This window comes from Copadichromis virginalis, linkage group LG7 (genome assembly GCF_057382275.1).
Source record: "Copadichromis virginalis isolate Kocher_CV1m ecotype Utaka linkage group LG7, C_Virginalis_male_GT1.1, whole genome shotgun sequence".
NCBI lineage: Eukaryota > Metazoa > Chordata > Actinopteri > Cichliformes > Cichlidae > Copadichromis > Copadichromis virginalis.
In genome coordinates this window covers 31728358-31869698 of record NC_140624.1, presented here as the reverse complement: position 1 = coordinate 31869698, position 141341 = coordinate 31728358, and the positions used below count along the sequence as shown (strand labels likewise).

The 141341-nt window shown below is 40.7% G+C and overlaps 10 protein-coding genes across 24 annotated transcripts; 7 read left to right on the top strand and 3 right to left on the bottom strand.

Moving 5' to 3' along the window:
* Positions 1-17003: 17003 nt before the first annotated feature.
* LOC146705404 (lysozyme C-like) lies at positions 17004-20128 on the bottom strand. Its single transcript, XM_085465187.1, has 4 exons — positions 19955-20128; positions 19482-19640; positions 17255-17333; positions 17004-17171 (listed from the first exon to the last, which is right to left on the bottom strand). The coding sequence occupies exons 1-4, from the start codon at positions 20079-20081 to the stop codon at positions 17105-17107; spliced, it is 432 nt and encodes a 143-aa protein (XP_085321313.1). The 5' UTR covers positions 20082-20128; the 3' UTR covers positions 17004-17104.
* Positions 20129-26299: 6171 nt separating this feature from the next.
* Positions 26300-29425, top strand: LOC146705403 (lysozyme C-like). Its single transcript, XM_085463062.1, has 4 exons — positions 26300-26474; positions 26789-26947; positions 29096-29174; positions 29258-29425. Exons 1-4 carry the CDS (start codon positions 26348-26350, stop codon positions 29322-29324), a joined length of 432 nt encoding a protein of 143 aa, XP_085319188.1. The 5' UTR covers positions 26300-26347; the 3' UTR covers positions 29325-29425.
* A 6602-nt stretch (positions 29426-36027) lies between these two features.
* LOC146705402 (lysozyme C-like) lies at positions 36028-38245 on the top strand. The gene is made up of 4 exons (XM_085463061.1): positions 36028-36270; positions 37348-37506; positions 37860-37938; positions 38034-38245. The coding sequence occupies exons 1-4, from the start codon at positions 36141-36143 to the stop codon at positions 38098-38100; spliced, it is 435 nt and encodes a 144-aa protein (XP_085319187.1). The 5' UTR covers positions 36028-36140; the 3' UTR covers positions 38101-38245.
* Positions 38246-45817: 7572 nt separating this feature from the next.
* Positions 45818-77285, bottom strand: mbd2 (methyl-CpG binding domain protein 2). 2 transcript variants are annotated; one of them, XM_085463058.1, is made up of 7 exons: positions 76701-77284; positions 69282-69441; positions 66426-66566; positions 64496-64586; positions 64231-64408; positions 55783-55911; positions 46455-46519 (listed from the first exon to the last, which is right to left on the bottom strand). In XM_085463058.1, exons 1-6 carry the CDS (start codon positions 76811-76813, stop codon positions 55794-55796), a joined length of 801 nt encoding a protein of 266 aa, XP_085319184.1. In that variant the 5' UTR covers positions 76814-77284; the 3' UTR covers positions 46455-46519; positions 55783-55793. The 2 variants fall into 2 exon arrangements, with proteins under 2 accessions (XP_085319185.1, XP_085319184.1); XM_085463059.1 differs by lacking the exon at positions 55783-55911 and having other exon boundaries at positions 45818-46519; positions 76701-77285.
* A 178-nt stretch (positions 77286-77463) lies between these two features.
* Positions 77464-89023, top strand: lg7h18orf54 (linkage group 7 C18orf54 homolog). Of its 6 annotated transcripts, XR_014921357.1 has the most exons (16): positions 77464-80002; positions 80178-80313; positions 80726-80885; positions 81009-81176; positions 81593-81692; positions 81783-81843; positions 81919-82096; positions 82402-82493; positions 82738-82846; positions 83871-83963; positions 84164-84218; positions 84309-84360; positions 85161-85322; positions 85450-85523; positions 85944-86033; positions 87944-87993. XR_014921357.1 is itself a non-coding variant. In XM_085463055.1 (15 exons), the coding sequence occupies exons 2-15, from the start codon at positions 80179-80181 to the stop codon at positions 88098-88100; spliced, it is 1596 nt and encodes a 531-aa protein (XP_085319181.1). In that variant the 5' UTR covers positions 77469-79545; position 80178; the 3' UTR covers positions 88101-89023. The 6 variants fall into 6 exon arrangements, 5 of the variants coding, with proteins under 5 accessions (XP_085319181.1, XP_085319183.1, XP_085319182.1 ...); XM_085463055.1 differs by lacking the exon at positions 85944-86033 and having other exon boundaries at positions 77469-79545; positions 87944-89023; XM_085463057.1 differs by lacking the exon at positions 85944-86033 and having other exon boundaries at positions 77469-79683; positions 87944-89023.
* Positions 89024-89516: 493 nt separating this feature from the next.
* On the bottom strand, positions 89517-91829 carry spag16 (sperm associated antigen 16). The gene is made up of 3 exons (XM_085463052.1): positions 90840-91829; positions 90631-90735; positions 89517-90559 (listed from the first exon to the last, which is right to left on the bottom strand). The coding sequence occupies exons 1-3, from the start codon at positions 91755-91757 to the stop codon at positions 89912-89914; spliced, it is 1671 nt and encodes a 556-aa protein (XP_085319178.1). The 5' UTR covers positions 91758-91829; the 3' UTR covers positions 89517-89911.
* Positions 91830-92363: 534 nt separating this feature from the next.
* On the top strand, positions 92364-105654 carry wdr91 (WD repeat domain 91). 2 transcript variants are annotated; one of them, XM_085463050.1, is made up of 18 exons: positions 92364-92748; positions 94901-95037; positions 95247-95426; positions 95506-95713; positions 95830-95912; positions 96937-97046; positions 99816-99987; positions 100925-101116; positions 101296-101468; positions 101566-101620; positions 101724-101819; positions 102175-102269; positions 102658-102811; positions 103739-103847; positions 103971-104083; positions 104259-104366; positions 104568-104657; positions 104762-105654. In XM_085463050.1, exons 2-18 carry the CDS (start codon positions 94915-94917, stop codon positions 104924-104926), a joined length of 2226 nt encoding a protein of 741 aa, XP_085319176.1. In that variant the 5' UTR covers positions 92364-92748; positions 94901-94914; the 3' UTR covers positions 104927-105654. The 2 variants fall into 2 exon arrangements, with proteins under 2 accessions (XP_085319176.1, XP_085319177.1); XM_085463051.1 differs by lacking the exon at positions 92364-92748 and adding an exon at positions 93947-94648.
* An 807-nt stretch (positions 105655-106461) lies between these two features.
* LOC146705397 (uncharacterized) lies at positions 106462-113701 on the top strand. Of its 3 annotated transcripts, none has more exons than XR_014921360.1 (3): positions 106462-107345; positions 108831-109162; positions 109265-113701. XR_014921360.1 is itself a non-coding variant. In XM_085463060.1 (2 exons), exons 1-2 carry the CDS (start codon positions 106782-106784, stop codon positions 109008-109010), a joined length of 744 nt encoding a protein of 247 aa, XP_085319186.1. In that variant the 5' UTR covers positions 106462-106781; the 3' UTR covers positions 109011-113701. The 3 variants fall into 3 exon arrangements, 1 of the variants encoding a protein (XP_085319186.1); XR_014921359.1 differs by having other exon boundaries at positions 109239-113701; XM_085463060.1 differs by having other exon boundaries at positions 108831-113701.
* A 1958-nt stretch (positions 113702-115659) lies between these two features.
* On the top strand, positions 115660-121400 carry thap1 (THAP domain containing, apoptosis associated protein 1). Of its 4 annotated transcripts, XR_014921355.1 has the most exons (5): positions 115660-115936; positions 116673-116865; positions 117064-117475; positions 117571-117932; positions 120819-121400. XR_014921355.1 is itself a non-coding variant. In XM_085463047.1 (4 exons), exons 1-4 carry the CDS (start codon positions 115866-115868, stop codon positions 117606-117608), a joined length of 714 nt encoding a protein of 237 aa, XP_085319173.1. In that variant the 5' UTR covers positions 115660-115865; the 3' UTR covers positions 117609-118562. The 4 variants fall into 4 exon arrangements, 3 of the variants coding, with proteins under 3 accessions (XP_085319173.1, XP_085319174.1, XP_085319175.1); XM_085463047.1 differs by lacking the exon at positions 120819-121400 and having other exon boundaries at positions 117571-118562; XM_085463048.1 differs by lacking the exon at positions 120819-121400 and having other exon boundaries at positions 115661-115936; positions 117067-117475; positions 117571-118562.
* Positions 121401-125990: 4590 nt separating this feature from the next.
* LOC146705395 (uncharacterized) lies at positions 125991-129554 on the top strand. 3 transcript variants are annotated; one of them, XM_085463045.1, is made up of 4 exons: positions 125991-126127; positions 127123-127271; positions 127964-128128; positions 128206-128820. In XM_085463045.1, exons 2-4 carry the CDS (start codon positions 127215-127217, stop codon positions 128293-128295), a joined length of 312 nt encoding a protein of 103 aa, XP_085319171.1. In that variant the 5' UTR covers positions 125991-126127; positions 127123-127214; the 3' UTR covers positions 128296-128820. The 3 variants fall into 3 exon arrangements, with proteins under 3 accessions (XP_085319171.1, XP_085319172.1, XP_085319170.1); XM_085463046.1 differs by lacking the exon at positions 125991-126127 and adding an exon at positions 129293-129554 and having other exon boundaries at positions 126168-127271; positions 128206-128338; XM_085463044.1 differs by lacking the exon at positions 125991-126127 and having other exon boundaries at positions 126169-127271.
* Positions 129555-141341: the final 11787 nt, after the last annotated feature.

Sequence of the window (141341 nt, the reverse complement as noted above, 5' to 3'; positions counted from 1 at the left end):
AGTGAGACACACAGAGAGCGCTCCTCATCAGCAGAAATTTGCACAGAAACCTCTGAGCTCAACTATTAGATCTTCTGAAGCACACTGCACCATAGACCAAAATACCCCTTTCTCTGCGCTTATGACCGCCACAACGGGGCAAAGTCGCATCATAAAAGTGATGCTTGCATCCCCGAAGTTATACCCGACATCATAAACCAGGTTTTGCTCTATGTACTTCTTGGCAAGTAAAATTTTACTTTGTTTTATGACCGCAGCCCTTAAAAAAAAAACTCGACTGACGCCACAAACCACCGTCAAGCCTCTGTTCAATGTACTAAAATTAGCACCAACCACTACTGCACTTCACGGCCGCACCACCGGAACACGGCCGTATCATAAACCAAACCTACGGACGTGTTTCGCTCTCGCGTTGCCAGCGTTCAACCGCACCGTGAAGCCAGCATCTGCTTTTCCTTAAATCAACTTCTATTTCATAGCCGGCAAGAGCCAGGACGTAACCGACACCATAAACAAACTTCAAACCTCGACTTCAATGTACTGAACTAATGGCCGTGTCTTCAGAAGAAATTCTAATGTATTATTGCTACAGAAGCCAGTATTAGACAAAATTAAATGTGGAAGGTAAAGTGGCTGCAACTAGTCCAACGTAGTATGTTATTAGTATCTCGGTAGAAGCAGTTTACTGCAACTAGTCCAACGTAGTATGTTATTAGTATCTCGGTAGAAGCAGTTTATTTAACACACTGGAATTCAGCCTCAACTTATGTTGTTAGTATCTTGCGCCAAAAACCAGACACCGACCAATTTACTGTGAAAATACATGTGACTCAGCGAACAGATTAATTTGGAAAGCCCAATATGCACATTTGGTATTTATAATACAACAGGCTGTGCTTACCCTTTTATTTTTGGACCGGTCCTCTGTTCACTTTGCCCCACGATCTCACCAAAGGCCAAATCTACACCTCCTCAGCACACCAAAGATCCGGGTCACGGCACCAAGTTGTTGAAATCTCCCAATTCTTTGAATCTTTGGGCTGAAGGAAGGGTCAGGCACATGTCTCAAAATGGTGACGGGTTGCTCAGCTTTTTATAGTCTCTAGTGGCCCCCAGCTAGTCGTAAAAGCCAAAACATCACATTTTTTCTCTGTTACAGCGCCTAAGTTATGACCTCGGCAGTTGTTTCTCTGCTTTCTGTAAGGTGGGGGTGTGGAATGTGGTCTATCTATCTCCCCTGTCTTTAGACACAGAGTCTCCTGCTTACAACCTTCTCTTCATGATTCAACAATTAAGCATGTCAAGAAAACAGTGTAACACATTCCCAGCAGATCAAGGATACAGAGTGATGCACATTTATCTAATGAACTAATATGTGAATATGTTCTGTTAACTCAAAAGTATAATGAGAACTAAACTACATACAGCTCACACACTCTATATTAAAGGGTATAATGTGATCTACAGCAGTATTCTAATTCAACTACTTTGATTACATATATAAGGTAACATATAATAACAGAATAATTTAATACTACACACAATTTTCCTACAAATGCTTTCCATCAGAGTGTTTTGAAAGATGCTGTAATCACAAGAAAAGTTACTATATAATTGCTAACATTTCCAGACGTCTGCAGACAGCCTTTTATCTACTGTCTGTGCACTGCCTTCTCCCAGAGAGCGGCTATCAGAAACCAAAAGTGAACTCGTCACTGTTTGATCGCAGTGACACTGATCATATGATAATTATTTGTGTACTCAGCTGGTCATGTCATTACGCAGCAGCACTACACTCTCCTGTGTGTCTTCTTTATGTATTCAGTTTGTTTCTTGGTTTTGATGTTTTCTCATTATTTTCAGGCTTGTTTTAAAGGTTGCGGTGTTTGTTAGAAAAATTCCTCCAACATTCATGCGCCGTCTGCTGTCTTTAGGAGCTGCATTTCTTCTCGGAAAGCTTTAATCATCTGTTTCACTGAACCAAACGCAGGTTAACCGAGTTCCTTTAAGTCAACTTACATGACATTAATGCACATCTCTTATGCCACATTTTTTAAAGTGCTAAGTGTGATTTAGAAAGAGGAAAGAGGACCCAGCTTTAGGTGTAAATCAACTGTAGGTGGTGCAGGGGTGACAGAGGACACAGGAAACACCAGCTCAAAGAACTATATTTCCCAATGACAGATTGGGAAATGAGGAAGACTGCAGAGAGGATTCATCGATGTGGTGAAGGAGGGCATGCAGAGGGTCAGTGTGACGGAAGAGGATGCTAAGGACGGAGTGACATGGAGCAGCTGAAGGAAGAGGAGGATGGTTCTGAATCATCGTCACTGGCATTTTGCCCACCATTGTGTTGTCTTTTGGAGTGAAACCATATTCTGATAAGACACGAGGGTAGTTAGCGAGCTGCATCCATAAATCTGATGGATGCAAACATACAGATGTGTATGCTAATAACTGCTTAGTAACTGACTAATAAAATCCTGGAATTTTGCTCACTGAGATGGGAGGACAGATTATATCTGATTATTTTTATTCATATATATATTTTTACATTATTAAGCTGTGATTTGGTATTAAGTTCCTGGTGTTTTCTGTCACAATGCATCATGCACATTTTGCCGCTATGGAATACTTCACATTTTATGAATGCAAATATGATATTAAATTCATGCCAAAGCAGTCAGTCTGACTGGCTGAAGACAACAGCTTAAGCCCCCACTAACCTCCACTTCCTCCTCCTTCTGTATGTGTCCCAGGGTCAGGCTGTCTATTTCAGTATGAAAGTCCTGTTGGTGGCCTGCTGACCCTGGAGGTTCTGCTGCCTCAGAGATACCAACCCTGAAATTAACAACCTGCCCTCCCCTCGTCTTCCTCCCTCCCCTCCTCCTCTCTCACCCCTCACACTTGTTTTTAATCACTCCTTCTTTCTGTTCTTGCTCATTGTTCTTCCTCCTCCACTTCCTTCTCCTTTTAATTCTCTTTATTATTATATTTCTTTTCCTCTGTCTTGTCCAAACCTTCTCACTCCCTCTTTTTTCGTCCTTCATCACTTTTTCTCATCGACCTCCTGGCTTTTGTTCTCCTTTGCCCCTGCAGATGATTCATCCTTAAGCACAAACACGATTGAGTGTCTTTAAACATGGAGCTGTTTGTTGTCTGCAACTGCAAATTTAGCTTGAGATAAAGTGAAGAGTTTCTGTTTTTAATGTGCAAGTCACCAGGATCACAGCCGTGCTTTTCTTGAACCTCTGTAGTGTTGATGGTAATATAAGGAGGGATTTTTTCACTCTTGGCTCTCAGCACCAAGGCAAACCTAAGTGTTGGCAAGCATGTCAAACACTGATCATGATGTTCATGGCAGGACACCACAGGGGAAGCAACTGCCAGCCCAGGCCGAAGTTTGCCAAAGAGCAGCCTGACACTTCACGGATTAATGAAGTTAAGGCTGAATTATCTGGAACAAACAAGCAGCACTTCTACATACATACACATTCAGAGAGCTGGAGCCCAGAAGCTTTCACAAATACAGACATAAAATAAGATATGCTAAGATGTACTTTAGTCCCAAACATTTGGAAATTAATGTGTCAAATCAACCAAAATACAAAAATAGCCTAAATAAAGTCAAATTGCTCAAAAAAATAAATTTAAATATTTCTGTAAGGTAAAACTAACAAAAAATGAACAAAAAATACAATTAAATGTATTTTTTTAATTATTGAAAGTAAAATAAAAATGATAAAATAATAATAATAAAACTTAAACATCACTGCAGATATTGTGGTGTGAGTTTCATTATGGGGATGTGCTGAAACAAATGTTAGAGAAATTCTGCAGCTGCATGTCCAGTAAGTGAAGCAGAGGGTGGTCAACAGCCATTAATAATCTGTAGCCAGTCACTACAGCCAGATGGAGAAAGCCAAACGGGGTGTTTATCAATCGAACTGGATACAAGCAGCAACAGCATGCGCAGAGTTCCCCTTACGAATCCACATGGATGCATTCCAGATCAACTCAATATTCAAGCCACAGAAACATTGCTTCATATTAACATGTCTGGGATTACACCACCTTTCAGTCACAGTGCAATCCACCCAAAAAGTCCGAAGCCTAGTACAGTCGTGCTGCAGTCCAGTCTCCGTTAGAGACATCAAATTGCACTCACTCTGGGATTTAATAAGCTCACAGAGCTCGTATCTTATTGTCCAAACACCTCACATTCCCCATGATGAGAGTTTAGATTTCCTCCACTTAGCTCCACCTCTAAAACTCCACTGTCTCTGTCTCCACTGTAGTTCCACCAGGATTTCAGGCCTCACTCATATCAGGTATCAGGTGCTGGGAAGAGGCTGTGAATTTGCCTGATAGCTTGGTTGAAGAAGTTTTTGCAGAATCTCAGAGTGCAGTTGGCATTGTAATGCATCATGCACATTTATGCCGCTATGGCATACTTCACAGTATGCCATAGCGGCATTGCAAACAATCTGTGTGCAGGAAGGGTGTGGTACTGCATGGTGGCAGCATGTCTGTGCACAGGCAAAGAGAGACATAGGTGCTCAGAAGGCTTCCACTTCCAGAGTTCCACTGGAGAAGGTGGTGAGGATTAGTGACAGAGGTCTAGCTTTCTTTAGTCTTTACAGGAAGTGGAGCCACAATTGTGACTCCTTCGCAACAGAGCTTGAGTTGGTGGACCAGGCGAGCTTGTTAGTGATGTGTACACCAAGGAATGCAGTGTTTCTGAATCTCTGCTGTTCACAGTATAACGAACACAAAAAAATGTTTACCTATAGATTTTGGTTTCAGGTTTCTCTCACGTGAACTTGAAGAAGTTTCAAAAGTCTGTCTCAGGCACAGCAGATCTCCTACACCTACATCACCCCATCCTTTCTGTCACACCAACCCTCTGCATATCCTCCTTCACTACATCCATGAATCTCCAGCCTGGCAGCTTCATCTACAACATCCTCTGTCTAAGATATCCACTCTCCCTCCTCTGCACATGTCCAAACCATCTCAGCCTCGCCAGTTTACATCACAAAAACAAAAAGCAGACCCATGCACATCACAAGGCATGGTGTTGTCTTGCCATTATGCATAAGCTGTCTTTTGCTTGAGTTCATTGATGTATTGGACACAGCAATATCAGCTGACAAATGTTATCAGTCCTGTTATAGAGACCCTACAAAGACCACCTTAAGAGGTCAGAAGAGTAGAGGTGCCCATTTATCAGCCTGGAGGCCCACGCTCATTCTCTTTTTGTCATGATGTCTTGGTTTTGTGTTGTTTTTTTGTTTAGTATACTATAATACCAAAAGTATTCACTCAACTATCCAAATCACTGAATTCAGCTCCATGGCCACAACTGTATAAAATCAATCAGACTGCTTCTACAAACGATGAATCAGACGGGAGACTGCGAGACAGACCTGCTCGTCCAACATCAGTGTCTGACCTCACAAACATGCTTCTGGAAAAATGGTCACATATTCCTATAAACACACTCCTTCCCAGAGGAATTGAAACTGTTACAGCGGCAAAGGGTGTGCTGACATCATAGTCAAGTCTGTGGGTTGAAAATGTTATGTCACTCGAATTCATTTGTGTGGAAATGCAGATGAACGTACTTTTGGAAATATTGTTTTATTGAGTCTTTTATTGTTACTGTAGTGATGACTTCCACGTTTAGTGAAAGTGGTTTTGCTTTATTGTGTTTTTATTTTGTTCTAGTCTCCACTGTGTTTCCCTGTCACTGCTTCCTTTTGTCTCGTTTCTGTGTTTCTGCCTCTGTTCCTCTGTCTCTGTGTCGTTACCAGTAAGAGTCGTCTTGTGTCTGATTGTTTCCATCTCTATCTCATCCCAAACCTGTTTCAAATCCACAGTTACTCCTCTAGTCCAACCACAGTTAGTCCTCTAGTCCAACCAACCCAACCAGATGGGGTAAGGAGAAGGAAGGCAGAAAAGAGGAGACCATTAGCAACAAGCAGAACAAAACAAACCACAGGAGCCAGTAACTAAAGCATTCTGGTATTTAGTAGTGACAAAATGTGGGGAGTGAAAAAGAAGGGAGTGAAGATTCAAAAGATCTTATCACTTCATCACTTCAGGGGACTTTACATGACTTACCTTAGCGACCAAACTGACACAAACCTGACTCTAACCTCTAAATTAATCCTAAACCCAGTCTAAATCCCCTAAAATCAAATGATTTGCACTGACAGGTTTTGCATTTTCTCTGCATTATGACAGTTTCAGGTGACAGCCACTGCCCCCAACACCTCTAATACCCACAGAGAAGCTGTGGGAGTTGAATTGCACTTCACTTTTTTCAGCTCAGCCTAGTGGACCAAAACTCATCATCCCTGACATCATTCCTGTCTGGCCTCGCTCGCTCTCTGTCTTTCCACCTCCATCCGTTCTACTCCAACCAATCAGTGACACAGAGACAGAGGTCACTGTCTGTGTGTATGCGTGTGTGTGTGTGTGTGTGTGTGTGTGTGTGTGTGTGTGTGTGTGTGTGTGTGTGTGTGTGCCAAAAAGCCAGAGTCATTATTTAAACTGTTGGATCTGAACTGAAGTCTGAATTTCCTCACGCATCTGAAAATGAATCACATGTGTCCAGGTTAGAGTTCAGAGGTGTCCCCTCACACTTTCTGTGTCAGTCTTTAATAAATAATTGACTCATTTATCGATTCAGAAGATATTTCATTGTTATACATCCTGCTTGTTGCCGATGTCCTACCTCGCTGTGTTTCTACTTCTGCTTTCTCTTTAGTTAGACTCTCATTTTTTCACTTTCATTTTTTTAAACTATTTTTTCACCAAAACTCATTTAATCACAGAGGGTCTAATCTTTTGTGGATTCTCATAAATATATTTTATTAGTTTGTTATTTTTTATGCAAGGACCTTCATTGCTCTCTTGCTCAGGGTGACGCTTACCTTTCTGTAGAAAAGTCACAACGCATGACCTGAAGCTAAATGTGGACCTACAATCAAATCCAGCTTTAGCAGATTTACTGCTATATTGTGAGTTCATCATGCTTTTACTTTTCTTCAAGATCGAGTGTTAAAATAAGAATCCAAAGTTGTCTGATATTGATATTAAGCCACTGTACAGGCCCCATGTTAATACCAGCATCCATGTTTTAGACCTAATGTCTCCTCTACTGCCCAGTGGATTTATAGAAATCAGTTTAGACATTTACTGCATATCCTTGATTAAATTCATCTTTCATTTTTGGGGTGGTCTGAAAAGTGAACCTGTAACTCCTTGAAATGGTCAGCAGCGGGTGCTCGTCTGATTACAAAACAACAATAAATAAACAAGTAATGATATTTATTATCTTTTGGTTTCGGTTGCACTAATCAACCATCAAAGGTTAGGAGTTTAGTTTAACCAGTAGGTACGTTTAGTTTTAAGCCTGTTTGATGTTAGTCAGAATGTCATGGTCCAACGTTTGGAGTTTGTTGTGGACTCATGATTCTTTCTGCTGCATTTAAGAATTGAAAGAAAGTGTTAGCTCAGTATTGTTTAGATTTTCCCTGGTGCATCTGAGGTTATTTCTAGTTTCTGTTTTTTTGTTATTCCTAGTCTCATGTCTGTGTCTTGCCATCATTGTTTCCTTTGTAGGCAGCCTTGTATCTGTGTGTTTTGTCGTTCTTTCTGTCTCGCCTGTCTGTTTTCTCTTTCATGTCTCCCATCGCAAATTGGTCCGGACCAAATCATTATGCGTTCCCAGGCCTTGAAGTCCTGCGATTGCTCCTGACAGCAAACCTGACATGAAATGAAATACAGATGCTAATCAAACTAGTTTTGTAGCATTAACATTAGCTCACCTCAAATTTCTCATATAATTATGGCCATGTCCATGTGTTCACACAGTCTGCTTGATAATCATGCAAGAGCAGGAAGATAAAGGAGAAAGAGGTCAAAACTACAAAAACCAAGTAGGTTTTGCTTTTGAAATTTAAGTGCATTGGTTTTTTGTAATTTTCTAACAAATCTTATTATGATCTTGCCTGCCCTTGTTGTGAGTCATCATGAAACCAGGTAAAAATGTACAGAGTAAATCATGCCTAAAAGTGACTCCCCAGGGAATATTAAATAAAGCTGAGGATAATTATTTGAAAGTAATACAGAATGCCCAGAACCCCCACTGCATTATAATCCAGTATATCTGTGACTGCCACCTGGTGCCTCATTCTTCTATTTTCTTTACATTTTCACTATAATTCGATACTTAAAATTTAAGAGCTGTTACTGCTTTGCTTCTCTTACTATAAAAAAAAGAGCAGCATGACTTTGATGTTAACTTGAATCCATGGTAACTGTATTTCATAAACCACCAATATTTGGCACCCCAGAGGTGTGCCAAATATTGGCACACCTCTGGGGTTTCCATCTATCCAGAATAGATGGAAACACAGGTGTTTCCATCTATTCTGGATAATTAAGTCTGCCCTCAGTTTAAAGCAGAGTGAGCATGTGCAGAGACGTCAGGAACTAAAAGAAAAGACCCACCCTATTTATGGCCAAAGTTAGGAGAAAAAAAAACAAGGAGCCAGTCTATGGACCCCTACACGCTTCTAATTGGTTACATTAGGCAATGCAACTGGAGACTTCTGACTACATTTGTGTGTGGGTGCCTTTAGAAATGTCATAACACAGTACAGGCGATGCTTCAATCAGTTAGAAGCATTAAAGTGTGAGAATATTTTCAAATAGTTTGCGAGTCTGATTACTCTCAAGTCTTATGAAACCAAGACAAACGATCAGTTTAAAGAATAGCTCAGATGTTCAGCAGGGACTCCCACACACTAAATCTCTCTCTGGATGAGGATTAAATACAAACACATGGACAGGTTTTAGTCGTAGCCAGTATTTGTTTTAGAAACTTTCAGTGTTTGCTTCATCTGTGATTAACAGGACTGTTGGCTCAGTAACCAATCGCAGTCCAGCCTGAAGTGATTGCTGGAAATGTCCTAATTCAGGAAGATAATGGATGAAGGTAAATCAGCTCCATTATTCTCTGTAACGCAATATCTCAGCGTGATTTATCGCTGTCTTTAACCAAGCTCAGAAATTACCATAGGACATCTGTTTTTTTTTTACATTTCTTTTAGTTAATGTGCCCAAATCCACACAAAAAGTTAACTGGAGATCAAACTGTCTTTGAATGCCATCCACGTTTCCATTCAGGATGGGTTTCAAGAAGAATCGCACAACAAAAGGAGCCAGTTGAGGTGCTTTAGACATCTGACTAGTATACTTCCTGGGTGCCTCCAAGGTGAGGTGTTTTGACTTTGAATCTGGACCTTGATAAACAAAATGGATGGATTTTTACTTCCAAGCTAGAGTGCTAAGCAGTACATGGAAATAACCATTGTCTATGTTAATTAAATGGGACAGTCTTGTTAAAGTCATAAGAAAGGGGTAGGTAGTAACTGGACTGTTAAAACAAGCTGTTCTCAAGATTTTATCGGACACTTTTGGAAATTATAAAACAAGACCAGATGTTTTGCCACCACTGGTTGATCATTTTAATTAGATCAAAGTGGCAGACTGAACTGTCAACAGGCTTACACCCCCATTCATAGAGCAATCTGCTAGCAAGGCTAAAAATATACAGCTCATACACCTTTCAACAGCAACCTCATTACGTGTGACCTTAAGAGTTGATGAAGATTGTCTGGATGTGCTATTGAGTGAGTGAGTGCTCCAATTGATCCAGGGATATTGAGGACCTAATGACAGAGTGCTTTTCAATATATTTTACATTAAAAAAAGCTTCATCTCTTTGACCTTGTGAAACCGGATGGACGGCATCATATCATCATAATACTCTAATTGAACCACAAAAAGCAGAGTACAGAAAATTAGCAGCAAACTGATGACCCAGTTAAATAATAAGTACTTGAGTCTCTTTATTTTTATCCATCTATCCATCCATCCATTCCTTTTCCTTCCCTTATCAGTCCAAATTAAGTCTTATATATTAATTTTGGGATTACAGCCAAAAACTATAAAAAGAACTGGATTCATAACTTTAGTCAGGTCATCGGAGACTTGCTGGATCTTAAGAGAGATCATTATTGCAGTGAACAGCAATTCTAACTTTTTCCCCTTACCTTCTTCCACATTGGGGTATTTGGGATGATTACCTCTAAATTATGCATGCATACTGTGTTTTTAACTGACTATACTTGGTGTTGTGTGTACAGGCAAAAAATATGATGAGATTAATTAAATTAGAAAGAAATGTAATACATCAACAGCTTAACAGGAGAAGTGTTTTCTTCAGTGCAGTGCTGGGAAAAATTGTAGAACTTCACAGCTGTGTTAAGATCCCTCTAACATTGTTGTTTACACCTTTTTCAGCTGCTCCTGGGCTTCTCTCTAGCTCTCTCCCTCTCTTTCTCTCTTACTGATAGATCCATTCTCGTCTCTCTCCATGTGCAGATGAATTGATCCAACTGCTGTCACTTGGCCTGTTGATTAATTGCACTCTTTACCCGTGTTTCAGGTTTGAGATGAGACATTGAGAGAGGGGAGCAAGCGAGGGTGTTTTGATGAAGAACAGTCTGAAAACACTAAGTGCAGCGAGAGAATTGAGAAAGTTGGTGCGATAAATGGAGTTCAGGAACTCCATTATGACTGTGATTACAGCTCTGTATGATAAAATGCATCAGAATAGAGCTAGCAGAGAGACAGGCAGCTGCTGTTCTTTCAGTAACACAGGGTCATTAGACACTCGAGAGAAAGAGCAACGCCACTCATGAAAAATACACAATAAAGAGAAATTGATGCAAGTGCAATTGTGATGACGAATTAGACATATTAAAGGTTCTCGTGTTTAGGTGCAGTACTTGCTCATAGTAAGTGTTCCTGCTGGCCCAGATCCTAAAAGTGAGACTGTATGTATGAGCCTGTCATGACTCATATGTCACATGTGTTGTACTTCAACTTGGGCCTCAGTGGCATGGGCCTTCACAAGCCACTGGCAGGTTATCGACTGCCAGGAGAAAAATGTCTTTCCCAACCATTTGGCTAGTGCTGGAGGTTTGCTGTGTCACCAGGTTAAATCAATTGCAAAGGGGTGCCAAACCACAAAAATCTTTGCAATTGCTCTGATTGCTAGCCGATTGGCATGGTTGTCCATAGTTTATATGATGTCTGCAAATACTTGTTAACTATTAGCTGGGCAGCAGTAAACCTTGAAAAATTGTGACAATGGAAACTAAAACTAATCACCTTCAAAGTCAAAGTTTTCTTACTGCTGCACCCAACCCATTTTAAAAAACATAACTATTATTTTGAAGGCAAACATTCTCTATATCCAGTTATTGTTGAACTTCAGACTCTCTGGATTGTGTAACCATGAACCCAGCCTTTTGTTTTATGTAACCCATTATTTGTTGCACATTTGGATCTTCATATCTGAACCTGGAGAGTCACAGCATTTTCAGCTGAGCTTTTTCAACAATAAGAAGGAGATTCAGCAGCAACTGTGAAAATTTTAGACCAGCACAGACATCATCATGAGGAGTGTGTTTGTTTTCTTGCTTTTAATGACTGTGGCAAGCGTTAAATCTTCGAGCGCTGTGACTGGGCCCATAAGCTGAAGGCAAGCAGGATGGACGGCTATTGTGGTGTCAGCCTGGCTGACTGTGAGTACCAGCCTTTTAATTTAAGAACAAGCAAGATGACATGACGCTTAATGTCTAAGTCACCAGTGACCCATATGGTAGAGTCCTTTCTACCAGTGGAATGGTATGGCTAATGTATGGTTCATATCTACCCATTTATATGGGTATTTGGCACAAGTAATTGGAGATTATAAGGCCAACCATGTAAGAGAGCTGGTTTAAAAGCAAAAATCTTTTTTGTTTTTGAAACTATGCTTGTTTAGGCGGGTAAATGCAACCATAGGTCTATCCCGGAGTGGTTCTCTGGCACCAGTAAGATCACAGTTCATGTCATCTGTGGTGCTGGTTGTCATGAAGTCAGCTTGAAAGAAAATACAACAGCAACTATTTCTAAGTTTCTGATAAGACCCTAAAGAGAAATGTCTCACTTTTGCAATCCAAGTTTGCTTATTTAGATTAAATGCTTCATCAATCCTTACATGCTTCTCACAGCTTTCTCCTCTCTTAACCATTAACTTTGATGCCAGCTCTTTCCTTTTTTTTATTCTCAGTTGAATTTCTATTCTACTGCTTTTCACAGAGTTAACATCAGAGTTATAGATATATATCAGAGCTCAGGTAGAGGCAGGAGTCATACAGAGGAAGGTTGCTTCATTACACATTACTCCACTCTGTAAACTTGCAGTCTGTGTTACAGCTGACCTGTATGGCGTGCAGAATAATACACAGTAAAGGTCAAATCCAGAGCCATCCACATACTGAACTTTCATAGTAACTGTGTCACTGTCACGACCTGCGGGGTCGGCAAGGCACTGATCAGCAATCTCTCTCCCCCTCCCCTGTTTTGCCGGGGCGGAACTCATGGCGGGTTCACGCCCTCGGCCCACGCCCTCCCGGATCATGCACACCTGGGCCTCATCAGACCAGCTGGTATATCAGAAGGAGGAGATCAGCTGTTCAACGCTGGATTGTTGTGAAGACTCCTGTCAGTACACGTCGAGCCCTAGTTTCCCACACTTCCGCCTCAGAAAGTAACACTTGTCTCTCTGTTCTAGATTCCCCGGACTTGTCCCCGTGTTTCCCCGTGTGGAGCGTGTAAGAGGTGGCTGGTCACTAGCGGAGAGAGGTTGGCGTGAGCGTGTGTGTGATCCCTTTGTTTTCCCTGGAGCCCTGGAACCCGTCCTCGCACATCTTGTATATAGCACTGTCCTCGCACTGCCTGTAAATACACTTGGTGAAGATTTTTGTGAATAAACTGTCTCTGTTACAACACACTCCGGAGTCCTGCGAGTGGATCCTCAGAGCAACCCGTGACAGTCACGTACATAAATGCACAAATTGCTCTTTTTTTCCTGTATGCTATACATTGCTATGAGTGTGTGTGTGAGAGAGAGAGACCGAGTACGTGAGTTGGGGTGGCTGGTTCTTGCTTTTGGCATCTGTGTGATCTGAGATGGTGACCCTGACCCTTTATTTTGGAACAATGAATAGTTTTTGATAGGGCTGGGTATCGTCACTGATTTCTAGAATCGATTCGATTCCGATTCACAAGGTCCTGAATCGATTTGATCCACGATTCGATTCAATTCGATTTGAATCTGGGAAATTTTGCCTCAGACAGTCAGAAATATTATAATTCAGATCAGTACAATTACATATTTTTGTATCTATAAAAAGGAAGCTGACACTTTCCAGACTTTATCAAAGGTGTGAGCATCACAGCAGATGTCTTTGTGTCAAAGTAGCTGAAGATAAAACACAGAAAAGCATGAAGGTGATTTTCCTGGCCTGGGATTTTAGAAAAATATTCTGCAGCACATCAAAAAGGAAAGAAAACCATTAATCAACATATGAACGTTAACTCTGAAGTTACAGAGGTTTTATTAGAGACACAGCTGAGCGTTTTGCATTTTGTATAATTTTAAAAAGTTTAAATTTGTTCAGAAGCCTATTGAATGGCAGAAATTAGGTTTTCTTTTTGGAAGTGAGTAAAAGGAAAAAAAAACATCGGCCGACAGCGCTGTAAACACCATAGGCTTGTGCGTAACAAGCAAGCGAATAATGCAGAAAACAGATTTCGGGGATAGACAGGAAACTGTTCTTGAAGTACACTGAGAGAGAGAGAGAGAGAGAGCTGTGCATGAAGTGTGATTTTATTGTGGTGGAAGCAAAACAGCAAAAGTCAGAGGGAGTCCATGACGATGTTTATATGAAGCTTAGTTTGGATCTTCTTTTGCTGCTGGTTTGGTCAATATTGTTTGGAGAGAGATAAAACTAACAGCTTTAGAATCAGCGCAAAAAGGGCGTAAATACAAAGCGTGGACCCGCCGAAACATCAGAATCAGCGAGCTGTCGGCTTTCAGCCCTGACCGTGTCCGTGCCGTCGGGTGAGAAAGCCACATCTCACCGATTCTGATCCGCGGTCCGTGCTTTGTGTTTACGTCTTTGTGCAGAAGCCGTGTACCTGCTCTCATTTACTGTTTAAAATGTTTGGTGGTTCTCAAAATTTTGAGACGTTTCACCTGAGATTCTGGAATTTTGGGCAAAATACATTTATATAAAAAAATCGATTCAGGATTTTAATGAATCAATATCACGTTATCCAAGCCAGAATCGATTTTAATCGATGAATCGATTATTAAAACCCACCCCTAGTTTTTGATGTATGTCAGCTAAGAATGTGTTTAAAACAAATGTTACATACTCTGATTGTCTATGCTTAGGGTTATTCACAGATGAAAAAAAAAGAAATCAGAGGGTTAAAATATGACAAGAAGGGACCCTAACCAAGTGTCAGTATTTGAAAAGTGGTTAGTTGAGGACAGTGTTGGGAAAGTTACTTTTAAAATGTATTTCATTACAGAATACAGAATACATGCCCCAAAATGTATTTTGTAACGTATTCCGTTGTGTTACTCAATGAGAGTAACGTATTCTGAACTCTTTGGATTACTTAATATATTATCATGCTTTTTACAACTACATGATTGTACTATTGCTGTGTGATTTATTACTATTACTGAAGGTCTGCGGCTCCTAACCGTAGTAAAGGGACCTCTGACTAATACGTCAGTTTTACTTTGTTGTCTGGGTCAACTTTGCTAGCGAGACACAGAGAGAGGTGTTGAAAGGCTGCTCCAACGTAAATTATTGTTTTGGAGGAAAACACGAACACAGCGTACAGTCGAGTCTTAATAGCTTAATAGCTTACTTACAAGCTATTACTGGGCTCGTCAGGCACTCTTCTTGGCTGCAGTGGTTATTATTATATTTACATGCTTCCAGCTCCCATTTCTGCTCGATGACAGCTCGTACTTTTCCACTCTCCTTTTTCTCCCTCCTCACGCTCACAGACACATAACGGGTATGGCGGTCCGTTCTCCCTGCAGCACGGACTACACTGCCCATGAGGTTACATTCTTTAGGGCGATGCCTGTAACACTCTGCCTATTAGCTCAGCACAACAACAACAACAAAAAGGCGCTCTCTCACCCAGGAAGCACAGTCGCAGAGAGAGTGCGTCATCTTGTAACCATGGCAACTGTAACGCTGCCGCCTGGAACAACAGAACATAGCTATCAAACAGAACCCAAACAGGCCTGACCCGTGACAATATGAAACAGGAAAATACCGCCGTGTAATCCATTTATTCCAACAAAGTAACTGTATTCTAAATACCACCTTTTTAAACGGTAACTGTAACAGAATACAGTTACTCATATTTTGTATTTTAAATACGTAACGGCGGTACATGTATTCCGTTACTCCCCAACACTGGTTGAGGATGTGTGGGTTGACACTTAAAATTTAGCTTTCGGGGATCTGCACGTCCATCTCTTCTTTTCAGTCTGCAAGGATTAGCCTGACCAGTCAAACTATAACACAAAGGCAACAACTGTAACTCTGATGGATCCACTGACTTCAGCATCTTTCATATAATTAGCCGCTAGTGGTGAAATGACCACAGCATTCATTCAGCAAATGGATGCAACATCGACGGCAACGGTCAGTGATGAAACTCGATTTATTCAGTTAAACAAACTGAGGTTTTCATTGGACTGAATTTTTGGTCTGGACTTAGGGTTGCCTGGCACAATCGCTGACAGAGCCAGGATCTCAGATCCTATTTGTCTGAATATGATGTTTGAGCAACACATACAAACAGGACACTATCATCTACAGGCACGTGCTGGGGGGGCAGTAGGGGCTTGAGCACCAGCCCCAAGTTTCCTTTTCTGGGGTTTGATCAACATATTCCATAAAAAATGCTGGCACCATGATATGTATGGAATGCCAGGACTGCCATAATGAATTAATTAAATACACCATTAAATAATTAATTAAATGTGTCAATAATTTATTAAAATTGGAATTAATTAATTAAATAAATAGTTATGACACATGTAATTAATTAATTATTGACACATTTAATTAATTATTTATGTATTTCACATTTTAATTAATTATTGACACATTTAATTAATTAATTATTGACACATTTAATTAATTATTTATGTATTTCACATTTTAATTAATTATTGACACATTTAATTAATTAATTATTGACACATTTAATTAATTATTTATGTATTTCACATTTTAATTAATTATTGACACATTTAATTAATTATTTAATGATATATTTATTTATTTCATTTTGGCAGTCCTGGCGCCTGGCTCTCATCATGAAATAATTTTATCTGTCAGCCTCACCCATCAAACTCAGGGGGCGGGGTTTATTCCAGTAATAATAATAATAATACTAATTATGTTATTTTCTTTTTCTCTGATTTTCGGACTTGGAAGAACAATCTAATACAATATTATTGTCATGGTACTGGGTCTGCGGCCCAGTGTTGTGTGTATTTTAGTTTTATTTTATTGATGATTGTATTTTTCTCCATGTTTCCTGTTTTATTTTGAAGGAATCTTGTGTTCTTTGTTCATTGTATTTAGTTTCACTTCCCCTGTCCTGTCATTAGGTTCATGTCAGCCAGCTGTTTCCCCATGTGTTCCCACTTCCCCTGATCACCTCCTGTGTGGATTTATGTCCTCTGTTTTCTGTATGTCATTGTCAGGTCGTCTGTTATCCCCACCATAGTCTGTCATAGTGTTTTGATAGTGTGTCATAGTTTTCATGCTTAATCAACTGCCACCAGCCGAATAAAGGCTCGCTTTTTGTTTCACCTGCAACTTCTCTCTCAGTGTCTGCTCTTCGGTCCATTCAGCAAAACACACCGGCATATCCCGCCGTGATTATTATATATTTCAATTGAATGCTTTAGGGTTGGGGTCATGACTGATGTTAACTTTCAGGGTTAAATCCTAAAAAAGGTAGATGAAAAGAATGAAAGCTGTGATTTTAATTCAGTTTATTAATTTGAAAAATTACTGAAACAGAAGAAGACGGGGACATCTTATTATGTGAACGAGACCCTCCTGTTGCCGTGGGCTGACTAAACACCACATCCACTCACATAGGAGCTGAGGTCACGACCCTCACAGTTACGTTGCCAGCCATACCTGAAACCAGACAAAAGTATGATTAACCAAGTAAGAGGTCAGTCAGTCAGAAACTTTTTGCCAGTTATGTGATTCGTTCTTACCAGGCACTGATGCCTTGAGGATCCCGCACGACACGTTTGGCACAGGTGATTGCTGCATTGACATTATCGCTCAAAAACGCTGTGACCAAAAATGGGGAAAAAAGGACAGCAACGTAAAAATCAAAAGTGTAAAACATCAAAATTGTAGCTGGCATTGCTGAAACTGAGAAAAAAGTGAGTCAAATGACAATATTAAAATTTAGTCAACTTAGGACATAATGAGACAGGATTTTAGGTGGTTTGAAGCAGTTTCTTGCAGTATTGTGAATGCTGCACTGGTCTGCCATTAAGGAGAGTACCCCAAACTTAGAAATGTCCATGTACAGTTTCATTTACATTCTCAACCTAAATAACTAATAATCTGTGTCAAGAATTTAAGAATTAACCAATGTTGAACTAGCTTGAATGCAAAACTGTTCTGAAAAGTGTACACTCTTCTCATTTTAATTTAATTGCGATGTTATTGTTCTTGTAAAAGCAATGTTGAAGAAATCAGGGCAAAAGCCTGTAGCCCTCAGCTGTTCCAACAGCAGTAGTAAACTTCAAATCTAAAATAAAAATTAACACAAAGCAAAAGTGGTCTTAAGACCAGTATTCGCAGACCAATAGAGTATTAACGTAAACATTTTTTATCTCCTGTGCAGCAGTTTATAACCACCTGTATCTGCTGCTATAAGGATAGAGGCAGATACAAGTGACAGAAAGGACCAATCATGGACAGTACCAATGTTGCACTTAACATGCTGCTTTTTACTAAGAGTAATTTCCCATGCACAGAGGTAAGTATTTGAGAAGTAAGAGCGTTTTTTTGGAGGGATAGAGGGTATACAAAAGTGTCTACTTCTGTAGCCAGCATACACAGAGCATCCCATTGGAGTTTTGGTTCTGTTTGGGTCTTGACTGCCTCCTGATCTTTAAAGCATCACAAAACTACCAGATACGCAACTTATAAACTGAGGTCTATGTAGGGGTGGGTTTATTTTAGTTCGAATAATGCAATATTGATTCATTAAATCCTGAATCGATTTTTAAATATAAATGTATTTTTCCAGAAATGTCAGAATCTTAGGTTGAAGCTCAGCAAACTGTTTCAACAGCTGCCAAACTGCTAAAACAGGCAATGAGAACAGGTAAAATGATTGCGCACAAAGATGTAAGCACAAAGTGTGGATCGTTCACCCGATGGCACGTACGCAGACACCCCATTGGGTGCTGAAAGCTGACATCTCACAGATTCTGCAGCTTCAGGTTTCGTCACTCTCTGACCAAAATTCACTGAACCAACAGCAAAAGAAGATCAAAACTACGCTTCATGTTTGAAAAACATTGTCATTAATCCCCTCTTACTTTGGCTGTTTTGCTTCCACCATGATAAAAATCTCTCTCTCTCAGTGTACTCAGAAACCATTTACCATCAAAAAGCTCTACTTTCTGCATGAGTCGCTTATTACAAACCGGTATGATGTTCAATATAGAATAAATTTAAACTTTTACAAACTATGTCAAATTGCAAAATGCTTAGCTGTGTCTCTAATAAAACCTCTGTAACTTTGTTCTGCTTCATTTCGGCATCATCAGGTAATGTTCATATGTTTATTCATGGTTTTCTTTAGTTTTTGATCAGTTGCAGAATATTTTTAAGGTTTATCTGCTATAAGAAGCCAGGCCAGGAAAATCTTCTTCATGTTTTTCTGTGTTTTATGCTCAGATATCATCTGGTGTGATGCTTACACCTCTAATGAAGTCTAACAAGTGTCAGCTTTGTTTTTATACATAGATATACAATATGGATATGTACTGATAAATGATCATAATTATAATATTTCTGACTGAGTCAAAACTGAATCGAATTGGGGATTGAATCGAATCAGGACCTTGCGAATTGGAATTTAATCAGTTATAGAAATCAGTGATGACCAGCCCTAGGTCTAAGTCATCATTGATGGGGTCCCCAACCCTAAACCCTTTCAACTTTAACTCATGCAGACAAGCAGAAAATGTAATATTTGTTTTATTAAATTTCCCAAGTTCTCCTAATCCTTGGCAGTCAGGAAACACCCATCAGAAACTATTCTGATTCCCCCCAAAATAATTTATTTAGCTTTTCTTTAAAGTATAAGGTAAGTGTTAGGACCTATGATGACTAACACCTCACAAGGTTAAAGATTGCCATCACTCAGACAGCAAGAGGACCTGAGCTAAAAACCTATTGAGGCTCATGACTGACCACTGCAGTTCATGTTGCATCCGTTATGCGAGTTGATGATGTAGTCATTGCACCACCAGTAGCTGTTAATTTGAAAGATGCCAAAGTCGGTGGATCCGTCATTGTTGGTGTTTTTGGCCATGGTGTTATAGTTTGACTCCCATCGGGTGAGGCAAACCCCTGCAGACAGAAAAAAAGAGCTGGAGGTATAGACAACTTGAAAGCTAAGTGTCAGGTAAACTAAAATTGACCTGTTTTTCATATATTAATGCTTGGTCAGAATCACATTCTTGACAGATTTTAAAAACTAAGGTTACACAAATTGGAAGATAGATCGGTAAGTTGGACTCTCTGCGCACCAATATTATTAAAAAGCAAGTAGGTGAAAATTCCACATATGGGTAACCATGACCTTACCCTTAACATGGCATTGGTAACAATGTACAAGTTAAGAATGATCTTGCATTTTCCTAAGCTGACATGCTGGTACTCACAGTTGGCAAGGCTGATTCCATGGTAGCCGTCCATGCCATTAGCCTTGAGCGTGCGGGCCCATTCACAGCGCTCGAAGATTTTGGCGTTGGCCACAGCCAAGAAGAGCAAAACCAACAGACTCCTCATGATGGTATTTTTCCTTGTCCGAATGTGTCCACAACTGCTGCTGCTTCCCTTTTTATAGCCAAAAATGCTTAGTTGCAAATGGTGTTGATTTCCAGGCTCAGATAAGAGGTCCCCAAAGGACAGCATAAGGGAAGGGTTGCATCAAAGTAGAAAAGCAAGCAATGGTGGGTATATGGTTAAAAAATACAGCTTGACAAACAAAGCATATCGATCCAGCTGAGAAGGATCCCAAAGCTCTGAAAAGTGTATTTAAAAAAAGGTCTAACTAGATAAGAGCACCCAAATACCCACAAGGGAACGGTTAGGTGAAAGTGGAAAAGCAAGCAATGGTGGATTTATTCTTAAAAAATACAGCTGGACAAACAAAGCATATTGGTCAAGTTGAGATAGATTCCAGAGTTGTGGAACGATTTTCCGTTTGTTTTTGCAACACATGAGACCACAGTTTCCTCAAACAAACATCATGTTTGATTCAATAAGCCTAAAGTAGCCTTAAACATTCAACCAGTGATTTTAAATTCATCTATCAGCTCCTTAAAATGACCACAAAAACAGAAAATTATCAAAATCTCTCTTCAATCTTTGAAATAATAAACAGTGAAAGTAGAGATTTTAACTGAGTTTAACATTATTAATTTCAATGTGTTTCCTTAAAAGGAGAAACAGTTGTAATGATTCCATCTGCTGCAGAGAAAGATGGGGACATTTTGTCGATGATCAGGGCCGTGCAGAGATGTTTGAAGGGGCACATAGGCTGAACAATCTCACACATAGTACATAATTCGCACTTTACTTTCTTCTTTCCTGAACCTTATCTTATCTTATCATATTATATACATTTGTACTTATGTAAATATGTATATTTTTATAGTTTTTCAAATCATTACAGTGCAATACTTTGCACGATTATGGATATACTTATAAGCACAAACACATGGCTGTTACACCTGTTACACTTTTTTATATATATTATACAGAATATTATACACTTTTACATTTTTATATATGATTCTTACTCCTGTTTTTTTTTTTTTCTCTTAGTTTAGGTAAAAGTTTTTCTAGTATGTTTCTCACAGTCGGGGGGAGTATTTTTTAGCCAGAAAAAAACATTTCACTGTATGTTGTACTAGCTATAACTACATGTGACAAATAAATAGACAAATAGACAGAAATAGACCCATTTCTGTAATATACTTACATATCTATATTATTGCTAATATATATTGTAATATATCTATATCACTAAGCACTTCTGGATGGATGCAAACTGCATTTCGTTGCCCTGTACCTGTGCATGTGCAATGACAATAAAGTTGAATTCTATTCTATTCTAAATAAAGAAATTGAAATTGAATTAATTAAATGTGGCAATAATTTCTTAAAATTGGAATTAATTAATTAAATAAATAGTTATGACACATTTAATTAATTAATTATTGACACATTTAATTAATTATTTATGTATTTCACATTTTAATTAATTATTGACACATTTAATTAATTAATTATTGACACATTTAATTAATTAATTATTGACACATTTAATTAATTATTTATGTATTTCACATTTTAATTAATTATTGACACATTTAATTAATTATTTAATGATATATTTATTTATTTCATTTTGGCAGTCATGGCGCCTGGCTCTCATCTTGAAATAATTTTATCTGTCAGCCTCACCCATCAAACTCAGGGGGCGGGGTTAACGCTGATCAAGTCAAAACCATTGCTTTGGCCTGGTGGCCATTGTTTCTAGCACACAACAACCGGCATGTGGAAACTAACAGAACTGAACTTTGAAAAACCCTGTTTGTGTGTCACCAAATACCGTTTTAATATTTTTTTAGCCGAGAATGTAGTGGTTTAATCTTCATGTGTCTGGTCGGTTTGTCAAGATACAGCCTCTTTGCAAAAGTGCTTCGATGATTTCGGAGATGTCTGCCCAGTCTCACGGCAAAGCATGGGATAGACCCGCTCGCCTCGCAAGCAATCCCACCGACAAAGCGCAGGCCCCGGTACACAGCTGTAGTAACCCCCGCTGACTTCTTTTACTGAGGTTATATTTATCGGTGTTTTATTTCCTGATGTTCTTATGTGTCCTACGTGTTTCAGTCGCCAATTCTGAATTCTAACTAACATTAAAAACATGTTTAAGGAGGAGAGAGCAAATAAATCTGTTTAACATCTGATCTTTGGGTTTTTGTTCAGTAATCAGCGTGACCTGTGTATAAACGCATAAAAGAGATAACGTTGGTGTTTCCGTCATGTAGTAACTGCTGACTTTAACTGTACAAAGGTTGTTCGACACTATGAAACACATACAGACTTCATGATGTTCGGCTAATATTCTTATTGTGAATATTAATCATGAGGGTAAACGGCCCTGTACACCACGCAGCGAGGTCAGCATATCCACGATATCCTCAGCTCCATGAGTTAACACAGAGTTTCCCAGCTGACTATCTAACTGCCAACTATTCCAGAGACATGAAAATATACAGCATAAAGAAAAGTGTAAGAGACTCAGCAGCAGATTAGAATAACAGTTATACATTTAATAAATCACCAAATGAATCCAAGAAACGAGCAAACCTATTCCGACAATTTGAGTTTGTATTCCCTCAGCTGCAGACTCGCTGCTGTTTAAATGTTTGAAAAGGAAGATTAGATAAGAACAAACATCAAACATAGACTCAGTCTGCCTTCACATTTGATATGAGGCCAGCACGTATAGTGGCTGTGTCCTGTTTTAAGATCATACATGTAAAATTGTTGTCTGACCTCCGTCGATCCAGCCGCTCAGAGTCCGTGGTTACCATGGTTACTGCATAAGCAGCTATAATGTTAACAGCTGGCACTGAGAAAACCTACCGGCAGCATGGGTGTTTATGTTTTTCATTGCAAAAGAACTGTCTGAATGGTTAACTGAAGTTAACTTGGATAAATTATAGTTAAGGAGTATCACAGATAACGCCTACGTGAGCTGTGCGACTGTTCACCACTACACTGAAATCAGCAGGCTATTACTGAAATACATGTGCTATATCATAAACTATGATATAAATAGGGAGGTCCTACTAACATGTTTAGTTTTAAAGGACACCTTCCTGCCTTTAGTCTCATTCATGAGCAGTATTACTTTTCTTCTAACATCCAGAAGTCTGCACGATGTGTTTCATAGTTTGTAACAAGCCTTTGACAGGTAAACATAACATGACCGAAAAAGCAAAAAAATGGTTCATTTATGTTTGATGTGTGTTTATTCCTCCCTAAATATCGTCGGTGAAGTTCGCCATGCACGTCAGATTTTCCTGCGCATTTTTTATACCTCTGCCAACAGAGAGAAAAAAAAAATCACATTCTAACAGACAGCTGGTGCTTAGAATACAGTTGAATAACTATTAAAAAACAGATGATATAATATTTCTGTCCAGGTTGCAGACTTCATGATGAACATGCTTTTGCAAACTCTGCTCCTCTCGGTGGAAATGCGCCTTCTCTTTCCTCTTTGTATAAAAACATTTTAAAAGTCAGTTTAATCTCAAAATTCACAGTTAAATCCAAAACACACCAGATAAAGAAAAGCGAATAGTTCAGTCTCACACATGTGCCAGTGAACCATTAAACGTCTGTGAAACTATGCAGTTATGAAACGTAACTTTAACCTCAGCCAAACCGATTTGCTCAGTTGTGAATAAAACAGCGAAGTAAACGTGACCCGACAGACAGAACCTGAGTGAATGAAGTCCAGCGTTTAACCACTGAGAGCTAAAACTCAGCTGAGGTTTGAAAGCTGTGTGCCGGTGATTGGACATCAGCCGCTGATGAAGCTGGTTCGCCTATAAAGTGCTCTGTAAGGAAACAAGCTCCAGCAGCTCTGCGCTCGGGGAAAACACTATATTTACTTATCTTGTGCAGAAAATTGCGCTGACATTGCTTTATATTGAGCACCGGCTGCCCAGTTAAACTGTGACTATCATCAGGTAACGTAGGCGTGTTTCTTGAATTAGCAGCAGGTGTTAAACAGCTGACAGATGAGGAGGAGGATGCATGCAGGTAAACTGAGGGTCTGTTGAGCTGATCGCTGGTTTCGTGAGAAAAATGTCAGCTCGTTCTTTATGTTACAGAAGCACAGAGACACAAGACCAGGCGGAAAGAGACGATCGTTCGGTGAAAATGAGAATCTGCGAATGCAACATGTGGAACACGGAGAGTGGAATATGTAAACAAACCGGTTAACGTAACCCCCTCGGCGCACTCTGCATGCTAATTGTTAGCAGAGCTAGTGAAATCTCTGAAAACATCTGAGCACTTTTGCAAACATGTTCTATGTTGACAACCTGACCAGACATACGTCGCGACATTCGCAGCTAAAACACTGTTAAAAGTGTAGCTGGTGACAGAAAAACGGGGTATTTTAAAACTACACCACCACCATTGCTGCCTGTGATTTGATCTGCATTCTGGGATACCTGGCTGCCCCAAGTCTACACAAGCAATCGATTATCTAGGATCGACCTGTTTTGACTTACTTTGCACGGCAACCAATCAAATGTTAGAGAAGCTGCATGGGCAGCGTTAACCCCGCCCCCTGAGTTTGATGGGTGAGGCTGACAGATAAAATTATTTCATGATGAGAGCCAGGCGCCAGGACTGCCAAAATGAAATAAATAAATATATCATTAAATAATTAATTAAATGTGTCAATAATTAATTAAAATGTGAAATACATAAATAATTAATTAAATGTGTCAATAATTAATTAATTAAATGTGTCAATAATTAATTAAAATGTGAAATACATAAATAATTAATTAAATGTGTCAATAATTAATTAATTAAATGTGTCATAACTATTTATTTAATTAATTAATTCCAATTTTAAGAAATTATTGCCACATTTAATTAATTCAATTTCAATTTCTTTATTTAGAATAGAATAGAATTCAACTTTATTGTCATTGCACATGCACAGGTACAGGGCAACGAAATGCAGTTTGCATCCATCCAGAAGTGCTTAGTGATATAGATATATTACAATATATATTAGCAATAATATAGATATGTAAGTATATTACAGAAATGGGTCTATTTCTGTCTATTTGTCTATTTATTTGTCACATGTAGTTATAGCTAGTACAACATACAGTGAAATGTTTTTTTCTGGCTAAAAAATACTCCCCCCGACTGTGAGAAACATACTAGAAAAACTTTTACCTAAACTAAGAGAAAAAAAAAAAAACAGGAGTAAGAATCATATATAAAAATGTAAAAGTGTATAATATTCTGTATAATATATATAAAAAAGTGTAACAGGTGTAACAGCCATGTGTTTGTGCTTATAAGTATATCCATAATCGTGCAAAGTATTGCACTGTAATGATTTGAAAAACTATAAAAATATACATATTTACATAAGTACAAATGTATATAATATGATAAGATAAGATAAGGTTCAGGAAAGAAGAAAGTAAAGTGCGAATTATGTACTATGTGTGAGATTGTTCAGCCTATGTGCCCCTTCAAACATCTCTGCACGGCCCTGATCATCGACAAAATGTCCCCATCTTTCTCTGCAGCAGATGGAATCATTACAACTGTTTCTCCTTTTAAGGAAACACATTGAAATTAATAATGTTAAACTCAGTTAAAATCTCTACTTTCACTGTTTATTATTTCAAAGATTGAAGAGAGATTTTGATAATTTTCTGTTTTTGTGGTCATTTTAAGGAGCTGATAGATGAATTTAAAATCACTGGTTGAATGTTTAAGGCTACTTTAGGCTTATTGAATCAAACATGATGTTTGTTTGAGGAAACTGTGGTCTCATGTGTTGCAAAAACAAACGGAAAATCGTTCCACAACTCTGGAATCTATCTCAACTTGACCAATATGCTTTGTTTGTCCAGCTGTATTTTTTAAGAATAAATCCACCATTGCTTGCTTTTCCACTTTCACCTAACCGTTCCCTTGTGGGTATTTGGGTGCTCTTATCTAGTTAGACCTTTTTTTAAATACACTTTTCAGAGCTTTGGGATCCTTCTCAGCTGGATCGATATGCTTTGTTTGTCAAGCTCTATTTTTTAACCATATACCCACCATTGCTTGCTTTTCTACTTTGATGCAACCCTTCCCTTATGCTGTCCTTTGGGGACCTCTTATCTGAGCCTGGAAATCAACACCATTTGCAACTAAGCATTTTTGGCTATAAAAAGGGAAGCAGCAGCAGTTGTGGACACATTCGGACAAGGAAAAATACCATCATGAGGAGTCTGTTGGTTTTGCTCTTCTTGGCTGTGGCCAACGCCAAAATCTTCGAGCGCTGTGAATGGGCCCGCACGCTCAAGGCTAATGGCATGGACGGCTACCATGGAATCAGCCTTGCCAACTGTGAGTACCAGCATGTCAGCTTAGGAAAATGCAAGATCATTCTTAACTTGTACATTGTTACCAATGCCATGTTAAGGGTAAGGTCATGGTTACCCATATGTGGAATTTTCACCTACTTGCTTTTTAATAATATTGGTGCGCAGAGAGTCCAACTTACCGATCTATCTTCCAATTTGTGTAACCTTAGTTTTTAAAATCTGTCAAGAATGTGATTCTGACCAAGCATTAATATATGAAAAACAGGTCAATTTTAGTTTACCTGACACTTAGCTTTCAAGTTGTCTATACCTCCAGCTCTTTTTTTCTGTCTGCAGGGGTTTGCCTCACCCGATGGGAGTCAAACTATAACACCATGGCCAAAAACACCAACAATGACGGATCCACCGACTTTGGCATCTTTCAAATTAACAGCTACTGGTGGTGCAATGACTACATCATCAACTCGCATAACGGATGCAACATGAACTGCAGTGGTCAGTCATGAGCCTCAATAGGTTTTTAGCTCAGGTCCTCTTGCTGTCTGAGTGATGGCAATCTTTAACCTTGTGAGGTGTTAGTCATCATAGGTCCTAACACTTACCTTATACTTTAAAGAAAAGCTAAATAAATTATTTTGGGGGGAATCAGAATAGTTTCTGATGGGTGTTTCCTGACTGCCAAGGATTAGGAGAACTTGGGAAATTTAATAAAACAAATATTACATTTTCTGCTTGTCTGCATGAGTTAAAGTTGAAAGGGTTTAGGGTTGGGGACCCCATCAATGATGACTTAGACCTAGGGCTGGTCATCACTGATTTCTATAACTGATTAAATTCCAATTCGCAAGGTCCTGATTCGATTCAATCCCCAATTCGATTCAGTTTTGACTCAGTCAGAAATATTATAATTATGATCATTTATCAGTACATATCCATATTGTATATCTATGTATAAAAACAAAGCTGACACTTGTTAGACTTCATTAGAGGTGTAAGCATCACACCAGATGATATCTGAGCATAAAACACAGAAAAACATGAAGAAGATTTTCCTGGCCTGGCTTCTTATAGCAGATAAACCTTAAAAATATTCTGCAACTGATCAAAAACTAAAGAAAACCATGAATAAACATATGAACATTACCTGATGATGCCGAAATGAAGCAGAACAAAGTTACAGAGGTTTTATTAGAGACACAGCTAAGCATTTTGCAATTTGACATAGTTTGTAAAAGTTTAAATTTATTCTATATTGAACATCATACCGGTTTGTAATAAGCGACTCATGCAGAAAGTAGAGCTTTTTGATGGTAAATGGTTTCTGAGTACACTGAGAGAGAGAGATTTTTATCATGGTGGAAGCAAAACAGCCAAAGTAAGAGGGGATTAATGACAATGTTTTTCAAACATGAAGCGTAGTTTTGATCTTCTTTTGCTGTTGGTTCAGTGAATTTTGGTCAGAGAGTGACGAAACCTGAAGCTGCAGAATCTGTGAGATGTCAGCTTTCAGCACCCAATGGGGTGTCTGCGTACGTGCCATCGGGTGAACGATCCACACTTTGTGCTTACATCTTTGTGCGCAATCATTTTACCTGTTCTCATTGCCTGTTTTAGCAGTTTGGCAGCTGTTGAAACAGTTTGCTGAGCTTCAACCTAAGATTCTGACATTTCTGGAAAAATACATTTATATTTAAAAATCGATTCAGGATTTAATGAATCAATATTGCATTATTCGAACTAAAATAAACCCACCCCTACATAGACCTCAGTTTATAAGTTGCGTATCTGGTAGTTTTGTGATGCTTTAAAGATCAGGAGGCAGTCAAGACCCAAACAGAACCAAAACTCCAATGGGATGCTCTGTGTATGCTGGCTACAGAAGTAGACACTTTTGTATACCCTCTATCCCTCCAAAAAAACGCTCTTACTTCTCAAATACTTACCTCTGTGCATGGGAAATTACTCTTAGTAAAAAGCAGCATGTTAAGTGCAACATTGGTACTGTCCATGATTGGTCCTTTCTGTCACTTGTATCTGCCTCTATCCTTATAGCAGCAGATACAGGTGGTTATAAACTGCTGCACAGGAGATAAAAAATGTTTACGTTAATACTCTATTGGTCTGCGAATACTGGTCTTAAGACCACTTTTGCTTTGTGTTAATTTTTATTTTAGATTTGAAGTTTACTACTGCTGTTGGAACAGCTGAGGGCTACAGGCTTTTGCCCTGATTTCTTCAACATTGCTTTTACAAGAACAATAACATCGCAATTAAATTAAAATGAGAAGAGTGTACACTTTTCAGAACAGTTTTGCATTCAAGCTAGTTCAACATTGGTTAATTCTTAAATTCTTGACACAGATTATTAGTTATTTAGGTTGAGAATGTAAATGAAACTGTACATGGACATTTCTAAGTTTGGGGTACTCTCCTTAATGGCAGACCAGTGCAGCATTCACAATACTGCAAGAAACTGCTTCAAACCACCTAAAATCCTGTCTCATTATGTCCTAAGTTGACTAAATTTTAATATTGTCATTTGACTCACTTTTTTCTCAGTTTCAGCAATGCCAGCTACAATTTTGATGTTTTACACTTTTGATTTTTACGTTGCTGTCCTTTTTTCCCCATTTTTGGTCACAGCGTTTTTGAGCGATAATGTCAATGCAGCAATCACCTGTGCCAAACGTGTCGTGCGGGATCCTCAAGGCATCAGTGCCTGGTAAGAACGAATCACATAACTGGCAAAAAGTTTCTGACTGACTGACCTCTTACTTGGTTAATCATACTTTTGTCTGGTTTCAGGTATGGCTGGCAACGTAACTGTGAGGGTCGTGACCTCAGCTCCTATGTGAGTGGATGTGGTGTTTAGTCAGCCCACGGCAACAGGAGGGTCTCGTTCACATAATAAGATGCCCCCGTCTTCTTCTGTTTCAGTAATTTTTCAAATTAATAAACTGAATTAAAATCACAGCTTTCATTCTTTTCATCTACCTTTTTTAGGATTTAACCCTGAAAGTTAACATCAGTCATGACCCCAACCCTAAAGCATTCAATTGAAATATATAATAATCACGGCGGGATATGCCGGTGTGTTTTGCTGAATGGACCGAAGAGCAGACACTGAGAGAGAAGTTGCAGGTGAAACAAAAAGCGAGCCTTTATTCGGCTGGTGGCAGTTGATTAAGCATGAAAACTATGACACACTATCAAAACACTATGACAGACTATGGTGGGGATAACAGACGACCTGACAATGACATACAGAAAACAGAGGACATAAATCCACACAGGAGGTGATCAGGGGAAGTGGGAACACATGGGGAAACAGCTGGCTGACATGAACCTAATGACAGGACAGGGGAAGTGAAACTAAATACAATGAACAAAGAACACAAGATTCCTTCAAAATAAAACAGGAAACATGGAGAAAAATACAATCATCAATAAAATAAAACTAAAATACACACAACACTGGGCCGCAGACCCAGTACCATGACAATAATATTGTATTAGATTGTTCTTCCAAGTCCGAAAATCAGAGAAAAAGAAAATAACATAATTAGTATTATTATTATTATTACTGGAATAAATAAAAATGATTTAGATATTACAATTCTGCTTTCTCAAGTGGGTAGGATTATCACCAGTGATGACTCAATGATTTCTGTCCATGTTTTAGCTACAACTGGAGACCTGTTCATGACACTAACAAGTGAAGAGGTTTGATGGGTGTCTGTTACTTTCTTTGTTCTCTGACTTCCAGGCATGGGAGAGCTTGACAAATGTAATAATATTCTAATATTTAACCTCCTAGGACATGGCGTCCACATATGTGGACATCACATTTTGGGTTATTTAGACCAAAATACTCAATTTTGCTCTACAAGGGCCTGATATCCTTTTATGAGGACATTATACTACTACAGTTCTATTGAAATTTTAAACGAATATCCTCACATGTGGCTCTTATTTTTCTTAAAAACAAAAATAAGGTAAAAAAAAGATCTGGTAATTCTTTGTTTTTACATTCATATGCCCCAATATGCCCAAATATCAAAGAGAAATTAAAAATGTATGCCGTGGAAGAGTTCGGGTCTTAGGAAGTTAAAGCACACAGTAGTGTTGGTGTCGATACCAATGACGACTAAGATCTCAAAGGGCTAAAGCTGTTATACTCTATGATTCTCTATTCAGAGCAACTTCTTATATACTGGTAGTTTTGACCCTTTTCTCCCTAACTGTGATGCTCTCAGCAGGTTTTGGAGACCCAAACAGAATGTAACCTATGTACAAGAGAATTTACTTTTAATTTATAATTGTATGTTTTAGTACAACATCTGCCACTTTTACCTGCAGTATGCTGCTTATATATGGATAAATATGGTGACATACTTGTGAGTGACAGCAGGATGGATAATTGCATTAATGATGCTGGGCACTGATTGGTGGGTAATTCCTGTGAATAGGGGTGTCAAAACTATGGTCTGACAGCCACAGCCTGATAGATGGTCTAACCTGGCAATCTAAAGGAGCTGGCAAGCTCATTTACACATACAGCCAAGCTAGACTTGGCTGCATGTGTAAATTGCAAAGAAGGATTTCAGGCTTCTAGACCTTGTTGATAGAACAATTGGAGATTATGTATCGGAATTTCAGGAGCAGGACCACGTGTCACGGGTTGCCAGGGCAAGCCGTGTGTGAATTATTTAGGACCCAAGAAGCGGCAGCTCTGGTGCAAGTGAGTTTATTAAACAAATGTAGATACAAACAGAAATGACGAGGGTGAACATGAAACTAAGAAAACCTAAACTGGGAAAAACTAACCAGAAACAGAGATGCAGGGAGGCGCAGGGAACTACACAGGATGACGGACAAAGATGCAGACAAACCAGCAACGAGGACAAGGGAACACACACTATAAATACACACACGAGCAATCAGGGGATGGGAAACAGGAGGGAAACACACCTGGGAGACATCACAGCTGACGAGGCAGGGGAAACGTAAACAGAACGCACTGACATCAGACACAGACCTTCAAAGTAAAACAGGAAACGCATGCACATAATGACACAGACTCAGAGACGCAGACTAAACACAGAGACCTTACTACACTAAAGGGGATACACAAGCAGGGATGACACCAAACAGAGGGAACACAACTAAACCCTGGGAAACCCAAAACAACAGTCATAATACATAAAACTATTAAAAGTAAAAGTACACAACCAAAAACACTGGGTCACAGACCCAGGACCATGACACCACGCCTCCAAACATGCTCCTTCCGGTTGTCATCTATATAGGTTCCCCCACTTCTGCAAGCTGTTCATTCTCTTTACGTGCCCCGCCCTCCCTCCCTCCTTGTTCTCAATTCTTTAACTTCTTCACTCCTATTTAGTACACGGGGATCTGCCAGGGAGCTGTTGCCAGTCCCCTTCGAGGCCTTCCCCAAACCACAGCTCAATTCATTCACCTTTACCTACTAAAACGCTGTCAAACCTAAAATGAGGACGAGGTGAAATTTTTCATCCTGAAAGTTTTGCCGATGACCTGGTTAAGACAGGATTGTGTCATTAACAGAGGTTGTTAAAATTTCACCCAAAAATAAAGCCTGAAGTGTAATCAGTATTAAAAGCATTTTTACTGATAGGTCTTAACTTATACTGATCCAATCCACTGGGGAATACAATAGGATTTATCTGGCCGATGAAGTAAAATTAATTTCATTTTTCTGCCATACAGAGTGTCTTAGCCGTCTAATCTTGGCTAGTTGAGCAGTGTTAACCCTGTGAACTCTGTGAAGCCATCACTGGTAATAACACCAATTCTATCTATCCATTCATTCATTCACTTCTGCTTATCCTTTTCAGGTTCGCGGGGGGTGCTGGAGCCTATACCAGCTGTCATAGGGCGAGAGGCGGGGTACACCCTGGACAGGTCGCCAGTCTGTCGTAGGGCTAACACACAGAGACAGACAACCATTCGCGCTCACATTCACTCCCGCATTCACACCTATGGGCAATTTGGATTAATCGATTAACCTATCCCCACAAACTGCATGTCTTTGGACAGTGGGAGGAAGCCGGAGTACCCGGAGGGAACCCACACAGAAAGACCCCGGCCTGGAAATTGAACTCAGGACCTTCTTGCTGTGCGGCAACAGTGATGACACCATTTCTAACCCTATGTTTTTGGAGAAATATGTAACTGGAGTTAGAGTTGGGATTTTTTGATAATAAAAAATGCAGGTCATGTGATCATTATTAGTTTCCCTCTGATTGCCAAGACTTCTCATAACAGAGAGAACAGAGGGTTATCACCACAGTTAACTGAGCTCATGTTTCCTGTTGTACTAGCTTAAGCTATGTAACTTCATTCTAATTATTAATTACTGAATGACTACTGTTTACCAAAACTTCATGTCCTGTACTGGGGACATAAATATGTGTGTTAGTGTTCTTGATTCATTTTATCTTATCTCAAATATCTTGGTTTCTGCATAAAAATGCAGATGTTGACCTCTGTTATTTCCCCAGTGTCCAGGTAAGGGTAGGAATATAGCTCAACCTGTAAATGGACAGTTATCAAATTAAGTTCAGCTCACCATTAGCAGTTTATATGGATTCATTTACAGCAGGGCTGCCCAATCCCGGTCCTCGAGAGCTATTATCCTGCAGCTTTTAGATGCATCCCTACTCCAACACAGCTGAATCAAATGGTTTGATCTCTTCAGCATGCCATCATGTTTGGCAAAGGCCTGATAACAAGCCATTCATTTGATTCAGGTGTGTGGGAACAAGGATGCATCTAAAAGCTGCAGGACGGTAGCTCTCGAGGACCGGGATTGGGCACCCCTGATTTACAGCATCTTCCCTTATTTTTATACTTGTTGTTCTCTCATCTGTACTTTTGAAATTCCTGTCACACTTAACTCTTCCCCAAAGCATCGACCACACATGATGTTCGATTTGGGCAGCAGCCCTTTTATTTGCCCCACACAAACACACTGAGGTTTTGCTTGTTCAGCCTGGGACACAGACACTACCCTGGTGGCTCGTTGCTCCCTTCTGTGTCTCTGCTCCTCACTGTCAACATCAAACACAACTCAACGCACTGCGTCACCCTTCCTCTGCAGCAGGCCACAGACCATGCCCCCGCCATAATTCCCTTCATTTTTTTCTTTGTTTGGACAAAGTGCTTTTGAGAGATGTCAACATGGCAATAAACTGTGCCAAGCAAGTTGTTAGGGATCCTCTAGGCATCAGAGCCTGGTAAGAATGGATCATATGATCATCTGATGTGATGTGATGGTGCTGCTTCACCAGACTGATGATCCTTGTGTCTGGTTCCAGGTTGGATGACGTGATAACTTTGAGGGTCATGATCTCACAAAGTATTTGGCTGGATGTGGTCTTTAACCAGCACATAGAAACAGGAGGGTGTCATCAACATAATAAAATGCCCCTGTCTTCCTCTGAAGCATTTGGGCTGTTTCTGTGTTTTTGAGCTAACTGGAGTGAAACACACTGAGATACTCAAACTAATAAACTGAATTAAAATCTTGATTTTCAGTTTGTGTTATTTATCGTTTCTAAAATATAACCCTCGATGTCATCATTAATTCATCATCAATTAAAATATGTCATTTTTCATCCCTCCATCTTTGACATTTATCCAGTTCAGGGTGACAGTGGGGCTGGGGTCTATCCCACCTCCCAAAGGGCAGAGTACACCTTGGACAGTTCTCCAATCTGTTGCAGTGCCAATACAGAGAGACCATTCACCTCTGTGGGTAAGAGAGAAGCCACACAGACACAGAGAGAGTATGCAAACTGCACAAAGAATAGCCACAGAGTGGATCTGAACATAGAACTGTCTCGGTCATGGGTCGGTGACCTAGTGTTTTGAGTTTTGTACTTTTACATTTGATTTTATCATGGTTTATGACTGTTTGTGTTTTGGTTTCTGTCCTAGTATTTCTAGCTCCCTAGTTCTGTAGTACTTCCTGAGTTCTAGTTCTTAGGTTTTGTTATTTGGTTTCTCGGTGTTAACTCTGTGTCTTTCTGTCCCACATTTCAGGTCTCTATATTCTGTCTCCCGAGTCTCTATTAAGTTTACATGTCTAGAGTTCAGTCTGTGTTTCCTGTTTTACTTTGAAGGTCTGTGTCTCATGTCAGTGTTTCTAGTTTGCTTCCTTTGTCTCATCCTGCCTAATTACTCCCAGCTGTGCTCTCCTTTTGTGTCTCATTGCCCTTGTTATCCCTCAGTGTATTTAAGCCCTGTGTTTCTCTTTGTCAGTGTTGTGTTCTCCCTCATGCTGTGTGTTCCCTTGTGTGCTGCTCTGTGATGTTTAATTTATATTTTCCCAGTCTAGTTTAGTTTTGTATAATTTCCTTGAGTCAGTAAATAAAGCTGTATTTTGAGTTTATTCCCGTGTGTTGTGAGTCCTGCATTTTAGGTCCAATCTCCTGCCTGCCACACAGCAATCCTTGACAAGAACCTTCTTGTTATGAGGTGACAGTGCTAACCACCCTGTGTATGTAATTTTTGTTGTATTAAATTATCCAAGTCTTTAGAGTCAGAGTTCCAAGAAAATAATCCTTCAACTGAATTTTTTTTCAAAAAGTTAATTTTCCTTTTCTCCAAACACTTTGGGTTATCACCAGTATGAAAGCCTGTTTCCACCACTTAAAAAAAAAAAAAAAGAATTTTGAAATTTCGAGTTAGCGCTGCCAATCAGTAATCTACGTGAATGACGACGTCATTTCCTTGTTACCCCGGAGCTGAAGCCCTCAGCTACAAATGCTACAGCTAAGCTACCGGTATTACAGCCAGTCATGAACGCACAAATTGCTGAATAATTTCAACATGGCTTCACCAATGCTGAAATCCTTGTGTTATTAGCTGAATCACATGGTGTTACTATCAGCAAACGTACTCTCGAAATCTCCAATTTGTTGCGATGCAGTTTACAGTGAGTGTTCCTCTGCGCCATATCCTTCCTAACAAGAAAATGATGTCATTCACATAGATTACTGATTGGCAGAGCTAACTCGAAATTTCGAGTTACTTTTCTCAAAATTTCGAGTTAATAAGTTGAAATTTTGAGTTATGGATACTTTTTTTCTAGTGGCTTAAACGGGCCTCCATACACCAATGATGACTTAATGATTTCTTTTTTAATTCTTTACATTATTTTTCACTGTTTGAGCTATAACTGGGTAACTACATAAATGCTTGTTATTTTTTGAGAAATATCTGGAAATTAGAATAAAATTTGACTTACATTTGGACTGAAATGTGGCAACTTCAAGTTGTATCCATTATTGTGTTCAATTTTAAAAGCATTTTATATTTTAGTCTTTTTTTAGTGCAATATTATATTCATGGTATGATTCATATGGTCCTGTGGTGTAAAATCAATAATAAAGCTTTGTATGCTTTGTTTCTGCCATTAATTAGAACTGCTTTAAAAAAAAAAAAAACTTCCTCAAACATCAGTTTGTCTCACTCTGATTGATCTGCTTTGTTTGTCTGTCTGGAATTTGTAACCATGAACCCACCATTGCTTGCTATTTGCTTTTGCGTGACTCATGCTCAGGTCCTCTTATCTGAACCTAGACAGTTACAACTCAGAAAACTCAGCAACAGCTCTGGACAAATTCAGACCAGCAGAGACACCATGATGAAAAGTCTATTCTTTTTGCTCTTGGTGGCTGTAGCGAACGCTAAACGCTTCCAGCGCTGTGAATGGGCCCACAAGTTGAAGGATAGTGGAATGGACGGCTACCGCGATGTCAGTCTGGCTGACTGTGAGTATGACCTGTCAGACTGCCTGGTCTCACACACAAGAGCTAAATGACTTCACATGTGAATCCCATGCTAGGCACTTTACGATCAGCTTGTTATGATACACACACTATGTGTGTGTGAATGGGTGGATGACTGGATGTGTAAAGCGCTTTGGGGTCCTTAGGGACTAGTAAAGGGCTATACAAATACAGGCCATTTTTACCATACTTGTTACAGCTTGTTACTTTACGTTACGTTCAGTCTGTTGCAAAAACACATCATTTGTTCCCATTTCTTTGGTCGAATTTACAAAAATGCCAGAAATGACCCAATTAGACAGGCATAAAGAAGTGAAAACAAGTCTTATGGATCAGTGTTAATGTAGCTGACCATTAATTTCCATCACAGTTTTCCTCAACAAACTTTTTTCCTAAAAAAATAAATAAAACAATAACTAAATATAAACAAACGAAGGAGGACAAAAACTGTGATGAAATGTACTGACACTTTTGTCAATGAATGAAAATGAGATAAAAAAAAATCTTGGAGATGTTAAATCTTGGAGATATTAAGCAGAACTAATTAAGTTGCATAGAAGTGTGGGACAAGCTTGGAAGTGATCCAATCAGAAGCTATTTCCTTGTGCAGCAAGGTTAGACCAGTGACAGTTTAAAAGTATATTCGTTGGGTTAGACGTGAACGATTGAACTGCCCCTGGAAATGGAGCGGGTTTGGAACGGGCATCCGTAAAACATGGTAGAGGCTTTGTCATGTTTGATGGTACTTTTCTGCATTCATGATTCCATCCATGTTGACAAACTCTCCAACACCACTGAGTTTAATCTGCCATTAAATACCATCTGGAAGAACTCTGATTGGTAAGGCTTCAGTTTTCAGCATGATAATAATCCCAAAAAAACTGCCATTGCACTGAAAGTGTACCTAGTTAGAAAAAAACACAGTGGAACACTATTAGTTTGGTCTTCAAATATGATAAAAATGTGATTCTGATGAGAAAAGTGGATAAATGAGAAAGTGTTGGTTTTAATACCTGACGTTTAGATTTCAGGAGTCCATGTCTCCTGTTTTGTCTGCAGGGGTTTGCCTGACCAAATGGGAGTCAGACTACGACACCATGAAGACGCACCACAACAACGATGGATCCACTGATTTTGGCATCTTTCAGATTAATAATCGCTGGTGGTGCAATGACAAAATCATGTCTTTCAGAAATGGATGCCAAATCAATTGCAAGGGTCAGTGATGAGCCAGGTCTTGTTGTGATCTGAATGATACCAAGGTTTAGGATTGGTTCATGGCATGAGGGGTTGTTAGAACTTCATCCAAGCAAAGAACCTAAAGATCTGCATAAAAAGCATTATTACTGAGAAAATCACATCTTCTATCAGTTATTATGCAAAGGTTATACTGGTCCAGCCCACTAGAGATAAAATTTAAGTTTTTCTTTGTACGTCACTGTTTTCCAAGCTTATACAATAAAACGTGTGTCAAAGTGGATGGATTAATACCTTTTCTCCTGTGTTGTACTTGTTTTACCTCAATCACCACATCTTAATTGCCATCATGTATTTACTTTTTTTAATCACAGACCTTTTAAGTGATGATGTCACCGTGGCAATCAACTGCGCCAAACGTGTTGTTACAGACCCCCAAGGCATCGCAGCCTGGTAAGAATGAATGATGTGATTCTAAAAACTGATGGTCCTGCTTTTTCTGGATAGACAGTCATTTGTGAAAGGATTAACTGCGTGTCTGGTTTCAGGTATGGATGGCGTAATCACTGTCAAGGTCGTGATCTCACACCCTATTTGGATGGATGCGGTCTTTAATCAACACATAGAAACAGGAGGGTGTCATCGGCATAATAAAATGTCCCCATTATCTTCTAAAACATTCAAACTGTTTCCATATTTGATTTTAAAGAAGTAAAATCTACTTAGTTACTAAAACCAATAAATTCAGTTTAAATCTTGACTTTCAGTTTGTGTGGCTTACCATTAGAAGATTGGAACTATGTTTTGTTTTGTTTTTTACATTTCATTGTTCTCCTAACTCTTTACAATTAGGTTGTCTTATTCTAGGCTAGTAACACAGACTGGAAAATTAGCCTTATGAAAACTTAAGTACAGTAGCTTCAGTAGCTTGAATCATTAATCATTCTCTATCTGAGTCTCAGTCTCTCGCATTGTTGTGGAGAAATTTTGGCCCTCTCTTCTTCACAACAGTGCTTCAGTTTATTTAGTTTGTGGGTATTCGTTTATGCACTTAAGGTCCCGCCTTTGAATCAGGTTGGACTTTATCCTGGGCAGTGTAACATGTCAATTCTTTTCTTTTTCAGTCATTCTGTTATAGACTGGGTCAGAGGAGTTCCTGGTTAATTCCATGACTGTAAGTTGTCCTTGTACTGTGGCTGCAAAACAACCCCAAATCGTTACTCTTGTATCACCTTAATTCACGCTTTGTATTAAGTGTTTGCGCCGATGTGCTGTGTTTGGTTTTCATCAAATGTGGTATTATGCAATATGGCCAAACATCTCCACATCTAATCTGTCAAAAGAGCATTGTTCCAAAAGTCTCATAGATGGTTCACATGCAGCTTGGCAAGCCTAAGTAGTGCTGCCATGTTCTTTTTAGAGAGAATGGGCTTTTTGCACTGTCTGACCATGGGATGAATTTAGTGGGGTGTCTAGTACTGGGGATGCTACAGACCAGCAATGTGCAAAAACCTTTGCTTTGACAGAGGTGCTCACAAGAGTCTTGTTTAAGGCCACAAAGCATGTTGGGAAATTCTGTGAAATTTGTGTCCAGAAACACAAATCGTTAGATTAACTGTTGAGACTATTTCACACACTGTTGGGTGAGAAGCAGTTGCACCCTGGATGGGTTGGTGGACTGTAGCAGAGCATGTGCTTAAGCAGCACCTATCAGCTAAAATCTTTAATAAACAACAACAGTTTTTTAAAGATGTTTCCCATGGAAAAGATATATATAAATCTTGTAAAGTTTGTATCTGTCTTGTGTGAAACTTGTATGAAAAGCATACAAGAGTGAAAACAGATATAAGATCCCTAGAAAAATCATATAAATGAAACTTGTATGTTTTGGATACTTACTAAAACAATGTATGAAAGTGGGCACTTTCATGAGTAAATCATATAAGCCTTATATGATTCACTATATGAAGTAGGCCACATCTGATGCATCTGATAAGTTTTTTATATTTCTTTTCCATATGGGAAACAATTAGTGGATTTGATTATTTGGACCTTGCTCAATATGATGGTTCAAAATCAGATTTCACAAACCTATAGTGGAATACTTTCTTCTTTTCCGTCTACAGTCTGCAGATGCAGTCAGTAGCGATTTTTGATACGGGCGACACAGGCGGTTGCCCGGGGCGGCATCGTGGTGGGGGCGGCATCACGGGCATCGGCAGAAAAAAAAATTGCTCGTACTCATGCTGCCCCGACGTCATGCCAGCGCATACTAGGGATGGCATAGGCACCGATCAGTTTTCTATCGCTCATTTGCTGGGAGTAAGGGCGCCCTAGTTTGCGAGGTGCGCCTGCTGCTTGCGGCACAGAGAGGAGAGGGCGGGGCGGCGGGGGATTCTCTGGCTGGCTGGAGCAGCGTCTAATAACCAACTCGCAAAATAAAACAAAATAAAAACAAAACAACAAACACGAAAACACCAGACATTATGATACAGACTTATAATTTGTACCAATGTTTTTCCGAAATTTTATACGTGAAAAGTGAGCACGAGAGCCCTCGGTGCGCCTGCTTGCTGGTGAAGTCAAAGTAAACTTTATTCTCATCTATGCTACATACAGTCCAGTATAGGGCTTTGGAGCGTGATGTCACGGGAGGGAGGCCACGCCCCCTCTCGCCATGACAGTAGGCCAGACAAAACACACGGAAGCATCAGCTATGGTTCGTACGCACTGTGTTGTCGGTTGCAACGGTAGATCACACGATAGGGAAGGCAAGAAGCTGGAAAATGGGCTCTCTTTTCATTGTTTCCCCTCCTGGAGGCAACGGGAGGGATCTCATGTATCCGATAATACTAAACGAAGACGTCAGGCTTGGATTGCAGCGGTCAGACGAGCGGATATCGAGTTCTCTGCCATCCCCAAACGAGAGCAATTGCCCACCTGAGAATTCATGTTGAGCGAGTAATAGGTAGTTTGCGTAACAAATTCAAAATGCTACACACTACAATGCCAATCCGATTACTCACATCATGTGAGAGTGAAGACAGCACTGATTGATAAGATTGTTAAGGTGTGCTGTGTTTTGGTGAATATGTGCCCCAGTGTGGTTGTCAAACCAGGGCCAAATGAAACTTGCTCTTGTTGAATATTCATAAAACTGCTGTGTTGCATGTACAGTTCATTGTAAAGAATTGTACTTTCTATAAAGTGGTTTCAATGAAACAGAAAGAAAAGTATGTTTATTTTTTTTTAATTCAAGATCTATTCACATGTACTTAGCAAGTACATACACATGAAATGCAAACTATTTACATGGCAACACACAGCTGGCATCAATCATGAATCGTTCATCTAGAGCAAATTTTGGGGCAGCTGCTGAGGAGAAGTCAATGTTATGTGCAACCTCTGGCTGTATCTTGGTCATATGGTGAACGTACTCACAACGTGGAGGCTTAAAAACGGCCAAATCTTGTACCCAACAGTTTGTGAATCAGATGTGCGCCTCCAGGGATTTATAATTACGAAAATGATTTCCCCTATGCGCTGACTCCACAGACAAGGTACGCGAAGATATCGGGATAGGACAACGGTGGTAGGCTGTCTGGGTTTCTACTCCACTGCCTTATTTCATACGGGTCCACATTACCGATGCACGCTATTTTTTCCACGTACCGTCTCTTGGCGTCTGGGCGCAATCGGTCACGATACAGCCCTTTGTCTTTTGCGCTGACTTTAAGCATGGTTTTGGCAGTACAGCTTCCAACACTGTGTTTGTTTTGATTTGTTGCCTTCTGACATGGCACATCCCATCCCACAATGCACTACGGCATGACGTCAACTCCAAAGCCCTATATAGAGAGACGAGACGACGAGGCTCCAGTTACAGCAGTGCAAGTAAACAAACAATAAATATAAGAAGAGTAAGAAAATAAATATACACTTTAGGACCAGGGGTAAAGGGATCAGAGGGACTGTTCACCCAGGGCGCCAAACAGGCTAGGAAACCGCCACTGGATGCAGTCTTGCCATTTCAACCAATCTGCTTTTCAAAAGTTTTTTTAAAGTTGCAGTAAAAGTCATTGAAAAGATGAATCCCTAACAAGAAAATAGCAGTTTCACAGTGCTGAAGACTAAACCCAGAGTATTTTAAACATGTGACAGCCAGTTAGCATGTATTGAAAACACATTGGCTTCACTCATTTCAGAAATGCTTGGCTAACAAATACACATGACACTGAATTTATCATGTTGTTTATGTCAAAGCTCTGTAGCGGAAGGAGATTTAGGCACCTTGAGAAGACTAGTGTTGTGATTGGGCACTATGCAAACAAAACTGAATTGAACTGAATTGGAATGGATGGATAATTGAAAACCATAATAGGCCAAAAGACTTTTGAAATTGTTTTAATGCACTCTGCTGCTGCTCATTTGCTTTCCCATAAAGTACACTTAGGCTGTGTGTGTTGTGATGGAAACAATCAGATGTGACATCCAGAAATAACCAGAACAAACGCCGACTGCACAAACACGCACACACAAGCTTGTGTTTGTATTGATATAATGGATGTTCTAACCCCTAACCCTATATCCTTAAAGCCGCTCTCATGAATATTCATACATTAAAAACACAAACAATTAATTTGTGTATGTGAAAGGGGTCGCTCGTGGTGACAAATACCCTGATAATTATGCTCTGCAGCTCTCCTCGGCACTGGAGCCTTTTTCTTCTGCTTGTTATTAATTTTATCTTTTTGTTGCTTTAATTCCAGAGGAAACAGCTGGTTAAAGACTGAAAATGCTGATGAACCCACTGCACGCTCATAGATTCAGTTTTATGTTCAGATTCATGAAATATACAACATGAAAGCTGCAACTTCTCTCCTGTTTATCTTACACTTCTGACTGTTAACATGCAAGAGGAGGAGGGTGACATTTTAAAAACAGGACACAATCGAGTACTTTTATCCGCAAACTGTGCAGAATGTTTTTTTTTCCATACATCCATCCATGTATTTTCTTCCACTTATCCGGGGCTGGGTCGCGGGAGCAGCAGCCTAACCAGGGAAGCCCAGACCTCTCTCTCCCCAGCAACTTCCTCCAGCTTGTCTGGGAGAACAACAAGGCGTTCCCAGGCCGGCCGAGAGATATAATCTCTCCAGCATGTCCTGGATCTGCTCCGGGGTCTCCTCCCACCGGGACATGCCTGGAACACCTCACCCAGAGGCATCGTTATCAGATGCCTGAACCACCTCAACTGGCTCCTTTCGGTGTGGAGGAGCAGCAGCTCTTTTCTGGCCAAACTCCTCGTCCTTTGAAGGAAGCCCATTTCCGCCACTTGTATCCACAATCTCGTTCTTTCAGTCACTACCCACAGCTCATGACCACAGGTGAGGGTAGGGATGCAGAATGACCAATAAATTGAGAGCTTTGCTTATACACTCAGCTCTCTCTTCAACGCGATGGACCGGTATAGCGTCCGCATCACTGCAGCCGCAGCATCAATCTGTCGATTTCCCGCTCCCTTCTCCCATCACTCATAAACAAGACCCCGAGATAGTTGAACTTCTCCACTTGGGGCAGGAATTCGTTCCTGACCTGGAGTGTGCACTCCACCCTTTTTCCGGCTGAGGACCATGGCCTCAGATTTGGAAGTGCTAATTCTCATTCCTATCGCTTCACACTCGGCTGTAAACTGCTCCAGTGCAAGCTGGAGGCCATTACCTGATGAAGCCAACAGAACCACAACTTCCACAAAAAAATGAGATGAGATTCTGAGACAAGAAAGTGACAGCCTTCTGCCACCTGGCTACGCCTAGAAATTCTGTCCATAAAAATTACCAACAGAATCGATGACAAAGGTAACTCCAAACTCCTCCCACACCAGGGTTTTTCCGTCAGCCACTGCCTGAGCCGCGTTCCGCTTGGTCTGTCAGTACCTATCAGCTGCCTCCGAAGTCCCACAGGCTAACCAAGCCCGATAGGGCTCCTTCTTCAACCTGGTAGCTCCCTTCAACTTTGGTGTCCACCATTTGGTTCAGGGGTTATCACCACAACAGGCACCAACCACCTTGCGGCTGCAGCTCAGTGCAACGGCTTTGGCAATGGAGGTGCTGAACATGGTTCATTCAGACTCAATGGCCCCAGTCTCCCTCGGAATGGTGTTAAAGCTCTGCCGAGGGTCTGCATTGAAGATCTCGTGAACCAGGGCCTCTGCCAGGCGTTCCCAGTGCACAGTCACTTTCCAAGTCTGTCCTGCATCTTCCCCCGCTACCTGATCCTGACAGCTCAGTCGCTCTCTTTACACAAGTGTCCAGAAGATATGGCCGCAGGTCTGGCGATATGATTAGAAAATTGATCACTGACCTGCGGCCAGGAATGTCCTAGTGCCACGTGCACTTATGGACTCTCTTATGTTCAAACATGGTATTTGTTATGGACAAACTGTGGTTTGCACAGAAGTCCAACAACAAAACACTGTGGACTTCAGATCCTGGAGGACGTTCCTCCCAATCACGCCCCTCCAGGTCTCACTGTCGTTGCCCACATAAGCATAGAAGTCTCCCAGTAGGATAACAGAGTGTCCAGGTGGAGCACTCTCAAGCACTCCACCCAGGGACTCCAAGAAGACTGGGTACTCTGACCCACCACTTGATGCATAAGCGCAGACGACAGTCAGGACCCGTTCCCCAACCCAAAGGCGCAGGGAACAAAACTCTCGTCCACCAGGAAAAACCCCAACAGGCAGCAAGCCGAGGGAATACTAGGATACCCACTCCCGCCACCTCTCACCAAGGGCAAAGAGTTCATCATTAAGTATTTGCTCTACATTGATTCCATGTATTCAAAGTGAAGATTTTCCACTTTTAAAGAGTAAAAATTTCACATTTGTTATCTGGAAAGGTCAGTGATGGTTTGAATCATTTTGAGGCTCTCACCAGAGACCAGAGTACCTTTATGGAACAGATATTTATACTACTAGGATGTGCTGTCGGTATGAACATGAGACCGGACATTTACAGCACACAGCATTTCCCTCTCAAACATAAAAAAGCTTAACACATCCTCTTTGGATGTGTTAAGCTTTTTCTATTTATGATATGAAGTTTTCATGCTCTCATATTCTTCAAGAGCCCCCTCAAAGACAGAGACTTTTCACAACCTCTCACTGTGCTGTAAGCATCTCTGACTGAAGTGTTCTTGTGCCTGAATAGAAGCAAAGGTCTGCAGCTAGCTTCCTACACATGTAGGAAGCTTTCACAGCAGCAGCACAGTAATGCTCATGGTTTTAAAGTGGCATGCTCACGGTTGTAAAGTTTGAGCATAAATCCAGATTTATCACCTGAAATCATCATTACTGGTGCTGCTTCCTGCCTCCAGTCAAACCTCAGCTGCTGTTTTCTCATGCGGAGCACGGACGGAGCTGCTGTTACAGGATGGAAGCAGGAATCCCTGAACGAGGCAGAGGGAGAGAGGAGCATCTGGCACAGAAGCAGGATTTTAAATGTGTGGTTGCAGTGATCAGAAACCGGCATCATGGAGCCATTAGCAGATGCAAATGAGGCCAGAACTGGCAGGCTGGTTTGTCTCACTCTGTCTTTAACACACAAACACCACGAACACCAATACAATCACACACAGACTCCAACATCTGGACTGGGAGCAGTTTGTGCCAAATGTCTGACAGAACAAACTACCCGCTGATTACTTAACTTTTCTTTGAGCTCCAACAATGACTTCTCATCCCAGGTTTTTCCTCATAATTTATTTGCAGGAGCCTCCTGGCGGCTGTACCTTGATTTATCTGCCACAGCAATAAGCACCAAGAGATAAAGGCCCCAGATCTGCTAACTCCTTACTGTGAAATTAGAGGGATGGCACTAAAATCTACTTGTATAGGTTTACGCCGTCGGTATACACTGAAAACCGCATACAGCTAAAGTGAAATAAAAAATTTTTAAAAATCAGATTCCACATTGTTAATTCAGTAGTTGATATAAATCCCTTTGGCAGCAATTACAGCTTTCAGTCTTCTTGGGAACGTCTCTGCTGGCTTTGCACAGCGGGATTTACAGAGGTTTATCCCATCCTTCTTTGCAGATCCTTTCAGAGAAGGAGATTTTCATGTGAGACCAGGTGTGTGACCATTCAGGCAAAACAAATGTTTAGATGCTAGGCGAAAATACCACTACATATCAAGAAGGGGGAGGTCTGCACAGTGTTATTAACTGTAAACCTTCTTCAGCTCCCTTCAATTCCCGATAGCTGACCTATTTAGCCTCATTTTGGGGAAACAGCCTCCATGCTCAGAGAAAAACAAAAAGACAAACATAACTCTGAATATAATTATTTATTCCAGTCCAGTCCAGAAAATGTACACATATGTTCTCAGAAGGTATAAAATTTATCTTTAAATAAGTAATTGTTCTATTTCATATAATTGTAAATTCTCATTATTTCATTAAAACCCCTGAAGCTGACATATGACACCACAAAGGAACCAAAATCATAAAAGAGCAAAAAATGAAAGTTAGTAGAGTTAGCAAAAGCCATCCAGCAGTTTGCAACCTGACTTTGGGTCTTTATGAAGGACTTGCTCTTAAGTACATTCTGTTTTTTTTTTTTGTTTTTTTTATCTACTTTATATTAAAAAGAAAAACTGCAATAAAAGAAATGCTTGTTGTAAAGTTTGCACAGAGAGAGGATTAAAGGCTTTGGTTGCTTCAAGCTGGTTCAGGCTCCACTTATTGCTACTGTAGCCTCCGATGTCAGAGGCATTGTTGCTGGTATTGTGTCATTATTGCTGTGGTTGTTGCTCCCACTGTTGCTACTGTGACTCTGGAAAAAAAAATGTTTCCAGATGTTTAGAAATGTCAAGTGCAAAAAAGGCTCCACAACAGGAAGGTTGAAGCGATCATCCACGGAAACAATGGATCAGAACGGGTGACGTTTGGGCTGTGGGAGGTCTGGTTTTTGGTTTGTTGTCTGGATTAAGATGAAGGCGGTGATAACCCTGAGGCTGGTAAACAGAGGAACTCTAGAGAGACACAAAGAAAGAAGAGGAGTTACTATGACAGTTCACGTCTGAGTTTGAAAGATCTTTAAAAGATGGGCTGTTCTGTAAAACAACCTTCAAGTTCAGTTCCTATTTGCTTAAATTAAACTGTAAAAACAAAAAAAAATTAGCACTTCATAAATTCAAGAAGCATTTGGGTTCAAATTAACTCTACCCCAGCCCTACAGCATGCTTGACCTTAAGTGGGCCAGGCCCTTTCTGTTAGGTGCTTTTCTGCCTGAAATAGAGATGATTAGATCATTAGTCTATATGTCATGTTATATGTCTAATATCTTTCTTTTAAATCACACATTTTATAACCTGTAGTGAGCAATGCTCAATCAGTGAACTGACCGATGTGCCTCATTAAATGTTTATGTGAGAGTGACCAGAGACCAGAAGCCTGGATTACATGAAAAAAAGTTACCACTATTGTACTAGCCTGTTTCTGTGACTGGGGCTTTAATGTTTGTTCAGCTAACACAAAGAAAACCCAGCTTTGTTGAACGTGTTGATCAGCACACTCACTGATCCTGAGATTAAAACCTTTGGATCGTGTGTTTCTTAACCTACATTTTTACTTGTGGTTACATGAGATAAGCCTATTTTAGTTTCTATGATAATCAGGCCTCCTTTGTCCATCTTTTTGCATGACAAGACAATGCTCTTGGGAAAAGTGAAGATATTTTAAATCTTGGAATTAATGTTTGAGTTTGGTAGGGATTATTTAGAAAAACTGTCCTAAAAAATATTTACCGGTAAAAAGCTGCCACTTGTGTGTAGGCATTAATGAAGTGCAAGCAAGCACTGATATCTTCCCAACAAATAGATTGTGAGGCTCTGTGGAGACCTCTGAATAAAACTCTGCCTCCCACTTCCTTCTCTATAAACCCCAAATTGACTCATTAAGTTCATCTTAATAAAATCCCCCAAACTAACTGCCGTGTGTCTCCCTCCTCCTGCAGAATAATAAACATTCGCCTCTGTACACATTGAAATATCCAATTAATGCACTGAGCTTCCATGTTAATCATTAACTCCTCCATTAACCCCACCCCACCTTCTCCTCCTCCTCCTTGGTACAATAACGAGGAGGGTGGAGCTACAATTAGGACAACTAGGACCCTTTTGCTTGTACAGAAAACATTTTAATTATCAAACATCAGAGTGAAGCGTTCGCTCAGCAGGAGAGAAGAGGTGATATCACACACATCATATGTTCTACTCCTGCTCCTCCTCCTCAGCCTCCCCGTCTTCCTCAGCCTAACAAAGACGTTTGACCACACTGCTGACCACTAAGTTTCCAATTTTCCCAATGTGCCATTGTGAATCCCCATTTTTTTAATACAGAACAAAATCCATTTTTATTCTCATCCTTGAGCTTTCAAATGTCTAATTAAGCCATTGTTAATCCATCATTGTGGCATTTTCAAATCCTTCCTCCTTCATTTCATTTCCATTTTCCATCATAAATCTCTTTTGAATCAATCATCCTGCTGCTTTGAACCCCTATTGATGCTTTCACTTTGCCACTTTGAGCTCTAACTTTAGTCATCCCTGTTAATTACCATCCTGAATTATTTATTTGCCATTGTAGTCGCCCTCTGTACCTTCTGTTTTAAATATTTAATTGTGCCATTTGATTCCCTCCTTCACGCAATTTGTCATTCATTGAGGCTTGTTTGAGTCCTCCCTTGTTTATATATGGAATCACCCCGTTCTTTCAGTTCTCAGCCCTATACTGGTCTCACTATTCCATTTACCGTATTTTCACGACCATAAGGCGCACTTAAAAGTCTTAGATTTTCTTCAAAAAGTACGGCGCGCCCTATAGCGCAGTGCGCCCTGTGTGTTGTAAGGAGGACGTAGTAGAGAACACCATGAGAACGCTAAAGGGTGAAGTGTGGGTGCAACCCTGAAAATGGCAACGAGACACGCTTATGAAGCACAGTTTAAACTGAAGGCCATCAGCTACGCGGAGGAACATGGAAATCGAGCAGCGGCGAGAGAATTTAAGATTAACAAATCGATGGTTCGCAAATGGAGGAAGCTGGAAAACAAGCTCCGGCAGGTCAAGAAAACGCAGCTGAGTTTCCGCGGACATAAGGCGAGGTGGCCCGAGTTGGAGGAAAGACTCGAGCGGTGGATCATCGAGCAAAGAACGAGCGGGAGAAGCGTTTCGACGGTCACCATTCGGCTAAAAGCAGTTTCACTTTCACTTTTTATGAAACGGTGCCATTTTTCCATCCGGACCAGGACTACGGTAGCGCAGCAACTTCCAGCGGATTATAAGGAAAAGCTGGCCATCTTCCGCTCCTACTGCAGCAAACACATCGGCGACAAAAACATCCAGCCCAGCCACATCACAAACATGGACGAGGTCCCGCTCACTTTTGACATCCCGGTGAGTCACACTGTGGAGAAGAAGGGGACCAGCACGCTAGCGATACGCACAACGGGGTATGAAAAGTCTTCTTTTACTGTTGTGCTTGACTGCCATGCTAATGGACAGAAGCTGCCGCCTATGGTGATTTTTAAGAGAAAGACTTTGCCTAAAGAGAAGTTTCCAGCAGGAATCATCATTAAGGCAAATGAAAAGGGCTGGATGGATGAGGAAATGATGAAAGAGTGGCTGAGGGAGGTGTATGTAAGGAGACCAGGTGGTTTTTTCCACGCATCACCATCGCTCTTAATCTGTGACTCTATGCGTGCCCATCTCACAGCCGATGTGAAAAAACTAATGAAACAAATGAACTGTGAGCTTGCTGTCATTCCGGGAGGCCTGACAAAGGAACTCCAACCGCTGGACATCGGTGTGAACCGCCCGTTCAAAGTAAGGCTGCGAGCGGCCTGGGAGCGATGGATGACCGATGGAGACCACAGTTTCACTAAGAGTGGAAGGCAGCGCCGGGCGAGTTACGCCACAATTTGCGAATGGATTGTAGATGCTTGGGCTAACATGTCTGCTGGCACTGTTGTTCGAGCTTTCGCAAAAGCCGGCATCATTTCCGAGGAGCCGCGCGGCACGGAAAGTGACTCTGACAGTGAAGAAAGTGAACCTGGCATGTTTGATGGAGATTTAGCACAGCTGTTCAATTCAGACACAGAGGATGAGGACTTCGATGGGTTTGATTGATGATAAAAATGTGAGTACCAAACTTTGTTTTGCTCCTGCTTTATTGTTAAATACGCACACTTGTATGCTTGTGTGTTGTTGATGATGACGATTACTGGTAATAAAAATGTGAGTAAGGTACCGAACTCAGGTTTGCTCCCGCTTTATTTTTAAATACGCATACGGTACTTGTATGCGTCCTATGGTCCAGTGCGCCTTATGTGTGTGTTAAATACAGTAAGGGCACACATAACTGAGACTGCGCCTTTTAGCACAGTGCGCCTTATGGTCGTGAAAATACGGTAAGCTTACTTTTCCATTTAATTTAATTATTAATTTGATTACAGATGATTACATTTTTCTCTATTTGAACTCGTAATATGCCATTTGGAATCCCACCTTCTTCCCATTTTAGATGTTTCTATTGTATTGAATCCAATTTCTTTCTCCAGTTGGTATTTTCTTTTCACTGTGCAATTTACAATCTTTGGTTTTTAACGATTTTGAATCAGCTGTTTTATGACGAGCCTACTTAAAAAGGTTAATTGTGCCATTCAGAATCATTCCTTCATCTCACTTTGAGTCAATCTGAAGTACTCAACCTCTGTATTTGTATTTTTATTGTGCTGTTTTGAATCCCTACTTTGTATTTCTTTTCAACACTAGTTTATATGTTGACGAATCCTTCATTAGCTTACTTTGAATGTCTCGTCATGACATTTATAATCCCCTCACCTCTTTTTTGATAGGTGTAGTACTGAATTTGCAAACTGTACTCTCTTGCTGCACTCGTTTTAACTCCTCAGTTTGACTCCTGTAACTGTAACTGAGTCTGTAGCCTGTAGTCTCTTACTGCATCTAATCTCCTCCTTTAAATGGTTTTAAATTTTAAACAATCCCATCTCTAATTTTATGTTTTTAATTTTTTGATTACACCATTTTTTTTATTCTTAACTATCCTTTTTTATCCTTCGTTAGCCTAATTTAAATTCAAACTGTACTATTAACCTATGCAGTCCAGTAGGCATTTTTATTTCTATTCATTTACTGAACCATACTGAATCCCAACATCTTTAAATTTTTAATAATTTTGTTATTTCACCTTCCCCTTTCTTCCATTTTTAAATCTTTCTTTCTGAATCACTAGCATCTAAATAGTTTTTGAATCGATGGGTATTCCAAGATGAAATTGGCTTGCTTTAAATCTGTCTTTATACCATTTAGAATCCCTCCTTGAAACTGTTATCCATGTTGCTGTAGTACTGAATATACAAAATCTCATCTGCATTAAAGCTGCATTATTTTGTTGTTGTTTTTTATTGTCATTTATCTTTTTAGTCTTTTTTTCATCCCCAGTTTCTACTTTTGAATCATTGATTACATGATGACAAATCCATTGAATCACCTAGCAACTCATTCAGACTGCCTCCTTAATTCTGATTTTGGTTCACTTTACCTGTAACTGAACCTACAACCCCACAGTTAAACATTTATTTTTAGACCCTTCCTGTGCCATTGTGCATCCTTCAGATTTGCTAGTGTTTGCCAAATCCAGACTTAATGATGAACTCTTTGTTGTGCTGTGTTAGTGTTTCTTTGTTTTACTGTTTCAGTATTAATGCATGTGAATGTTTTCTTCCTTCACTGTTTCCATGTTTCGGTCTGATAATCCTCAGCTCACTCTTAATTACTCCCTAATAATTAGAAAATCCTGATAATCTGCTGCTTAATCGAGGCAATTCAGCTAAGTGACAGCACACGGGCACACACACTCAGCAGTTATCAGCCTCATGAATGACTTTGAAGCAGATAATTCTCTGTGTCTCAACATGCACTAATTACCAGCAGCTGAAAAATGCTGCAGGAGTCTGAATCAGCTCCTCTGGAAATTACAAGATACACAGCTAATATTCACACACACACACACACACACACACACACACACACACACACACAGAGAGAGAGAGAGATGCTGGTGTGTGTTTGTATCAGTCACAGTCTTTCCTCAGTCAGCAGTGTGAATCTTTAGTCTCGATCAGATAAAAACGGCAGTCTGCTCATTTTAAAGGAACAGTTCAATGTTTAGAGAAATCCTCTTCCTTCGTGTCTTCCCCACAGTCACACGAGGAGATGGATATCAGCTTTATGTCTGTGGAAGACCTCTGAGTGGAGAAAGGTGGTGCTGAAAAGGAAGCTCTTTTTGGCTCATATTTGCTCAGAAATGGGATTGAAAGGTCGAAATGAGGATGATAATCGCACATTAATAACACAATTTGACAAATTACACTTCAGCTTAAAAGACATTTTTAAAAAATTTAATATAAATATACCAGCTGATGAACATGCATGGTTCTGCAGTTATGTAAAACTTTGATTACAGTCCTACATCAAAACTCAAAATCAAGGCAGTTGACAGACTGCATCATTGGTAGGTGTTTCAGCCACTGTTTACTTTTTTTAAACACCCAAATGAAAAAGTTTTTAACAGAAAAAAACTAAAGCCAAAACAAATCTATGACATTTTAAAGGTAACATTTTCTAATGCCTAAAAATGTGCCAGCATGAAGCTAAAATGGACACAGGCCTAATTCAAACCCCAACAAGTGCAGAAATGCCAATGAGAAATGTTTCACCTCACACAGAAACTCTTACACTCTTAAAAGCAGTACACAAAAAGCCCACAAGGCATGAAAAACCAGCGCCGCTTTTCAGTCTTTTCAGGCTATGGACAATAGCTCCTAATGCAATGAGACTGACCTGTTAATATTTGGCCAAATTTGGCTAACAGCTGATCATTGAGCTTAAACATAGAAGCAAGAAGCTATGACCACTGACCAAAGGTTTATTAGCTTTAAAAGGATTGTAGAATAAAGAGTGAGTTAAACCTAAACCCATCTGTTTGCACAAAAACTGCTTCTTTATTTTGTCACCATCTTTAAATTTCCTGCAGACTAACAGCAGACACCCTCTTTCTCTCTTCGTAGCAGAGATGCCAGAATGCAGGAGAGGGTCTAAAGTGGGCCTCTTCCCACCTGTATTTACTATAATTACTTTTTAAGGCTTTTTAAGGTTTTTTGTCAATTTCAATTATTCATATAAAATATACATCTCCACCTAAATCATTCACATTACAATAGATTAAACCACACAGTAATGTTTTTCCTGCACATAAATGATTTTGTGTGGTACCAGTACTAACATAACTCACATCAACACTTCTGGTAATGAAAACTGATGCATTCAAAGAAAAGAATACAGCACCGTTAGATGTGTTTGCCCCCATCGTTCATGGCAGCAGTATTGTAATGTGTTATTGCCACCTAGTGTAGCATGTTTCTGAGTAAGCGCAGAATATAAAGGGTCGCATAAAAGATAGAGAATGGCAGAAGCCAACTCAGCCAGAAAACCAACATAAATAAATTAGCAGGACGCTACAAATAAGAGTCAGAGCAGCAGGAAGCAAAGCAAACAATGTGAGAATTCGACAAAGATTTAAAAGGGTTGTTTCAACAGCTCCGAAGCAGAAACACACACATACACACAAAGAGAGAGAGAGAAGCTGCCCACTGCCCCCTCTCTCTGGTCCAGCTATAAAAACCCATTAGTAATCACTCCTCGACTCTCAGTGGCTCTTTTCGCCCAAACGACTTCCATCCAGCCAATCTGCATAAATCTGCATTAATGGACAATTTTCCCTCCACAGAAAACAAATGTGCTTTAAAAAAAGCCTCCTTATCTGTCAGCTTTTAGAGGAAGCATCAGCACACACACTCACACAAAGACACACACACATATACGTAACTGCAGCCTCTATTAACAACAGATAAAACCCAACAGACATATCATGACACGCTTACAAAAGCAATATAACACGAGTGCCGGACAGAAGAGCGCCATGATGCTGATGCTTCAGCTGCTGAATCCTCCCACAGACCGTACGGGAAACATGCATACGGCCACGGGAACTCCACTCCAGCTTTACGCCCTTCGCCATGTTGGTTTGTTTTCTGGAGCCAGAGGAGCCGTTAGAAGGTCAAGTGCTACATTAATGGAAGATGCTAGGAACCTTTGGTTAGTAAGGTGACATTTACAGTTTAGACACATGGACTGCAGTACTGGACTTTTCTAGAGGTGCAGGTGAAAACATGGTGTCAGGTTGGACTTTAGCCGGTCTTTAACCTGCAGCTCCCTCGCAGAAACGTGTGATGTTGGACTGCACCAGTGCAATAATAATCCAGTTAAGAACAGTCTGCAGGGATCGTGAATGTAGATGCCCTGTCATCACCCACTGGCCTCTGAAGTATGGCTCTGAAGCCACGAGTTGAGCGTTTTCACTGTCACCACATTTGTGCTTTAAAACTAATATAAACGAATATAACGGATGAGTTGTAAAAAAAAAAAAAGGTAAATGGCCTGTATTTATATAGCGCTTTACTAGTCCCTAAGGACCCCAAAGCGCTTTACATATCCAGTCATCCACACATTCACACACTGGTTGTGGTCATATCCTCCTCATGTGTTTATGACCCAGAACGACTGAGTCCATAAACTCACCAGGAAAGTGTTTAGAGGTCAAATGCGAGATCAGATATACTCAAAGCATAATCTTGAGATAAACAGCATAAAGCAAGACTGTCTGTATTTTGAATATGTTTTACAAGGCCAGCAGGCACCAACAGTTCAAACATGTTCATTAGTCCAAACTAACTGAGGTGACACCTGCCTCCAACACCAGCAACCAACAGTCAATCAAAGCGGAAACATCCCAAACTTTAAGTAGTGGTTCAGGTGGGAGAGAGGGCCATCGACCAATCGGAAGGTTGATGGAATGATTCCCGCTCATGCAGTCCTTGTGTTGAAGCATCCTTGGTATCAGTAAGATACTGATGCCGAGGGCTCAAACTGAGTAGAAAGGCACTGTATAAGTACCGGTCCATTTGATGTACAGAGCAGAAATATGACACAGAGACTCAAACAGGCTGTAACCATTGACACCTCACATCTGTAGCCAGCCTCAAGTGGACATGAAGGAACTGCAGGTTAATTTTTATGCTCCAGAGGTTGCACCCCACATGATCAACTCGTTTAACTCATTTGCTCTTTAGCACCACCCTCAGGACAAACTGCACTTGAGTTTTACCGACTGACTCAAGAAATCACACCAACGTTTAACCAGCCAGGTCTGTTCTCCTCGAGTTTTCTTTGTGGGTAAAACCCCTTCGAGGTCTGAAACTCTGCAGCAAAAACCTTTTCATTCTGAAAACAGCCTCTGGTCTGCTGCGCCGTCCCGTTGCCACGGCGACCTTGACCTGGATAAGCAGCCTGAAAATGGGCGAGATGATGGATGGCTGTGTGAACTTCTGAAAGTAAATGTTTTTTAATCTGGATTTGTTTACGGGCTCCGCAGAGTGAAACATAGGCAATAACCAAACAAACTGTAATACAACACACACATTAGCCACCGAAACACACACACACGCACACAACCCCACGGCCCATCAATCACACACACAGACACACTGCTGCGCTGCTACATAGCTGAGTTTCAATCAGACGCTGAGAATCTCATCAGCATTCACAACAAGTCTCACCAAACACACACACACACACACACACACACACACACACACACACACACACACACACACACACACACACACACACATAAGGTTCTGCATCATTCAAGACATTTAAAGGTTATATATTATTCTATTTATTCCTTGTTCCTGTTTGATTCATGTTGTTTGCTTTGTTTGCTTTTTGATCCTAGGGGTTTGTTTGCCAGGCAGATCATGTGACTTTTATTTGCCTATCTTGCATCACAGAGTGAGATAACTTTAAAAAGTCTCTAACACTTCTTCACATGGCCACCAGAGGTTATTAAAACTTAACTACACACTGTAACAAGCTGCTCACAGCAGTGACCTGTGACACTGCTTAAAAATCACTCCACAGAAACTTTATTTCCTGTCTTTCACAGATATTTCACCTCCGGCTCTCCTATTCTGGAAAGCACGTTGAGTTACCATGACTACCGGTTAACGTCATCTGTCCAGTCCTATCGGCAGCTCATGTGCACATTGGAGACGACGTCTTTAACCCGTTCATACTCATTTCCCCCACATCTCACCTGTCTTGTCTTCAGGCCTTCTTCCCCTCGAGCAGCTCTCGGGTGTTTTCGGCGGCCCGCGCCAAACTGTCAGCCATCAGTGCCTTCTCCAGACTCCTCCTGGCCTGGTACACTTTCATTTCCTGCTCCCTGCACGCACGCGCGCACACACACACACACACACACACACACACACACACACACACACACGTCTTTTTCTATTAAGATGTCTTTACTATTACTCGTAGTCCACAGTCTGCTGGTTTCTCCTGACAGTTTTAATTTCATATAAAGACCATTTTTATAAAATACAAACCTTAAGCAACTTTATTAATCAGAGCAAATGTATCAAAGCCTGCAGACTAATCCTGCACCTCAAGCACTAAATCTTAATACAACGATGATGAACAGAAAACATAAATCATAGAAAGTGACACCTACATTAAAAATGAATAAAATTAGAGTACACAGTTCTGATTTTGTGTGTCCAGTCCTACTGGCTGATTGGATGCATGTATCAGCCTACAAGAATTGGTCGCGTCCATCACAGTGTTTTTGTTTTTGTTTTGTTTTTTCTTTTTTTTTGCTATTTCAATAGTTTCATCTTAACCTTGTATTTTGTGTCATGACTGGATATTACAGATGCACATAGCTTTTGGGTATGGAAACTCGAATTATTTTGCCTCAAATATGCATCCTTTTTATCAGCCAGCAGGGGGCGACTCACAGAGCTGCAGCTGTGTAGAAAATGGCTACAGGTTCACTTGATTTATGAGTACTGCAAGCACTTTCCTGCTGAGTTTATGGCCTCAGTCGCTAGGTCAAGTCTTACTGGACATGACACCAAGTTCATTTTGTAAATTGTGGTCCCTGGTGTGGTGTGCTCACATTAAACACGAAGCAGTTACACTCAAAGTCTATGCAGAAAACTGTAGGACTTCTAGTGAAAAACTGAAAGTAAGTCTGTTCCAGTTGTCGGATATTTAAAAGATGCAACGTGCTTCTAAGTTTATGTGCTTGGTTATGCATTATTCATACTGAATAAAATGCTTTATCCACTTTCTACATTTTGATCACTCTGGTTCAAAAACAAGAATTATCCAGGACACTTATCCAGAATACTCACTGGTTGTTGTGTTATTATCCAATGATCTTCACTGAAGAAGACAAACTGAGGACATATTTATCACTTTTATATAAAAATACTGTTGTAATTAAATGTATTTGTGCATGTAAACACCAGACTGTAAAACCCATTCTGATGTAATCAAAATGAAGACATTATGTCGCACATGGTCACGGTGATGAATTTCTGGCTGTCCACATACTTTTGCAGATGAATTCTACTCTTGATTGAGCCATTAATCAGACTGAGTTTAAAATTCAAAGTTACTTTAAAGCAAACGTGTAAGCTTTTCTCTCTGTGCTGAACCATCCTTTACAGAACACAGACTCAGCCTCATGTGTACATCTGAGACTGAATCTGGATCAAGAAAGAAAACACAGTCAAGTCAATCGAAAGATGCTTTTCATGGGATAAATAAGACTCTTAATTAAAAACGGAGATAAAAAAAAAATAGAAATTGTGTCAAACAGCGGGAGAAAGATATGAATAAGCTACCCAAAATGAAAACGTGAGATTTCAAAAACAGAGCTGTGTTGGCCTGATGTGCCACAGGAGGAAGAGGTGGTGGAAAGATGAGGAAGAGGAGGGAGAGGAAAGGAATGAGAGCAATTTAAGATGACAAGCACATTCAACTGGAGAGAGAGAGAGAGAGAGAGAGAGAGAGAGAGAGAGAGAGAGAGAGGGAGAAGGAAAGAGAGAAAGAGGAGGTAAGAGGGAGAGAATGGGAAATTAATGGAGGGGAGAGATAAGGAAAGGAATACGAGGAGGAGGGGTGGAAATGGGATGAAAGATGAAGGTGGGAAAACAAAGGAAGAGGGGGATGAAACATGGGAAGGATGACGCCGATAAAGTAAGAAAGAATGAAACAGTAAAGAAAGGAGAAGTGGATGGAAGAAAAACATCAAGAAATATAAGAAAGGATTACAAGGGGAAAAGGAAAGGAGCACAGAAAAAATAAATGAAAACAAAATAAGATTAGGAAGGAATGAATGGAAAAGAACGAAGGGAAAGGGAGTAAAAGAGGTGAGAAGAAAATAGGAAGAAAAAGGGGGAGGAGAGAAGATGGGAGGGAAGGATCTCGTGAGGTATTCGAGTGATTCTGCTGTAATGGCTTTGGCCAGCTGTTCTCCCCAGTGTTTTCCACTGGACACACATACACACACACACACACACACACACACACATATATATATATATATATATATATATGTGTGTGTGTGTCCAGTGTTTTCCACTGGACACACACACACACACACACACACACACACACACACATATATATATATATATATATATATATATATATATATATATATATATATATATATATATATACAGCCAGATGTGTGTCCCCACAGTGCCTCCTGCTGTCAGCATGTATTAATTGCATTCGTGCTTTATAGGGACCCTGGTCTGGCAACACAGACAGCAGGAGCAACAGGATGATACTGGAGAATCAGCTGCTTCACTTTTCAGATAAATTAGACTATATCAAGCCCACAGGCATTCAAAGCAAATAGGAAGTAGGAGCCCTGATGTCCTTATAAATCAAGAAATCCTGGTGTCCTATCTATGGTTTTGTGTAGGATAAATATGTACTGAGCACTCAGTTAGCATTAGCCAAGAAGCTAACTAGAAAGAAAACACATCCAGAAGAGTGTTTTATATAAACAAAAACACTTTTTTCTCCCATATTACAAAGCTGTGACATCACAACTACATGACTGGTCAGTTGTTGTTGTTGATCTTGGACCAACATTATTATGATGATGAGCAACAAACCCAGCACAGGGATATGGGGCGATCGTGGCTCAAGAGTTGGGAGTTCGCCTTGTAATCGGAAGGTTGCCGGTTCGAGCCAGGCTTGGACAGTCTCGGTTGTTGTGTCCTTGGGCAAGACACTTCACCCGTTGCCTACTGGTGGTGGTCAGAGGGCCCGGTGGCGCCAGTGTCCGGCAGCCTCGCCTCTGTCAGTGCGCCCCAGGGTGACTGTGGCTACAATGTAGCTGCCATCACCTGTGTGTGAATGTGTGTGTGAATGGGTGGATGACTGGATATGTAAAGCGCTTTGGGGTCCTTAGGGACTAGTAAGGCGCTATATAAATACAGGCCATTTACCATTTACCATATCACACCGTTCAGAAATCCAGCTCAGCGCCTCAAAATAGCTGAGTTGACAGACACCTAGCAAACAGCTAGCTGACAGCTACAGCCGCCTGTGTTGCTAACTTATCCAGACTAATGAATTTCTAAACACCACCATGTATATAGTTGTGGGAGTACAAACAAAGCTGTAGAGATCAAACCACTTTTCGTATCAGGCTGTAAGCTTCTACCTACATCTTTGGAGTCAACCTGAAGTGGCCATTAAACAGGCTGTAGCTTTTGGCACGTAGAGGAAGAACCACATACTTCCTGGGAATCATAGTAATAATGGAGGTAATCATGACCTGTAGCTAAAATGCCAATGTCTTCAACCTCCCATATGCAGGTCATTCAGAGCAGATAAGAACAGGCTTTGAACATTTTTGGCTCAAAACTTATTTAGCAGTTTGATATTAAATTGAATCACATGTTTCATGTTAATTTCCCAATGTGGCCTCCCCCCCCCCACCCCACCCCCCTTCGACTCCCTTCATGCTTCATTTCTCCTCATCTCTCCTTGTCTGTCTCCTATCTCATCACCTTCTCATCCTCCCCTCTCACTACAACTGATTACTCCCCCTACCCAGCATGCATCAGTCATCAACCCTCATCTGTCTCATCCTGGAAGGCGACAGAAATCGTTTTGTGATTTATCAGAGGCTAGAAGGAATGAGAATTTACATTTTTCCATGTCTAACACACAAAACGCAGCTATGCTCATCAAACGCCATAACCGTCTAACAGAGAAAACGCATCACATAATTGTATTCAATCTCACTGGTTAGCTCATACAGTATTAGCCTACTCACCAAGCATTACTGTACTGATACAGTGGATCCAGAAAATATTCTAGAAAAATGATATGCTTTTCAAGCAATCTACAATTAATGAGACATTAAGTGGAAACAGCTGCTTTTCACTTTAATAACTCTTCAGATGTGTCCATAACTGACTGAACACCTGGAGAATCTGCCAAAAACATTGATCAGGCCTATACTGTAGAGAGAGCACACCTGTATCTTCTCAAAGAGCATTAAAAGTAAACTGGGATAAACATCCACTTCACGTTCCAGATAAACAATGTCAAGCCCACGAGCATTTAAAATCATTAAAAAACAATAGAGACTAAATAAATAAATCGGAATCTTTGTTGTCCTGGCTTAAATAAAATTATAAGTACACTAATATTAATACACTGGAGCTTAAACCTGCTTAAACTGGTTTGTGGACATCTCCACCACATGTGCTGAAAGTTGGGATATTTGGACAGGAGATTAGCTGTTAGCTAACACTAGCAGACACAAAGTCACAGACATCTGTTTATTTGTTCAGTATTAGTAATAGACTCGTACAATACTAGAATTTCACTCACCAAAACTGGAGCACAAACTTCTTAGATAGTCTGAAACACGTACTTATAAGACCCACTAATTCCCTTAAAAATGCTTCAAAACATAACAGCACAAACACAGTCGACAGGTCCAGGAAAACAGTCAAAACAGCACATGAACAACTGAAGAACAAGTCTGGTGACCTTGGGAGGCTCGGACAAACCTCAGAACTACCGGAGTGAGATCTGAGGTTGCTCCAGTTCCACTGGAGCTTGAATAGTTATGTCAGGACGAATTGGAAAAAACTGACAAATTCAGGCTTCCAAAGCTTGCCTGAAGAGACACAAAGCTGTAACTACAAAAAAATCCCGTTTTCTCTTTGTTACGCTATCCCTTAAAGTGTGCAAAAAGTAAAGAGGAGTTTCTAAATCTACAAAACCCGCAGAACGTCAACGCCTTATGTCCATCAAAGGACGATGCTTACAAGCTGAATGGACGCAATCTGTTTAAAACTGGTGATGACAACATCTCTTAAGACGAATTTAGCTGCAGATGCAGGAAAGCCCACTTTGAGGCTCCAGTGAGAAAAAGTGACAATCCATTAGGGGTAAAACCAAGAATTAACGAGGTTTAAGTAAGGCTAGCATGAGTCCATGACTGTTGCACATAGACTCTTAGGTTGGAACTCACATGGCGTTAACGTTAGAAGCTTATAGTCTGCATCTTTATCCTACAATAAGGATCTGTAGCTACTGTCATATTTTGAAATATTTTATTCTGAGTGTATTCTGAGCTTTCTGCTGAGCTGTGTGTGATTTGTCACTTCTGTGTGTGATTCAACTGAGGGCACAATTAGCATTTGAAATACTGATAAATGATAAAAGACGGTCTAAAGAGTCATAAATGTCAGTTATGCAGCCACAATAAGCTGCTGGTCATGCTGAGCCGAATGAGAGCGAAGCAGAAAAATCTGACTGCACTAAATAGAGAAAAGAAGAAAAAAACCTTTTTTTAAATTACAGCTTTTCCATTTGTAAGAGGGGAAACATAGTAATAAAAAGAGTGAATCACATAAATCAGCACAAAAGTTACTAGAGAATTTTTAAGAGCACTTGCAGCAATTAAAATTTCTGCAAATATTCACACAAGTACAAAGGTTCAAGGATAACATTTTTTTTTTTTCAAGTTTTAGTAAATAGAAGTGCAGAATAAATCGCCACTAAAAACAGCTTCATCATTCAGGAGGAAAACCTGCTCAAACACACTGAAGGTGAAGATGAATACAACTTCTCTGAGTCACTGAGTGACAAAAACAAGAAAAGCAGGACTCCTGATTCTTAAACGCAATAATAAAGATCACTTATTTTGGACCAGATGAACAGAACAAGGTCACCAATGTCTTCTTGGATGTTAACCGGCTAAAGAAACATCACCTTTACATATAAATGCATTGAAAGAGTTAAAGGTGAAAGTCTTTCTTTTGAGTCTATTACGAAGACCTTTACTCGGCTCAGCCATTCTCCAATTCATGTTTACCCACTCAGCTATTTTCTGTTGATCTGAGGTCTGAACCGTACACAGCCATCCAATCTAAAATCGTGTTAGACGCGGTGTCCCAGTTACACCTCAGCGCTGCGTTAAATATGCAAACACGTCTCTTTGCCTTGCTTTCACACATCTGACATTTTATTTGGTTGTGAAACCGTCTGATCACTCAAGCGCACAGACTACCCTATCAGCTGACAACTTTTTAAATATGTTTTTAAAAAAAACATGTTTATATCATTTATGTTACTGGGTCATGGTGCACCGACTTGCACAAGCCTCAGGATAGTCAGTGCTTAATGTTTACACCAGCTTTTGTGTCAGTGGCCTTTTTGTACTGATGACCACGAGACGATGAATAAAAACTAATTCACGAGGACAAAAACTATGATGTATGAAATAATAACAACGTGAAAATATTCTGGACAGATGACGAGATCCACTCAGAACTAATTAAGTTGTGCAGAAAAGCAGCACGAGTTTGGAAGCGATCCAATCAGAAGTAATCTGCTTGTGCAGGAATGTGAGACGCACCCATTTGATCCACCCGCTGACAAGTTAAGCTAACTGCCAGGATCCCTGTTTCACCCTGAATGTGATAAAAAGGAGACATTTTGCATTTGATGTCAATTAAAGAGATGCTTTGTGAACCATGTGGAGGAACTCGTTGGTACAGCAGTAAAAGAAGGTCTGGATTTAAATCTGCTGGTTGTCTGAGAAGTTCACCAAGCTGCTCAGATGTCCTTTTGCTTTTAAACCAACTTTATACGTAAATGGATGATTTGATTTAACCCCCTCAGATCTAAGTCATCATGGAAAGCATTTATGCTTATACATTGAGGATATGATTTTTATTGTCTCACTGATGAATCCATAAAGTGCAGCAAAAAAATAGGCAGAAATACACAGGAGCAATTGCTGGTACCGAACAGGTTAATCACCGCAGTTGTTCTACTGAAGTGTACGTCAGGTTAGACCGTGGGTTAGGTCACAGGGCTTCAGAGGACTTTGTGGTTACAACGTAGCTGTGGCACAGAATTTCCACTGAAGCATAAATCCTCTGTTTCTCTAACATGTATGTCTTTTTTCTATTGTTCTCCCAACTCACACCAACCAGGAAAGATCATGATTCTCCCTGACACACATCAAAAACTCCTCACTTTTTCCCAAAAAGGTCAGTTTTCCCAACAAAATCTAAGGTTGAGTTCAGATTTGGATGTGAGGATTTACACTTCAGAGGGTTAAAAGCAAATGACTGGCAGGTCAGATTATGCCCAGAAAACAGGGTCCATGGATATTTGCTGCTTCGAGGTTAGTTTATCTGTTGAATTAACTGCGAATTCAGCTTTTCTCCTTTCAATTTTAAACAAATCTCAGCATTGTTTAGTTGTCTGGATGCAATGTCTTTAAGATCTTTTCAACAGGTTGCTCAAGAGATATGCGAAAGGAGCTTGAACATTCGGAGTAGAGACACTGCTCCTAGGTGTTGAAAGGAGCCAACACAGATGGTTCAGGCAGCTGATCACAATGCCTCCTAGATATCTGCCTTTGGAGGTTTTCTGGGCATACCCAGATGAGAGTAGAGCCCCCCCCAGGGACAGAACCTGAACTTGCTGGAAAGGGTTTAAATATCTAATCTGGCCGGGGAGCACCTCATCTCCCCAAATGGGAACTGAAAAGCTCTGCTGGAGAAGCATGTCTGGAATATTCTTCTGAAAGCCGACATAAGAAAAGTGGAGGAAAATAAACGGACGATACAAGAAGCATGCCAAATTTACTATTTGTTAAAAGGTCTGGCTTGCAGTATTTCCACCGAAGCACAGACAGCTACCACTGCATTACTTTGATACTGAAGAAAACTTTTAAACAAGCCCCGGAGCTCTTAACATGTTTGTGTATGTTTGTTTGCAGTGGACTTCAAAGATAATGATCTCCTTGGAAAGTGTAAGTCACACTGTGTATCATGTCTTTGTACTCTGATTAGTTGTGACTCACAAGAAGCACTAATTACAACTAAAAATGCAGCAACAGGACACTCAAAGCTTTAAAGTACCATAATTGCCTTCTTAAGCTGTGTGTATCTGTGTGTGTGTGTTGATTGTATCTTTCACCTCTCAATATGAAAATCCCTGTTCCAAATTAATCTTTAGAGCTGGGTTCACAGAGAGCTGGCACAAACATTAGCATTTTAGCACGGCTTCAAGTGCTCATGTCAGAGGGAGAAGCATGCACTTCTCCCTCTTTGGTTACAATCAGCCGAATGCCTTGTAGTGACTGAGAGCTGAGGGGGGACAAAGACTGTTTGAGGACTGTGGGTCTTACCGGATGTGCTCGTCGGTGACGGTGAAGGCCTTGCAGAGCGGCTGGGACGTGTTGAGCCAGATTGCCGGATTCTTCTCAGCCGCTACAGACGTCTGTCCCGTAATCGGAGCTGAGCTCATGTGCAGAGCGCTGGCGATGGCCGACAGCAGGGTGTCGTCACTCGCATCTGGACCGACACCTGTCCAATGAGAGAATGAGATCAAGAGATGTGTCAGAGGTCAAGACAGGCTGAAGGACTGGATTCAAGCTGTTGTTGGAGACCTACTCTGCAATCCTTTGGGCAGGTCCATGGTACGCAGGACCTGCTCTGTGACGTCTGATGACCGCAGACCTTTCAACCTCTTCTCCCAAAACAGCTGCAGACAGACAGACAGACAGCTGTTTATCTGATCATCTCACTGGTTTTTGATTAGTTTTGCTTGTTCATTTTCAAGACATTTTCAAATATAATACTTTAAACTCTTAATGTCCATCAGGCCTCATGAAATTGTTCAGGGTAAGGGTTAGAATCAGAAATTCCTGTTTGAAATGCTCAAATGGAAATCTTAGATGAACTACAAAGCAAAGGTAAATCTTTAAAAGATCTTCTAGATTCTCTATATTTGACTCAGCATGCAGCTGAAATCCAACCTAACCCTAAAGGCCATCGCACGCTGGGCGGGTTGTGAAAAAGTGGCGCTGAGTTCATTCAATTATCAAGAGAATTTCCTGGTTTGATCCAGGAGTCGAAGCTGCATGACAGCATATTTTTGGATGTCAGTGGGATCGTTTGAGCTGTTGTTGGCAGAGTTGGGATCATATCTGATGAGGCAGAGAAATCGGTTCAGTAAGCTGACTGACCCAGAGCAGAATCTAACTGTGTGGCAGAGGTAAAATAGTATTATTTACTATTTACATATCACTGTATATTCAGTGCTGCTGCATATTTTGAGCTACAAGCACAAATGCAAAGATCTGAGTGGCCAGATCAGTTTATTCAAATAACAAATTTAAGAAAATCTGCACACCTGAGTCAATGACAAGTGCATAGAAGGAAAGAAATCTGAGAAATATAGCCTAAACTCCACAGACCATCCTGCTTACCAGATCTGTTTATTCACATCTAAAAACTCAAGCCAGCCCAAAAGCATTAATGCTGCACATTCATTCAGAGACTAAGTATATTGAGCTTGGAAAGAAAAGCGTCTGGACTTCTTTAAGTTACTTGAAGACGTTTCACCTCTCATCCGAGAAGCTTCTTTAGTTCTAAGGTCAAATTGTGGAAAGTCCCCGATTTAAGCCGTATGGGAGTGTCCCCCTAGAGGGTCATGAACCCCCTGTTGATCCTCTATCTAATCACATTTGTTAAGGTGTGAAAGCGGGTGTGGGTCACATTCAGCCGATGTTTCGGGTGAACTCACTGTGAAACCTGGCCCCACCCTATCATGTGATTTCCTGAGGTCAGATGGCCCAGGATGTGAGTGGGCGTTAAGGCGCCTGGAAATGGATCTCAAAACTGGATTATAGATGGCAGAGAGTTGGTGTCGTAAACCCCCGCCTCTGTTCAAAGATGGTCGTTCACAGTGGACATAGATGGCTTCTTTCACTCCTCTTTCAAACCATCACTCACACATTAATGTTAGCCTCATGGTTTAAGGTTTTAAACAGGGCTGGATGTAGATGGGTCAGCAGGGACCTGGAGGAGGTTAACAGGATAATGGAACCAGGTTCCTTTCCTGCTGCTCTGCTTTAATTGGACAGAGTTAAAAGACAACAGTACTGTTGTTAAAAACTTTTATAGTGAAGAGTTCCAACAAGGAAAAAATTCGATACTGAGGGGTAAGTTGGACTCTAGCTCTAAAGATGTTGCAGGCAGTCTGATGGATGCTAACCTCTTACTGTTCAGTGGCAGAAAAAGAGCTCATTTTCATCTAGTCTGTGAACCCAAATGAATGTCTTAGAATAGAAGAACTGTGGGGCTTAAATGCATATTTTATCACCTTTCATTAACAGTATCATTCTACCCAACATATTTATCTCCCTCCAATCATCATTCAGTCCTCCGTGTGCTGCTTTTCCCATGATGCTTCAGCACCCTCTAGTGGTTCCAGCTGTCATTACACTCTTCTCCTCCTCACAGCCTTATGTAAGAGCCTGACCTCGCCCTCCTGAATTACCTGTATGTGTATTTGTGTGTGTGTGTTTCAGCGTCTCACCTGTTTGGGCTGCTCGATCGCTCGCTGCAGGTCTGTCTTCACCTTGTTTCCGGGGTGACTCGTAACCTTGGTAACGGGCTGTTTAAAGATGGAGGCCGTCTGTCTGATGGGCAGAGCTGTGTTCAGGTCTGGTTTCCCTCCCTGCATAAGACAGACACGAATCTGAATGTTGGTGTTTGGTTTCTTTTGCTCCCTGACTTCCCTCCCACCTTCTTGTCCTTCCTCCCTTTTATCCTTCTTTTACTTTAGCTTTCTCCTGTTCTTTTCTTCCTTACAGGTCACATTTACCTTCCTATACATGAGGCAGAAATATTAAACCTGTGGTTGTTTCTGTGAGTGTTTGATGTAAGCTTAAAGGGTTAACTCTAAGCTGAGACAACAACAGGAAGTGCGTGTTTGTGTGTCTCTGTGCCCATAAGTAATGAAGTGTGAAGAGCAGCAGTACAGGGTTGCGAACCGTGTCCATACAGCACACACACAAACACATACATGCTGAAATTAACACTGAGGATGTGTAGATTATCCGTTTAGCAAGTAAATCTTGCTATGGCTCGCCTCTCTCCGCAGGCGCTATTTTTTTCACCCTACTCCACCTCTGATTGGTCCACACTTTATCCACTTAAACAACCATACACAGTCTATGTTTGATTACAGTCAGTGATCACAGTAAATGTTGAATGGATTGATACTTATAAAGCACTTTTTACTCTAACTGAGCACAATGTGTTTTTGCCCAGACACATTTAAAATACATTTCACACCTTCAATCTACAGTCTCTACAGAGGCCGATCTGGAGGATTTATCTAGTCTGAAGCTGTTTCATACATGCACTGCAGCTCTGAACTCTTCTAGCCAAAACCAGACATTCACCGCCAGCGAGTAGGCGTCATCTCCCAGTCATTTCCAGCAGTAGTCATTTCCAGCAGTTAGAAAACTGACTATTTCCTGCTGTGCTTCATGTATGAAAGGACAACTGTGGGAAAAAATCCCACCCTAATTCTCCTTAACTTCTCCACAGTTTACATGTGAACTTACCAGGTCTGTAGTCAAGACCACCTAAGTGGTTCCCCTATTTGTGTGCCGCAGAGAAAAGGCAAAGAGAGCAGATCTAACACCCACAATTTAAAACGCAGATGACCATGGCACATTTTAGATCATAACACTGACAAGATCAACGAGACAAGAAATAAATGAGACAAACAACCGACACCAGTCAGAGCCAAAATGATGATGCAGATTGGTCTTGAAGAAGAGAAGTCATCCAGAGCAAAACAAATCAAAAGCAGCATGTCGATTCTGGGCGAAAACACCCTGAAGGTGGAGACAAGCTCGGGCCGGGCCCAGCGCAAACTACCATTCAGATTATCCTGAACTAGGACGAGTGTTAATTAAGACACCAGAGTGGAAGTAGACAAGTCGACTTTGTGTTTTCAAAGTATTAGAAGAAAATCAACTTTAAAAAGATCCACTGAGGGAGTCCGATGTTTCCTCAAAGCTCTAGAATCCCTGTAGCCCATAAATTCATTAGGATTCATAATTTATGTGTTTGCTTGTAACGTTTGTCTGTTTATGGACTTTTGAAGAAGCCATTACTAGGTTTTGTGCTTTCATCTAAAGCCACCAACATGCTCCCAGTTGTCTTCATTGTTATCATTATGTTGTTATTTATGGGGCTAAAAACCAAGTTTTAACCTCTTATAACATCTAACAACTCCTTTTATTTGGAATTTTCACCCATTTGACATATCCAGATGGAAATCTGTGAGTCCAAACTGCATGTGAGACAGCTGATTGGTTGATTTATGATGTCATTTCACTCTGTTTGGGTTTCCCTCCTCTTGATTTTCTTCTTTTATTTTTACATCATGGTTTAAGAAGCGTCCGTTTAACTGTACCCCACTTACTTCATCCTTAACTACTGACTAACTATTTTTAACTAATCATCCACTTCTCCCACTTTCACAATGCCCAAACAAATCTCAGGCAAGATAAGGAGAAGGCTCAAAGACAGTAATTTATGAATAAAGGGGTTATGACCAGCTTTTTCAGTGTGAACATTAGGCTTGTTCTACATTTCCAGAACTAAAAATCCTTACCTGACTTTAAATTTAGCCCTCCCAGGGTTAAGATCTGAGTCTAAATATCCATGAGATGGAGGTAAAAAAAAGACTTAAAATACGCAAAAGGGAAAAATAAAGTGACAACAGTGAGCAAACCAAGGAAGCTCAAGGCTGTAAAACCGAGGAGGGCAAAATACATCCGGGTCAATATACCCAGGCTGTCCCTGATAACAGGACTGCTGGGATTACACTTCCATGTGGACGTGCACACAGTCAGCTTTTGAGTCGACATGGATAATTTGGAGCGTAAATGAAGCCTATGAGGTCTAAGACATCATCCAAGTACCCCACCGGTGTATATTTCAGAAAGGATGCAGGCCCTATTCTCCCCCAATACATAGAAATCATGTATTTGAGCATGTGGAGAAACAGGTCTGAGCTTAACCAGGAATCTGATGTTTGTTATGCACATGTGACCAGGTTACTTCCTCTGTTTGAGGAAGTAACCTGGTCACATGTGCATAAAATCACCCTGCTATCAAACAGAATATCATCTCAATCCGCTCTCACTCTCTCTGACTCTCCAATAACATGAGGTTCAGCTGCTGGGTTTTTATCTATGCAAATAAGTCTGTGTGACTCAGGTATATTCACACGATGGATAAACAAGCACAAAGTTCTTGTTACCCTGTGACCTTTCGACCTGTTGCCGGAAGAGTTTTGTTAATCTGATAATCTGTTAAAGCACAATACACACACAGTCACTCCCACACAGGTGTGATCCATCTGGGTTACCTTGGCCATGCTCAGCGGGTCATGTCGGAATCTCTGTTTGTTTTTCTGCAGTTTTCCGGGCATCATCTTGCCCGTGCGAAAGTCAAAGCATGCCAGATCCACTGTATTTCCAAGGTAACGGGACAGCTGGGGCTTACTCCGGAACTTCTTTCCTGAAGGACTGGAGGATAAAATGGAAAGGACGCTATCATTAAAAAGTCATACTTATAACATCATAAAGAGAACCTATACTACATTACCAATGATGAGTGCCTAACATGGCCTGGGGTCAGTGTGTGTACAGGTAATCCCTGTGAGCTGGAAGCTAAGACTTATTCCTTATTCCACTCTTCGCTCAGTATTATGTCAAATAGAGGGGATATACGTAATATAGTCATCTCAGAAAGTGAGTACAAACTCCCCTCCCACCTGCGGAGTATTTATTTATTGTTTGTTTGTTTGTTTGTAAGGTAGAGTCAATGAGAGGAAAGCTGAATTAAAGGGATAAAAAAAAATTCAGACAGAACATGAACTGAGAGGCTGTAAACATCTTGATGCATATCCAGGTAAGTAAATCTCCAAAAGGCTGATTCTGTTCATCTGGACGTAGCGTTTTCAGTGGGAGAAACATTTCATCACTCATCCAAGTGACTTCTTCAGTCATTATGCAAATGTACTGTTTATAAGATTGGGGAAACCTGCAGTCAGCTGAGACTGAAGAAGTCACTTGGATGAGTGGTTAAATGTTTCTCCCACTGAAAACGCTACGTCCAGATGAACAGAATCAACTTTTGGAGATGAGAGGCTGTACCATAAATATGGATTATTATGAGCTGTAAATCATGCAAAGCGATGTTTGTAGCTGAGTGAAAAACCCTGTTCCTTTGGTTATAATCCCATTTCCAAACAATCTGAAGTCCTTCATTCTACCGTGAGAAAGCTTATTCACAAGTGGAAAACATTCAAGACAGTCGCCAGTATTGAGTGGACATCCCAGCAAATTCACCTGAAAGTCAAACTGAAAGTGCAAAAAAAACCCAAGAGCTACATCTCAGACTCCGCAGGCCTCAGTCAGCATGTTAAATGTTAAAGTTCATAACAGCACAATCAGAAAAAAAGAGAACGAGTAGGACTTGTTTGGGATGGGTTGCCAGGGGAGAAGGCTCTTCTCTCTAAAAGAACACAGCAGCACAGTTAAGCTTTGCAAAGCTGCATCTGAACAAACCACCAGACGAGACCAAAGGGGAGCTGGTTGGCCATAGCGCACAACACCATATTTGGAGAAAAGCAAACACAGCATATCAGTACAAACACCTCAGACCAACTGTCAGCACAGCGGCGGAGTGCTGAGGATTTGGGCACCTTACAGTCACTGAGTGGACCATGAACTCCTTTCTATACAAAGGGAATCTAGAGTCAAATGTGTCCATCTATCCTGCGGCTACAGCTTGGCCCCAAACTGGGTCATGCAACAGGCAATGATCCCTAGAACAGCAGCTAATCTATAACTGAATCACTAAAAAGAAAGAAATAGAGGTGCTGCAATGGTCCAGGGAGAATCCTGAACTCAACCTGACTTACATGCTTTAATAGAGGACTTTAAGAGAGCCGTGCATCAATGAATGCCAGCAAACCTCATATACGCATGTGAGTGTGTCCTCAGGGTAATCAAAGGTGTAGAGGTCCAGTGTGTAACAGCACAGACCCATTCATTTAGGTGTCACACAGTGGAAATTTGTATTTGTCTTTTATAATTAATTTATAATAATGTTTTGATTTTAGTGTTTATTTGTGAGTGTAGTTTTTATTTGCATGATTTTATTCTAATGTTTGTATTGCATGTTTTAGTGGTTTTCTAATAACAACAATAATAATAATACATTTTATTTATAAAGACCCTGTCAAGACACCCAAGGGCACTTAACTATAGAATAGAACACATAATAGGACAATGACAAAATGAAGAACAATAAAAACAAAAGCACAGGATAAAATGAACAAACAGTGGGTTGGTATGAATATGCAGCTTTGAACTGATGGGTTTTGAGTTGAGATTTAAACTGGAGGAGAGAACCAATGTTTCTTATATCTGGGGGTAGAGTTCCATAGCCTGGGAGCAGAGCAGCTAAAAGCTCTGCTTCCCATGGTGCTGAGGCGGAAAGGAGGCACAGCAAGCTGGATAGAAAAAGAGGATCGAAGTGAGCAGCCAGAAGAGGTAGTGCTTAACAGATTAGAAATGTGAGGAGCAAGATTATGGCCTTGAAGGTGAGCAGAACAAGTTTGTTTTTATCTGGAATTTCACTGGGAGCCAGTGAAACATTGGGGAAACATTGTTTAATCCACTGTGGACTGGCTGGCCATGGGATAAAAGTGGTGGCATCGAGCGACAGACTCCAGTGCACAGTGTAAGCTGGGCTGGGACGTGACGAACCCAGTGGAGGGAAGAGACAGGGACAGGAGGCGTCTCCTCGTCTGCCTAGGAATAAACCTTTTCTGATTATACCTGTACCATCTCGTACCCTGGGTTTCTGGTGCACCAGCTTTAGTGTCTACATAGGCAGCAGCAACAGAAGCAAGAGTTAGTTTTACTCTTCTTCCAGCATTTCACCGAGTGTCTCTAGTGTTAGTCAGGATAATATTATACGGTCTATAACTGAAAGACTCTGTGTTTCCTTATGGCCTGAAATTATTCTGTGTGGGTGTGGAGGGTAAAAAAAGGGTCCTGATAAACATGAGTTTGTGAAACCGGTAGAGGCCTCAGCAGGGCGTTGCTGCTCTTCCAGTAAACTGACCTGTTGTGACTGGTTTTCTTACTGGAAGTGATGAGTCACTTCAAACCAAACTGAAAGTGAGCCTTCAGGATGTGACGGAGCTCAGACGTCTCTGAGCTGCTACAGTGACAGGCCCAAGCTGTGCAGATCAACAGGAAGTAAAGAACAGCCACCGGCTCTGCGGCAAGGCTACGATGCCGCAGAGCTGCACCAGGAGCAACTTCCTCTGCGATCTGACGCAGAATGCTGAGCAAAAAGGAAAAACGTAACAAGCAGCGCTCCAAACTCAACTTTAATCTGCTCTGGAGAAGAGCTGAGGCAGGAGTATTTCTGAGGCAGAGAGACACAGACGCTGAGGTTTTCCTGCCTGAATGCACATTACTGGATAAGAGAAGCGCGGGGGGCAAGAAAAGTGCAGAAACAGTGAAATAGAAGTGACCCTGCATCTCACTCTCAACTGATTTTTTTTTCATAATTTACTACAACACAGAGATGTTGTGATTAGGGTGCATGGACATGTCCTCCTTCATATGTCAATCACATGCATTTGCAAAATGATGCCTGATTTGTGTGTTTTGTGACCATATGATTCCAGCTAACATGACCTTTAGCTGTGTTCAAAATCATTCTAAAGATCCAAAAATTCTCAAAGGATATCACTAGAATTTAAAGAAACTGCCACCAAATATTCATAACATCAATACATATGCTGGTATTGATATTGGATCAATATTAGCCCAATACGGTCGATACTTGCTTTCTATCCTCTATGTTCTGTATGCAGCAAATAAAGTATTTTATTTAGGAAATGAATATGTAGTATGAAAAATGTCTGACCTTTTCTTATCGACTGTTACATCTTTATTATTTATAGCCTACAGCACATTAAAACAACTGAAGGTGACCCAAAGTGCTTTAGAGACAGACACTTTTATATCCCAGATGTCCAAAAAACATAGTTTGAAAACAAACGAAAAGCTAAAAAGTGTGTTCTGTTTTGTTTTAGTAACTGATTCCGGTGGAAAGTCAGAATAACAGTGATTTAGTGATCAGATACCTTTTATAGCTTAAAAGTAACACTATCAGTATTGGTATTGGCAAGAACAGCCCTGTGTTTACTTGACAATACAGTAAATACAGCGACAGTAAAATTTGCAGTGTCATAGAGCACTGCTAGTAGTAGTAGCAGTAGTAAAAAGCATGATAGAAATACTTTATGCAACACATTTTTGGTAACTCTTTTACGTCCCACTCATTTATGTGTTGTGCTAAAAGAGATATAAACTCAAGCTGAACTGTGGCTGAACTGTACTTTGATGCAATACAAACTTGTACCACAACATGGTGCAATGAGTCATCCATCTATTCTCTTCTGCTTGGTCAATTTGGGATTGCGGGAGGAGCTGGAGCCTATCTCAGTGGGCCTAAGGCGAGAGGCAGGTCACACAGACAGGTCGCCAGTCTGTCGCACGGCACAAGGATTCGTTTTAACTTCTAATTAACCAGGTAAAAGAGTGCACTCTTGCGTCATGGGAAAAAAGCCAGGCCTCTTGAGGTCTGGCCCCTGGTGGTGAAGTATTTACATTTGAATAATTACAGAAAATACCTTTAATGTACGCCCTCTTCAAAATAAATCTACACTAATCAGAGCGAACGAAAAACTAACAACGAAACGAAAACAAAATGTAATATACTGAAATTACAAATTAGGAAAAAAAACTGAAGCCTAAGTGACAGGGGAAATGCAGAGATTTGTGCTCTGTAAGATAACACAGAGCCATTGCCTTTAAATGTATGTGATCCTACTCACCCCTAAAGACCCATTTTGAGCCAGGAAAACCCGAGATCACCTACTGATTTCTTCTAAAGCCCCACTTCACCAGCCTCATTCATTTACATTCAAGTCCTCTGATTTTTCAGATCCACTGGTAAAGATCGCTTACATGTCCCAAGGTCACACCTCAAACAAAACGGTGACAGAGCTTTGGCAGGCACTGCTCCATGTTTGTGGAATCAGTTATTACCTGCTGTAAAAGGTGACCTCCATCTCTGCTTTGAAGTCAGGTCAGAATCCACCTTTACTCCCAGACCTCCCCAGCTCACTGCTGGGTGCTGGTGCTTGATAATTCTGTATTCTGTGTCCATTTTTACTTTTTCATGTAATGACATGAGTGTGTATATGAATGTGCATACTTCATACAACACTATGGTCCATGAAAGCTGTGTTTAAATGTGCTTTACACAAAACACAGAAAGTAAAATTCATCTTGCAGTCTATTATTTGAACAGGACACAGTTCCGTCACAGCTGCTGTGCTTGTCTTCAAGGCTATTTAAAAAGCTATTATAGAAAGTTGAAGTGAAACTTCCACAGTCTCTTCCAGCTAACTCAGGCAACAGCAGCACAAATGGCACACCCAGCTTTACGTTTCCCAGCTTTATGAAGCAGACGGTTGGCTGTCTGGGCACAGGGACAGGATCCTCAGTGTTATGGACATTTCCAACAGTAGTTTGCCTCTGACAACATCAGGAGAGAGGCCTAACCCAGCTAGAATGAGTGGTTATCTTACTGTACAGCATTTGGAGATAATAGCTTTACACGATGCCCGCTGGCATCAGTGCAACATGCTGTTCTTTACCCAGCATATGTCAATAAGGGAGTCATGTGGCTGTCAGGAGACGTTAAATAGATGTACAAGTGGCACTGAAGCGAGACACCATGATACATTTTCAGATTCAGACTCTCCTTAAGGTTGATAAAGAAACAGTTACAAAAACAATTTATACATCGACTGTATATCAAAGGTGACCACTATAGCCCCTTTTCCATTAGTTTCTACTCAAATAGACCTGCTCGGCCGGGGTTCCAAGGCGAACCAAGTAGGTACTGAAATGTGATGTCGTCAAACTGCAGGCCAACGATTGGCTAGTCTGTGCCGACACTCAATGAGTTAGGAGAGTGTCTCATTCACTGAAATCAAAAAGGAAATTTGTAATATAAAAAAAGCCCCAGAAAACACAGCAACAATGGAAATGGCTACAAAATGCAACGCCGTGGTCCCAGAGTCCGACAGAAAGTCAACTACTGAGCACCAGGCATATCGTCCACCTTTGTTGTAACATTCATGATGCATACTAATTCCATCAATCTAAATGTAAATGTTTGACAGAAAGCACTTATATAAAAAACAGCATAGATGTATGGGTGTGAATGGGTAAATGAGGGTCCTCAAGTAGAGTAGAAATGTGCTATATAAGAACAGGTCCATTTACCATTTTGGATGACATATTTTGCAGATTCAGTGTTAGAATTTTGTCCACCGCCATTCGGGTTTTTTGGAGCTAGACATGTCAAGGAGTGGAGTGTTAACTTACCAGCTAATGTTAACTTGGTTACACTGTTTGAACCAAACATTTTCAGTGGGAGAAACTTGTTCTTCCAAGTGACTCCAGGCTCAGCATTCTGCAGGTTTCCCCCAGTTTAAAAACGGTACAACTGCATAACGATCTAAACCAGCACCATTGCATAACAATGAGCAGATCAGATCAGTTTCATGCTCATTCATATGCAAATTGTCACAGCAGTTAATCAATGACCACGAGTACTACTCACTGAGAGTTGGAGAATGGCTGCAATCACAGCACTAAACAATACTGAAAGATGTCCTCTTAGATTCCCTCTTTGGCTCAAAGATTGTCATTCCCCTTTTTTTACTTAAGGAGGTCAAGAAGGCAGCTTATGTGAAAAGGTAACGGCCACCTCTGTGAATAGTACTCAGGGCCATTAACGGTCATGACAATTCATTGTTAAGCAATGGTGGTTATGCAAGTGTATTGTTAATAAAGTCAGACTAAATTAATCAACATTCTGGGATTTAGATAGCAGATGCTTACTATTTCTATTTAACTGACTAAAAGCTACAACGTCACTTGTCAAAACTAGAGTTTGTGTGTATGTGTGTGTGGATGGTCTGTCACTACAATTAACCACACAAAAAGACATTTTATTTGTCATTTACTGGCATTAATGGGATCAAAAGAATAAATAGAGAGGTTCAATTTAAAGAGTCAAATGAGCTGACAAACGTGAGGCCTTGAAACCTATATTTAAGCCCTGATAAAACCCAAATGAGTAAGTTCTAAAAACGAAAACTGTGAACACGTTCAAGTCAGACATTTTAATATTGGAGTCTATGGAAATTGACTTACTCTGAAAGTCTGCCTCAGGTGGACTTTAGAGAAACTGCAGGGTTTCTTTTAGTTTTCGTTATTGGTTTCATTTTTGCTCTTATTGCACATTTATGGAGGTATGAGGTGTGTCCACTGTAATCTCAATATCTGGATGAACTTCCCACCAATGTTCAAGCACTTTGGTTTGGCTTGCTTCGGTCATCCAGCTGTTCTTGGCCCCCTGCTGCCACAACTCTGGTCATACAGACATTGTTACATTGTTGTAATGCTGTTATTAAGAATGAATTCTGATTGGCTACTTTGCTACTGTGCACTACATTGTAACTTCTCAGACTGAAGCCGAGCCTCTGGTTGGTCCACTGAGTGTGAACAGAGGTGAGCTCACAAACAGTCCAGAGTCAGCATTGGTACCACAGCCGAACTGCTGACTGATTATCGGTTTGCTGTGTAACCACTGATCGATTAGTGTGATGGGCTACCTGTAGTAGTAGACGTCGCTCTTTCCGGCGCTCAGCCCGGACTTCCTGATCACTTCTTCTTTCTTCCAACCGGGCGGCAGAGCGGGACAGTCCGTCCTCTTTCTCTCCATCATAGCGCGTGTACCGATCCCACGGTTCAGGCTCCTGTCGGATTAATCGATCACTTGGTAAATCCCGGCGTGGACCCCCCAGACGCGCGGCGTGCTGGTGAAAAACCAGCGGAGCGACGTCACGGACGTTACGTTAACGGTGGCTCTCACACTCCCTCCGCCCTGCTTGTTTATGCTGCTTATTTTGGGTCGAACAGAAACAAACACAGTGTTCCGGTTCGGGCTGTTCCGGGTTAAACCGCCTCCAGGTCCGGGTTTACTTCAGTTTACCTCCTGAGAGAAGCAACGGCTCATCCGGGGATCCGATCTGATCTAAAGTGAACTGAACTGAACTGAACTGGACCAACGGCAGGCTGTGACGTCTGAGATATCACACACACACACACACACACACACACACACACACACACCGCGATTAAACTCAGACGCGCACGCTCACACGCACAGACACACTCCCCCAGAGATCGTCTTGAGATCAGAACACTCACTCGGTGTTAGTTTAGGTGAAACAGACTCTATCAATCTATAGTCTGAGGTATGAATAAACCTGTAAACGTTTGCATAATAATAATAATAATAATAATAATAATAATAATAATAATAATAATAAATTATTGTTTACAAAATAAAATTGAATATTATTTGAAAGTCATAATTTTTTTTTGCAAAAATAGATAAATAAATAAACAACCATGAACTGAATTCGTCATGGAAACATATAACCCAATATTTGCAAGGTCTGATCAACTTAATCGACCATGGCACTATGGGAGTACAATAGACTGCATATTAAAGATGGAGGTAGCCACTGATTTTTGATTCCACATTTTAGACTATAGATATTCACTCCCCAAAAATGAATCACAGACATCTGGAACTGTTTCATGGTCGAGCAGAGAGAGGGGCAGGCATGCAGTGAGTGTTAAAAACTATGAAAAGTGTCACTGCAAACACACTCTGTGCTTTTCAGACTTTACAGTTATCCCATCCTATCGCTCCGTTCTCTACTCTGTGTCCTCTGTCCTCTTTTTTTCTGTCATCTGGTTGGTCCACTAAGAGGCAAAAAAGTTGGTTATCTACCCTATCCACGTCTTTTGACACCAACCCCGATTGGTGCCAGAACACAATAATCAGATGATTTCTGATGAGTGGTATTTGGCAACAATTAGGGAGGAAGAATCCTTTTAAGAGGAAAATACCTCTGCTTACACTTGTTTTTTGTCGTGTTGTTTTTTTGTTTGTTTTTTAATTTCCCAGATGGCCTTATATTTTCGTCTATGCGATAAGTTTGTGTCGACATGTTATGCTGGTGCTTTCTGGTGCCTGCAGTTTCAGGGGGAGTGATCCCTCTTTCTGTGTTATTCAACATCCCCACACCTCCTGGCTCACTGACGTCACAAACTCTGGGTTAAAGGGGCCTGCAGCAGAGACAGGAACCCCGGAAAAATACTTGGTCGTCCCAACATGGCTAACCTACAGTTCTCTCTGAGAAAGAAGTGAAAGCGGATTTTTTTGTAAAAACGGTTTTTTACAATGTAACTAAACCAGTAGTGATGAAAAGGAAGACGTGCCCTTCTGCTTATGAAGTTATCACAGGACAGAACAAACAGGGTGTTAAATATGCAGCCTTTTAGTATAAATTAATGGTGCCCCCCGAAATAAATACACAAATAAATAAATAAATAAATTGGTGAATTTCAACAAAATGGTTTTTTTAAACAAAAAATGAGCATGATGTTTTTAAAATGGTTATATGCTAGATGTACTTTAATTAGTCCAGTAAATTAACAACACATTAATAAGTTATCTGAAGGAATTAAGTCCTGCTACCAGTGATATTCGAAAGCTTTATTAGTTTATTATTATTTTTATTACTCTTGTTGTGTCGTGTTAATATTGTCTTTTCAACTCTTGTGTGTGTGTGTGTGTGTGTGTGTGTGTGGGTGGTGGTGGGTAGATTATCACAATTATCTCAATTTAATAATTTAATCCCAACATTAAACTGTATATAATCCCCCCCCCCCCACACACACACACACACACACATTTCAGCTCTGTGTGGGAGTCTTGACCGCTGTTTTTCCAGTCTCAACAGTGTCTCCTCTCCTTTCCCTGCTCTCACTAACACCTCCTCAGACACCGTGGCGCACTCAGAGACGGAAGAAGGGGAATAATAATAATTCCGGTGACACCAAATCATTATACTGTCGTCAGTGCAATAATTGCTTACAATTGAATTTTAGAAATAAAACAAGACAATTTTTCTCTCTTTTTTGGGGGCATTCACGTGGACTTGTTTTCATAACTCAACGGAGTTCATCTTTAAATTCGGCATATCTTACACACACAAACGATTATGCGTTCTAATATAATGTAAACTTTATTTGCTCTTTCACTCATGTATACCATGTTTCTGCATCACGATAAGCCACTGATGGCGGTAGTTAAACATATTAATCTGTCTGTAACAGACACCGAAACTTTCTTAAGATCATAACACACCTTAACTGTGTAAACCGTACTTATATATGAAGCATGTGTTTACCGATACTATGATTATTATTAATGACCAGATTCTTTTAACGGAGTTTGGTGGCAGCGTCTGCCGGGTACCGGAAGTGGCTCCGGCTAACTGTGAGCTAGCTTTACCCGGGATCCTTTGAATTTGCAAGCGTCAGTGTACGCAAAAGGGTTGGGCACGGAGTACAGTGAAAAGGAGGCATTTCGGAGTAGAAGTATGAGTGTTTTATATTTGTTTTATTTGATAAAGATTCAGGAAGTTTGAGGAAGTGCCTGGTTAAGATTTCCGTTAACACCCTAGCAGCGCTGCTAAGTTGAACTTTAACATCAGTGAGAAAACTTTTGCGACATTTGTGAGTACGTTGAGCCAGAAACATTTGTGTAGCACGTTATAAACTCTGTATAAACACTAAACTGTTGCTGTACGTATGGGGTTTAAATCTGCCATGTAACGGTCTTTTTAGTTTATTTTTTGTTCGATGTTTTGGGGGTTTTTTGCTGCATAGCTCAGAGCTCGGCTAAAGGCAAGCTAGCAAACAAACGCAGTCTAAAGAAAGCCCTTTACTGTCCCGTTTAAAGCGAAAACCGGCAAAGCTATCACTGACAACAACCTGACACATACTCCGCAAGGTGGTTAGCTTTCTAACGTCTCAAACAGCTGCTTTTGCACAGGTAGCTCCACGCCTACTTGTGGAAGGTTTAAATCACAGCTGGCATGGCTCTGATTGGGCATGTCAGCTGTGAATAAACAAATGCTGATAACAGTTTTAACACCTCTGTAAACATTTTAACCATTATTCCCTCGACGTTTAGCGATTTAAAATGTACTCTTCTTGTTTTTTGACAGCATGGAGTACAGCGGTCCATTGGGCCACTCTCTGTCACCAGAGTCCACGGTGACCTCCCTACTATCCAGTTCAGGTTACCTGAGGAGCAGCCTGCTGCCTCCTCAACACGACACCAGCTTCAGATACAAAGACAGAGTGGGTGGGATTACTTTCCACAGCAGGAATGGACAGAATGAAGAAATCTCCCTTTGTTATTTTATCTGTTTCTGGGTTCTGTTCTGGGTGTTATCAGGAGAGCTTCTCTCCTGACAAATGATGATGTTCTCTTTTTGATTGTGACAGAGTTTAAAATTGTTTCATTTTCCAGTAAAACATTGAGGAAAAACTGGTAAATTCAGAAAAAAATATGTGAATTTGTTTTAAAAGAAAAGAGTAAATTCATGTGAAGTTCATGAGGAAGTGTGTGAGAGGTGTATGAGAGATAACTCAAACATTTATGTGAGAGGGAAAACATTTTTAAAAAGTGAAATTTGTTGTTCTTTTCTTATCAAAAACTTTAGTGATGAGGATTTTAAAACAGGAAGCCTACACTACTGTCTGATTGCAGGAGTATGACTCGGCTTCGGCGGCTCTGGACGCTTACATCAAAGACTTTGAGAGGAGTCGTCAGAACCGCGACTCGTCGTTGACTGGAAAGCTGGTTCTGCCACAGAACCTACCCTCCACTCCGTGCAGGCACAGAGTGGGCACGCTCAGAAACAAAGATGGTAGGTCCTGCTGAGGGTCAGGTATCTTATAACGTTGATATATCTTGGTGCTTTTTATGTCTTCTGTGGTTTTATGTTATCTGAGTGATTCATCTACATTGCATTTTTCTCTTTTTGTTTCAGTTCTTAGGGAGCGTTTGACCGAGAGAGAGCTAGACTTCCTGAACCTCCCCGTGAGCCCCCTCCATCACCGCGTTAACTGGGACAGACACTCCATGACAACAGATGAACTGCTGTCCGTCCCTTTCGACGGCTCGATGCCCATCACCCACACCACCGCCTTCATCCAAGGTTTTTACACATTTCATACTCAACCTTTAAACTCTTAAACACGTGTTTGTACATTTTTTAGTTTTCTTTGATCTGTATGATGTCATTAAGAGTAGGGATCTGTGATTTCGTAGAGTCCAAGACTGAAAATGTGGAGCTGGAAGTAAATGCATCCCTCACCATTTTTCTCAGTCTGAAGTTTTTAAATGTGACAATCAAGAATCTGCTCTTATACCAGTTCATTAAAAACATCTACAATGTAGTCTTCATTCATGTCATTAAATCCACCACTTTTACCTAAAAACATCCTGGCATCTGCCTTTAAACGCATAACTTCTGCAGCTCAGACTCTATAATCAACATTAAATAATCCATAGATGATTCAGTAATAACAGAAGTGATGACTTTTGCCTCACTCCTCTCCTCTGCTGGTCCAGACCTCCTGTCCTGGCCTGCAGCCTCCCAGACCTGCCCCTCATCTACCTGTAGACTCCTCCACCATCACTCTCTTCCACCGACGACGTCCAGGAGCTCCAGGTTTGAACTGCTTCCTTTCTCGTTCAGATCGACCAGGCATATTTCCTGGTCGATCTGAGTTACAGGTTATTACTTTCCCCTCCTCCCTAGGTGCAGAGACAGGCCGAGGGCCGCCACTTTTAAACCAGGTGCTCACATCAGCAGTTTTAAGGTGACCCTCACTGTCTTTTCTGGATTATTCTGAGACTGTAGCAGTGTCATAAACACAGTTGCTTCCCCTTTTCAGAGATCAGAGCAGGCCCCGGTATCCTCGTCGCTCCACCTCCCTCACTGGTTCACCAGTAACAAGGCTGACTTGGACTGTTCGGGAATCACCAGTGTGCCCGACCTGAAGTACCCAGCATGGCTCCAGGGGTGTGACCTCAGCGAGCCGCCTGCACAGTCAGATCTGTGGGACGACCACGGTAGCTTCCTCGACTACATATGCACAAACCTTCCAAGATGTCATAGTATTTCATCATCATTTAACAGATTGTGATTATTAATGTTAAAGATAAATCTATTAATAGGTTATTCTTTATTATTTTATATTAAGCAGCCCATCAGTGTGTAGAGTCATAAATATGAGCTTTTAAAACTGATCTAGTGAGGGGAAATGTTGAATTTGATATTGGACTGGGTGGGTGGAGTCTATCCCAGGGAAGTAATTTCACCATTAAACTATGACTATTTTCTGTTTATTTGAAAGGGTCATATTTGTTTTTTCCAGACGTTCTCCCACCTGGATCTCCCAGAACCAGAGCTCCATCCTGGGTAGCAGACCTGGAGAAAGATGAAGATCCTGACCAGACACCTGCAGAGGTAAGAGAAGCAGCTGCAGCGCAACTGTCAGTTGTATGGTCCTGCTGCTCTCGTTGTTCATGAAGACTGTAGAGCTTCTGTGGAACTGTGCTTTCCTCTGGACTCTTTGTGTGTTAAAGAACGCCTTATGATGTGGTCAAGTGCTCTAAATAAACCACATTCTGTCACATGTGTGTCCCAAAGGCAGAAAAAGAGCTTCATCGGTCAGTTGATGAAGTAATAGGTTTTCTCTGTGTGTGCTTAGGTTGGCAGCCAGCAGGCGCTCAGAGACCTGAGGCTTCAGTTTGCTGAACAGATTTCTTTGCTCACTACAGAGAGGAAGAGCTCAGACGTTGTGATGAACATGTACCAAGGTAAAAACACAAGTCTTTGAGTATGTAATGTTAAAAATTCGAGGTGTAAACAAAATAGGTCCGGAATTGTTCTCTGTAAATCACCACAAACATAACTTTCCGATCTCTATTCGTGTGACTTTCAGAAAATATAAATTAAAGTTAAAGTACAGTTAAAGGTTTACTGCTTTGACGCACAAAAGAGACCCAGTGACCATCACAGAGGCAAATCAGGGTTCCTGCAGGTCATTAAAAAGTTTAAAATCATGTAAAGCAAAGAGTTAAAATGACTGGGCTTCTTTGCTTGGGCTGATGGATAGATGGACTAATAACAGACAATACTCAGCTCTGAAAAACAAACTAATCCTAGAGTCGACGAAAAAAAATACATTACATTGGATTATTGCACTGTTGAATATTGTTTAGTCATTCTTTACTCATTGATTGCATATCACGGAAGGCCATAATCACAATGACATCACTAACTGGGTTTGGATTCTGTATTCTGAAGGTGTTATTGCTTCAGATGCCAACATATTGTCTTTAGAGCCTGAAGTCACCACATTTCAGATATCAGTGTATGAGTGCATCACACACACTGACGGAGATGGCTGCTAATTAGTGCCAAGTAACACCCAAATTCAATTCTTCACTCACCTTCACTAGACCCCAGTGTTCTTAGACAATCTGTTCATACAATTAACTGCACAGCAGCCATATTAGATGCTCCAAAAGGCTCCAGCAGCACAAACAGGGTTCAGATGTTCAGGTCAGAGAACTGTTGGGGACTGACTCAATTCTGGAACTTGGGACTAAACAGAGATCTAAAACTAGCAGCTGTACAGAACGTGGTCAAGAGGTACAAGAGAAGATCCTCTTGAACATGAGACTGGCCAAATTCAATTCATATAGTCTTATTTTCTTATTTTTCCCCTTTCAACCACACCTCCTATGACAACCTTTCACTCTTTTAAACTTTTCTCTTTTTTGTTGTTGTTTTTGTTCTTTGCTAAACTTGTTTCTGATGTGTGTTCCCACCTGTCAGACAACAGGATCGAGTCTCTGATCCAGAAGGCGGACCAGGTGTTAAACTCTCTGTCTCGGAGTTCTGGACAAGCAGAGAGTCCTGCAGATCCAGGTAAAACCGGGATTCATTCAAAGGAGCAGGAAGTCTTTTACACTGAATAACACTTATACCAAAGTTTTTGTTGTTGTTGTTTTTTAAAGCACAGCTGTGTCTGGTTCTCGTTGTGACTGTTTAAGCAGACTTTAACTTATTACCAACAAGCTGGAAATGAAGCAGGTATCCGATCAGTTCTTTGTTTCTGTTGTTGTCAGTGAGTCCTGTGAAAACTGAGGAGCTGCTGCACCATTCTCCCTCACACTGTCCTCTGTGAGTAAGACTCATTTACACTTCTGGTGTGTTATGATCTGCTGCAACTCCACGCAGACTCATATATGTGGTGGCATTTTAACCCTGCAGAGATTCAGCAACAGGAGGCTGCACAGAGGAGCTGACTGACAGGGGAGCAGAGGTAGGTTTACTGTCATGTTCTACAATGTCAGCTAATTGTGTGATTTTCATTTATTCTCGTCTCCTGAGTGATGCCCAGATGTGAAACACATTAACCTTTCAGGTCAGTGGACAAGGCCTCCTACTGCAGTGAGCCTGTTTGACTCACTACAGTAGTTTTTCTTTGTATTCACATTAGACTGGTTGAATTTAAAGGCTTTTTAGGCAATATTAGTTTTTTCTTTTTAAACACAATAATTTACCTATTAAATATACGTTTAGCACTGGGGGTCTTATAAAGTAAATTCTGAATTTCTGTTTTGGATGGGTTGTAAATATTTTTCGTCACATAACTATGAGAACTTATTCATATTCCATCATTGGCACAATTTGTGTCTCTAAATATGTGATTTTTTTCTACCAAATGAAACTGTAATATTTCAAAAGTTGTGGCCCTTCTCATGTAAAAAGTAGTTGTGTTGATTGCTTCGGTTTTATTGTAATAACTTGAGCTAACTTGTGTAATTTTGTAATAAACAAGTATCACATAATCTGTATACAGTATTAGCTTGTGCTCATTGTGTCCCACTGTTATTCAGTTGATTCGCTGGTGTGATCATACATGTGTTGCAGAATGTTTGTGATAGCCTATTGGGTTTTTACAAACCAGATCAGCCCAGTTGTCAGGTTTTTTTTTCCTAAGGCTGAACAAATGAGTGCTAGTCAACTCAGTTGAAGGCCTTCTCTACATCTACTGGCAAAACAGTTGTTTCTGAAGCTAGTGTTGTTTGTAATATCCCCCTTTTGTTTGTGCTCTCCCAGGATTTGAGTCATGAAAACAGCATCTGGAAGCAGCCTGGTCCGGTGGAGGCTCTGAAACAGATGCTGTTCAGACTGCAGGCTGTGGAGGCGGAGCTTCAGCGACAACAGCAGCCACCAGCAGCTCTGACTCTCTCAGAGTGGCTGCTGACATCAGCAACACAGGTACAAGGAGCCAGGCTGGCTTGATACAGATCTTTAGAAAAAGTGGGTAATAAAATGCTAATCTGTGTCTGAGTTTAACGTTTAAGGAAACAAGATTTAAATTATTAAGAGTCTGTTTGTGTTGCAGTGGTCTGTTGGTAACGCAGAGCTGCAGGAGCTGCAAGAGCTTCAGAGTTTTCCTGGTAGACCATCACTAGAGAGGTAACTGACTCCGATCAAGTTATTTATCCCTTTAGAAAGAATGTGGAGACTGGACTGATAACCTGTGCTTACAGTTTAAAGACAACTGCATCAAAGACACCACTTTTGCTTCAGGCAAAAATTAAAAGCATTATTTTACTCAAAACGTCACTAGAAACTATGTCAAGAAATCAAATGCCATCCTGTCTTGTAAGGCAAAGGGGGGTCCACACAGGAAACAACTAGCAATGATGTGGCAGCCAGCAACTAGAAACTCAGTGACATTTAGTAACTCATAGTGAGTATGGGCCGAATAACCACTGGTGATGCAAAGCAATACTACTACTACTGATGATGATGATGATGATGATGATGATAATAATAATAAATTAAAATGTATTTTTGAAAACTCCAAGATAAGTCCTTTTGTTCTACTTTCAGATTTTAGATAAAAGACAGTCAGCTTCTGGGTGTGAATCCTGCGTTTTTCCGATGGCCAGCAGGGGGCAACATCTATGGCTGTTGAAACAAGTCAGAGTCTGTAGAAGTCTATGAGAAAGTGACCCAACATCTTACTTGACCTGTTACCTTAAGCTGGGCAAACACTGTGGGATTTTGCGTTATTCAGCTCCTGCTCAAACTGCACGACTGACTCGCAGGGGTTAGAAGTTCGTAGGTCACGTTGCAGGGTCTCTATGCTCTATGCTCTGATGCGACCTGAGTGCTTACACTGTGCGTCCATAATATGAAGGTTATAACAGAAAATCTGTCGCTCACTCTCCCTCTCTGTCTTTCACTCACACAGACACGCACACCACCACCGTCAACTTTGCTAAATTGCTAATGAAAAACATTGATAAGGCAGCTGGGATTGATCAGCAATGTCCATCCAATTATTTTCACGGTTGTTGTGGTCGTGATAATTTTGTGAGGCCACATCGAAAAGGCTCGGATGAGCTTTCCAAAGTTCTACAAGTTGTGCCTCCATCGCTTGTGTCCAGATCACACGCTGCACTGCTGTGCTACTCTGTCTTTTCACTTTCATTTCTGTGTTTGTGCGTGCGCAGTGTGAGAGGCTGTGGTGACACCCTCACGACGGCCGACAGGATTTCAAACAGGTTTGATTTTCTTACGACCAAGCGATTGATTATTTGGGAGCTGGTCGTGAGGTGTTAATCGCTTCTGTTACCCCACGTATACTACGCGATGCACGACACACGATGAAGGCGAAACTCGGGCCGATCCCCAAAACGGTTGCACGACTGAAAAATCGGCTCAAAATGAGCCAAAAATCGCACCGTGTCTGCCCAGCATTAGTAAACACTTTCACGATGAGTTTATGGTCTCTGTTGCTAGTTTAAAGTCTTACTGAGTCAAATGTGATTATTAGGGCTGTGTGATATGACCAAAATCTCATATCCCGATATAAGACATCTATCATTCCGATAACGATATAAATCACAAAAATGTAACATTTTCTGTAAATTCTGTGAATCTCGGGCAGCTCGACTTGCATGAAGTGTTTTCAGCTGGGCGTCATGTACCTGGAGTTATGACTTTTAGCCGATGCATGAATTTATACATTTTTAGACATAAGTTGTAACGGCCGCGTTTTCTTTGTGAGTATTTATTACACGGCGTGCTGCGGGGAAAAGCCTGTTCTAACGTTTGAGTCTAAGGTTTATGTTTTTAGCACCTGGCGGCTCTTTTTTGCTTCTCATCCGTAAACACTCCATACTCTTTCACGGGATTTAGTTTATTTTGAAAAGTCTCAACAGGATCTTGAGCTTTATTGTGGAAAGGTTAATATGCAAAACAAACAAGCGGATGGCGGAGCCACGCCATTGTTTTACCGTCGTGGTTGCTAACGACAACGTGTAAAAACAGTCGCTTGTCCGTCCGTAGTGTGGTTATATTAAATATAAGGGAAAGAGAGAACTTTAACAAATTAATATAACCACTACAATGACCATCAAAACGATGAAAAAATATTGCCGTAAACATTATATTTTTCCGCAATATGAAACGATAGACGTTTTTATATCGTCACCCGATATATATCGTTATATCGAACAGCCCTAGTGATTATTACATTTGAAGTAAAAGAAGGATCATAAAACAGGATGTAAGTTAGTGACTGACAAGTCATCCGGTGTCCTTCAGAGCCCTCAGTTCTCATGTTGGCATTCAGAAAGCTGAGGTGGTGGTGGCTCACAGTCCCGAGAAACAGAGTCCTCATCCATGGAGAACACACCTGCACTTTCATTCCCATAGGGTCTCCTCTTCCTCATCCTCACCCTCTTCTTCTAAGCCCAATAGTTCAAAAACAAGATTTCAAAAACTTGGGTGACATTAAACGCATCTTCATCCACCACCACAGTATGTACATCAGTTTGACTCCAGTTTAGGGTGAGTAAAGCATGCATGTTTTTCCTCCTCAGAGCTCTGCATCATCTGAACCGCCTGAAGATGCTGGTGGAAGAACCCAGACAGAAACACAGAGCGACAGAGGAAGAGAAGGACGACGACGAGGGGCGCTACTCGTCCTCATCTGTCGACAGACTGGTCTGTTCTCAGCAGGAACCCTCCAGAAACTGAACATTCAAAGGAAGCTCGCTGTGCCAAAAGCCTCAATAGTATCTGCACTGTGTTTGTGTATTTTTTTTATAAGAAAGTGCAATTTTTTAAACACTAATACAACTCAGTTTAAACTATACCCTAAACCTTTAGAGTCAGGAAGTTTCCTGGACTGTTCTCTTTCTCAGACTCTGAGGAAGAGTCAGAACACAGCGATAATTTAAAAGAAGAGAAGAAAACGTGAAGGACAGACTCCGAGACGAGAAAAACATGCCACATCTTTTATATTTTGAATGTGTCTCAGGGGTTTGTGAATGCAACAGTATGGATGGATGGGCTTGATGCTTGTTGGTGCACAGACCGTTTTGTATTGATGGGTTTCATTCTGTTTGTAGACAGACTGTTGGTGCCATAAAGATTTACACACACTCATTCCTGTTGAAAATGAAGAGGTTACCGGGCAGTGTTCAGCCAGAGGGAAGAAAGATCATCAGTGCTGTTGTCAGTGATAGCTTTTCAGTTCCTTGCAGGTAAAACTACAATAAATTGCTTTTGCTGTAGAAAAGATGTACACGTGGAAGCACAACGTGTACTACTGTGACAATCCAGTCCGATTTTCTGAAGACTCAAGACTCGTGGATTGAAAATTGAAGTATTGAGCCATGGGTTGGGGGGACCAGGGTGTTCAGATGTCTATCTTTATCTGGGACTGCACAGCATTTTTTATCAGGGAATGTTAAAAGTCACCAAAATTAACAACCTTTGCTGATTTTGTCGAATATCATAGAAACTAACAAAAAAAGAAGCAGAAAGATTTGAAGAAATGTTTTTTGTCTCTTTTGCTTGAGTTGTTGTTTTTTTGTTGGGTTTTTTTTTGCAGAGGGAGGAAAAAGTTTGTGACACGGTAAATGTGTGTCGTAACTGAATAAAAATTACAATTGTCAGATATGGCTTTTTTTTTAAAAAGGATGCCAATTTGTAGCTCCACCCAAATGGAAACCCAAAAACTGTTAGCAGACAGAAGAAGAGCTGGGAAAAAAGCATAAATGAAGACTGTCACATGAGACCATGAGACTTACTCTCTCTATATATATATACATGCTAAATGATACTCTGATAACATTCAATTGATTGTATTTGTAAGTCAGATAAAGACCATTTCACTCAGAGTTGTTCTTCATACATCTTCAGGTTCAGGTTACCATAAGTAGATTTGTTCTGCAGCTGTGAGTCATCCGTCCTCACATGCACACTCAATACAGCCATAACAGACAAAAAATGTACATAATACAAAAAAAAAAAAAAAAAAGATCAGCACATTTGAATCTGACAGTAAAACTAGGGGACGATCATTTAGAAAATTATCATTTTTCAACTAAAGGATGAAACCATCAGGAAAGACGCAAAGGTCAGAGCAGGAGTAATGCAATTTTCCCATGGACTAACAATCAGACTTTATTTATTGATCAGAGGAGTTGCCCCCTGCTAGGTCATTAGAAAGAATGCAGGTTCATAGTACTGCATCAGTTTCACTTTTCAAACATCAAAGACATGAAACCAGATGGTGTTTCCTCCATCCTCAGGATGACAGGACTCATACTGGCACAGAGGAACTTTAACCCTCTGATGCAGGAAGTATTTTTATTCACCTCGGGGTGAAGAAGACACTTGATGTTAAATGTTTAATGTGTGCTTCTAGCTGCTTGTCTTTGCACAGCTCTCATTAAACATGTTTTGGTTTACAACCTCCATGGTGTCACTTCTTTGATTAATACAACTAAAAGTTCACGTCAATCTCAGATATCGATCACTACTCAATCAGAAATCTTATGTTACGACCAGATGTTAACCCTCCCATCACTCCCTGCCGAGATCACAGTCTCCCCCTTGTGGTCAAAGGTCACACTCTGCACACTGTCCCTGTGGCCCTCCAAGCTGCTCACACTGCCAGAGTCTACCTCCACCAGTTTCACCAAACCGTCGCTGCTGGCAACCGCCAGCATCTTCCCTGAGTGGTTAAACGCCACTTGGTTGGCACTAAGCGGCCCGGTGTCTCCAGCGGCCATCGGCGATGTGGGTTTTCTCATGTCCCACGTGTTGACGATGCCAGAAGAGTCACAGGAGGCCACCATGCTGGTCGCTGAGCTGAAGGCAGCATGGTTGCAGGGGTGATAATGTCCAAGAAAGGTGGTGGTGCAGACACCTAGCCTGGCATCCCACAGGGCGATGGTTTTGTCAGCGGAACAGGTGAGGAGGAGGTTGGAGGAAGGTAGGAAGCAGACGCTGTTGACGGAGGCGGTGTGTTGGCGCAGTGTGAGGCGACAGCGCTGGCTGTTCAGGTCCCACAGCTTGGCGGTTCTGTCAGCAGAGCAGGAGGCCAGGAAGTGACCACATGAGTGAAAGGAGCATGCCCAGGTGGGCTGGGCATGGCCAGAGAGCATCAGTACACAGCAGCCACGAGAGAAGTCCCAGAGCCGCACCTGCAGGAAGAAGTACACATCTGTAACCAATGAGGTGGGTTTATTCTGTGTTGTCATCAGGACCAACTTACTGTCATGTCTCCGCTGGTTGTCGCTAATTTTGATCCATCAGGGTGAAAGCTACAACCGGACAGCCAATCAGAGTGACCCTCACCAGTCAGCAGCATCTCACCCACCTGGCAACACAGTAGGTGACATCACACGTCAGTGCATCATCCAATCAGAGTGACCCTCACATGTCACCTCCCCACCTCCTCTTAGAGCTTTCACCTCCTCTCACCTTTTCTCTTTCTTCTGGGAGAACCCACAATCTCCAGGTGCTGTCATCACTGGCCGAGACAAGGATCAGTTTTCTTGGATGCAGGTCGATGCAGCTGATTGGCTGCTGATGCGCTCTTATAGAGCATGCGAGGCTGAAAGATGTGAAGCTTTTGTGAGAGTTCATTTGTTCCAGGTAGGCCCTTGGGAGCCCACTGCAGGGGGGGAACTCCGAGTCCTTCAGGCGTGCAGTGGTCTTTGCTGGTGGTTTCTCCTTCCTCCTCTCCTCCTTCACCTGCGCTGGTGTAGGGTCTGTGGTGCTTTGCAGTCTCTCTCTGTGGAAGCTGAGGAGCATCTTCTGCCTGACAGCTGTTTGGTATTTCTCCTCCAGCTGCCTGAGCACGGGGTCGTACGACTGCAGATGTTTCTTCAGTTGTTTGAAGTCCTCTGTGAGCCTCCTTTTGTCCTCGGAGACTCGCCGGTGCTGCAGCCGGTGAAAGTCCCGCTCCCTCTGTATCCTCACTAGGCTCGCTCCTGCACCCAGCACCTCCTCCCTGAGCAGCTCCGTCTCTGCGCGCACCGCCTCCAGCTCGCTCTGGAGGAGGCGTCGGTGTGTGAGAGCATCGGGGATGAAGTAGACCCCCGGGGCCGCCGTGGCTACGGTGTTCAGGGTGTCTGTGAGGCGCCTGAGCGCCGAGCCGTACCACTCCACCTCGAAGCGGCTCAGAGTCCGCGTCAGGCCGGCTCTGCGCAAGAAGTTCCTCAGGAAGTCGTCCACCGCCTCGGGGATGTTAGACAGAGTTTGCGCTTGTGGCGGTTCAGAATTTCTCTTGGGAGCTGCTGAGGAGGAGAGAGCCTCCTCAGACTTCTCCTCCTCTTCGTCCTCCTCAGCACTGCTCCTCTCCTCCACTTCCTCCGCTCCTCGTCTTGTGTCTGACATTTTCTCCCCTTCGCCTCGGAGCTTATTGTTTACGCGTTGCTATGGTATTAGCTCTGCGTTGCTTAGCGTGTTACCACGGTAACCGCGTGACCCCCTGCGTATGCGTTTGCTTAATAGGTTTTGTGGTTATTAAAATGCATACATATTTTACATTTTAAATGTTTTTAATTATTTGTTTTCATGCTTTCGTTTTTATTTCCTGTTTTTCCTTCAAGTGTTCTCCCTCTCTCTCGCATTCTCTCTCTCTCTCTCTCTCTCTCTCTCTCTCTCTCTCTCTATCTATCTATCTATATATTTTTAAAATATATATATTTTTAAATATTGTAAAATATTGATTATACAAATATTACTTTCTCATCATAACGGTGTACATTTAAGAGGAAAAAAATGTAACTTACAGAGGTTATAAAGAAAAAGTCCTAAATTTTCACTTTAAAGTCATACGTTTGTAGTAATTTTCGGATATTAAAGACACATATATACAAGACGAAATAACTGTGATTTTATTTTTCAGTTGCTTTTAACACTTTTAACAGCTGTCTTTTTACTCCAGCACGTACACCACTTTTAACTACTAGAAGGGGTGAGATTTAGAGAGGAAAACACACACAAAAATGCTACATTCTTTGTAACATTTTTGCAGGTAACAGCTGGTATATCCGGCACAGGTGTATTGAGACGTGCTGACCGATAGAGGGCGCGCAGGATGCGCAGTGTGTGGCTGCGTTATACGTTAGCTCATCACATGACTGTCAGGAGGAAAAATAGAGCAGGAAGAGAGTTTTCTTTCTCTTTGTTGTTGTAAACATTTAGTTTTCACAATAAGACGGAAGAGCAGCTTTGTGCTCTGAAGATTCATGGATCTAAAAAAGTGCAATTCTGTTTCTGGGTGGTGACGGTTCACTTTCATGGTGCTGAAACCAAAGAAAAGACCAAGCCAAACTTCGCCTTAAATTTGCTTCATTTAAAATAATCTGGATTCTCCTCCGAGGTACGTAAATGTTAAGACGTGATTTTATGATTTATTATGTTATAGCATAATGAATGTTAATTCTGCCTGCATTTGGCCTGTTTAATGTGAGAGATTTTGTGTAATAGTGATTGTAACGTGTTCCAGTCGATTGTTCTGGTGGCACACTTGATGCTAAAATGAAGCTAACTGCAGTTCCTGTGTCTCTTCAGATTTACAATAATACATTTTCTGAAATCAGTCAATGTTGACATCGTTTGATGTTTGCTGGGATGGATTGTGAATCTGAGTTTAAACTTACATTTGCCGTGTGTACCAATTAAAGAGATTTTCAAATAGAGTCTGGCCGAAGTGTTTTTAGCAACAAAAAGCGGTGGAGGAAATCCAAATAAAACGGTTACATTTACAAAAATGATACTTTATATTCTGCTTCAGACTTTTAAGGATCTAAAGTACACTTTCTTTTTTCTTTTTTATAACTGTCGACGTCCCGCTGTGGATGCATAACGGTGATCTAATGTTGTTTTAAGTTAGCGGTCAGTGCATGAAGAGGAAGTGTTTTAGGTGAATTATTGCTAATGGAGTGAACGCTACTGAAGTTTAAAAAGAAATTGAGCAATATTACCTTTTACCTTCTTCATCCTTTAGTTGAGAAAAGTGACATTAAGTGGGTTAGATTGTCATGTTAATATTGTGATGTCAGTGTTTTGAAGTCTGTTAAATAATCGCTGACATACAGTAACTAAATACATTTACTCAAGTAGCTCTGCCTGTTTCACAGCTCAAAATAATCCTTTTTTAATTTTACTGTCTACTGTTTCATGTCACTTGTCTCAAACAACCTGCTTTAGCTCCTCCTACTTTAAGCCACCTTTCTTCTGATTGGCTGTCTTCTGTAAACAGAAATTCTGTGGCGAGATGACTAGAAATAAGGAAAATAGGTCCGCTTAATCTACTAAAATGTGTAGGAACTTTATACTGAGTAGCGGTGAAAAAGAGAACATTCTGTCTGCTTAAAATAATGTGCGGAAACTTTAAGGTGGTCTGAATCCTTTCTTCATCTACCTTATTTCTAAACATTTTCATGCAGTGATGTTTATAGACTTTTATTCTGAAGAAAATGTATCTGCACACTTAGTAACCTCAGTATTAGCAGAGGTTGTAAACTAATGTACCAAAAATAGCCCCCTTCAGGCACCCCCCCCCCCCCCCCCCCTGCAAAAAAAAAAAAAAAGAAATCCCTGTGCACCTGTGCAGGTGCATGATCAGTTTCCTGGCTGGCTGACAGGCCACAAATGGTTCCTTCCTCTCACCCTCAGCACTGGAGCTCCATAAAATTATGTGCCGAGAGCAGGACTGTTCTCAAATAATAATGCATCTGCCCACTGGTATGAAATCAACCACCTTTCACCTGGTATAAGGAGAGCAACTTTGAGCTGAACTCAGGAAACCGAGGGGACCATGAAAAAACAGCAGAGTATTATTCTACCCTCTCAGTATAAATCAGGCCTAGGTAGAGAAAGTGGATAACTTCAAGTAACACCCTGCTGAAGAAATCCCATCAAGGCTTCTACAACCTCATGCGATTAAAGTACTTCAAACTCCTGCTCAGGGCGCTTAGGAATCTCTGCACTTCTGGGAAGGGTGCATCATTCCCTGGGCATGACCACTTATCCATCAGGAGGGTAGTTGATTCAGCTGAGAGAAGAGGATGTGTACTTCAGATGATGCAGATCTAGAGCCGGGAGGATCGCGGGAGATTCTTCCAGCCACCCTAACAGCTGACTGCCATTGGGGAGACACTACTGTGTGCTGTTTATATGCTGCCAGCACAGAAACAATATGGAGAAGCTTTGATCTTCATGCCATCAGACTGCTAAAGCCCACACCACCCACTACCTACACATTACTCAGCTACTCGGTGAGATCAATGGTTTGAATGTCTGTCAGCTAATATTAAAAGAAAAAGTTGATTGGAATTCTTGTGTTTATGTCTTCTTCTTTATTTGTGTACAGCCAGAGTGCTGGATATTATACTTGTATAAATGTGTATGTAAGAAATAATCTTAAAACCTGAAGTTAAATGTCTCTGTCTTTATACTTTCAAAGAACCAAATGACTACAGTAGACACAAACTGAATAATCATAATAAACGCTGACTTGTTCCCTGTAGGGTCAGAGGTCACCATGGGCTCTGCAGTGGAAAGGACAGATGAGCATGTGAGGGAGTATCTGATCTACCGTGGCTTCACCAACACTCTGAAACATCTGGACAACGACATAAAAGCTGACAAGGAGAAAGGCTTCAGGGTATGGCTGGCAGAAACGTTGTTTGATGTATTTCTGTTTCCTCACAGCCTCACAGTAAAATAGTCACATCATCTGGAAGTTGGAGAAAGGAGCTTGCAATGGTGTGAAGGGTTAACGAAAAAAGCTGCTATTTCAGGTTTTTGAAGACGTTTCTTCTTTCAGCAGAAAAAGGACACTGAATAACTTTTCATTATTTTTGTGCTGTGCAGGTGGATAAAATCATCGATCAGCTGCAGCAGTTTGTCCAGAGCTTTGACCTGGCTGGTCTGAAGGAATATTGGCTCTACCTGGATAAACGTCTGTTCAGCAGACTCGAGGATGTTTACAGATCCACCGTCAACAAGCTGAGGATCAGCCTGTACAGATACTACATCATCAACACCGTGCAGGTATCACCTCATGGAGAAATCAGACATCCTGCTGCGTGTTTCTGAAACAAAGATTTAAAAATCTATCTCGTCCTTCCAGAAAGGAAACCTGGAGAAGACTCAGGAGTTTTTCCAGAAGCAGGCGTCAGAGCTGCAGGGTCAGGCTGAGTGGCGTGATTGGTTCATCCTGCCATTTATCTCCTCCCCTGAGCAGAACTCCGCCTTCTGTCAGTACTTCTCCCGCCAGTGGTCTGACACCTTCCTGGTTTCACTGCATAACTTCCTGTCGGTGCTCTTCCAGTGTATGCATATCCTTGAGTTTGAAACACACAGCCAGCCTTAATATTCAACATGCTCTGACAATTTAGAGGCGGCCGCACTGATCTGCTGGAATTCAGTTTTCAGTCCTTAACTTGTTTCCCACCTCAGCCTGTCCTCCTCAGCTTCGATGCTGAAGTCCAGAAGATGACCTGCCTGATGGAGGAGAACGAACAGCTCCGTCAGCTGGTGAGAGAGTGCATTTCATTTTAAATTAAATCAATTTTGCATGAATAATGCAAATGTAGATTTGTTCAAAAAAGCTACAACTGATCCCGTCGTTTACTTTTAATCACCCGCCATGCAAATTAAGTCTCATTATTTAGCTTAAAAATTAATTTCAATGGGTTTCCAAAAGTTCTGTTTACTAATTAAAATCAAATCAAATCCTATTAATTCTCACTGTATTAATCCCATGATTTGGCCACCACTCCGTGCCACTTTATTAGGTACACCGTACTCCATTGAACCCCCTTTTGCCTTCAGAATCACTTAAATTCTTCATGGAATATTTGACAAATGTCCTCTGTTAGGTGGATATCAAGTGACTGTGGAGGCCATTTAGTATAGTGAACTCATTGTCCTGTTAAAGAAATCAGTTTGAGATGATTTGAACTTTGGAACATAGCAAATTGTCCCAAAACATCAATTGTAAAATGTTACATTGTGCTTGCGGAAATGGTTGACAGCAAGGCTCAGGTAGGCTGTGACATTTAGTTGTTACTCATTGGGCCAAAAGTGTGCCTAGAAAATAATCTCCACACCTTCCTATCGGCTTGATGTAGCTGAGGCACTGACCTAAGCAAGACATTTCGATTGAGAAAAGCCACTCAGAGGATATTTTCTACTCTTCATCCCATTCTCTGTAAACCCTAGAGATAGAGGTTGCGTGGGAAAATCGCAGTAGATCAACCTGGCACCACCAACCACGCCACATTCAGAGTCAGTTAAATCCCATTTGTTCCTGATTCCGATGCTTTGTTTGAACTTCTGCCGGTCGTCTTGACCGTGTCTACGTGCTTAATTGCACTGAGTCGCTGCCATGTGATTGGTTTATTCCATTTTTGAACTAACAAAAAGTTGGACACTAGTACTTAAAAACATAGACTAAGTGTAAAAGTTTTTTCATGAAACAAAGTTTTAAAATGTGATGTGCTCCATGCTAAGCTGTAGTCAGGGTAGACGTCTGACCTGTCTGCTGTATCTTCGCCAGCTGTTCGCCCTGCAGACGGAGAGCCGGGATCAGAGGGATAGAGATGAGATGATCCACCACAAGCTGCCGACATACGTCCAGAACATGGACCGACTGGGAGACACTGAGCTGTGAGAGACTAACATCACTGTCTTTACTGATGACTAACCACAGCAAAGATGGCTGCCATTCTGTCCATTTTTAAACACTGCCAACATCATGATGCTTTTAACCATCAATAGTCAGCTCATTTCTAAAATTAATGCCATGCTTTAGTATTTTTATGGAAAAACTGGCGTATTGTGCTTGTATTTATCACTTTGAAACTCTTAATGTGTTTTGTGCTGTGAGTTGCAGATGGCAGCCATCTTAAACCTTAAAATATTAATCAAGATTTTTATCCATTGCAGCTTTGTGGTTTCGTTTGTTTTTATTTTGTTTTCTTAAGTTACATTTTAACACAAAGCACAGAATGAACATGGACTGATGTTAGCATGGTTCAGGCCTAAATGACAACTAAGGTTGTTGCACTTTTTGTGACAGTATTTATTTAATAAATGACGTAACCTCATATTTTCATATTCAGGCACTTTAAATCAAACAAAACTGAGTTATTTTATATTTATCCATATAAAAAAAACTATTTAAAACCATATTTTAGCTAACGTATTGTTGCCAAAAATGCCAAAATATTTATGCTGTTGCAGTATTTAAACTGTGTGCTGTAATGCGGTTGATGTTTCACAATAAACAATTCACCTGATGAATTGTTCCATTGAGCCATTTTTTTTTTTTTTTTTTTTTGTTAAACTTCCAGGCGATCGATAGACCGGGCCAGCAAATACACTTCCCCAATAAACTTTAAAATACTCTAAAAAAATGTGATTGACAGAAGTATCTTTTAAGAAGTTAGTTAAAGCTCCTCATCTGGATCGTTGACGGGGCTTGAATCGATGTTGGACCCGATCTGAAATGGACCCAGAAAAAACCCAAACTCAACACACTTTTTATTTTAATGGATGCTAAGAGGTTAGTTGGCTGATGATGGCTGATGATAAGGCAACCTAACTTTTGCAGTAAGTGTTGTTAGACAATTACACATTCATTATTTCCTCTTCAAATGAATAATTCAATGCATGATGGTGATAAACCACACCCACCAAGTATTATACACAAAAATGGTCTTGACAACAAACACATGGTGACCCATTTGGTTCTGAAGTGGACTGAAGAAGACCTCTAACAAGAAGCCCTTGGATCCATTCATTTTCTTCTGCTTATCCAGTTCAAGGTCGTGGCTGTGCTAAAGCCTGTCCCAGCTGCCATAGTGCCACAGGGCAAGAGGTGGGGTTAACTCTGGAAAGGCAGCCAGACTGTCCCAGGACCAACACAGAGAGACGGACAACAATTCATACTCACATTCATACCTAAGGTTTTTGCATTACCAATTAACCTAATTCCATGCATGTTTTTGGACTCCAGGAGGAAGCCAGAATTCCTGGAGAAAACCCACGCAGATACTGGAAGAACATATAAACTGGAACTCCGCACAGAAAGCCTGCAACCAGATGGTGGATTTGAACCCAGGGCGTTCTTGCTGTGAGGCAGCAGTGCTAACCGGTGAAGCAAAATCCTCGTGGTTCTGAAGTGGATTTATGAAGACTTTTACCAGGGAGCACTGACTTGATTTTCTACTTTTTTGGAGTAACTAAAATACAGTAGACCCAAAAAGATCTTGACCAGAGATCACTGATAACAAAGCCACGATACCCCACTTGATTCTGAGTAACTGAGAAGCCTGGGGACCAATAAAGATCTCTACCAGGAAGCAAAGGAGCCCTGGCAACAAAGACTATGTCTCCCACCTATTCACAGGAAGAAGCAACACATCTTTGGCTGAGGATCTCAGACTGCACATAGGTTTTTGGGCCAACCCCCCCTTCCTCAAAAAAAGCTACTTTCGTCTGTGCCCTTGTCAGAAGAGGTCACCACAGCTCTGCATCTTTGATTTGGCAGTTTTATGTTGGATTCCCTTACTGAAACAAGGGGATTTGTGTCTCAATACACTAAAATCTCACGCACGGTTATGAAGAGAATTAGAAAAATTCTTCAAAATTGAAAAACCAACTGGTAAGCATAGTAGTAAGGGTAGAAAAAAAGAAGTTTTTTAGGCAGTCAAAAGTCTAACCTTATTTTTTACTTACTGAAAATATAAAAGTTTTAATGACCTAAGTATCTTTGATAGTGATTGGTCCATTTATAGAGGTCTCTTTTGGAAAGTCATAGCAAGACTGGACAGAAATGGCCTGTCACACCTTTGTTTTGATATGGTGCAAACAGTGTTGTTGCTTCATAGTGAGAACTGCTCTATAAGTCCAATGAACAGCAACCGGCGAACCAGCAGCACGGTCATTGAAACCCCACGAACTATTGATGCTCATGGGGTCGAAAGGCTTGCTGGCAAAGAGCTACAAATCATTGAAGACCTTGATGCTACTTTTTGTCAGAAAGTGTCAGAACACACATAGTGCAGCTCTACTTGTTGAAAATGGACGTGTATAGCTGTAGACCAGTCAGTTTACACATGTGGACACCTGTCCACCAGCGAATGTTCACCCAACTGGACAAGTGAGCAGTGCAAAAGGATAAATGCCAGATGCATGTTCATCATGTGCTTAAAAAGGAAGAGATGGCAATTATGTGATCAAGACAAGTCGGCATAGCCAGTATGATATCTTGGGTTCTGGTGTTTATTGTGCTCACTTTAACTATCCAAAAATTGTCGCAAAACTCATACCCTTTCATGGCAATGGCATTTGCTGATAGCTGTGGTCTCTTTGCTTGGATTCACTGTAGTAGTATGCTGTTTTAAAACTTCCTTTCTTTTATTCTCTTTGTAGGGACTTAGTGACGAGCCAGCGAGCTGTCAGCACTGCCACCACCCCTACCAGAAACTTCTTCTCAACATTCCTACCACAAGGCAGACGAGCCCCAGGGAAACCAATGCAAGCCATCTCTGGGTCCTCACCAAGCCAGGCAGCAATGGGCAGGAAGGACCCACTGAGTAATCAGGTGAGCACAAGGAATTGCCAAATTCACAGATTTAAAAAAAGACCTTGACTCACAGACTGGATGGTTGTTTTTTTAACAAAATTGGGTTTTTTGCAACTAGTGAGTCAGAGACAGGTCATCTTATGTTCAAAAGCTGATGATTGTATATGGAAAGTGAAAGACCCTTCACTTTAGAAATTTGGTACTTGGGACAGTATACCTTCTTCTGAGTTACCATCTCATCAGGAAGATGATAAAGACTAACAAACCCTAATAAAGAAATGTCTCCAACTAGTTGGACTTTGATGCTAGTTTCTAATGTTGGCCTAGCAGTCTACATAGTCAAATGTATGGGGTATCTGGTTGTTGTTATGGGCTATTTGGCAACATGTACAACTGTTGTAAGAGCTTGGATTGTATTGTCAGTAACAAGTCAGACTTGTTCCTGTTGGAACTTAGTTGGGGAGATTTGGACACCTCTTATGTGAGGTGTGTCAGGCACACACAGGAGACTCCCAACACAGATCCAGGACACACCAGAGAGGTCAAGTCTTTTAATTGGCTTGGGAAGATACAAAAAAAGCTGAAGTCAGGAGTAAGGGAGGCCTAGGCATCTTTGCTTATACTACCAATGTGATCTGGACCCAGATTAGTGATAGAAAATGGATAGGAAATGGCAAAGATTCATGATGTACAATGGGCGGTAACCAACCTGTCCAATAAGAGATGTCTGTTAAGGACTCTGCAGCAGACTAAACTTCACACTGATTCAGGATCGAGGCTTGATTGGGTTCATTGGGTGTGTCCATTAGTATAATAAATATTGGGTAATGAATTTGATATTTTAATTATTTTCTACCACAAAGTTTGAAAATCATTCCCTCAGAGAGTAATAGCAAGCTGCACTCGTGTTCCAGTTTTCTACATCTACGGTTGTAATCATTTCCATCTTTTTTAGCCTGTGAAATCTAAAGAAGCAGGCCAAGTTAAGGAGGTGAAGCCAGCATCTACCCAGTCATCAACCAGTGAACCAGTGAGCTCCCAGTCCCAGCTGTCTACAAACCAGTCAGGGAACCAGAATTCGAGACACAAAAGAATCCAAGATCATGAGAAGGAGAGGAAGGAGCTTTTCTCCAAACCACCACCACAGGTATAGTTGCATCCTTTAGATATGCAACAAATGCGATGCCCTTAGTCTTACCTTACCTGTGGAGGTAAAGGTCAGCTATGTTCAAACAGTTTTGCGAGTGGTCAACCTGCACTTTGAATTAGTATGCTGGAAGACAATAATTTTTTGGTCTGGTGAGCCCTTTCATGTGTTATCTTCAGACATCAGAGAAGAAAGGGGAGCTGGGGGAGGTGGAGCCTCCCATTGAGTCCTCAAGTGAACCTACCGATTCCTCAAACAGCAGAAGCTGCGGTGCAAGCCAAGAGGAACCTCCCTTCATTAAACTCAGCCAGGAGGAGTACGGAGAACACCACTCATCCATCATGCACTGCAGGTCTGTCTGTCACAATTCACCCACTTTAAGGATAAAAACAAAAACTCAGCCTTAATTAGTTTTTTTTTCTTTCTGTTGCCCTTCGCTTGTTTTCAAGGGTTGACTGTTCTGGTCGCCGTGTCGCTAGCTTGGATGTTGACGGAGTCATCAAGGTAAACCTGCATTTCATAGTCTTCAAGCTACAGTATTCTAACAGCATATACTGACAGGAAAACTCATGAAAGACTTCTTCCTCTGCCCCTCCTACTCCGTCAGGTGTGGTCGTTCAACCCCATCATGCAGACCAAAGCCACCATCATGTCCAAATCTCCTCTAATGTCTCTGGAGTGGGCCACCAAACCAGACCGACTGGTAGCAGTGTTTACTTTCAGATACATTGATTTTATAAATATTCTGATAAGGTAACATTTTACCATGCACTAGGTCACCAATGATCCACCTAACGTTACGGTTAGGATTTCGTTACTTGTTTTCAGACAGTTGTCTCTAGTGCAATGCATACAGAACAATTGCACTGCCAAAATTAATTTGCAAGACTTAATTTGAAAGGTAAAATCTCTTAGTTCCTTGATATTTGCCTATTTAGCACTAGTCAAAACAAAAACCCAACCCTAAGCCTAAACCCCAAGGTTGCTTGTGACCTAGTTGATACACCAAACACATCTGTCCAACAGTAAAATGTATGTTTGCATGTGTGTGTGATCAGTTGTTATTAGGCAGCGGCGTTGGCACAGTACGGTTGTATGATACGGAAGCCAAGAAGAATCTCTATGAGATGAACATCGACGAGGCTCATCCACGGTAAACCTGCACCCTGGAGCTCCTCACTAACATAATTAGGACCAATTTCTGCCTCTTTGTTGGCTTTGTATTGCATGAAAGTGCCTCCTTGCTGAGACAAAAAAAGTGTCTAAAAGCTGCAGCTCAGGAACTCAGAAGTTTTTATGGAGCGCTAAACTGAAAATCTGATCCAAACGTGGTTATGTTTCAGTATCAGTAATGTTGTTATGTGCCAAAATTAATGTTAACCCATCCGATAGTGATGGAGCTAAAATGGGCGGTGCTCTTTTATTTTATTACATTATAATTACATTACAAATTGAATGGAACTACGTCCATAAACTAGATTTACTGTGTCTTCAACAGTCGAGGTCATCTCCATATGAGAATGTATTTTTCTGCCTTTCAGTATCTTGTCTTTAGCCTGCAGCCCCAGCGGTTCATCATTCGTCTGTTCAGCTGCAGCTCACAGTCGATCTGGAAGTGGCGAGTCTGCTCCTCGACTTCCCATAACGGTGTCTGGTCAGCTGCTGCTATGGGACACCAAGACTGTCAAACAGCAGGTGGTTAACTGATCATTTAGCTAATATGTCTGCACATCAGTCCAAGACCAGGAACAGGAACCACTGGGTTTAAAGAATGTGTATTTAAAACCCCAGCTGTAGCAGAAAACTGGAGCAATATAAACTCCAACTGCACAGACTGAGTCAAGGCGTCCAGTTCAGGTAGCTGACGTGAAGCCTCAGGGAGCTAGCAGCTCAGAGGGCAACCATGTGTTAATCAAAGTGGCCACACCCTTAATTTTAAGCTGCAATGGGGGTCAAAATGGTTTATGTATAAACACATTCATACACAGTAGTGTTATGACCTTTAGAGGCAAAACTGCTTTTTAGCAGGCTGTAAATGTATTTATTTCTCCTGTAAAGCTGGACGTTTTACGCCAAAAAGGTTCTATGGCAGGGGTGGCAAACTCCAGGCCTCGAGAGCCGGTGTCCTGCAGGTTTTAGATGTGTCCTTGATCCATCACAGCTGATTTAAATCGCTAAATTACCTCCCCAACATGTCTTGAAGTTCTCCAGAAGCTCGGTAATTAACTAATCATTTGATTCAGGTGTGTTGACCCAGGGTGTTATCTAAAACCTGCAGGACATTGGCTCTCGAGGCCTGGAGTTTGCTACCCCTGGTCTATGGGACTGATTCACTGCTAGAGTGAGCCTCCAGTGGACATGATTAGAGCTGCAGTTTTTGGCACTTCAGCCCTATAGGTGCTGCTTAAACTGTGTTTGCACATTTTAAACAGGCTACCTGACTGCTCTGGCAAACCTGAAACCTGTTTCCAAGAAAGGTTTGGGTATTAACTCAACTTTTCCTCTGTTATGTGCCTGCCTATGAGCTCCAATTCAGTTTCCTTGACAGTTACAGTTAAACTAGTTAAACTGCTCTTTTTATTTCCTGCCTATAGCATAATGTTCTGACTTTCTGTCTTTCAGCTCCAGTTCTCTTTGGAGCCAGAACCAGTAGCCATAAACTGCACAGCCTTCAATCACAATGGAAACCTGCTGGTGACTGGAGCCGCTGACGGAGTCATCAGACTGTTTGGTCTGCGTTCATACTCGATTCATCCAAAGATTATTTTCAAGGAGGATTAATCTGTGGCCTCTTTGCTGTCACTTACCAAAACCCAAGTAAGTTAAATACATTTCTGTCCTCTGTCTTCTGTAGATATGCAGCGGTATGAGAGCGCGATGAGCTGGAGAGCTCATGATGGGGAAGTTTACAGTGTGGAGTTCAGCTATGATGAAAATACCGTCTTCAGCATCGGAGAAGATGGCAAGGTGCGTGAAAGCCAGAACTAGTGTAGCTCCGTCTGTTCTCCTTATGTTACTCAGGAAAGTCAAGAAAGTGTGTGTGTGTGTGTGTGTGTGTGTGTGTGTGTGTGTGTGTGTGTGTGTGTGTGTGTGTGTGTGTGTGTGTGTGTGTGTGTGTGTGTGTGTGTGTGCGCGCATGCAGTTTATCCAGTGGAACATCCATCGCTGTGGGGTTAAGCAGTCGGAGCAGATTTTACCTCAGGACGCCACCGGGCCCTTCGTCCTGTCGGGGTACAGCGGCTACAAACAAGTAAGCAGACCTGCTGGTTAATTTTCAAGACAGCACTTCATTTGATTTCATGACCAAAGCTCGCTAGAAAACATTGAATTCTACAAAGCAAATTAAACTCTGTTCATAAGAAAAATTTTTTTATAGTTCAAAGAAGTAAAATCACCAAAGTAAACAATTTGGGGTGCTTTTTTCTAACTTGGTGATATAATTCTTGTTCAGGTTCAAGTCCCTCGAGGTCGACTCTTCACGTTTGACTCTGAAGGTCAACACGTCCTGACCTGTTCTAGCTCCGGTGGACTCATATACAGAGTGAGTACACCTTCATGTCTGTCTGTAAGTAAGTAAGCAAGCATTCTTTAATGCTTTAAATGTGTTTTGTATTTTAAAAAATTTCCTGGTCCCCTCTCTTCCAGCTGGCCAGTGGGGAGTCAGCTCTGGAGAGGGTGCTGTCACTGGGGGGGCATAAAGCACCAGTGGTGACCGTCGACTGGTGCTCAGCAGTGGACTGCGGCACCTGCCTGACAGCCTCCATGGACGGGAAAATCAAACTGAGCACGCTTCTAGCACAGAAGTCCTGACTGGGGACCTAACGGAGGTCCTCTGTTCTTGTGTGTCTGTGCAGAGATGAAAGGAAGACTCGAGGAATGTTTCATGATACAAACAAACCTGTTTTTAAATCAAATTAGGATTAAAATCTCACTGAAGGTTCTACCGTAGAGCTCGTTTCTTTTGTTAAAGCTGTATTTGTTGGTGTTTTCAGGCCTTTGGGGAGAAGAAAAACTCCTCAGCAGTCTCACAGACACTCAGCAGCATTTGAAGTGTTTGAGTCAACAGCACCTCGACCTCTTTCAGGTACTTGAAGTCGTTTCATGGAGAATTGAATACACCTTTCTAAAATGTCTTCAAGAACCTAAACAAGAAGTCCAGTTGCTTTAATCTCAAGACCTTTAGACTGCAATGATCTGGATGAGTGAGAGACGCCACTTGGATTGATTGGAATAAGAAACGTCCAAGTTTTTCTTATACGAGCCAAAATGTTACAAGTAAATATTTGGAGGATCACTCTGGGTTTTTATTCCCTTAACCTAAACCAAATAAATAAAATAATAATAGAATAAAATAAAAAAGGTAATAAAGTAAAAGAAAAAGACCTATCACAAGAGAAACTGTACACTGAATTTGTTTTATCCTGTATTATGTTTGATTTCATTCTTACAGATGTGTAGTGTAAATAACAGAATCATAACAGTTTTGTACTTTTCTTTTCTTTTTGTTTCCAATCAGTAAATTTTCACTTTAGCTTTTTTATTTTGTTTGTTTTGGGCTTTTTTTTAGTTTCAGTGTTGTTTTTATAATGAGGGCAAAGGCATGTGAACTAGCTACATGTACCAAAAACACCACTTTAAAAAGGTGGTGTCTGAATGACTCACAGTGACATCCGAAACGCTCCCAGCCTTCCAAATGTTTGTGTTTACAAATGTGACCTATATGACTGAAGCCTAATTAATCTCTTATTCAGTTTAGATGTAATGAAATGTGACATTTACAGTTGTGGTCATAGGTTTCCACACAGTCATCATGGGAATGAAAGTCATGGTAATTTTGGGCTTTTAATTAATTCTTTTTCTAGGGTGGAATGATTATACAGCATATATCTTTAATGACTTTAAAAACTCATAGGTGTGAATGAGGGAGTGAAACAAATGGATGGATGGACTTTAAAAAACAAGAACTGGGTGCACACATTTGAACTTATCCCAACAGGGTCAAAAGTAAACATACAGACTCAAATATTTACATACACCCCTACTAATATTTGGTAAAATGTGCTTTAGACTAGAAGGTGGCTTACAACTAACGTGAGGAGTGTATTTAAACACCTGACCACACCTATAAATAAAATTAACATTGATGTTAGCCACAGTCACTTCCTGTAGATTTAGATTTTATTTATTTTCATAGATTCATATTATTATTTTATTAGTATACAATTTTCTTTCCCCAGACTATTTTTTTTTATTTAGTGGAAAGTGTTAGGAGTGCTAGGATAATTTCTGCTCAGTTTGCAGGTGTAGCGCCTGCTCTTCGCCGTAGGGGGCGGTGTGTACGAATGCGTGCTGTAGTTATTTTTAGAGAAGAAGCAGAAGCCACAACAATAACACACAGGCATTTTCAGGGACTGAAAATCCTTTAAATGTGACCTTTTCAGCGCGGATTTTCTCAGTGTAACGTTTGCAAACGGTCCGTTTATGTGAAAAGACTCCAAAATAATTCCGCACGAAGATGAATTCAGGCGCCATGTTGCGTGTTTCAGCGAATAAATAGCATGTCGTTAATGCGAGGCTAGCTGCGCCGTTAGCCTGCGTGCACCGAGCCCGGTTCTGCTGTCGCTTTTCCGTTTCATGTCACTACTGTCCGGTACCGCGTGCAGACATGGAGAGTTTGTACAAGCGGAAAATGTTCGCGTCCATGCGGAAAACCAAAGTAGCCGCATCGAAGAAGCGGCAGATCGGTCTGCCCGCCTCCATCCTGGACGACAGTGACGAAGGGTCCTTCTCGTCGTCCTCCTCCTCCGGATCACAGTCCGACTTCCAGAGCTCTCCTGAGGACGACAGCGAGCATGAGGACCGGGACCGGAGCGAGTCCGGGGGGACCTCCAGCGACGACAGCCGCTCTGTCACCCGCAGGAAGCGCTCCTTCCTGAGAGGCGACGACAGCTCTTCGTCGTCTAGCCGCGGCGACGAGGATGAAGAGGACGACGATGACGACGACGACGATGAGGAAGATGACGACGGAAGTCACACGAAGAGGATGGTCCAGCCGAGGAAGAGGAGCCGGCTGCAGCGGCAGGACGAGTCGGACTCGGACCGCGCGGAGGAGAAGCGGAAAGAGGACGCGGAGAAGGCGAAGAGGAGGCAGAGACACAACAAGCTGTTGGCGCTGTCCCGGAGGATGAAGGCCCGCATCCCGAGCCGGAGGAGGAGCCGCGTGAAGCAGGTACACCTGAGCGCCTGCGTCATACACAGGAGCGCAGGTACTTCTGTAGAAACACGGAAAGACGAGCAAAAAACAAACAGGGCTACCTCTGGGTAAAAGCGCAGGTATATGAGACAAAGTTGAAAGAATTCATGTAAGAGCGGTGTTGTGCCAAAACGTGACCGCCTGCCAAAAACTAATTTCCAATGTTTCCGTGTGTTTTTTATGTGCAACATCTTTACGTATGTTGGTAAATAGACTTCGGTGAACAAGGTTTACAAAGGGGTTATATATAAAATTTTAAAATTTAAAATTTTTTTAAGTATCTTTATAAATCTTTGTTATTGTACTTACATTATAACCAATCCGGTCCTTTTTGTCCACTTAAAATATGTTTACAGATCTATTATTATATTTGTTGCAATATCTGGTCTCCTCTTGGACAGATTACTCTTACAAAAGACATTTTTAATGTCAACGAGATTTTTTTTTTTACTGGATAAATAAAGAATATATAAAAGTCACTGCCAAAAACTGATTGTAGCTTCTGCCTTGTTACAGGAATGTTGTTAGTGGCTCAGGATGACTTGATATCATTCATTGTGGGATTCATTTGACATATATTTAACATATTATAGACCAGCAAGTTATTTATACGAGCAATCACTTTTTTGGCAAATACCGGAAAAAAATTATTTTTTTTGCAGACGATCATTTTTTGGGACAAATGTATTCACATCAAAGAAAAATGTGCTTTCAAAACTTGAACAGGAAAAATCTGCGCGTTAATCTGCAAGACGGAATAAAAGTTTGCTAAAGCTGGCAAATTTACAGTAAACTACAAACATTTGCCAAAAAAAGAGAGAGAAAATATTTTTAAAAATGTGCAAATTTACAACACAACAAAAGGTAGATTTATGAAAAATAAACCTTGGTTCATAAAAAAGCTAGAAAATGTATTTAAATTAAAGGACTGGCAAATTTAAGAGGAAAAAAATCACTTATGTGAAGTGTAAAAAAATGTACAAGATAAAATTATTTATTGTTAATAATAATTAATAACAAATAAATGTTCATTATTAATTTTGTTAGTTTTTAGAATAAAAGTTAAATGGCCAATTTATAAGAAAGAAATTACAGAATTTGTACAACAATTAGTAAATGTATTTACGTTAACAAAAACTGGCAAGTCTAATGAAAAAATTCACAAGAGAAAACAAACAGATTTATGAGAAAAAAGGGGTCAAAGTTCCAGGAGAAAATTAGCAAATTTATAATAACCTTAGAATGAATAAAAGTTGAGAAAGAAAATGCAAACAACAAAAAGAAACATGCATTTTACTGAAAAGAAAACTGAGAAGGTTGCAAAGAACACTAATTTATACTAATGGATTGGCTCATTTCCAATAGATTTCCAAGTTTATAAGAATATATTGCACTTCATACCCAATAAACCTTTATACCTCTGTGTGATGAGTAAAATGGGTTTTATTTAAATTGTTTAAGGGCACAGGAGACAAGGAAGAGTCTAAAAAAGCAGAGGATGAGGCAGATGGTGATGGAGATGGAGGAGGTGAAGAAGAAGAGGACGGAAAGAAAGAAGTGTCACGGGGAGACAAAGGAGGAAAAGAGAAAGAGGAGGAGGAAGAAGAAGAGGAGGAGGAGGAGGAGGAGGAGGAGAAGTAAGCCTGAGAGAAATAATAGCATTTAAAAATGATGCAAAAGTGTTTATCTGTACAGGACTCATGGTTATGTTGTTGCTGTGACAACGAACACTTGTAACAAGCAACAAAAAGAAGAAAAGAGGAGGTGGACAGCGTCTCTGACCCCAGTGTGAGGTACTTTTTTGCTTTAGATTGAAAATATAAACATTTGCTGATCTGCTGAGCGCTCAGTTTTATTTACATGCTGCAGATGTTTCCATGTTAATCCGCCAACAGCTGGAGGCTCCAAGCACTGCTGACCTGTATGACGTCACAAGCAAAACCATATAATGGTTAAGTTGGATTCAACCAGGTGGCCTGCACTATCAGCGTGACTTACGATTAGAGCAACATCTTTATTATAATTTATTAGCTTTTTTTTGGTTCATTGTTGTAACACTAAAAGGTTTTATCTGGGAGTGGTAGTCACAGCCTTCCTGCAGCTGTCCATCTGAAACTCACAGCCCACCAGTGAAAGGAGCAAAAACAAGTCGCCAGCATTGAATTGTCTGTGGAAAAGTTTATTTTGGTTGTATTCGGGCCATTGAAAGAAAAAAAATGAAAGGGCCTAGTTACGTGATGTAAAATTCAGGAAAAAAACAAACAAATTTACAATAAAAACAGCAATAACACATAAGAAGTGTTAATAGAAAACCGCACTTATTTGCAATCAGACAACAAATTACAAGCTTATTTTCACTGAAATGAGTCCTGGAGTAATACACAGGCCACTACATGCAGCTGGCTGTGAGGTGTGTGTAACACGTGATTAAAATAAAAACCAAAAACGTACATATTCAATATACACTTTGCTCGCATGAAATTAGCTTTCTTATAAGATGGTTTTTTTTTGTTTGTTTTTTCCTTTTGAACTAAAAAAAAATCAGCTTTTTTCTGGCCCACGTTTGGCCCTCTTGTCGCTCAGTTCTGGCATTTGGCAATCACCAGATGTGGCCCAGAAGTCATAAACACAGCTGGCAGCTGGCACAGGTGGACCTCGGCAGCCACTGAGTCACAGGCACACATCTGGGTTATATTTTGCATATTTGAACCAGCAGATGTTTTGCTACTTTAGCCTTAAAAAATACAGAAATGTGCTCATATCCTGTTGTTTTAGTCAGAGCTCTGCTTGCAAGTCCAACAAAAAGCCAGTAAGCGGTTCTCGAGTTCAGCTAGATGAAATTTGTGGCAGCAGATCAGCTGGTGAAGCTAAAACGAGAGCGAAAGCTTTCCTGGATGTCAAGCACAGAAGCTGCTTTCTTTCCTGCAAAAGGGAAGAGCTGCTTAGTGGGCGGGGCTTCCACATCACATCACTGAGTGTAATCGTTGCATTATGACTGCGTGTGATCTTTAAAACAGAAGCCGACTGAATCTCCCAGAAGGCACTGCTGTGAGTCTTTATTGAATTCTTGATGGCAGTGTTGTGAATATGCAAAAAAACTCTGATTTCACGACCCCGGAGGATTCTGAGTATTGCAGTATTTAGAGACATTCAGTAACCGACAGCACTCTGACTCGTTTCTGTTGCACTTTCCTTCTTTTTCTTTCATTTTTTTTTCCTGAAGTTGAGTTTGATTGTTTGCCAATCTTTTCTAAGTAAGTGTGAAGGCCTCGCAGACAGATTTATTTATTTATTTTTCTTGTACAGCAGCTTTTTAATCTGTTGCTTTATCTTTGAAAAAATATTTACATATTTTGATAGTTTTGTCCGTCTGCTATCTCCAGCCGTCTCTGTTTCTGTTATTACATTGTCAGCTAAATACCTTTGAATGTTGAACCACACAAGATTTTTGAAGACTTCCTGCAAGTTCACTTTGCTGACATAATAATATCGTTATACTTACTTCCTGGTACACTTGCAGTATAGTGGTTGCCCATAATAAATCACAGATAAAACCAAATTATTTGTCAGTAACTGCATTAAAAATGCCTGCATAGGTTCTCAGTTGTGCAGGTCATGGTAGTCTTGAGTGCTTAAAAATAAAGTAGTTGACACTAGGGCTGCAGGATTTTGCATAAAATGAGAATCACGATTCTCTCACGATTCTCTTTTCCAGTATAAATATTTATTGCACTTATTAGCTGCACATCAACTTCGTAACAGTTGAGACTGAACATAAAAACAATAAATAAACATAAAAACAACAAATGTCTCAGGTTTTGTTGTTGCCGCAAAATGTTGTACTGCTTGAAATTCCGTCTCCACTGTTGCTCGACGCTGCGTGTATAGAGCAGGTAGTGCAACAATAGAAAAACAGTTGCGGGACGGCACTGTGTAGCGTTTGTCTAGGGTGTTGATCATTTTCCTAAATCCCTCGTTTTGCACAGTGTTGATGGGAGCCATATCTTTGGTCAGGTGATAAGTGATAGCCTCCGTAATTTCTTTGTGCCTGCGGGAGTTCGACGTGTATAGGGAAGCGCTGTATAAGGTTCCCGTTATTGATGTTTGGGTGGTTGACCGGGACGGATTTTCTCCTGTCACTTTCTCGTCATCCCTGACTTGCTCTCCGTTGTTTTTTCCCTGCTAATTTTAGCATCACACGGCACAGCTTCTGTATCACGTGGTATAAGGCTCCGCCCTTGTCATTTGTTGAGCAGGAAGAGTGAGCGCTTGTTTTCATGCAGATTACGTCCCGGATCAAAATGCGGTACAATCGTCGCCGTCTTTTTTTTTTTTTTTTTTTTTTTTTAAATCGTTGTCATTTGGAAATGAGATCGCACATAAGTATGAATCGAGATCGCGATTTTCTAACGATTAATCGTGCAGCCCTAGTTGACAGTACTTGTCTTAGACAGGTGCCACCTTTTGGACTCAGTGACGGTAATGACACATGCCATTTCTCATAATTTGAACTGGAAAAGCCTCCTGGATGAAAAATGAAATGGCTAAAGAAACCTAAAGAAGTCCTGTTGCCCTTTTTTAACCACTCAAATCTGCTTTAAAAAAAGCTCCAGTTAGCTAGGTGATGGTTGTGCATTTGTTATGAAGGTTGGAAAAACTCGACAGATACTGAAACAGTTTTCTTGTATCAGACTCCAAAACATGTTTATTTCTACTGTAAAATTGGGCATTTAACATGAGAGATGGGGGAGATTAACTTGCTTTTGAAGCCTCAAGTGGACATTAGAGGAACTGCAATTTTGGCATTTGAGCACTCGCTTCCTGGAGTTACCAGGGGTCATCACTTGGTATGTCATCATGAATGTTTAAGTTGGCACTCTGTTGTTGTTGTTGTTAGATTACCAGTGTTTAAAAGGCCCAAATATATGAGCTCGTTGTGATGTAAGAAGTCAATGAGGTTGTTCTTATGCTACTTTCTGGTACATCTGGAATTCTTTGATAAATCTCACATACATCTTCTGATGATCGATTGGGCTTATCATCATATTTGTGTGCTAAACTGCCAATTATCAGTTTGGCAGAACTTACTGCATTTAAATCAGAAGTATTATGCGATATTCAGTGGCAGCTGTTTAAACCCAAACAACTTTCAAATGACCAAGACTGGTTGTGATGACATGTTACCTGTACCTCTCAGTGGTCACTTGTTGCTGTGTATTTACTATTTTAAGACTGGTACACTCAACTTTATGGTAGCTTTTTGCCATACAATTCAACACTAAGTAATTAGTAACATGTGCTTAGTCATAGTCATCAAACAGGCTTTTGGCGTCACCTTATGATGGTAGGGGTGCATTATAAAAGTTGTGTAAAATACTTTTTTTTTTCCTTCCTTTTCTTACAATTTCTCTTAGAGCTGACAGTTGAAAAGTCATGACCTTTAATTTTTAGTGTCCTTGTTTAAAATAGGCTTTTTTGGGCTTTTTGACAGATAGCACATGGTGCTCGTCCAGGATTTTAACCTGTAGTCCAACAGCTACTGGATCACTCCGGTGACCTGTTGATATGTTTGTGCAGTGTTTAAAGAAACGTGACGACTGTGGCAGTGAATTTCATACAACTGACAGGAAGTATGGACAGAACTATCAAAATAAGATTCTAACTGTGTAAAATAAAGTAAAACTTCTTTGATTTTTGACTATGTTTGATCTGAAATTATGGACATTTCTCCATCACTAAATTTTGTTTGCAAAAATCAAATGATCCCACCTGGTTCATTTTTTTTGGTGGGGGGTTCCTGTACATAGAAATGTGGGTGAATTATCCCAAAACTATTTTGTATTTTTCTATTTATTTCTTCCTTTGTAAAGTCTTCTAAAGGCCACAGGCATGTGCTAAAACAAAAATGGACAAATGATGAGAAATTTCTCTTTCCATCCTTCTTCTTAAATCCTTGCTTCTCCTGTTTGTAAAGCTGCATTCATGTGCAATCGTAATAATAGGAAAAAACACATGATGTGTCTGAACCTCAGCAGCCTCCGTCAAAGTTGGTGAGAAACTCTGAATGTTTTTAAGTTGAGTTTCCAGCTGCTAAAGTTGAACCCACAGACTGTTTGAGAGCCTTGTGACTCTTGTTTCTTTTGAGATAAGGACTCAGTATGGTATACAGTGTAGTGATAATACACACACATTATAGGTACTTATCAGTGCTGTGTATTTACCTGTTTCCAGTGTATTCCTGGTCTTTTGTTGCTGTATAAAGCTCTTTAGACCAACTCACGGTGTTGAAAATACCTGTTTTAATAATAAAGTTTCTTCTTTTTTGACCAAGAGATTATGTGTTGAAAGTCTTTATTTATCTAACACATAATGCATGAATCTACAGGTCTGTGCTATGAAATAAAACATTACGTCTTATGGTAATTTCTGCAATAATAAATAAAAGAGGACAAATGCACTATCCTATATTTGTGAAATTCTTTTGTTACAGCAGTTAAAATAATAATGAAAAATTATAATACAAAATTGATATTTAATTTGGTAAAATGTACTTAAATTGTGTTTTTTCTAATATTTTATAGTCCTTCACATTTATTCTATACTGAACAGAAAATAATTGAAATTAGCACTTTGTGTCAGCTTCTTTTATTTCAAAATGTGCTAGTGAAATAAAAAGACTTGATTTGATTTTAAATGTAGTATTTAAATTAAGGCTCATAAAAAATAGATAGATGTAAATATAATTTATCTACCTACCTACCTATCTATCTAGTTAATTTTTTAGGGTATGAGTCCTTTTCTGCCACTTTTCAGTTTGGGGGTCCCACAGGGCTCAGTTTTAGGGCCTTTGCTTTTTGCATTATACTTGCAGCCCTTGGGTACCATCCTTAGAAGGCATGGAATAGCCTTCCACTGCTATGCTGACGACTGCCAGATTTATTTGCCTCTGGAACAGAAAGATGCCTCCTCCATTCAACCACTTTTGACATGTCTAGATGATATTAAAACTTGGATGGCCCAAAATTTTCTAAGACTCAATTCAAGCAAAACTGAGGTGATTGTGTTTGGTCCTAGTGGACCTTGTTACCCCTCCACTATTGATTTGGGACCCCTGGCAGAGTATTTTAAACCTGTTGTCACTAACTTGGGTTTTAAGATGGATAGTGATTTTAAATTGAACACTCAAATTAGGGCTACTGTCAAGTCCACTTTTTATCACCTAAGGTGATTGGCAAAGCTAAGACCTATTTTATCTCGGCCACATTTTGAAACAGTAATCCATGCTTTTATTTCATCTCGTTTGGATTACTGTAATGCACTGTATTTTGGAGTTAGTCAGTGTCTTCTCTCTCGACTGCAGCTGGACCAAAATGCTGCTGCATGACTTTTAACCAGAACCCATAAGAGAGAGCATATAACTTCTATCCTGGCTTCACTCCACTGGCTGCCTGTTCATTGTAAAATTTTAATGTTTGTTTTTATATCTTTAAATGGTCTTGCCCCAACTTATCTCTGTGAGCTTCTTCGTGCTTATTCCCCTCCTAGGTCTCTCAGGTCAGCTGACAAGCTGCTCCTGGAGGTACCCAGGTTTAAGAGGAAGCTCAGAGGGAGCAGGGCCTTCTCTATTGTTGCTCCAAACCTCTGGAACAATTTGCCTCAGCACATAAGAGAGGCTCTATCATTGTCCACCTTTAAAGCCCATCTTAATACGCACTTTCACTCCCTGGCTTATGACACAGTCTGATGCGGACTTTTTGTATGTTTTAGTTTAATTAAATTTGCATTTATTTACTTTTTATTGTTTTTTATTTTTTATTTTCTTACATATATTATTTCACTATTGTAATTTATTATGTCATGTGTTTGTTTTCAGCTGAGAGTTGTTTTCAAAGTGCTATATAAATTGCTTGCTTGCTTGCATACATATATATATATATATATATATATATATATGTATGTGTGTATATATATGTATGTGTGTATATATATGTATGTGTGTATATATATGTGTGTGTGTATATATATATATGTGTGTGTATATATATGTGTGTGTGTATATATATATGTGTGTGTATATATATGTGTGTGTGTGTGTGTGTGTGTATATATGTGTGTATATGTGTGTGTGTGTATATATGTGTGTATATGTGTGTGTATATGTATATGTGTGTGTGTGTATATGTGTGTGTATATATATATATTATATATATATTAGTATTTAAATTAAGGCTCATAAAAAAATAGGGTGCATATATATATATAATTGATGTTCTTTATCAAATTTGTCTCCCCCTGGTGGACTTCTTGAGATATTATAGGAAAGTAACGACAGAAAGCTCCACCAATTAGAGGCGGGGATGCCGATCAGGTGACTAATTCTTCGCCGCCATCATTGTTAGTGGCAGTGAAGCTTGTGTGGAGGGTGACAAGAAGCACCAGCGGAGCTTCGTGGAGTTCTGGTCCGGCTGTGAGTGAGTGTTGTCTGGATATTCAGCCATGGTTCAGACGTGCTCAGCGTACGGCTGTAAGAACCGCTACCACAAAGACAAAGAGATTTCTTTCCACAAGTAAGTTAAGTGCCAATGTGTGTCTGTGTGTTTCAGCGAGCTGGGTAGCATTAGCAGTCCTGACATGGTGGTTGAGCAACGTCCACCAGCCTGCGTTCACTAATCTGCCTCATTAAAGATTAACTGCTCTTCCTCAACAGTACGAAACATGTGGAGTAGGACACGGAACATTTTACGTGTTTGCAGGTTTCATTGCTAAAATCCGGCTACATAAAAGTCAACAGATGCTATTTTTATTTGATGAAATCAAATGTTTTTATCAAGTCTAAAGTCACAAGTTTCTCTATAGTGGCTATACCGAGGCACAAAAATTTAGATATTACTAGAACTTTACGGCTATTTCGCTTTTTTGCAAGCCGAAGTTATCAGCACGGAACACATTTACTTATAAAGTCTTGCAGTTATATTCTTAAATATGTTTGACTTTCCGTAAATAAGGGGATAGTGAATTCCTCCAAATTTAACTGGAGTTTGGATTAATGTGTTTATGCTTACTGCCGGGAGTTAATGCGCATTTCTTTAGTCCCCAACTTTAGTCTCAAAACAAGTAACAGAAAGGGTTAACGCTTCAGTTTTGTTTTGTTTTTTTTGTTCTGTTTTTTACCAAAGACATAAAGTGTACTTCATAAGCAACTTAAACTAATTATTACATTAAACTGATAACAGAAAATAATTCCCAAATCATACAGAAGCGTTTTGACGTTTCTGTGTATTATTATTATCACTTGTTTGCCAGGTTTCCTCTGGCCCGTCCAGATATCTGCTGTAAATGGGTGGCTGCGATGAGGAGAAACAACTTCAAGCCAACAAAGTACAGCAACATCTGCTCCCAGCACTTCACCGAAGACTCCTTCAAGAGGGAGTGCAACAACCGTGTGCTGAAGGAGAGCGCTGTGCCGTCGCTGTTCACCTTCAACCTCAGCATCAAGGTGACCTAACTAAAGCCGGCAGGGCTTTATTTTTCCAGGAGTCTCCCAAGAGTTTCCAGTCACATTTCTTTATTTCAAGATAAGAGCACAGATCTGAGAGACAGCTCAAATTAAGCAGATAGTTTAGGTAAGCTAGATAAGTAGATCAGGTTAACTTCAGTTAGGTAGCAATTAGTTAACTCGTGTTTTTCTCTCTAGCAGTCAGAGTCCCTGGAGGATCCCTTCCCATCTGAGAACCTCTTCCCGCTTTCTCTGCCTCTGACCTCTGAACCAGCGGAGGAGGAGGAGCCTGAGAGCAACCCGCTTGACACCTGCAGCGTCGCGATGACAACGACCTCAACGACGACGGCGGTCTCCTGCGACCACAACTACACGGTAGAGGACTCGGCGCAGCAGAAGAGGCGCATCGAGCTGCTGGAGGAGCAGGTGGAACATCTGAGGAAGAAGCTGAAGACGACGCAGCAGAAGTGTCGGCGGCAGGAGAGGCAGCTCAAGAGGCTGAAGACCGCCCGGGAGGCGGCACCCAGGATGGCCCGTCAGTCGGCGCCGGAGCCGGGCTTCAGTGAGGGATATGTGATTTTGCCGAAACACATCTACCACAGTTTGAAAGGCATGGAGTGAGGCGGAGTGGAGAAGTTTCATCTGCTGCTGAACTGAAGGACACAAATATTCACACATCTTTCTGTTTTTGTCTTTGTTTTCTAGAGCTCGGGCTGCACTTAAATGACTTTTTAAAGCTTTAGGTTTTGGTTTGGTTTCAAGAGCCAACAGCTCTTCATACTTGATGCACACAGACTGATGGTTCTTGTCACTCTGAGGAAAACAAAGCACAGTTATGCCCCCCCCCCTCTCAGAAAAAAAAAAGAAAACTGTTGAACTATTCCTTTAAAGAGTGCTTTTTATGTTCTGTCACATATACGAGGTGTTACCACGTAAGCTGAGGTGAGATCGTCATCTCTGGATTTTCTGGAATTTCTCTAGGAGGATCATCCCAGTGAGGAGAGCTGGGTCTGCAGCCACAACTGAGCAGTTTTCATCTGAAGTGCCCACGGTGTCGAAGCTCAAAGGTGAGAGCCGAGGCCATTATGAACCATGATGTTCAGAGGCATCTGAGGTAGATCGTTAGGAGAATCGATCTGAGCCTTTAGGTTTTGAGTTTTGCAAATGAAAGAGGAAAAAAAGTTGGTAAACCAAATTCATCAGGAAAATAAACCCTTTTTTTGTACTCTTTGATCTGTATGATGTCATAGAGAGATGATATCCTGATATGGTCCTGTTGGGCACAGAAGCAATACCCAGCTAATCAGAAAGAAAGACGGCTCAAAGTCGGAGAGGCTAAAACGCCTCATTTCAGACAGAGGATGAACTGAAAACCCGGTATCAAAAAAAGAGATTATTTTGAACTGTGACTCATGCAAAGCTGCTCTGAGAGTTTATGAATTAAAAACACAATGCTGGAAATGTGCTGGATAGATCCCCATTAAACATTCTGCTGTTTAATATGGAAATACAATTTGACAGTATGAAATTAACTCACTTGAGCTTCTCTGCTTTTGTTTTCAGAGTTTTGTTTTTTACTTAAAGGCTGATTGAAGTACATTTGCTGCAAAAGCAGCTTTACATTTTTCAGTGTTTCTTGAGATGCAAAAACACTGCTTGTTACTGCTGATGTGCAATAAACTGAAGCCATACGAGCAGCTTCTTTGGCTCTTTGTGCTTCCTTCACTGAGGAGGTCATGTGACTGGTTTTGCATGAAATTAGCAGAAGTGAAGCTCGGCCGTTGTTGTGTCATCACCAATGAAATTAAAGTGAATAAAAGAAAAACCAGCAGAGATCGTCTTCATGTTCCCATGAAAATATCAGAAAATGAAACGGATCCAAATCTCCTCCTAGATCCAGGGACTCGGTTCATGTTTGGTGTGGAGGGATTTTCCACCTTTGTAGATGTTTGCAGTCATTCCCATGATGGAAGACTACAAGATCCAAACCCAGAATGTGGTGTTCCTGATGTTTGAAAGTCCTACTTTTTTTTTTTCCAACATGGAAGACTATCTTTACATTGTTACTGTGGGAGATTTTATTTTCTCCCCTGCCCCTGCTTAGCTCGGCGGGTCAGCCCAGCAGACAGCAGGATTGTCCCGACAGCCGTCTTAATGTCTTGCAGTACAAAAAAATCAAACATAGAAACTACAAAACAAACAAATTCAAGCATCCTTTTTAATAATTAGAAAGTGATTTTGACCCAGAATGGATCAGCCTGGTGGGTAAAATGGAAACCTTTCATATGCTCAAATTTGTTTTGAGCAGTCACCTGTTCCACACTGAGATACGAACCATCAAAGTTTAGCAAAGAGTGTTATTTTGAAGTTTTCTCCAGTGAATCAGATCTGCAAATGTGTACACTTGTAGCTGGAAGCTCACACACATGTCAAGGGTGTGAATATCATGGACTTTTAATGATTTCTTTAAATTGTTCATTTTTCAGGCTGGAATGATCATGCAGCATACATTGTTAATGATTAAAAAAAAACTTCAATAAATTGGAACCGCCAATTAAAATTTCAGCTAGATTGGATGAAATTTCTGTGTCCACTAGGTGGCAACACAAGTGTGACCTAATACTGCCACGTAGATTTCTCCAGACTGGACAATGTACAGCTGAGATACACAATATCCTGTCTTGTGGCGAATATTCGAAAGTTGGCATGCTGCCACGACCGCGCCCTTTAACATAAACTCAAAAGCGTTGCAATTTAACATCACCAAAGATCACACTCACTAAAGATCATGTTGCTCTGATGAAATCCCTGTAGAAAAATAAAACCTGACATTTTCTGTTGCCACTAGGTGGCGCTTTAACTATTGCTGACAATGGGCATACCAGGGTGAGACTCTCATCCTGCCTGTGAAGTTTGGGAGAGACTGGAAAACATGTCTTTGAGTTACATCAATTTGGTGCCTTGTGGGGAAACATTAAAATTCACTGCGGCTTTTGACAAAAACTGACAGTTTTCAAAGCACCCAAAGACCAACTCCTTAAGCCTGTCCTGGACAAATTTGAGGTTGCCTGAGTCAGCCACCTTGAAACTGTAGCCCAAAGTGAAGCCCAAAGGTTAAAACGTGACATTTCATCTGTTCCCACTAGGTGGTGCCGTCACTATTTTAAAATATTACAATTGAAATGTGTTCAGGGGCAGAGCTTTATCACATCTGAGAAGTTTGGTCCAGGTTTGGAGCTCAGGCCCTGACCTAAACTTTTAAACTCAATTATTCTTTCTGAATATTTGAGCCATTGTTTATGGACAGAGATGTTACACAATTTTTTAAAGTGTAACTTTCCAGGTTTGTGACCCCAAAGATTTATATTCATACTCAAAATTATATTGACTTAAAACTAAAACTCTTTCTGTAATTTGAGTGATGATGCATTCAAGCAAAAAATAAAATAAAATAAAGGTAACTTTTTTTGTTACAATTAAGTAATTAGCATAAAATTATTATGACTAAACTTAGACTTTCAAGACTGCTGAGTTTTAAATTCCTAAAATCATTGGTCAGTACCAATACAACATTCAACTTTTATTGTGTCCTATAATAATAATAATAATAATAATAATAATAAAAACACAACATAAAAAACTAGTATAAAACTAGTATACGTTTTTCAATGCACATATTAAACAAATATGTAAGACTGCTTTCTTCCATTTGCACAATATCTCTAAAATTAGAAATATCCTGTTTGAGAGTGATACTGAAAAACTAGTTCATGCATTTATTACTTCTAGGCTGGACTACTGTAATTCATTATTATCAGCATGTCCTAAAAACTCCCCGATTCCCATGATGCATTGAGTATTTCTTCTTCAGTCACCTTTCTCACTCACTACGTGTTAATAGACCTCTCTGCACTGAATCATATCTGTTATTAACCTCTGTCTCTCTTCCACAGCATGTCTTTATCATGTCTTCCTTCTCTCACCCCAACCGGTCGCAGCAGATGGCCCCGCCCCTCCCTGAGCCTGGTTCTGCCGGAGGTTTCTTCCTGTGAAAAGGGAGTTTTTCCTTCCCACTGTTGCCACAGTGCTTGCTCATAGGGGGTCATATGATTGTGGGGTTTTTTTTCTCTGTATGTATTATTGTGAGGTCTACCTTACAATATAAAGCTCCTTGAGGCGTCTGTCGTTGTGGTTTGGCGCTATATAAATAAAATTTAATTGAAAAAATTGAACTGGCACACACACACAGAGGGAGGTCTGGGCCTCTTTGCTTAGGCTGCTGCCCCCGCGACCCGGCCTCGGATAAAGCGGATGAAGATGGATGGATGGAAAATTGAACTGAATTTCGTTAATCAATGAAATTCCTCAATTCCTCAATCATGCAGATACTTCACAACCACAGTGTTTTTGTTATTTTTGTTTTTGTTGTTGTTTTGTTCTGTGTTTAATCCTCTCCCCTGCCTTTACCCTAATTATCTTGTATTTATTGTTACCATGAATAGAAATGATAAATAAAATTTTTAGAAAGCCCCAACAAACAATGGCATTCATGCCCACAGTGAGTTTATTTACCCATGTACTCGTCTCACACGTTAGAAAACAGATTTTAATGATTTATAGAGCATTTCCCACCATCAGAGATCCTTGATTTTTTCAAATACATCTTCCATATTCACTTGACTCCGGTTATATTTATGTCGTGTCAAATCACAATAAAAGTCACCTACATCCATTCTCACATAGAGACAAAAAGACCCACTTGCACTCACTCCTATGGCCAATTTTGAATCAACAGCTAACCTAACTCCTCCTTTAAGACCGATTATCTGTATGATCAACTCTGTCACCTATAACATCTCTAAGTTTCTGGCTTCGATCCTCAACCCGTTGGTCGGCAGCTCTGAACACCACATCCAGAACACCTTGAATTGTGTTGAGAATGTGAGATGTCATTATGGAGGCAGATAAAACCATGGTCTCATACAATGTTACCTCTCTCTTCACTTGCATCCCAGTCACAGAAGCGGTGGAGGTAGTTCGTAAGAGATTACAGGATGATGTTCGCTTTTGGAACGGTGTCTTAATTCCTCCTATTTCACATACAAGGGTCCGTACTACAGGCAGAAACATAGGCGTGCCATGGGTTCCCCAGTTTCACCCATTGTGGCCAACTTGTACTTCTTGGAAGAAGTGGAAAAGAGGGCTTTGCTATCCTACCCTGGAACACCACCAAGTCATTGGTTCAGGTATGTGGATGACACCTGGGTGAAAATCAAATCTCAGAACGTACCACAATTCACGAATCATATTAACTCGGTGGACCAACACATCAAATTCACCAGGGAGGATATGAAAAGTGGCAGGCTAGCCTAGACTGTGGGATTTCTATCAGTAATGGGGGACATCTAAAAGCTGATGTGTACCATAAACCTACACATACGGCTCAGTATTTAAGGTTTGACTCCCATCATCCACTGGAGCACAAACTGGGTGTCATCAGGATGCTATAACCCAGAGCGAACACCATCCCCACAGACACAGTGGCCAGGGAAGCAGAAGAATGGCACATCAAGAAGGCCCTGAGTAAATGTGGTTATCCCAGCTGGACATTTGTCAGCTGGGATAACCAGCTGCCTGGGAAGGCACCTAAAGAAAGCTCCAGCCGATCCAGGAGAGAAGGACAACCGCTGCCCAAGCAAAACAGTTGAGCTGCATTTTTTCTAAACACCGGGTCTCTGTGACTTTTAAACCCCAAAACACGCTGCGCCAAAAGTTGGTCCACCCCAAGAATCGGGTCCCCGACACAAACAGAGTAACACAGTGTACGCTGTGAAGTGCCAGGAGGATTGCCAGGATTTATACATCGGGGAAACCAAACAACCTCTGGCGAAGTGGATGACACAACACAGAAGAGCCACCTCATCAGGCCAGGACACTGCAGTCTATTCACACCTACAGGCCAGTGGACACTCTTTCAGTGATGAGGATGTGCACATCCTGGACAGGGGAAAGACCATCTCTTAATCGAGGAGGGGGCCTAAGAGTACATCTTTCGCCATCTTATAATGCTGTGTTTGCAGCCATTCTCCAACTCTCTCTGAATGTTACTCATGGCCATTGATCAGTGGGCTTTGATAAGTGGTTGCTGATCAATGGTTATGAGAATTTGCATATTAATGATCAAGGAACTGACCTCACAGCCCATTGGTTTCAGTCATTATGCAAATGTACTGTTTATAAGATTGGGGAAACCTGCAGTCAGCTGAGACTGAAGAAGTCACTTGGATGAGTGGTTAAATGTTTCTCCCACTGAAAACACTACGTCCAGATGAACAGAATCAACTTTTGGGGACTAGCTCCACTAACCCACCGCTACAACTCAATTACAGCTAATGTGAGGACGAGTATAATGAAGTATAAGCTAGGTAATATTTTTATTAGTATTCTTCTTCTTCTTCTTACATAAATTAAGGTAACAAAACCTTTTCCACTTTGGCCGCAGTGATACTTTTGCCCAGAAGGTGGTGGTACAGAGCTACATGTCCGAGGTCTGAGTAACTCAGTGTCCCATGTGAGGCTGCTGGTTGATGTCATGTGTTTATATTCTTTACATTGCAGCGAGGCCTAAAGGGGTGATGATGATGTGATGTGTCCAGGATTTCACTACAAGAAGCATGCAAAGTAACACGGGTGCTTCGAGGATTTTTTTCTCTATAGGGTTACAGAGAAGCCTTGAGACATCACATATTCTATCATAAATAAACACCAAAGCAATTTTACTTGTAAAAATGTGGTGTAGACAGACCTCCTGCCTCCATAAAGATGCAGAAGTAAAGATCAAATGTCTCACACATCCTTTGTTTTAAGATTGCAGAGTAATAGAGTCAGGGCATGGCTCACTGTTTTGCTTTGCAAAGTGTGAAAACTGTAAAGAAATCTGTCTCTGTGTGAAGATGGCAGTGCATGTGTGGATAGTTTATAGTTTAGTAAATAGTTGGGATACTTACTGAAATGTATCTGAAGTCTGGCAGGATTATTATTCAGTGACTTTACAGGTGGTTACCATCCTGTTTGCCCCTTGGGGGTAAATAAAGTCTCTCTGATTCTGATTCTGATATGATTCTGTTGTACCCTAAATTGGACTCAGTATGACCACTGACATAGCATGAGTTTGACCCCTGAGTTAGGGAATGGCAAGCAGTGGATCAAACCACTGAAGCATATGGAGGTGAATCTGCTTTCCAAAACTTAAAACTGTTGTTTGGCACTTATATTAGAACAAGAGCTTTCACTTGATATTATTATAATATATGACATAAAAAAGGATATATTTACTTTTTTCCACACACACACAAAAAGCTTCCAGTGGGATTCCAACCCTTCATCACTATGATAATTTCAACAGTTTTGGATTTTGGAGTGGGTAGAACGTTAGTGGTTGAATGTTCAAGCTGTGGCCAGCTCCCCAGCCAATAATTGGTGAAAAGCTCACCAATTATTGGCAGATGCAGACCACAGAAGCTATCTGCCATGACATTTCAGGCACTGAAATTATCCCAACTTCTTCTATGCTGGTTTTCAAAAGGTACCGAGACAGAACTGACAGTGTACCCGCAGCTTATCAGTAGAAAAGTGACATTTAAGGGCTGATATCTGTTGCACGGAGGTGCTGCTCTGACAGTGAGACTCCTCCATCAGGCCTCAGGAAACGCTAACAGTTTAGTTTTGCTCTGGTATCAGTTTCTCCTCACGACCTCGACCCTCCTCAGGTGAACAGCCCTCTGCAGGGCTGAATCTGATCCAGGTGGACGTGCTTGGTCTGAAGCTCCGCCCCCAGGCATAGCATCAAGGTCGCCCTGTCTGAACAGTAACGCTCCTCGGGCTGCAGCCTGACCGCTTTCATTAGATAACACCTGGATGACCTGCTGCTCCCAGCATGCTCTGCTCATGGCACTGAAAGCCGGAGGCAGGAACACAAAGACACTTTCCACTAAATTAATAATATGAACTATAGTACAGTGCATTATTCTCGTGAGCACAGGGGCACATTTAGGGCTACATTTAAGGGGTAAAGTTGAGCTCCTACACTCAGAAAAATTATGGTTCTTAAATGGTTCTTCAGATGGCTTCATGGTTCTTTAAAGAACCATCATACGTCAAAGAACCTTTTTATTTTGTGGATGGTTCTTCAGCTATTACAAATGGTTCTTTAAAGAACAAAAGGTTCTTCATCCTTAGCAATCTAAGTTTGATGGTGTAAATGGCATAAATATTTATTCACTATAATGAGGCTGTGAATTATACTGTGTGTTTTCTTTGTGTGCATGTGTGTGCGAAGGGAGAGGACGGGATACCTGGCAATTACCCTTTAAGAGAAGATGGTAGGAAACTGAATATTCAAATAAAAGCTAGAAATATTTGCTAGAAATATACTGGTGGCAGGGGTGGGGGGCCAAAGCCTAAAGACCCTAACCCCCCCCCCCCCCCCCCCCCACACACACACACACCCCTAACCCCACAAACACATTATGAATATGGTGAGTTAACAAACAGTAGACACAATACACACATTCAAATACTGTACTTTAGTTATAAATTTTGATAAAGCATTACTATAATGGATAATATATAATATGTAATATAATATATCTATATCACTAAAGCACTTCTGGATGGATGCAAACTGCATTTCGTTGCCCTGTACCTGTGCATGTGCAATGACAATAAAGTTGAATTCTATTCTATTCTATTCTATTCTATTCTATTCTATTCTATTTTCTACTCCAAGGCATTACTTTTGAGATTATTATATATTTTTGAAAATATAGCATAATGATAATACTAGTTATTGTAAACTTTACAAACCACCCAGCAGTATGTAAAGTCAAATTATGAAATACAAGTAAATAACAATTGCAGAACAGAATGTCAGTGTAATGAACACACACTTCGTTTTGACAAAGCGCACTGCTTAGGTAAATGATCTGAGTAGTTGTTCATCACTGAGCAATTTGATAATATGTGTTTCGAGCCAAATAAATGACAGGGAGAGAGACAGTGACGTCAGAACACGTCATACTATAACCTCCCGGGAGCGGACGGAGGGGGTCAGTCGTTGGGATGCGCATGCGCAGACAGAGTGCGCGAGCGGCGGGCCTTGACCTTTCGGGAAAAAAACTCACGGACGGTGACAGCGAAACGGATAACAGTCTTCAGTACCTGCTGGACTTTGAAGCTGTGGATTCTGGGACTGTTAGAAAAGGTAAAACATTTTCATTAAAACCTTATTACTGTTTTGTTTTTGTTACTCGTCATTGTAGCTTGCTGTTGATGTTGTGCTAACAGTAGCGATTAGCTAGATACGTTAGCCGTTGACGTCAGCGCAATTTAGTATCCGGTATACAGAAACTGTTTTCCTAACAAAACCACTGTTATAATTAAGTGAAGCTGCTTCCAGCTAATTTGAACCTTTGGCTTCTAAAATATGTGGTTCAATTGCGTGCTGCGTGCATAACCTAATGTCAGCTAGACCGAAATTAAAATTTAATATATTGTTAAAGTCACTAAAATGGCGCCTGAAGCCTGTTGTGGGCTCTGTGTCTGATCTAGAAACTCTGAAATCCTGTAGCTCTGAGCCGTACATTAAATACTCACATGAACCTGTACTTTGAATTCTGTATGAGCTGTATAAAATGCAGCTATGCATAAGAGTTTTGAATGAATAATTAGATTAGATAACTCTTTATTGTCTAATCGAATTATATAGAAATGAATAGAACGTGGTTCTTTAGACTGATGCCATAGAAGAACCTTTTTTGGTGCCACAAAGAACCTTTCAAACAATGGTTTCAAACATGAGAAGGTGTGTCTTTGACTGTTCCTGCATAACTTAGTTTCGGACTAGTTGACAAGTTATGCTCCGGTCATTTGATGTTTCCAAGATAGATGTTCTTTTGTAATATAGTTAATTTTTTTGTATATTTCATTTATCCACCATCATACATCATACATACAAGCTAAGAAGAGGTCGTTATACTAACAAGAGGTATCAACGCTGGGCCAAAGTTCAGCACATGGTTAAAGTTTGTAATCCAGCCAGGGTGTAAATATCACTCAGCAGCCAGAGCTGAAGCAGGTAGCATCAACACATAAATCTACTCTACCCGGCTTAAATCACAAGAGCACCTCTGACCAAAAAGCTGTAGATTTTTCTTGTTTGCACAAATTAATCCAGATTCACATTAATTGTGTTCACAGCTCCAACAAAATGAGGAAGAGGAGGGGGAGAAACACAATTAGGTTGAATTACAATTGGATGGAAGGCGAGGACAAGAAGAAGGAAGCTTACGATGAGGAGGAAGAGAAGCAGCAGGAGCATCTTTAGGGATCCCTATGATGTCATTGAGGTTTGTTTCATTAATATGGTCCTCTCACAAAGAACGATGACTTGTTTTAGTTCACCTACTTCCTGTATTAAATAGTGATATGCAAAATGTTGTGAAAAACCATGGAGCAGGTACGTATAGTGCATCTGCAGATAAATGAACATCAAATCTCTGAGACAGACTGAAATCTGTATATTTATCACCCTTATGATAAAACCCACTTCAGCCATTGGTTTATGGACTTGAAGCCTCAACATTTGCTTTATTGCTGTTGCTATGTTGGGACCATATTAGGATGAGGGATCAGAATCTGGAGTCGTGCACACTATTGTTTCATTTAGTGTGTATCCATAAGATTTGTACAGCAGATCCAAGTTGTGCCTTGAAAACAGGAAAGTCGTCTGCATAGAGGAGAACTGTAATAGCAGGCTTGTACAAAGTGAGGCTTTGTGCACTCGTTTTACTTCTGTCACCCTGTTTTCATGCAGATTTCACTTGAAATCAGGCAAGAACTGGACTTATTTTTTTATGTGTTCTTGTGAATTGATTGTGTATCGCATATGTTTGATTTGACTTTCTGCAAGACAACAGTCGTCCACTGGCCAAAAAAGTTTTCCAAATACCTCCACGTGATCAAGCCTGGATTTAGAAAAGAATAGCAAAAAAAAATCTGCACCTCCTGCTTCAGATGAAATTTGTGTTTCTGTGTTCAGAGGCAGCGGCGAGAGGGGAGATCTCGGCTCATCCAGCTGGAGAGCCTGACCAGGAGGAGTGGAACATTAACTCAGCTCTTCCAGGGCACCCTGCAGACTCGGCTACTGGCAACAGCAAGGGATGATGTGAACGCCAAACTGGAGTCCATCACAGGTCAACTGCAGGTATGCGAGTCAGACCTTCTGAGGAGGGTTTCACTTTTCTCTCTTCTTTATAATTGACTCTTTTCTCTCTCTTTCAGCTCCTTGTCTCAGAGTGGGAGGGATTTGAAGCACAAAGGGAGGAACTTGTCGTTTGGTTGGCTGATATGGATGTCCGCCTGAGAGGTTGACCAGCTGACAGGAAACACCAATGAAAAACTGAAACAACTGCAGGTGTGGGCTTGTTTTGATATGACATATATTTGATATGAAACATACGTCAGAGACATTATCCTAAACTGGACTAACCAAGGACCATGAGTACAACATGAAACGTACATTACATAGTGTAAGGCTGAAGTTCATTGATCATTTTAATCATAAACTTGTTGTTGAAATATTTTTACTGAACATGCAAACATCTGCTGATAATGTGTTGATTTATTGGTCTGTTATGAAGCTATTGCTATTTCTAATGTATTTTATCACTTTCTGATGTTTTATTAATTAAACAATACATGTATTATTTGTTGTGTTATCTGTAGATATAGTATTTATATATATTTATTTATAGTATAGCCAATATATTTAATTATTACTGTTTAAAACACTAATATATGACATGTATTAGTAGTGATGTTGTGCTGAGGGTTAAAATGCCTTTTTGTCTTTTGGTAACTACAAAATGACAATAAACCATTAATATATGTCTATGCTGTGCTCGTATTTATTTTCCCCTACTCAAATTCAATTTATGATGCATTTTATTTTGAAAGATTTAAAATGGTTTTTTAAAGAACCACTCAAAAAAGGTTCTTTAAAATGGTTCTTTTAAAGAACCATTTGAAGGAGCTTTGAAAAACCTTTAAAGGTGCCCCAAAGAACCATCAAGAAATGGTTCTTTGGGGCACCTTTAAAGGTTCTTCAATGAACCACTGAAAGAAATGGTTCTTCAAAGAACCATCGTTTGAAAGGTTCTTTGTGGCACCAAAAAAGGTTCTTCTATGGCATCAGTCTAAAGAACCACTTTTGGTTCCAGTTGGCACCTTTATTTTTCTGAGTGTAAGGTGAAAGATGAACAGCATGTGCACGTCATGTCTTCTTCTTCTTCTACCGGCTGTTTTTCTTCTGTTCAGTCTCCTCTCATGTGAATGTGCTGCTGATGAATATGTTCATCCTCTGACCCAGATACAAACTCCCCGGCTTCACTTTTCATTCTCTTCAGTCTGGACTCAGTGAATTCAGCCTGCAGCAGCGAGCCAAACGCTCGGAGTAAATGGAGGTTAGCGGGACGGTGCTGCACCACGATAATGATGTATATAAATATAAAACACTGTCATCATTTTTAAAATCTGCCCGGCAGCATGCATTCGATCTGTACCGCAGTATGATCTCACTGCCAATAATCTGCTCTTTCCTCAAAAACTCTGAAGAGACGCCTGAGGGGAAGAAGCAGAGCGGGGGAGGAAGACAAGGGGAGAGAGGGCTTTAACTGTGAGAGGAGAAGAAAGAGATCAGAGGAGGGAAAGGCTGAACCGAGAGGCTGCTGAGGAGACCGAAAAATAACTAATAAGGCACAAAAGCAGATACACAAATGAATTACTTTTAAAACGAAGCCAAAGGTAATAAATTCACAGACTACAATTACACAAGTCATGCTACAGAAGTCCTTAATTTATGCTCCAAATTACTTAATTAGTTCTTTATAAATGATTAACTTGTGTTCCAGATAAATGCTAATCAGGATCCAGAGTACATGCTCTTAAATGCTAAACTTGCGCTGCATAAACAATGCAGCATAAAGAAATGCATTTAAAAAAAAAAAATCTTATACCCTTTAAGCATTACTGTGCTCTCTAGGCTTTAAATAACTATAGAAATGGAAAAATAAACACTACTGGAGGATGAATCCCAGGAAGTTGTTTTATAACATGAATTAAAGAGGTGCAGTGTACAAACGGAGTTTTCTGGGGTAGAGATGGTAGATTTCTTAATGTAATTAAGCTAGTCATCTTGATCAGGGGTGGGCACTTAATTTTCCCAAGGGACCACGAGAGAAACTGGCACTGTTTTGAGGGCCTAACCAACAACCATATAAAGAGATAAATGTATTCATGATGTAGAGTGAGCACCCAGCTTTACAGCAGGAACGATCAGACTCACAGCACAGATAAAGGAAGGCACAAAATGAAATTCAGTAATTATGCCCCAAATAATTTTAGAGCCTGAATTATTTCAAATAAATTAACTTCATGTTTAATTCAGAAGGTATTGAAGGTATTATCAGTTAGCTGAAACACTCTAGAGTTCATGTTTTAGGATTATTTAATTAATAGGAGGATCACACTCCTCAGCTTCCCTGGGAAAGTTCCATCCAGGATACGTTTTCGTTCTGGCTTTTGGACAGTGGACCAGCTCTTTATCATCTCAAGGATATTCACATGTGCCTCTGACCAGTCTGCATGTGTTTTGTGGACTTGTGGAAGACATTCGACTGCATCCCTCAGGATATCCTGTGGAGGTTGATTTGATAGTATATGATGTGATCCATTTTTACAGGCCATTCAGGCCACTTACAACTGCAGCAAAAGCTTGATCTCTCAACTGGTTTGGAAACAACTTGGTGTTCCCCTGGATGAGCAGGAAGAGGTGGCCCAGTTGGGGGACGTCTGGGCTTCTCTGCTTAGACTGCTGCCCCTGAGATCCAAACCCAGATGGATGGAAACCTTTGCTGTAGAAGCATTAAAACAGATCTACAGTTACTTTAAGCTGTGCTTTGATTGTTTAATCCACGTTTTACATCAAAGTTCATATATTCAAACTAATTCATGCTCTATAATTACTTACTGCTCTAAATTGACAGAATTAATTTTCCACATAAATAGTCTAAACAAATGCTCTGGAAGTTATTTATTTTTTTACTCTAGAATATGTCATGTGTTTACTAGAATGGCTTTACTCATGGGGTAGTTAATGCTGCAGAATTACTTCATTCATGCTTTATATTCTAGGACTGCTTATTTGTACTCTTGAAGTATTTAACATCTGCTCTGTGAGCTTTAATGAATATATTTTGCAGTCTTGAGTTGTGTCACAACAGGTTATATTTCATTTTGAAACCACAGTTTCATGGGATTATGAAACGTCATCATTGGTCCACTAGCATTAGTCTGTGAGTCAATGAAAAAAACAATGAACTGTTGATAGTAACAATAATAATAATAAGAAACTACTGCTAATAATAATCATAATAAGATTCATAGTTTTTATTGTTAATGTTTTTTTTTAAATAAATGTTTGTAGTTTTGCTCATTTGTGGGTATAATCTTGCTAATTTGCACTAACATGTTGTGAGCATTATTGCGTGCACTAAAGTAACTTTACTGCATGAATTAATATGTGCAAATAAATAGTTTTGTGCTAATGGATCTGAAGGCAGCGAACAAAAATGACTCAGAGAGGAGAAGCTGTGAGATGGAAAGGAGTGAAGGGAGCAAAAAGGAGGAGGATGATGATGAAAGTGTGACCTGTTGCAGCTGTTTGCGTTTCAGCGGATGGAAATATTTAATTTAAACTCTGAAAAGGTCATCTGAGGTTCAAAATGATTCAACCTGCTGAGAGCTGACCGGAGAGGTGTTTAACACATCATCGGGGAGGCTGTTACAGACTCTCAGCTGCACACATGATGGAAGCACCTTCACCTCAAGACTTGGGGATGTTTATTTTTATGTTGCTGAACTTTAAGGTCTAAATCTTGGAGAAAAGCTCTTTAAAGATATTTATTAATGTCTGTGACACTTATGCAAGCATACTCAGGGAGAACAGCTAAGTGTTTGTAGTGCACCCTGACGCCTCCTCAGACCTGTGATGGCCGGACTTTTTGGACGAGTCAGCAGTGAGTTTTTGATTCTCCGTGGCTCTGACAAACATGAGACAGCCCTGATCTCATACTCACTGATTAAGAGGACATTCTTTATTTACATTCTTATTTCTTGATATTTGACCAATGACTCCTCTTGTTTCCTTTGACAGCATAACTGGTTGAGGACCAATTGCATAGCTTTCCTGTGAGGTATTTGATTTATCTGTTTCTGGCTCAAAGTTTGGGCCTAGTGGTGACCTTTGGGGCTGGCATACTGTATTACAACAAAATCTGCAGTTCTTATAATGTCCACTAGAGGCACCCTCCAAAAGTGAGTCATTCCCCATAGACTCCCATGTTAACATGTCCAGCTTCACACAAAAATAAACATGTTTACATCCTGGTACAGAAAGCAGCTTCAGTCTCTATAGCTAATTTGATCTCTCATGACAGCTGGACAGGTGGTGAATTTTTATACAGCTTTTGATTTTTATTAAGGCTTGAATTGATTACAGTTAGGATTGTGTGTGCTCTGATTGGCAGATGCTAGCTGCCTGTTCTGCCTGTTCTCATTCCTGGAGAATTAATTGATGCCATTTTGTTGGTTTTACCTGGTGACTTTTACCTGGTTACAGCATTACAAAGTCATTTGCACTGTTTCATTTTTAAATGGAGAGGGTTACTGATGCAAAGACGTGTGTTTTAACCCAAACACTAATGAACTCCTGAGCCTAATGAAGTAGTTTTTAGCGTGTAAAACAAAGCGAAAACAGAAAATAGTGAAAACAGAGCTGAACAGGTTACAATTACTTGGGGAAAAATGTGTATTCCTTGGTGGAATGGTGAGTGGTTGCTGGCTGTGTGAAATTGACTGCACAGTGCTGCAAAAAATGCCTCCTTGCAGTTGCTTTGGTCACTAGCAGATTCCTGTGGTCACCAGTAGATTGCATGGAAGACACTGAGCAGGACTCAACAACTACAACTGTACTGACACTCTAACACAACCTGGAAGCTGGAAACCTTCACCTTAAAAGTAAAAGTCATGTTTTAAAGTGCAACCAACATGTTTCAAATGTGCAAATCCCAGTGACTACCAGTGACCAAAGCAATCACGGAGAGGTTTGCTGTGCAGCACCCTGTTTGTGACCTACTTTACAGAGACTGCCAGCAACCTACAGCAACCACTTGGCAACCAGTTGGGAAATATACATTTTTCCTTAGCAGCTGAATGTTGCCAGAGGGTCACTAACTGGTTCACAGACTAGTGTGGCTGGAATCTTACATACAGTCAATGGTTTGGGCTCATTATTTCGCTGCACATTGAATTTTGGACCAATCAGATGCTGCCACCTTGGAACTCTGCAACAGGAAGAATCTAAACTGGAATTACAACCCCCTCCGCTACTATTCCAGGAGCAAACTCAGCAGGACTTGAAGCCTAAAACTTTTTCCCTGCTCACTCCTGAACCTGTGCTCACAGATCTGTCAGTCCTGGCTGGACACCACACTGTGTTCTGCTGTAGCAGATGAATGGTGCTCTCCAGTGGGTGTTAAAGTTTATTTATCAGCTCCACAAACAGAAGCCCGTGTGTGTGTGTGTGTGTGTGTGTCTGACTTTGTGTCTGTCAGCGTCACTCTGACGCACAGCAGGGTGGGGACCATGTGACATCACTCCTGTGGGGTTAAAGGGCGTCGCTATGACAAAACAGTAACCATAACGACGTGCTCTCACCTCCTGTGTGTGTGTGTGTGTGTGTGTGTGTGTGTGTGCGTGTGTGTGTGGTTCGGTTTAACACAGCAGAGGTGTGTTTTCAGCTTGAGTCATGTCTGACAGTTTAATTCCTGCCTGATGTCATGAGAGAGTTTGTAACGTCTGACTTTTGCACTCAAATATTCACCGCTTCAGTGCCCGTCACTCAGCGCTTTCCTTTTTTAATACACCCACATTACAGCTGTATTCACACATTCTACACCTGAAAAAATTTACACTGTAATCTTAAATATTTTCTGTTCTACAATTTCTTAAATCATGTTCTAACAGTAAAAAGTTTCAGTGCTGAAAACATGATTAAATATTTTGTTAAGTGAAGTCAAGCTGTAGAATCAATGAATACTTGAAGAAGATTTCGTCAAGTGTAATAGCCCAACATGGGATATTCATTGCAAACCAAATTCAGATGTAAATGCTGTATTGTGAGGTTTACATTAAAACATTAAAATATAATTCTAGAATTAGCCTAGAAACATTTAATTCAGACAACAAATAAAAGTTACTGCTGCAGGATCCGCTTTCTAGTTTCCGAATTTTCACTTGAACCTTTTTAATGTAAAGTCCCTAAAGCCTAACAGGACTTGATTCGTAAACCAGGGGTGATTCTAAGTTCATACTTTTAGGAAGGCTCCGCTCCCAATCATAATGGCATGCATACAGTGGCTTGTAATTAATATTAATGCAATATGCTGTTTGCAAATGTCATCAACCCTTTTCACATTTGCAAACCTCAGTTCAGTTGGATAAACACAACTGGATGATCTAATCTAGTGTCTCAGAATAATTCCGAGCAAAAATAATCAGAGATTTCAGTAATATACACATGTTTTAGGGCGGAGCCTTTAGTTATCAAACCCGAGGCAAAGTCTCAGTCGTTAAAGATGTTAAAAAAAAACATTTGTGGCAAAGCAGATGTGAAATATGCCCAACATTTTTTCACTCTCATAATCAAATAGAAGCAGTCCACCCAATCACTCAGCACTTAAAGCAACATTATCAATACAGACACCGGAAAATCAGCCACTCCAAAGACCTGTACATGAAGCAAACTGCTAATAGAGTTGTTTTATATTAAGGTTTCTTAATTCATACAAACCCTCCCTGTATTCTGCAGACTGCGCACAGAGCATTATGTACCGCAGAACAGATTTGTAGTTCGTCACATCGATGGTAGTGGCAGCCATCCTGGTCAGCCATGTTTCGAGGGAATCCTGTAAAATGATATTGTTCATGGAAATATGCTCTGTTTACGATGTTCACTGGCGTTTTTAAAGTGTGGTGCAGGGAAAAACGCAAACCCTCCATGAAATACATGAAAAACTACTGTTTGAATAGTTTAGAAAATATTTTAACCATTTAAAACAATAAAGCATATCAGAAGGTTAAAATTAGCTAATAATCTCTAGTAATTTAATTCCCATTAGACAATGTTTTTTACACTATTTAGAAAACAAATAAAGATAAGCAGACACTTTAATTATCAGAACAGTTTGAACTTTTCTGTATTTCAGTTCAAGTTAAATCTGCATCACTGATGTGGTGTTAAATTACCTCTTTTATTTTCTTTCTGCCACAGAAACAAAAGTCTGAAGCAGCAACGCCTCTGTGTGAGAGACTGTAACATGATGCTGATAACACTGGACATAAATCCTGTTTTCTTTCTATCCTGTACTGTCATCAATAGACAAGTCAGGAAAATATAACACTTGACAATACCAGAAAGTAATACTAAAATACACTATCATTACTACCATTAATATAGTAGTAATAGTATTTTTAGGAGTGCTCTGATGAAATTTGGGGTACTCTAAACTCGCCTATGTCATGCATGAAACTGACTCTGTAAGTGCTTAATTTAAAGAATGAAAGCATGCTGTAGTTTAAATGAATTTGTGTTCTCAAAATTTCTTCATTTCTGCTCTAAATGGCCAAATTAATTGTTTCCAAATGCTCAATTTGTCTTCAAGAGCAAACGTCATAGAGTAATATTAAACAGAGTCAGAGGGAGGGTTAGTTTCTGTTTTCAGAGCCAGTATCAGTGGTATCAGCTGTAATGCAGACGGACGAGACTGATATTATTAAAATTGACTGAAGGTTCTGCAACTCCATTCTGGACTGTTTAATTCCTCTTTAACCCCCCGATCATAGGTCTCCCCGTCCTGGTGCTGGAGGACAGCACAGTTTCAAGTAATGAGGTCAGTGCATGAACAGACCATCTGTGAGCTAAAAGCTCTAAACGGTCAGTTTATCGCAGTTTTTTCCCCACTCTTGGCTCTGTATGATGTCATAAAGAGAGGATGCCCCTAAAATGGTAATCTCAGAAGCCCCACCCACTTCTGTTTAAAAGAGGCAGCCAGTTAGAAGAAAACTGGGGGAGGAGCTTGACCACTTTGTTTCAGGATGAACTGTGTTGTTGCATTAAGAAGGATTATTTTGAACTGTAAATCAGACAAAGCCACTCTCATGAATTTCAAAACTAAAATGATGGAGACTTAAACACAACCACAAGCTCTGCAGATGACAACATGAAAAAAAGAAGGACTTTTATTTGTTTTTGTTGTCATTTTCTTTTATACTGAATGAATAATACAACAAACAGATGACACATGGACCAAAATTACATAGTTGTCATGTTTGGTCGTGTGTTATTGTGGCAGAAGATCCCGATCACGCTGAGAGGAGAACAGGAATCTGACTCGGCCTGCAGTTTGCCTGTGTGTGAAGCATGGATGTAAATCCATGTGGATACAAATAATGACTCATTAATGTGTCACACTAAGCCTCGTTAATGGTGATCTGAAGGTTCGGAAAAATCAAACCCCACACACACACACACACACACACACACACACACACACCAGTCATTTGTTTGGGATTTGTCAGCTTTAATTCGGGAACATTAATCTGAACATATTAAGGCTGCATGAAGCGAGGTGCAGCTTTCTAATCTCCACCTGCAGAGTGCTGTCAGAACAGTAAACAGTTCAGCCACAGCTCCTCGAACGCCGGCTGCACAACAGTCGAAGAAAAGCTGAAGCAGCCGAGTGAGTGAAGAAGAAAACTTCCCTCGTGCTGGTTTTCGTGCAGACCAGACGACTGCAATATGATGTTTTGTCCATTAAAATAATCATATAGCAGACACACACAGTGATATTTGAGAAGTGAAATGCAGTTTATTGGATTTACAGAAAGTGTGCAATAATTGTTTAAACAAAATCAGGCAGGTGCATAAATTTGGGCACTGTTGTCATTCTATTGATTTCAAAGCCTTTGAACTAATTATTGGACCTCAAATTGGCTTGATAAGCTCAGTGACCCCTGACCTACATACACAGGTGAATCCAATAATGAGAAAGAGTATTTAAGGGGGTCAGTTGTAAGTTTCCCTCATTTAATTTACTCTGAAGAGTAGCAACATGGGGGTCTCAAAACAACTCTCAAATGACCTGAAGACAAAGATTGTTCACCATCATGGTTTAGGGGAAGGATACAGAAAGCTGTCTCAGAGATTTAAGCTGTCTGTTTCCACAGTTAGGAACATGTTGAGAAAATGGAAGACCACAGGCTCAGTTAGGTTAAGGCTCGAAGTGGCTGACCAAGAAAAATCTCGGATAGACAGAAGCGACGAATGGTGAGAACAGTTAGAGTCAACCCACAGACCAGCACCAAAGACCTACAACATCATCTTGCAGCAGATGGAGTCGCTGTGCATCGTTCAACCATTCGGCGCACTTTACACAAGGAGATGCTGTATGTGAGAGTGATGGAGAGGAAGCCTTTTCTCCGCCCACAGCACAAACGGAGCCGCTTGAGGTTTGCTAAAGCACATTTGGACAAGCCAGCTTCAATCTGGAATAAGTTGCTGTGGTCTGATGAAACTAAAACTGAGCTATTTGGGCATAACAAAGGACATTATGCATGGAGGAAAAAGAGCACAGCATTCCAAGAAAAACACCTGCTACCTACAGTAAAATATGGTGGTGGTTCCATCATGCTGTGGGGCTGTGTGGCCAGTGCAGGGACTGGGAATCTTTTCAAAGTTGAGGGACACATAGTATCAGCAGATCTTGGAGAATCGGTGACAAAGCTGAAGCTGTGGCAGGGCTGGATCTTTCAACAAGACAATGACCCAAAACACTGTTCAAAATCCACTAAGGCATTCATGCAGAGGAACAAGTACAACGTTCTGGAATCTCAGTCTGCAGACCTGAGATTATTGAAAATCTGTGGTGTGAGTTAAAGAGAGCTGTCCATGCTCGGAAGCCATCAAACCTGAATGAACTAGAGATGTTTTGTAAAGAGGAATGGTCCAAAATACCTTCAACCACAATCCAGACTCTCATTGGAACCTACAGGAAGCGTTTAGAGGCTGTGATTTCTGCAAAAGGCAGATCTACTAAATATTGATTTCATTTCTTTTTTTGTGGTGCCCAAATTTATGCACCTGCCTGATTTTGTTTAAACAATTATTGCACACTTTCTGTAAATCCAATAAACTTCATTTCACTTCTCCAATATCACTGTGTGTGTGTCGTATGATGTATTTAACTGACTTTTTTTTTTTTTATTGTAACAACCAACGATTTATACAGGAAAATAATGACTATTAACAAGGTTGCCCAAACTTTTGCATCCCACTGTATGATCTCTCTTCAGGTTTAGGAACACCTCAGCGTCATTCCAGAAGAGCTGCAGAGGAGTGGGTGATGAGAAGGTCTGTAAATCATGCTGAAACAACTTCAGTGACTGAGGCCATGAACAGAAACCGGCAGAAAGCTGTTTACCTGCTGCCATAGCTATCGCCATCTGGTGACCTTCTCATAGAATACAGGTTAAACCCCCACCCTATATTACTTTTTTTTTTTTTTTAATTTATTTTATTTTTTAATCTTCATCCATGATTTGTACTGTCTATGGAAAAGATTTCAAAATCCACAGGGGCAGGGCCTTGGACCTGCAGTATTTCTAATGGCCTGCAGTGGGCAATGCTTCAGGCTTTGCCCAATGCACTACTAGCTATCTTATTGGCCAGCACACTCAATAGTACAAAATTCAGTCTACTTTAAAAAAAAAAAAAGCAGAATTCCTGAAATTTTAAACTGGAAAAAATAACCCATATGGGTGTCCCTTGGTTTCTCAGACACATCCACTCCTGGTTTGTCATGTGTGATTTTTAAAATGGACAACATCCATCTCAAGGCTCCAAAGGCATTTCTTCAGTGGCTGTTCCCATCTTTTAAATAGTCTATAGTTAATGCTGAGTTTTGATCTCAGACCTGTTCAGAGGACATAAGTGAGCCAGTTGTTCATTTATTTACCCTGTTTCATGTGTCTGTGGTGAAGATGAGCTGCTGGCTGTTTTCAGGCTTTTTCTTTAAATATCATTTTCAACCTTGACTGACTTTAGACGGCTCAGTGGGCCAAACAGCTGTGTGATGACCTTTGATGTCCAGCCTTTAAACTCTTCTTAATATCGTGCTTAACATAAAAGCACTCAAAAATGCTGGTAACATGTAGAAAAGCACCAAATTTGGGCTTCAAGGGCCTGAAACTGAAAACTTTCTAAATATGAAGGTAAGATTTTGCATTGCATATAAAAATCAGCTGACTGTGAGAAGGTGGGATGAATTTTTTTTAAACTGTAAGTCTGAATGTAGGGTGACGCTGACTTCCAGTTTGAAGATCAACACGAGGCGTTATTATTTTTAGATGAGCTGCGACCATGACTGTGGATGAAATTACTTTATGGCTCTGTGAATGTGCATCGCCCCCCCACCACAGCCGCTCGCACAAAGAGTCAGCCCCGCACCACTGGCCTCATCCTGAACGTGGCTCTGATCAGATCTGATCAGTTTCCGCTCAGCTTGCTCTCCCACAGCGTGAACTAAAGAGGCAGCGGCAGCATAAATTTCCCTTGCCGTGTTTTTCTCTGTAATTTCATGCAGCAGAGCAGCTGCAGGCCCTTTCTCCCACAGCATCCGTCCCTGCCTCCCTCCGCCTGACCGACCAACCACGCCTCCAGTTGCAGCTGAGCAGGTTGCAAGATGAATGACGATGAAGAGGTGTCATTGCAAGATAAATTCTACCATGATGAGAGCGTACCAGAAAGAAAGTACTTCTTCTGAGTCTGAGTCCATAGAAATGAGGAGAAACTGAGTGAATCACTCCTGCAAAGAGGATTCAAAGGCAGCACTTACATGTTGGGTATTTTGGTCTAATCATTATTACTTTATCAGCAGGAAACATCCGATTTGATCATTTAGAAGACCAAAGTGATTAAGCCTGCACTCACTGAGGCTACTTTATTCTGAAAGTTAAACTACGCATGAAAATCAAACATCAGCATTTGGTGATTAAACAGAAAGCCAACATGGAAACACCAAAACCTGCAGTTCCTCTAGTGCAGGGGTGTCAAAATCCAGGCCTCGAGGGCCAATGTCCTGCAGGTTTTAGATATCAGCACACCTGAATCAAATGATCAGTTCAATACCAGGCCTCTGGAGAACTTCAAGACATGTTGAGGAGGTCATTTAGCCATTTGAATCTGCTGTGTTGTATCAAGGGCACATCTAAAACCTTCAGTGCACTGGTCTTTGAGGCCTGGAGTTTCCCCACCACTGTTATAGACGCTCATATTAATTTTTACAGCAGAAATAAACATGTTTATAGTCTAATAGAAAAATTAGCTTCCCTCCATGACTGTGTAGTGGGTGAACTGTTTTGTGTATGACTCACCTGCCTGGTGAGCCAGTGTGTAGTAGCAGTAGCTGCTAGCTGTCTGCTAGGCTTCACCAATCACAGGACTGTGTTTGTGGTGCTGGAGTCTCTAAGAGCATTTCTAATGCGATGAACTGCAATCAATTGTACTGACAAACCATCCAAAAAGTCCGCGCTGCAGTTTTGATGAGTTAAATTTTAGGATTTTACGTATCTGTGCATGTTACTGAACCCTGATCCGCTGCTATCTTCACCGTTACAGTCTGTCACAGTAGCTTTCCAACCAAGCTTAGAGGAGAACTGAGCACTCCACGCTCTCATCCAAATACATTCACTTCTGGCTTCATAAAAACCCTAAGGCACATGACCAAAAATTCGAAGTTGGGAATCAGTCTGTGATACTATCATGGCTACCTCCATCTTCTGTATACAGTATGTGGACAAAGTTCTTACACCTGCTGGAGCTCGATGCTGTGACAATCCCAGATTTCTGTGCTGACTTTTGAACTAATATAGTTTTTGTGCCATCAGAGAGCAACTACATGGCTCGGTCCTTGATGCTGTACACCTGTGATAATGGGATTGAAACCTAAATAGTGGAGATATCATCTGAATTTCAGGAGCGGGACCACTCCTCCTTCACACCCCCTCCGGCCTCAGGCTATAAAAGCCCCCCTTCTCCAATACCTGCTGTTCTCATCTTCACGCCCTACCCTGCCCCCCACCCTTTTCTTTCCTCTCTTCTCCTCTCCTCCTCTCCTCTCTTCCTTTCCTCCATTTATTTCTCATTAGTACATGGGGATCTGTCCGGCCCGAGAGCCGTCGCCAGTCCCCTTCAAGGCCTTCCCCAAACCGCAGCACTATTCACATTTCCTCATCCTTCATCG

Bases quoted from the DNA above. Each gene is read 5' to 3' on its own strand.
- spag16 (XM_085463052.1), bottom strand. From the start codon at position 91,757: ATGTCAGACACAAGACGAGGAGCGGAGGAAGTGGAGGAGAGGAGCAGT. The intron at 90,736-90,839 runs GTGAGAGGAGGT...CTGTGTTGCCAG, and splicing joins TCCCAGAAGAAAGAGAAAAG to GTGGGTGAGATGCTGCTGAC. The intron at 90,560-90,630 runs GTAAGTTGGTCC...TTCTTCCTGCAG, and splicing joins CAACCAGCGGAGACATGACA to GTGCGGCTCTGGGACTTCTC.
- LOC146705395 (XM_085463046.1), top strand. From the start codon at position 127,215: ATGAGGAGGAAGAGAAGCAGCAGGAGCATCTTTAGGGATCCCTATGAT. The intron at 127,272-127,963 runs GTTTGTTTCATT...TTCTGTGTTCAG, and splicing joins ATCCCTATGATGTCATTGAG to AGGCAGCGGCGAGAGGGGAG. The intron at 128,129-128,205 runs GTATGCGAGTCA...TCTCTCTTTCAG, and splicing joins CCATCACAGGTCAACTGCAG to CTCCTTGTCTCAGAGTGGGA.
- lg7h18orf54 (XM_085463055.1), top strand. From the start codon at position 80,179: ATGGAGTACAGCGGTCCATTGGGCCACTCTCTGTCACCAGAGTCCACG. The intron at 81,177-81,592 runs GTTTTTACACAT...CTGCTGGTCCAG, and splicing joins CACCACCGCCTTCATCCAAG to ACCTCCTGTCCTGGCCTGCA. The intron at 83,964-84,163 runs GTAAAACCGGGA...TGTTGTTGTCAG, and splicing joins AGAGAGTCCTGCAGATCCAG to TGAGTCCTGTGAAAACTGAG.
- thap1 (XM_085463047.1), top strand. From the start codon at position 115,866: ATGGTTCAGACGTGCTCAGCGTACGGCTGTAAGAACCGCTACCACAAA. The intron at 115,937-116,672 runs GTAAGTTAAGTG...CTTGTTTGCCAG, and splicing joins AAAGAGATTTCTTTCCACAA to GTTTCCTCTGGCCCGTCCAG. The intron at 116,866-117,063 runs GTGACCTAACTA...TTTTCTCTCTAG, and splicing joins CCTTCAACCTCAGCATCAAG to CAGTCAGAGTCCCTGGAGGA.
- LOC146705397 (XM_085463060.1), top strand. From the start codon at position 106,782: ATGGAGAGTTTGTACAAGCGGAAAATGTTCGCGTCCATGCGGAAAACC. The intron at 107,346-108,830 runs GTACACCTGAGC...AAATTGTTTAAG, and splicing joins GGAGGAGCCGCGTGAAGCAG to GGCACAGGAGACAAGGAAGA.
- LOC146705404 (XM_085465187.1), bottom strand. From the start codon at position 20,081: ATGAGGAGTCTGTTGGTTTTGCTCTTCTTGGCTGTGGCCAACGCCAAA. The intron at 17,334-19,481 runs GTCAGTCATGAG...TTTTGGTCACAG, and splicing joins ATGCAACATGAACTGCAGTG to CGTTTTTGAGCGATAATGTC. The intron at 17,172-17,254 runs GTAAGAACGAAT...GTCTGGTTTCAG, and splicing joins CCTCAAGGCATCAGTGCCTG to GTATGGCTGGCAACGTAACT.
- LOC146705402 (XM_085463061.1), top strand. From the start codon at position 36,141: ATGATGAAAAGTCTATTCTTTTTGCTCTTGGTGGCTGTAGCGAACGCT. The intron at 36,271-37,347 runs GTGAGTATGACC...TTTTGTCTGCAG, and splicing joins CGATGTCAGTCTGGCTGACT to GGGTTTGCCTGACCAAATGG. The intron at 37,939-38,033 runs GTAAGAATGAAT...GTCTGGTTTCAG, and splicing joins CCCCAAGGCATCGCAGCCTG to GTATGGATGGCGTAATCACT.
- wdr91 (XM_085463050.1), top strand. From the start codon at position 94,915: ATGGGCTCTGCAGTGGAAAGGACAGATGAGCATGTGAGGGAGTATCTG. The intron at 95,714-95,829 runs ATATCCTTGAGT...CTTGTTTCCCAC, and splicing joins GGTGCTCTTCCAGTGTATGC to CTCAGCCTGTCCTCCTCAGC. The intron at 97,047-99,815 runs GTGAGAGACTAA...TTCTCTTTGTAG, and splicing joins CGACTGGGAGACACTGAGCT to GGACTTAGTGACGAGCCAGC.
- mbd2 (XM_085463058.1), bottom strand. From the start codon at position 76,813: ATGATGGAGAGAAAGAGGACGGACTGTCCCGCTCTGCCGCCCGGTTGG. The intron at 64,587-66,425 runs GTGAGACGCTGA...GTCTGTCTGCAG, and splicing joins CGATCGAGCAGCCCAAACAG to CTGTTTTGGGAGAAGAGGTT. The intron at 55,912-64,230 runs GTAAGACCCACA...GCGTGCGTGCAG, and splicing joins GTCACCGACGAGCACATCCG to GGAGCAGGAAATGAAAGTGT.
- LOC146705403 (XM_085463062.1), top strand. From the start codon at position 26,348: ATGAGGAGTCTGTTGGTTTTGCTCTTCTTGGCTGTGGCCAACGCCAAA. The intron at 26,475-26,788 runs GTGAGTACCAGC...TTCTGTCTGCAG, and splicing joins TGGAATCAGCCTTGCCAACT to GGGTTTGCCTCACCCGATGG. The intron at 29,175-29,257 runs GTAAGAACGAAT...GTCTGGTTTCAG, and splicing joins CCTCAAGGCATCAGTGCCTG to GTATGGCTGGCAACGTAACT.